The sequence below is a fragment of the Danio aesculapii genome, chromosome 2 (genome assembly GCF_903798145.1).
Source record: "Danio aesculapii chromosome 2, fDanAes4.1, whole genome shotgun sequence".
In the NCBI taxonomy this organism is placed as follows: Eukaryota; Metazoa; Chordata; class Actinopteri; order Cypriniformes; family Danionidae; genus Danio; species Danio aesculapii.
This window is the reverse complement of record NC_079436.1, coordinates 49,609,123-49,736,088: the sequence shown is the minus strand read 5'-3', so window position 1 is coordinate 49,736,088 and position 126,966 is coordinate 49,609,123. Positions and strand designations below refer to the sequence as shown.

The following is a 126,966-nucleotide window of genomic DNA, read 5'->3' as shown; positions in this document are numbered from 1 at the left end:
AAACAAACGTGAATTCTAACTTTAAATCCACAATGGTTAAACTTTGCCATGAATCTACAAGCTCCTGGTCAACAATAATCCATACTTGACACTGAAGATTATAAGATGTGACTATTGCAGATGTGCACATGCTGATATTGATGCTGAAACACTATATTGTGCCGCCCTAATGGTAATCATTACTGTTGTCACGTTTCAACTTAAGTTTTTAAATTATAAGTCAGTTTAATGTAATTTAAGTTATAATGAAAATTAATTTGACTCAACTTAAGTAGTTAAGGCATTTTTTATCAGAATATTTTAAGGTCTCAGTGACTCCAATAATAGTAAGACTGCAATAATGGGTTAACATTAAACAGAAATCAGATATGTGAATATATGATCCATATACTGTAAATATGTCCTCAAAACAGGTTCAGATTCTCCATTTGGTGTGTCACTGAAAAATGGTGTAAATTTACAGGGTATTTTTGCCATCTTAAGTTTCTTTATAAAGAACAAACCAAAAAAATAAAACTGTAAGGGTCAAATACATATCCCACTTTTGTGTTTGAATCCAATTCATTTGATAAAATATAATTCATAATAAATGCATGTAAAGTGTTTAATGTTTTGAATATTAATGTAAAAATAAAACAACATACAGTATTTACTCTGACCTGTATTTTATTGGTTTAAATATATGAAAGACAAATCTTGTTGAAATGATTAATTAAACGCTTCTTGCTGGATGTTTAGATATTTTGAATGTTTAGAATTTAATGTTTTTAAGTATTGTGGCAAAGCAAACAACAATGACATTCTGGGGCTGCACTGTGATGTTTATTTATGCCTAAAAAAAAGTATTCAAAGATGATTCCTTGGATTTACTCATTTTTTTAAAGGCAAGCGGTTGTAAACCATTAATTTGTGTTGAATTTAAACAACAATTTAAGTTGAACATTACTAAATTTAGTTTGTTTGTTTAAATTCAACACGCACACTGTAAAACCCAACAGTCAACTTTATCTAATGAAATGAGTGTAGTTAACTCAAAATTGACTGAAAGTTAACTCTACTCATTTGAAAGGAGTTTTGAACACAGTGTTGAAGGTAATGAGTTAATTAAATACCTCATTACTTCAACTTGAATGAAGTAAGTTCACAGTACTCGTATGGATTAGTTTAACTCAAATGGTTTGTAGCAATCGGTTTCCTCAAATGATTTGAGTTGCCTTAACTTAGTGGGTTTTACAGTACTCAGTCGGTTTGAGTTCTCTTCATTTATTGGGTTTTACTGTGCTCAAATTGCTTCATTTACTCAAATGGATTAAGTTCACAGTACTCATTAGGATTAGGTTTTGAACTTAAATGGTTTGTTTCAATCGGTTTCCTCAAATACTGAGAGTACACTTTTGTCTATAATTGATTATGGTGATCATCTATATATGCATGCAGCCGCTACTCTACTTAGAAAACTAGATTCTGTTTATCATGCAGCAATACATTTTGTCACAGGCGCAGACTCACGGACGCATCACTGTATTTTGTACAATTCCTTAGATCTTTATATCAAAGGAGAAAATTACATTTGTACTTATTTGTACTTTAAAGGCTCTTTTAGGTAAACTACCATCCTATCTTTCTAATTTGCAAACATTTCACATAAATAACCAACGCACTAGATTTGCTTCCTGTATTCGTTTAACAGTCCCAAGGTTATTGTCAGAACTTGGCAAACATGCTTTTTCCTTTTAAACTCATATAGGGCCTGGAATGACCTGCAAAATCAGCTTAATGTTGACACACTTCTGACTCAGAGTACTTTTAAACATTTTCTGTACAACATCTTAAAGGATACCTGTAACTGTTTTTTATGATCTGACAGTTTTACGAATGGTCATTTTGTAATTTTGTGGTATTGTTTTTTGTGATTTTTATGTTAAACTTTGTGTGCTGCCTGCTATCTTGACCAGGTCTCACTGGAAAAAGAGACAGTACTGTCTCAATGTGATCTTCTGGCTAAATAAAGGAAATAATAATAATAATAAAATATTAAAAATGGTTTGAGTTACCTTAACTTTTGGGTTTTACAGTGTATAAATTGTTTGCAACAATTTTTCAGACATTATTTTTTTCAGTGTAGAGAATATATATTTAAATGGTTTTTGCTGTATCGTTATACTGAATTTTCATTTTAGTTGGTGTTTTCTTTAACACCCCAGTTCAGATGTGTCATGGTAAAATATATTTTAGGATCAGTAAACAACTGTATTACACTTATCTTTGATGAAGAGACACTACCTTAAAAGGGACCAATTATGCAGATTCTGATGTCCCTTTTAGCTCAAAATACCCCACAAATAATGTTCTATAACTCTTTAAAACTGACCCTTTTTAAGGATTTGATTCTAATTGTGCCATTTTTGGTGAATGTCGCTTTAAATTCAAATGAGATTGTGCTCTTTTCAAAAGAGGGCGGAGCTATAAATGTCTATGTGCCAGCATAGTGGAAGATTCAAAAACAAGACTTATGTAAATGATGACATGTAAAAAGGCAGAATGTCAATCAAAGTCTTTCTGCAGACTGTTTATATCAAGTGCGATTTAAAATATAGAATTTAGTAATTTGCACTATTAGCAGCTGGTTATATTTACACACACAGTTGTCAGAATTATTAGCCCCATTTGAATTTTTTGTCTTTTTAAAATATTTCCCAAATGATGTTTAACAGAGCAAGGAAATTTTCACAGTATGTCTGATAATATTTTTTTCTTCTGGAGAAAGTCTTATTTGTTTTATTTAGGCTAGAATAAAAGCAGTTTTAAATTTTTTAAAAGCCATTTTAAGGTCAAAATTATTAGCCCCTTTAAGCTTTTTACCCCCTGACTGTCTACAGAACAAACCATCATTATAGAATAACTTGCCAAATTACCCTAACCTGCCTAGTTAACCCTTTAAATGTCACTTTAAGCTGTATAGAAGTGTCTTGAAAAAATATCTAGTCAAATATTATGTACTGTCATCATGGCAAAGATAAAATAAATCAGTTATTAGAAATGAGTTATTAAAACTATTATGTTTAGAAATGTGTTGAAAAAAATCTTCACTGCTTTAAACAGAAATTGGGAAAAAAATAAACAGGGGGGCTAATAATTCTGACTTCAACTGTAGCTGCCACACAACTGTGTTAAAACCCCTATAAAAGTGATTTTTGCATAATAGATTCCCTTTAAAAATCCTAAACTATATTATAAATTATATAACTATTATAATGAAAACCAGCATAAAAATTGCACAGATACAAGAACCAGGTTTTTGGTATATTTTATCCACTTATAAACAAAAGAATCTTGCAACAATTATACATAAATCCATTTTTACTGCAAATCTTTTAGGATAATTACTTTTTTAAAAAGAGTAAATTAGTTCTGCTTATGAATGAATGAGTTTCAATGAGTTTGGCTATGGAAGAACTACATCAGATGCAATTTTTCCCTGAGAGACAGAAACTGAACAAGAGTCAGTGCTTGAAGAAATCTTCTGAATTCCCTTTCAGAGAAAAAGAATACTGCATTTCACACACGCAAGTTCCCTTTTCAACAACTCTGCATCCCTGTCGTGCTCTAATATCCAAATCATAAACCACAGCAGTAACAATACGAGGATTATTTGTGCATTATCCACTATGGAGATGAGTGACAATTGCAGTGAGTTGAAGTGGATTCATAAATGTTCTCCTTTCCAGAAAACAGAGCGAAGAGTGGCATTAAGTGGAAAAAAGAAAGAGCAAAACATGACTTGTTTTCTGAGCACAAACTGGTACTTCAAGTTCATTTCACCTCATTTAAATACTCGTTTAAAAATAGAGTTTATGAGTAGGAAGTTATGATTCTAAGGAAGGGAATTATGTCATTCCAAAAGTGAAATCTAAAATCTAAAGAAACTATCTGTGTATGAAATGATGAGTGTGTCAATTAAATGAAGTCAAATTTGCATTTTTTGAGTGAACCTGTTCACACTAATGCAAAGATGTAGATTTGTTTAGAAAAACTAATTCTGTCATCATTTACTCATCCTCACAGCATTTAAAAAATGGTACGCATTCTGGTATAATGATGACTGTGATGATTATTCTGATTTAAACAATCAATTGCTTTTTCCATATTGAGTTTAGTAATACATTTACTCACTATTTATCATGAAGATAACATTAGAGTCAACGCTGACCTGATTACTAATGGACAGAAGCAGCAAATGCAGCATTCATAGGGATCGTTCACTCAAATAATTGAATTTAAAATTACATCATCATCATTTACTCAGCCTGGACCTATAGTCAAAGGGAAATTATTTGGCAGTCTTATGCAAGGAAGTAAAATAAAAAAATCTTTCAGTATTTTTAGAAACGGCAGTAAGACAACACGCTGCCGGCAAAACACAGTTTTAGCATTTGTTTTCAAAGGTAAAGTTGTAAAAATGTTTTGAGCTTTTCATAAAGTGTTTTTTAGTCTAAAGGTAAAGAAAACACCCAATATATGTTTCAATGCAACCTTTTTGCACTTTATAAATGTGTGTCTCTATATTTAAATTAAATATTTTTTTTTCAGGCTGTTTTCTCAACATTTGTTTTTTATCCACTTACATACACTACAGCTCTTAGACCAAACTATACAATCACATAAATAGATATATAGAAAGAATGATAGATAGCACAAATTATAAATAGCTCAAACAAACAAACAAACAAACAAACAAATTAATGAATGACAGACAGACAGACAGACAGACAGACAGACAGACAAAGTAGAACGATGGACAGATAGAATGATAGACAGATAAAATAATAGAACGATAGATAGATAAAACGATAGATAGAATGATAGACAGAATGATAAACATAATGATAGAACGATAGAAAGAACGATAGATAGATAGATCCTTTTGCCTGCTAAACAACAGTCAGTAAAAATACTCAACTCATGTCAGATAGATAGATAGATAGATAGATAGATAGATAGATAGATAGATAGATAGATAGATAGATAGATAGATAGATAGATAGATAGATAGATAGATAGATAGATAGAGTAGAACAATGGACAGATATAGAATGATATAGAATAATAGACAGATAAAATAATTGAACGAAATATAGAGTACAACAATGGACAGATAAAATAATAGAACGATAGACAGATAGAATGATAAAATGATAGACAGATAAAATGATAGAACGATAGATAGAACAATAGATTGGTAGATAGATAGATAGATAGATAGATAGATAGATAGATAGATAGATAGATAGATAGATAGATAGATAGATAGATAGATAGATAGATAGATAGATAGATAGATAGAGGAACTATGGACAGATAAAATAATAGAACGATAGATAGATAAAATGATAGATAGAATGATAGACAGAATGATAAACATAATGATAGAACGATAGATAGATAGAGTAGAACGATGGACAGATATAGAATGATGTAGAATAATAGACAGATAAAATAATTGAATGATAGATAGAGTAGAACAATGGACAGATAGAATGATAGACAGATAAAATAATAGAACGATAGATAGAACAATAGATTGGTAGAACGATAGAACGATAGATAGATAGTTCAATAGATAGATAGACAGACAGACAGACAGACAGACAGACAGACAGACAGACAGACAGATAGATAGATAGATAGATAGATAGATAGATAGATAGATAGATAGATAGATAGATAGATAGATAGATAGATAGATAGGATTTATTCTGGGTTTCACAAAGATAAGTTAATACAAAATATGCATGATTTACTCTACAAGTTATGTAGAAAGTGATAAAGAGAAATACTAAATCGCCCTCTGTAAAAACAACATCACATATCCTTATCAAAAAACCTTCTAATGTCAAAAGAGAAAAAACCCAACATGAAGTTTAAACCCAACTTCATGCAGTCTTCACATTTCCCTGCTGAAAATGTATGCAAATGAGTGAATAAGTATTGCAATAACACCTCATTTGCATATTTTAACATGGTATTTTAGAAATTTTGTAATACAAACGATCTTTGCAATTCTTAATGTCAATCTACTGGAGAAGTATGGTGATCGCTTTACGTAATACATATTCTTACAGTGTTCACCTGCAGTGTCTCGCCTTAAAAACTGTAATGTTCAAACGTGGCCACTAGAGGTCAGTAATCACCAACATCAGACATTTCCCATGCTGATGCTAATATGAATTTCAAAGTAAACACAACAACCTACAGAATCCCACAATGAACACTCCCGAAATGGTTTTATCTTTGACACCTTTCTCAAAATTGTTTATTATATTTGAAGTAAGGAATGGCAGTGTTTTACCACAACACTTAAGACACCTTTCTCAATAACATTTATTATATATGAAGTAAGGAATGGTAGTGTTTCAGCACAGCGCTGTAAGGAATAATAACTGTATATTCTCTGTCTTTCAAGAGGTCAAAGTGCTCGTAGTGAAACAGAAGTCAGGGATGTTCCCTTTGCCCCTGTCTGTACCTGACATTGCACTGTTTATCCGCTGTGATCATTAGCGCAGAGGCACCATCACCTCCACGTAGTTGCATGGAAAGAGTCCAGTCTGACCACGAAAGCTTCCCTCGTACCAGTTGTCGTCGATCTGGTTGGTGAGTGTGATCACATCGCCCTCATTGAAGCCCAGCTCGCCCTCATTTTCCGGCTCAAAGTCATACAGAGCCCTGCAGCACGGCTGGTCTGCGGCTGTGTAGAAACACAGGAGGACAGGAAAAAATTAAGCAGAGAAATTAATTATTAGGAGAGGGATTTTAAAAAAGTTGCATTAAAAGTATAGTCCTTTTAACACTTATGTCTTGTTCAAATTTAATACACTTTCATTATGTTTGTGGTTTTTTTTTGCCACACTGACCTCCATTATGATGACATTTTTTGATTGCAAACCCATGACAGTATACACTACCTGACAAAGGTCTTGGCGTCTATCCAAGGTTTAGGAACAACAAATAATAACTTGACTTCTAGTTGATCATTTGGTATTAAAAGTGACTTATATGAAAGGCAAATGCCTCTTTTAAAGATGCTTATTTCACCAAACTAAAATATGATCATGCCTTGATTTTTAATGATTTAATTAGGACAGTAAGGTCTGACTTTGCTTAGACAAAAGTCTTGTCACTTAACAGAAATAATGTCCAGTATAGAATATAAAGTCATGGTGCAGTGAAAAAAGAAATTAATATTGTGTATGACTCCCATGAGCTTGGAGGACTGCATCCATACATCTCTGCAATGACTCAAATAACTGATTAATAAACTCATCTGGAACGACAAAGAAAGCGTTCTTGCAGGACTCTTCGAGTTCATCAAGATTCTTTGGATTCATCTTCAATGCCTTCTTCTTCATCTTACCCCAGACATGCTCAATAATGTTCATGTCTGGTGATTGGGCTGGCCAATCCTGGAGCACCTTGACCTTCTTTGCTTTCAGGAGCTTTGATGTGGAGGCTGAAGTATGAGAAGGAGCGCTATCCTGCTGGAGAATTTGCCCTCTCCTGTGGTTTGTAATGTAATGGGCAACACAAATGTCTTGATACCTCAGGCTGTTGATGTTGCCATCCACTCTGCAGATCTCTCGCATGCCCCCATACTGAATGTAACCCCAAACCATGATTTTTTCCTTCACCAAACTTGACTGATTTCTATGAGAATCTTGGGTCCATGTGGGTTCCCTTAGATCTTGAGTGTTTATGATGATTAGGATGCAGTTCAACATAGGATTCATCAAAATAAATCTACCTTCTGCCACTTTTCCAAATGATCAATTAGAAGTCAAGTTATTATTTGTTGCTCTTACAACTAGGATCGACAACAAGACTTATTAGGAACATCAAATTAACCCTTGTGTGCTGTTGGGGATGATTTCTTCCATCCTGGGGTGATTTTGAGTCCTAATTTGGCCACAACTTTCTCTGTGTTTCAGCAAATGGGATGATTTTGTGACAAATCTTATTTTGACACATATTTTGGGGAAATGCTTTGAAAATGTGTAATAACTCAAAATACTCTGGCCAAATTTACTACCCTCTCATTATGTTTGTAGCTGTTTTTGCCCAATAAGGATAAAAAAATATTGTTATAATGGAAGTCAAAGGCATAACAGCATATAAATATAATCATGCATTTTTGATAGTCAGTAAAAATGTTCAACTCATGTCAGATGGATAGATGGATAGATGGATAGATAAGATAGATAAAACGATATAGATTGAACAATTGATAGAAGAACTAAATGATAGCTAGAATGATAGCTAGAATGATAGAATGATAGATAGAATGATAAAATGATACAACAAACTACACATAGAATTATAGATAGACCGATAGAACAATAAAATGATAGACAGACAGACAGAAAACAATAAAACATTAAATTAATAGATTAATAGAACGATGGATACATAAAACTGATAGAACATTAAAGTAATAGAACGTTATATAGAATGATAGAGACAGATTGATAGAAAGAAAGAGAATAGAAAGAAGATAGAACAGTAAAATGACAAAACAATCACTGGAATGATAGATACAACAATAGAACGATAGAAGTATAGATTGATAGATTGAGCGATAGAATGACAGATAGAATGATAGAACAAACTATAGATAGAATTATAGATAGATCGATAGAACAATAAAATGGTAGACAGACAGACAGATAGATAGATAGATAGATAGATAGATAGATAAAACAATATTGTGTGCAAATGCGTTGCCTAAAGTAGACTGATTTGTAATAATTTATAAAGTAATTGAGATCAGATGGCCCTAGAGGACACCCCATGTAGACAGCATATAGTAAACATCCCTAACAGCCTGTGTGTGTGTGTATGATGTTCAGAAACTGTTCATGCAGCTTTTCATAAAGAACTCATTTCTGAGCTAAACAAGCTCCCGGGGTGGATCATTTAATGTGTGTCTGTTTGATCACGCTTCTGATTGTGTGTACGAAAGAAACGGTCACAATAACTAATCATCACACACACACACACAAATGATTGTGTTTTTTCATGCATTTTTCACCAGAGTATATTCAGCAGGTGTGTGATTGTCACTACTTATTTTTAACAGGACCGGAGGCTGACCAAAAAAAAAAAAATAATAATCTGGCAAAGAAGCCTCCACCAAGCCAAGTGTGTGTTTGTGTGTGTGACTCACAATTACGTTTCTGGCGTGAAGATGCCCTGTTAAAGGAGGGGGCTGCTGACGTAAAAGAAAGAAAAACAATGATCAGTATTTGACATCAAATACACACATCCATTCATACAAACACGCATGAACACATCTGAATTATAAGCCAGAGGTACTGAACTGTCTGATCAGTATGCAGCATGTCATGTGTCAATTTCCTGTATATTCTTTTGCATACAATGACTTTTGCCGGAACGCTGTAAACAACAAAATCAACTGGCTTTGTTGTTGCTTTTTCTAAAAGTAAAAAAAATAATAAAAATTAAAAATTACACAAAACTATACACAAAAGAAGGAAACAAAGAAAGAAAGAAGAAATTATATATATATATATATATATATATATATATATATATATATATATATATATATATATATATATATATATATATATATATAGAAAGACAGATAGATAGATAGATAGTGACCTATTTAAAATTGCTTAGTAAGTGAAATAAAAAAATGTAGTTTCAATTAAATATTAAATGAATAACGTAAAAACCTTCAAATTAGGGAATACGTTGAATTACTGAAATTAAAAATAAGACATTCATAATTCATAGTTCATAATAAAATTACTACAAAAAAATTTAAAAACTTTAAGAGAACATACTAAAACAAAATTAATATATACTACAAGTACACTCACTGGCCACTTTATTAGGTACACCTGTCCAACAGCTCGTTAAAGCAAATTTCTAATCAGCTAATCACATGGCAGCAACTCATTTAGGCATGTAGACATGGTCTAGACGGTCTGCTGTAGTACAAACAGAGCATCATAAAGGGGAAGAAAGGTGATTTAAGTGACTCTGAACGTAACATGGTTGTTGGTGCCAGATGGGCTGGTCTGAGTATTTCAGAAACTGCTGATTTACTGCAATTTTCACACACGACTCTCTCTAGGGTTTACAGAGAATGGTCTAAAAAAGAAAATATGCAGTGAGCGGCAGTTCTGTGGGCACAAATGCCTTGTTGAGGTCAGAGGAGAATGGCCAGACTGGTTCCAGCTGATAGAAACGCACAACACGTCCAACCTTGAAGCGGATGGGCTACAGCAGCAGAAGACAACACCGGGTGCCACTCCTGTCAGCTAAAAACAAGAAACTGAGGCTACAATTCACACAGACTCACCAAAATTAGACAATAGAAGATTGGAAAAACGTTGCCTGGTCTGATGAGACTTGATTTCTGCTGTGACATTCGGATGGTCCGAATTTGGCTTCGACAACATGAAAAGCATGGATCCATCCTGCCTTGTATGAACAGTTGAGGCTGGTGGTGGTGGCGTAATGGTGTGGAAGATATGTTTTGGCACACTTTGGGCCCATTAGTACCAATTGACTATTGTGTCAATGCCACAGCCTACCTGAGAATTGTTGCTGACCATGTGCATCCATTTATGACACAGTGTACTCATCTTCTGATGGCTTCTTCCAGCAGGATAACGCACCATGTCTTAAAGCGTGAATCATCTCAGACTGGTTTCTTGAACATGACAATGAGTTCACTGTACTTAAATGGCCTCCACAGTCATCAGAACTCAATCCAATAGAGAACCTTTGGGATGTGGTGGAAAGGGAGATTCGGATCATGGATGTGCAACCGAAAATTCTGCAGCAACTGCAGAAGTGTGATGCTATCATGTCTATATGGACCAAAATCTCTGAGGAATATTTTCAGTACCTTGTTGAATCTATGCCATGAACGATTAAGGTAGTTCTGAAGGCTAAATGAGGTCCAACCCGGTACTAATAAGGTGTACCTAATAAACTGGCGGGTGAGTGTATAACTAAGTGTATAATACAAAACACAACAATTCATTGTGCTTAACTTGACAGTTCCAACAGGATTCTGATCAGATTCTCAAAAGTGAGGTTTTTACACAAATATATTCACTTTGCATGAAAAAATACAGTATTTCCAAAATCATTAAACAAGGCCATATGTAACAAAGTTGTTTGCATAATGCGTACTGAAAACTGAATACTCAATTTCTGAATTTCAAGATATTTCATAACCCAGGATGCCGTTATAAACCTTCAGCCCATATTAAAACCTGCAATTCATTGTGTGAATCTGCAAATCCTAAAACTATCAAAATGGTCTCTGACTGAATAATTTAAACGTCATTTTTAACATTTTTGCAGCTTATGAACAATGAGCTTATGTGACAAATATTAGTCAATAAATACTAGCTTGGCTATGTCTTCAGCTTATTTCAGTTCATTCCAAATCACAAGAGACGACTTCATACTTTCTTGGAGGTCAGCTTGAAACCTGAGATAGTCTGTTTCATAATACAGATACCACAATACAGTATATGCGCAAAGCCAAGTCAATCACAGCCTCTCACTCAGATTGAGTTGGGATGCAGATATTAATTCAATTTTGTTAACAAAACAGAGCCATCTGTAATTTTTTTAGATTTATTTTAGGCCTTTTTGCCTTTATTAGATAGGAGAGTACTGAGACAGGAAGCGAAGTTGGAGAGAGAGAGAGAGAGAGAGAGAGGGGTAGGGAAATGTCCTCAAGCCGGGATTCGAACTAGGGCACGCCCTGAAGTGCTACTACATCGACGCACTAACCACTAGGCTATTGCGCCGTCCATCTGTAAAAATTTTAGCTTTGTCGTCTTACATTTGCAGATCATGATAACCGCAGGAACATCACCTCACAACCATGAGCAGAAATAGCCTGACTATGTGGCTTCTGTGGTGTTTGACATTGGGGTTGCGGAAATAACATGCTTCTCAGTTGGTCTCATTTCGCTGTTTAGTAATATGAGGAATATTTAAAGTAAATATCAAATGCACCAAAGGCATAATAGAATAGAGCTACTCATCTGCACAGCATGGATCTGGCTCATGACAGACAGTGTAGAAAACCCTTTTCTTTTTGGCAGAAAGTTAATGGTCTGTGTGGTGCTAGTGCTCTTTATTATATTTCATACAGAAGAGATTAACAATACTATCACATAATGATAAATATAGATAAATGTAGTTGACCATCTAGCATGATTTAGTCAAACCAGAGACTTGCAAGAAATGCAATCTGGAGCCCTGAAATAATGCTGCATGTCCTACTGCCAACCAATGGTGGTCTAGAAATTAGAGTTCTGACTAGAAGTGCAGATATGCTAATTAAATATTACTCTAGACTTTTCACGTCCACTCATATTAATTAAGTACAAAAGAACTTTATTTGGCAAGATAATTTGAGTTCCCAAAACCTTGAGTATTCCCTTACTGCACTGATGATTCAAGTGAAAACATTTAAACACTAAACCCTATTCAGATCAGTTTCTAAAATCAGTAAATTGCTTAATGGAGATTGACTCTAATCAGATCATTTGAATCAGTTAACCATTTACCAGAAACTCACTCAGAATAGAGCTGCACGATTCTAGCTAAAATGAGAATCGCGATCACGATTTTGTAAATGTAATATAAAGGTTATTATGAGTCGGCAATTATTATTGTTTTTTCTCCAACTTATGGTAAAACAACAACAATAATAATATTATGTGTAGGCCTACTGGTTTCTATAAATAATTCTATTCTACTTATAATAATTCTGATGTTGAATTATGTTTGAGATTTAGGCCTATGCTTGCAATCTGTCATTGACAACAATATTAGACCAATTTATTCACTGGTAAAATCAACATTATATAGGCTAGAGTAGTTTTACTGACACTGTAAACATTTATTTTTATAAACAACTGTGTGTTCACTATGAAAGAAAAAACATATCAAATGCTTGCCGTAATCATTACTCTAAAATGCAATATGATTATTTAAATGATGTGGCGCTTTTGGTTTCATTTTTATTGCTAAGTGCTGTTCATACTTTGCGCGAGTCTCTCAAACGATCACTCTGTGCCACAAACTGAATGTTATTTACAACTTATTTGCCTGATACTCACAGCCTATGCAGGTTCTGTTCACTAAAGTAGACGCGCACGTCTATTATTAAGTAGGATGCGCGCCCGCCCTCTCTGTGGTAACAGGTCACGGCCAGCAGCTCACATCACGTGTGATTTCCCGGCTGCGAATACAGCATTATATGAAGACAGAAATTACATTTTTAGGTGAATTATATCTTATAAATACAGTATGTGACTCTTTCAACATCATTTGGAGGTGTCCATGTCGCTGAGCAATGTATGTTAAACAATGAAAAGACTCGTGCAGCTGCCTTTGTTTCTCTCCTGAACTTGAAATTATGATTGGGAGAATCGTAGAAATGCTAGATTAAGATAGTCTAGGGGGTGGAATCGAGATCACGATCATTTTTTTAATTAATTGTGCAGCTCTAACATAGAATGGATCATTTTAATCAGTAATTCATTTACTGGAGACTCTACGCAGATAATTTAAGACAGTGGTCCTCAAACACTAGGCTGTGGATCAATTGGTACCGGGTCGCACAAGAAATCATTAATTATTTCTGTTTTATTTATTATCTAAGTGTGAACAATCTTTTATTTTGAAAAATGGCCGTATTCTCTTGGTAACACTTGAGCGCCCAAATTTAACCCACAAGCAGCAAAATAAGTAAGAAACGGACATCTTTGGAAAGTTTCTTTGCTAAGGACAAAAGGCTCAGTGAAGGACTCACAAACTGCCAAGGTATGGATTTGAAACCCATGTGTCAACAAATCAGGTGAATCCACCATGGCTCTGCAAGATGATCAACTGATGGAGATCGCAAATGACAGCGGCCTTTTAGGGGGCATTCACATATCGTGTCTTTTCTAGAAATTGCATAACTTCCTTGTTTCCAATGGAGGTGCGCGGCCTGCATGCACAAGCAGTGTGACGCGCTTGCACCTTCCAGACCAGACGCACAGCTGAATGAATCCCGCGGGCGCACCACGAGTCACGTAACAAGAACTGACCGATCAGCTTCAGCTTGTGTGGAATATACACATTATAGTCGACTAATTATCACAGACAAACACAGAACACCCAAACACTACAGTGTATTGTAATTTTTTCCATAAATGAAACTTGTATCAGCGTGGCAGCAATGTTTTGTCAGCTTGTCATCCTCTGAGAAAACGGTTCAGAAACACTGCTACCCCCCAACGCCCCCAGGTCCGCGGTGATAAAAAGTTTGAGGACCACTGATTTAAGAGACTCGTGGTGCATTCCAAATGGGATTTAATCGGCCTCTGAAGAGCACTTAGGAGTAAAAAAAAAAAATCATGGCTGCCATATTGAAGGGTCATTCCAAACTAAAGTGCTCAAAACTGCCCACTATAAAGTCCCCTTTGGAATGAAAGATGTTGAAGGATACAAATGATGGACACTTCGATCCATGATTCTTAGAGCAGGGAAGTCATTTGGTGTCACACATTGCGTTAATCTGACAGGACTCACCCTTATGCTCCAATTAGGGCATAGGGATGAGCCCTTCTGAGCCCTTCTTGAATCTGTAAATCATTTATTGGAGATGAACACTACTTTTAAATCAGTGAGTTGTTGATTAATGTACAGTCCTCAATCCAATTCACAAATTAACCATTTGGTGCTATTTGTGAACAAGTTAAGAGATAAAATACAGCCTGGCCAGGAACTCTGAGCTGATGAGAATTCTTTTCCCCCTTCAGAATAACTTTTTTTCTCAGCTTCATTCAGGAAATGTTTTGTCGTAAAAAGCTAAATATTTAGTTTGAGAATGAAGTGAAGTAAAAAAATACTTAAATCTGTACTTTACATTTGGTTTTGTTAGTTTAGTTTTTATTTAGCGAACACTTTTCTATTCAGTTTTTATATTTTATATAGGTTTATTTATTTCATGTGATTTTATTATATCTGATATTTGTAGCCCAATTCTTAAAACGATTTTAATATAGGCTATTTTATCTAGATATGACACTGTGTGTTGAGCCTATTATCTCCTAAATAAAAGAAAGAAAGAAAGAAACCCAGCCATCAGCCGCATCAACAGATCTGCTCTTTCGCCCTGTATCTCACACACACGCATCAAAACACAGTATTTTCAATTTATGATATTAATCAAATCGTGTAAACAGAGCATTTTTGGGTGAGCAAAACCATCAGAAACTACCTTTTAATTTCTTTCTGTCTTCATTTATGGTTTAATTAATCTGTTTAATTAATTAATTAATTTGATTAATATCCTCGTTTCCAAATACTTTATAAATAATATTTATTTTAAAATAGAACAGTTATAATGAACTCTGTAGTTTATTGTTTTTAGAAAATATCTTAAATCTTTTTTTCAGATAGGCCTTTGTAAAAATAAAGTTCAAAATGGCTTAAAACGGTTTAATTCATTGATATTATACTGTATATTCCTAAATCGTTATAGCTTTTGTTTGTTTTATATTGGTTTATTTAATGTTTTTATTATATCCGATATTTGAGATTCGTAAAATGATTTCAATATCGCTTGGACTACTTTATCTAGATCTATGAAATTGCTTTGAGCCCTCAATAGCGGACACTTAATTTGTAACGTTTTCTGTCTTTATGTTGTATTCAAATGTGAATGCAAATATTTATACATTATCTCAAAAATAAATAAAGAAACCCAGCTGCTCAAGGCATCGAGGGGTCTGAATCCAGCGCTCTCGCACACAACACTGTCCATGCATCTAAACGCACATGACAACTAAGTCAATGGAAAAGCAGTTGTTCCTTGCGCCACCTGGTGGCTACTGCGTAAAGCACAGAAATGTTTTTTTTTTTTTTATGAAAAGGCAGCCTTTACAGCTGCAGTAAAGTGCGTGACTGCGGGTGACAAATTGCAGTACTGCATTAAGAAATGCGCGTTCTCTGAAGCCATATCATATCTGTAGTTTCAATTTTAGTAGGTCTAGTTGTAAAGAATGTAAAGAAATCAAACAAACTTCATATTTTAAGATCATGTATTTAGTTAAACATACTTGGTTTACTTTTTTTGGCAAATAAAGATAACAAAATGGCTGTAAAAAGCGTGCAGTAAAAGCATCATCGAAAAGAATTCTAGAAACAGTCATTCAGTTTTAGGCCACAAAATGAGTGCTTATGAATTCTGAAAACCTTCAATTATTTTCGCTAATTATCATTTGATTTCAGTTCATTTTTCAGTGACAGTTGCTAGTTTCGTTTCATTTTAGTTTTTTTTTAAATTTATTTTGACCAATCGTCTTAGTGTTGATTTATTAAAATAACGTTGCTGCCAACCTTCTCGGAACTCCCATAAACGCATATGCTATGGTGTAATAGGAATGGGAGGATAACTGTTTTCAAAGTATACCCCGGTTTGGAAAAGTCAAGTTTTTAAAAGTGCCAAAATATAACGTTTCTATAGTATATAAAAGATTTTTTTAAGGACAACAGTATCTCCAACAGAAAACAGATATTTAAAGATGCTATTTTAAATTGTAAAGAAATCAGTGTTTTTGAAACTAATAAAGACAGCAGAAGTCAATGATTCATTTGAATTATTTAGCCTGACTTTCAGTTTACTGTTCCAAAATATTTGAAATGTTTCTTAAAATAAAATATATTGTGTTCAAATGAGAAAAAAAAAGTCTTAGTTTCTTACCCAGACATTTAAAAATAACCTATTTTAGAGCAGTAATCACAATACCGTGAAATCCTGATATTTTTATTCAAGGTTATCATCCCATCAGAATCTTATACTGGCCCACGCCTATGGGGTTATTTGCAAAAAGTGTGTCCATGCCTTTTTCATATCTGCATGTTTTCACTAAATCCTGCCAGTAGATTTAGTTTCAAGACTGTGGTGAACTGTTTTCTGACCTTAAGTATTACACAATATACAGCAGAAGTCAAAATTATCACTTCCCTGTGGATCTTTTTTCTTTTTCAAATATTTCCCTAATGATGTTTAACAGAGCAAGGAATTTTTCACAGTATTTCCTATAATATTTTTTCTTCTGGAGAAATTCTTATTTGTTTTATTTCAGCTACAATAAAAGCAGTTTTTAATTTTTTAAAAACCATTTTAAGGTCAATATTATTAGCCCCCTTAAGCAATATTTTTTTCGATTGTCTACAGAACAAACCATCATTATACATTGACTATGGACATCAGTAATCAAATTAATTGCCTTAATCTGAATAAGACAACAATTTGATTAAGGCGTTTATATGAATTACTTTTGAACGTTCCTTCCATGATCACGTTTTACATGTTAAAGCAATTAATTCGATTAATGTCATCGCTAATCACGTTTCCTCCGGCGTTTCATGTAATTTCGGGCATTTCATTTTTAATTTGTCGACTTTAACTGAGGTTTCACTTTCATTCAGGAACACTTCATTCCTGCCCCGCATGACAAACTGAGGTATTGGATGCACGGACTGCTGAAAGAGTGTTGTTTTAATAGAATTTGATATCGCATGCCTGAATGGAAAGAAAAAAACCCTCCGCATTTCACGATGCAGCTGTCTGTGGTCCTCCACTGTCTCGGTAGGTGCAGAGAATAGTGTCAAACAGCAGTGTATGTGTGTGGAATATCCTGCCGCAAAACGCGGTGAAAAATCCTACATGATGGTAATAGTTTGATTGTGGTGTTTACACTGCACTTCAGTAATGCGATTAAAATCAGCATACTCCACATGCCTTAATCCGATTTTCTGTTTAGTTCGATTATGACCTTAACTAGATCAAATTAATCAAAAATCACTGTTTATATGGTAGACTCTAAATCACAGTATTGTCTTAATCGTATTAAAATCAGAGTATTGGGGTCCATGTAAATGTTCTCAATGATTTGCCTAATTAACCTAGTTAAGCCTTTAAATGTCACTTTAAGCTATCTTGAAAAATATCAAGTCAAATATTATTTACTGTCATCATGGCAAAGATAAAATAAATCAGTTATTAGAAATGAGTTATTAAAACTATTATGTTTAAAAATGTGTTGAAAAAATCTTCTCTCCATTAAACAGAAATTGGGGAAAAAATAAACAGGGGGGTAATAATTGAGGGGGCTAATAATTCTGACTTCAACTGTACATCCAGTGCAGTTTCCCACTGTTGATTAATCAACTGCGTCGTCTTGGCTTGTCTCCGTGGAAACTGGAGACCGTGTGAGCATAAACTCAGTGAATCGTGCAGAGATCATTGTTAGATGAATCAGTTAAGGTCGCCTATTAGACTGATTTACATTAACCTTGCTCTCGGTTGATGCGAGTTTAGGAAGACAGGGCTGTTACGTGTGATTCAAAGCATGTTTCCGGAAGCCCCTGAAATTGCACGATTAACCTTTGCTGAATTAGGTTAGTCATTTGCACTTGTAATGGCTTTCTGTGTTTCACGTCTACTACCACCAGGCTATTCTGAGTCTGTAAGGAGATTCAAGTGCATCTCAAACTGAGGCTGGCTTCCTAGCTAAGATCTAAGCAGGAATTTATATTAAGCACTTAAATAATAATAGACTTTATACTGATGCATTGCAGTTAAAAGAACAGTCCACTCATTTTACAACTCGGCCAGAGTTTTTAAATCCACTCAGAAAAATCTCTACATATTACAGTTGAAGTCAGAATTATTAGCCCCCCTGAATTATTAGCTGCCCTTTTTAATTTTCCCCCAATTTCTGTTCTAATAACTGATTTATTTTACTTTGCCATGATGACAGCACTAAATATTTTACTAGATATTTTCCAGATACTAATATTTAGCTTAACGTGACAGTTAAAGGCTTAATTAGGTTAACTAGGTAGGTTAGGGTAATTAGACAAGTTATTGTATAGCAATGGTTTGTTCTGTAGACTATCAAAAAAAATATAGCTTAAAGGGGCTAATAATATTGACCTTAAAATGTTTTTTAAAAATTTAAAAACTGATTTTATTCTAGCCAAAATAAAACAAATAAGACTTTCTCGAGAAGAAAAAATATTATCAGACATACTGTTAAAATTTCCTTGCTCTGTTAAACATAATTTAGGAAAAAAATAAAAAAAATAAATAATAATAATAATAATAATAAAATAAAAAAAAATAAATCAATGGGGGGCTAATAATTCTGACTTCAACTGTCTTTTCATATACTAGGACTGACGGAAAATAAAAAGTTGCTATTTTACAGGCTGATATATCTAGCAACTATACTCTCATTCTTGTGTAATAATGAAGGAACTTTGCTGCTTCACCATGGTTGCAGCAGGAGCAATGATATTATGCAGCACCTGAAAATCGATTAACTTCCATGTATTCTGCTTCAAACAAATACGACTCAGGATCTGCACCAAAGTAAATATGTTATAAACTGTCTCCATGGTTGGTTATATTGATGGAATTGGTGTTTCTTTAAACTTAACTGCATATGGCTTCCCAATTGTTTACACTGTCTCCAGTTTAGATTGTGATTTATCTCCTAAATCATTTTATAAAATAGTCTTTCATAAAATAAAATTAAACAAGTTAATTGCTGAATCAGGTAGCTATTGTTAATAAATTTGAATGTGGGCAAAAAGGACTGTGGGTGAATGAAGATGTTCAACAAACTGATAGAGCTGATTACCAACCTCAAACTCATAACAGGCTAAGGCTGCACAATTAATCAAAAAAAGTACCCAATCGCGATCTAGATTTGACCCCCCACACAATCTTAATCCAGCATCTCTACGATTCAGCCGAAGTTCGGGAAAAGCATAAAGGGACTTCTAATTGTTTTATATAGGCTGCTCAGCAACATGAACACCTCAAAATGGTGTTAAAGTGTCACATACTGTATTTATAAGGTATAATTTACCCAAAAATGTCATTTCGGTCTGGATGTAATGATGTATTCATGGCCGCGAAATCACACGTGCTTGTTTACTACAGCGCGAAGCATGTCTATATAGTGAACAGAACCTTCGTAGGCTGTGAATAACAAGTAATAAAGTTGTAAATAAAGTTTTGTTTGTTGCACAGAGCGATGGTTGAGAGCCGCACGGGAAGTTTGATTTGCATGTATGTTTATTCTGGTCACTGTAAGTGATGGCAGTCATGACATGAGCGCACTCTGCACTGAAAGTGAAACCAAAACTGCACACATCATTTAAATGTTTAGTTTGCATTTTAGAGTTATTATTACGGTAAACATTTGATGTGCTTTTTCTTTCATAGTGAACACAGAGTGTTGTGCATGAGAATAAACATGTAACAGTGTCAGTATAACTACTCTAGCTTTTATAACATTATATTGACATTAAAAATATCATAAAATTTAAGAGAAATAAAAATAACATTGCAAGATATAGAGTTAACAAATTAAAGCAGGCGTCCTCGCTATGATTTGAACAGGAATTTATATAAGTAATTTAAATATTAATTGACTTTATTTTAATGGATTACAGTTAAAGGAACACTTAAAATGAGTTAAACAGTTGAGTTTTACCATTTTTGAATCCATTCAGCCTATTTCTGGGTCTGGCGGGAGCACTTATAGCTTAGCTTAGCATAGATCACTGAATCGGATAAGACCATTAGCATCTCGCTCTGACCATTAGACCGTTAGCATATCGCTCACATTAGCACATCTCATAATTCATTTTTTATCATGAAATAAAAAAAAGATAATAGCCAGTATACATTTTACAATTCTGACTTTTCCCCTTGCTGTTCAATAACTTTAGCTTAAACCAGGGGTGCCCAAACTCAGTCCTGGAGGGCCGGTGTCCAGCAGATTTTAGGTCCAACCTCAATTAGACACCTAGACCAGCTAATTAAGCTCTTTCTAAGTGTACTAAAAAACTTCCAGGCAGGTGTGTTGAAGGAAGTTGGAGCTAAACTATGCAGGACACCGGCCCTCCAGGACAGAGTTTGGGAACCCCTGATTTAAATTAAAGGCTACATTTGTTAAAGCACACTGTGGTTTTATGGTTTCATTAATTTTCCTGTAAATGATCAGGTTGATCTGACCTGTGGATGAGTATGAGGGTGGTGCCGCTGCTGATGGATTCCAGCCTCCGTTGGAGTCTTCTGGATCAGAGTAATCGATGCTTGGTCTGGACACAGGCATCCGCTTCTGCCGAGGCTGAGACTGGGCCTTGTTTACTCTGCAGGACACACGCAAAAACTTCAACACAAATGCATGCAAAAACACAGACTGCACACTGGTAAAAAATACAAAAGTGTGCAGCAGAAATGTGTTGCCAATAAATGAACAGAATAAGGTTTTGTACTTGATTTTCTAGGTTGTCTATGAATGCGTGACTACATTTATTTCAGTTATATTATAATAGCATTTTAATTATTTTATATTATTTTTACATTAAATGTTTAGATTATTTTCATGTTAAGAATTATTTTCAGTTTTTTATGAATTATATGAGAAACCTGCTGTAACTTTGTTACAATGTTCTGTCTAAATCAGGGGTGCCCAAACCTTTCCTTATGAAGGGCCAAAAACCAAACTTGATTGAGGCTAGTGGGTCAGATGTAAATATAATTGCCATGGGGGATTTTCAAATTCATTTAATTAAAAAATAAATAAATAAATAAAAATTTGATTAATTTTTAACATTTACAGTGCATCTGGAAAGTATTCATAGCGCTTCACTTTTTCCACATTTTTTGTTACAGCCTTATTCCAAAATGGATAAAATGTATTTATTTCCTCAAAATTCTACACACAATACCCCATAATGACAATGTGAAATAGGGTTTTTGAAATTGTTGCAAAATTATTTAAAATAAAAAACCTGAAAAATCACATGTACATCAGTATTCACAGCCTTTGCTCAATACTTTGTTGATGCACTTTTGGCAGCAATTACAGCCTCAAGCCTTTTTGAATATGATGCCACAAGCTTGGCACACCTGTCTTTGGGAATTTTAGCCCATTCCTCTGCTGTACCTCTCAAGCTCTATCAGGTTGGATTATGTACAGCCATTTTCAGATCTCTCCGGAGATGTTCAATAGGATTTAGGTCTGGGCTTTGGCTGGGCCATTCAAGCACATTGACAGTTGTTGTGAAGCCACTCTATTGATATTTTGGCGGTGTGCTTTGGGTCACTATCCTGCTGGAGGATGAACAGTTTGAGGTCAAGAGCACCCTGAAGCAGGTTTTCATTCAGGATGTCTCTGTATATTGCTGCATTCATCTTTCCCTCTATCCTGACAAGTCTTCCAGTTCCTGCTGCTGAAAAACATCCCCACAGCATGATGCTGCCACCACCATGCTTCACTGTAGGGATGGTATTAGCCTGGTGATGATCGGTGCCTGGTTTTCTCCAAACGTAACGCCTGGCTTTTGCTCCAATAAGTTCAGTTTTAGTCTCATCAGACCAGAGGATTTTGTTTCTTATGGTCTGAGAGTCCTTTTGATGTCTTTTGGCAAATTCCAGGAGGGGAGTGGCTTTCGTCTGGCCACTCTACCATACAGGCCTGATTGGTGGATTGCTGCACAGATGGTTGTCCTTCTGTAAGATTCTCTTCTCTCCACAGAAGAATGCTGGAGCTCAGACAGAGTGACCATAGGGTTATTGATCACCACCCTGATTAAGGCCCTTCTCCCCTGATCACTCAGCTTAGAAGACTGGCCAGCTCTAGGAAGAGTCCTGGAGTCATGTGATTTTTCAGGTTTTTTATTTTTATTATTTTTAAAATGTGGAAAAAGAGATGCGCTATGAATACTTTCCGGATGCTCTGTAATTGAAAGATTTAATTTTAATTAGCTTTTTTGTAGCTCAGCAATAAAACACACCGACATTCTCCATTATTCTTACTCTCTTCTAAGATGGGATGGTGGGACAAAGTTTTAAATTTCCAAATTATAATATTTAAGTTTTCAGCTCATACTTTCAAAAGCATTCTACAGAAATCCACAGACTTTGTACAAAATTCTGTCAGAAATAGCTAAAAATATCTGCAGATTCTGTCTGGTCCCACCCATGACACATGAAACGAGGTCTGGATATTTTGAAAATAGATATTCTGTACTGTAATATCAGTGTCTATATAAAGATCTACAGAGATATGTAATCAATCAATCAATCTATCTATCTATCTATCTATCTATCTATCTATCTATCTATCTATCTATCTATCTATCTATCTATCTATCTATCTATCTATCTATCTATCTATCTATCAATCTATCAATCTATCTATCTATCTATCTATCTATCTATCTATCTATCTTTAATGTAGTGTCATTTTTATGAGCATGTTGACGTGATGCTGTTTTCATATCAATATGATCAGATGGTTGTTTTGTAAACTGCTGTTTTCTCACCATTGTTACATTTGTTATGCATTCATTTTGTCATTGAGAGAAAAAGAGTGCTCATATTTCCATATACAACTAAACTGAAGTGTCTTCATAAAATAAAAACCCATTAACCAAATAAACAAACTAAACTAAAATATATAGAAATGTAAAACTGTACAATATAATAAGTTCAGTGCAGGACACAACTGTTTTTGTTTTATTAGTCCATCAGGTAGAATGATGGATATTGAGGTCTAACCTTTCTCTCATGGCCTCTGCCAGCTCCTCCAGGACCTGCATCGACTGTTTGTGAAACTGCAGCTGAGATTCCACCAGAGCAGAGAGTTGACTGACCTGCTCCACCTACACACACAAATACAAACACATGGTGTTGCTTTAGCATAAAGGCCAACAATATGTAAACTTCTCCTTTTAAGCTTTTTGCATCTCTATTTCTGCTACACTCAAATGCTCCACTTCTAAAAATGGCCATGAGACAAATAAAAAAAACTGCACAATAAAGACATTTCCTGTTAACATATGTAAATAATAATTTTTTTTTCTCATCATTTTGGTAAACAGTTCTTTTATGTTTTGCCAAAAACCTCACTACATTTTCTTGATATTCTATTGAAAAAAATTATCTATTTCAAATGTTGATCGGTACAGAAATATAAAACCAAAAAAGACAGAAAAAACACTTCCATAACTTAATTTTATAAGTTTAACTTTAATTAATAAAATAAACATGAACTGGTATTATTAAAAAAGTGCTTTTCAGTATTTCTCATTTAAATTTAAACTACTAAAATGAGACTCCAGTAGGCTCCTGCGGACTTCTTAAAGACGCTCCATGACTGCAAATTAACCAACACGTCTCAATAAAGAAATTATTCTCCTTGTTCGAGTCTCCTGGACTGGGTTCTCTCACTCGTTAAATATTCTTCCAACAACTGTTACCGAATTCCAATATCATGCTAGCCTAGTTCAAAGTCTTAAATCATCTGATGATCGGTTTGAACTGCAGCCCATGAGACAAATAAAAAACTGCACGATAAAGAGATTTCCTTTTAACATATGTAAATGATCACATTTTTTTTCTAATCACTTTGGTAAACAGATTTTTTTGGGGTTTTTCCAAAAACCTGACTACATTTTCTCGATATTCTATTGAAAAAAATTATCTATTTCAAATGTAGATCGGTATAGAAATATAAAACCAAAAAAAAAATACTGGGTTCTCGCACTCGTTTAACATTCTTCCAACAACTGGTACCGAATTCCAGTATTGTGCTAGCCTAGTTCAAAGTCATCTTGATTAAATCATCTGATGATCGGTTTGAATTGCAGCAGATCGTCTTGAGCATGTCTACAAGCATTGCGTTGCTGCCATGTGATAAACGTGCAGTTGGAAAGCTGTACCTAATAAAGTGGCCGGTAAGAGTATTTGTGGGTCAATTACACATAAAACCGAAATATAAGATAAAAAGATAATTACATTTTTTTAAAATAACTAAAATTGTGAGAGATGTCGGATAAAACCAGAAATTTTATCCATACGCTCTGGGTGTTATGATGACCCACTCCTTTAGCTCAGGGGTGTTAGCAGTTTTCCAATGGCTTAGAATTACTCTGGATCTAAAACTAAACACTACATAAACGAACAAACAAAAAAACTATTTATACATGTTAAAAAATACAGTTAGGAACAAAGAAAATATTCATAAATGCACATACCATACTATAGTAAGGATAATGTCATGTTATGTCATATATTGAACTTTACATTAACATTTTGGAGGGTAAAACTAACATTGCTCTTATATTATATTGTTTATTGTTGTACATATATATTTTTCAATGTTTGACAGTTTAAATTATAGCCAAGAATCCATTTCCACACAAAATGCAATGCTTCAATTGTGCAAAACGCATCAAATGGTAAAAGTAAACCTCACACCAAGTCTCAAAACTACCATCCCAATGCGAGATCCTTTTAGGATAGCAATGGTTATACCAAATTTCTAGTTGACTTCTGATATATATCAACACACTATGGTATATATTTAGTGAACCGTCATCAATAACCTTCTTGAATTATAAGAATATTAAGATCAATTAGAAGTTTCCAGAGTCTCTGGCCTGCAGTCTAGTGTTGATAGAACAGACTGATGTAAATGTGTTGGCTCAGCAGACTGTCTGGAAAATCTCCAGCACTCAGTGATGTGGATCACTGTAGACACATTATAATTATATGAGTCCGTCTGCTCCAGAACCATGAAAACGTTCAGACTGGGGGTGATTTGATTAGATTTTTACTGCCGTTTTCTCAAGCAAGCATCACTTGGGGTCAGCGATTTTACATTTTATTGTGTAACACCGTTTCTGTTATGGACGTGACTGATACCTCACATCATCTAGCTGGGCTACTACTACAAAGTGGTTTTGGAGGTCTTCTGTAACAGCTTTACACGCATCCATAATCAATAAAACAGCTTTGTTCATTCATTTTCCTTCAGCTTAGTTCCTTTATTTATCAGGAGTTGCCACACCGGAATGAACTTATCCAGCTTGTTTTACACAGCGGATGCCCTTTCAGCTGCAATCCAGTACTGGGAAACACCCATACACAATTCACGCACATACACTGCGGCCAATTTAGCGTATGTCTTTGGACTGTGGAGGAAACCCACGTCAACACGGGAAGAACATGCTAACTCCACACAGAAATGCCAACTGACCCAGCAATGTTCTTGCTGTGAGGCGACAGTGCTAACCACTGAGCCTTTGTGTCACCCTAAAACTTTTCCATAATATACATCACAGCATCAGTTCTTCTCTAACATTGTCTGAAATGGCTCCTTTAGGAATTCAGTCTTCTCTAATCTTCAGTTTTCCCTTTTTCAGAGGCAACCAGTGAAGATCATAGTTAGCACTATGCAAATTAGTTATAAAACTGCTGATGATCCCTAAAACTGCGTGCGCGAATATCTGGCCAATAGCAAACCTAAAACCAACATTACTGAGCTAGGAGGTGATTGGTTTACTAAAGTATTTCCCAGTTCACGCTCGAGGCAAGGTTATAATATTTTTGGATTTTTCATTAGTTTTAGTTTTTATTTCGTTTTGACTTTTTGTTTTCAAATTTAGTTGTTTTAATTAGCATTTAGAGGGAGATTTACTAGTTTTTATTAGTTTCTATATTTTGAAATTGCTTAGTTTTGGTTTAGTTTTTATTAGTTTTATTATTTTTTTCTAAATAAGGATATTTGTTAGGTGCAAGATTTAAAACCATCAGAATAAATATTGTATAAAAAAACTCAGCCATACATTTGAAACCTTTATTTAGAGGACACATGAACACTCATCCACCACTACCATCTACCCATCCTCAAATTCAAATAGAACAGCCCACAAGACAGCAGCCTTAAGTACATGTGTCCAAGGCTGCTTCTGAGGTAAGATACAACAGTAGTGATGGAAAGTTCAGATATTTACCGCGGATGTTAGGACTCAACATATTAAAATTATGTAGTCAACAATAGTAATTTCGTCAGTTAAAACATCACCATGATCCATGAAAGTAAAGTTTTGCAACCCAACTGAAGCATGATTCACCTATTTAAACTCCATTACGAATTCCTTTAATGAAATAAACTTACGTTTTTTTTTTTTTTCACCAGATCCTCTCATTTAAGCCCTCGGTTTGCCCGCGCTGCAGTTGTTCAAGTTTAGTTCAGTCACAGCAGGCTGTCATGTACTGTTTGTGTTCGGTTTATTGAATCACGCATGCGTTGTATTATCGGTTCACCGCTTTTCAATTTGATCTCAGAGTAACATTACTGTTCTGATAACTGAATAAGAGTATAGACCAATTACCATGTTTGTAAACATTAAGGATGCGTGCGCAGGGAGGTGGCATAAAGAAACCGGGAGCGCTAGCAATTACTGCGAGGGAATGACATCCGATGCAGTACAGAGTTTGTTGTAGTCTTAAAAATAAGATATATTGATTACACATTATATATTATTTACATAATGCTTTCAGCGTATTATAACAGCTCGTCACCCAGTGATAAGCATAGTGATTCGGCAAAATTAACGTTAAAGTGAGCGGCGTTTGTCTGACAGGTCCATTTGCGATAGCACCCTCCCAATGAATATTGGATAAGACGATATGACCAAGTATCCAGCCCCAAATATACAATCTCATTGAAGCTCCAAGTGATTTTCCAAGAGAGAAGTTAAAGATCTACAAGTCTTTGGATGCCAACAAATTTGTTTTGTGTGGTCAAGTGCAAGAAATAATGCTCCAGGATGACCAGATTTAAGTTTTTAAGTTTTAACCATTGGTCTCGCCTTATTTGTAGTAACAAATATTTGTAATTCTTATTGATTTATCATACTATCATACTACACGATTATCATAATTTAAAATCACACTATGATTTGGTACATACTAATTCTATTTTTGAATACTATTTAGAACAGATATTATGTGAAGTGGGACGCAGCAATGGTTTCGTTTTCCATGGCGATGTCCTTGCATTGCTAACATAACAGTAATGTAAACAGCAATATAGATGAGGATCAGATTGTTTCGGGGATTGGACAAACTAAATCTAATTCTGAATACTACTGAGAACAGATAGAATGGGAATTGGGATGCAGCAATGGTTTCATTTTCCATGGTGATGATAAAATAATTTTTTGGAATGTAATACAAATGCGCCAATTGTTGCCATAGTAACGTAACAGTAGTGTACAGTAAACAGCAATATAGATGAGGATCAGATATTTCTGTTTTGGGGACTCATTTTTTTCTGATATTTTTTACTGATAAGGGAATACTGACATTTGTTGAATAGAAAAAATAAATTAATACATAGCAAGCTTCTGCTTAGCCCGCTATTGGCCGCAAGGTAATGGAGTGGCGAAATTACGCATGTACGCGCTGTAACTGTGCCTAAAATTCCAGACTTAGAAGAGTTTGTAATTGTTCCAGGCTAATTGGGAAATTGAACAAAAACATACCTTCACTGTTCTCTGAACCATTTGGAACAATAGTGGAATTTATACATTTGAAAATTTATTTGAAAAAGCTATTTCAGCAGGTGATTTTTACTAAATCAGTTTGTAACAATATCAAATTATGCCATCACAGCATAAGATCTGTTTATCATTACCATTATCAATAGATTTGACTCTGTGATAGGCTGAGTTGAGCTTACGTCAGTATCCAGCAGGTTCTGCATACTGGTTTCTGCTGTGTCTCTGGACTCCTCAAACTTCTCCATCGCCACCCGGAGCTCCTCATCAGCAATCTTCCCCTGACGCTTCTTCTTGTAGTCGTAATCCAGTCGACGGCCCTCCAGTTTCTTCAGGTGATGCTGAGGGAAAAAAAAAAAAACAGAAAATCTTATTATTTTTATTATTATTATTATTATTGTTATTATTATTATAATCACCAACAGCGCTAGTGCAAACATTGTCTCTCTCAAGTATGAAGAAATGAACGCATCTGTTTTGCCAACATTTAACCACAGCACTCCATATTTATCTACATACTCATTCTGCTTAGCCGTTCATTTAAAAATAAAAATAAAATCTCACTCACTGCTAAACAAACCAAAAGTTGTCAGCGCCAATAGCCTAGTGGTTAAGTGCGCCGACATATAGCACCATGGTGCTCGCGGCAACCAGAGTTCTATTCCCGACTCGAGGTCCTTTGCCAACCCTTCCCCTCTCTGCTCCTAATACTTTCCTGTCTGTAACGTCCACTATCCTATCCAAACTAAAGGTGAAAACCCCCTAAAAAATAATTATAAAAAACAAATAAAAAAACAAACCAAGACTTGTTATAGCATCTTCATACTGCAAATGCTTTTATTACATTTAATTGTATGTCACTTTGTATAAAAGCTTCTGATAAAAAAATTATATTTTTAAATCTAAATTTATACTGACAACTTAAGAAAAATACATACTATAAAATTGTATAATTATTATTATTATTATTATCATCATCAATACCTTAAAAATGTTTAATACACAATAATAATAATAATAATAAGACTAATACTACTTTTACTAATATTACTAATACAGATAATACTAATACTACCATTACTACTACTAATAATAATACTGATAATACTAATACTACCAATACTACCACTACTAATACTGATAATACTACTACTACTACTACTACTACTACTACTACTACTACTACTACTAATAATAATAATATTGATAATACTAATACTAACACTAATACAACTAAAACTAATACTACTTCTAATAATAATAATAACACCATATAATTATTAATATATAATACTATAATTATTCAAGTTTGGAAAATTTAAATTTATTATTTTGCATTGTAATAAATTATGAAAATGTTATCGTAAACCATAATTCTAAAACTAGTATCATAAATTATAAAAATGGTCAGTTCCATAATCATTTGTATTTTTTTTTTTACAAATACATGACATTTACATTGAATACCATTCAAGCCAATAACAGTCCTTTGTTTGTAAGACTGAAGATTTAATCAATAAACTCTTATTTGATCATTCACAGTGCAGTTGACTCCAGTTTTCCACCTGTATGTCTTTCAGGTCCTTGTCGATTATCGTTTGGAAGGGGTCGATGAAGTTCTGCTTGACGTCAATGTCTAGAGAGTCTTTGACTTCTGCCAGTCTCTTCATGGCCTCCCCCATCTCCACTAAAGCACCACCTGTCAATACAGTGCAGAACATGCATAAAAATATCACTTAAAAATAATAGATGTATAAAAACAATGTCATACTTTTTTAAAAGAGTAAATTACACGCATCCAGTATTGAACATGTCGTGAATTTTCTAAATGAGCTATCGACATGAAATTGATCCAGATTTTGGTAAAATCTCAAACACTCCAAACATACAAATAAACACAAAAAAATACAATTCAGAAAAATAAGTTGTGTAATAGCAATGAAATGACACAAGCGGAAACTACTGAAATGTATTTAATACTTTGTATAAAGGATGTTTTGGGCATGACGTTCTTATTTTCTGTTGGATTCAGGTCAGGTGATTGCCTGGGTAAATCTAGCAGCTTTATTTTCTTTCTCTGAAAGCATTTAAGAGTTTCCTTGGTTGTGTTTTGGATCATTGTCTTACTGAAATGTCCACCCGGGTTTCATCTTTATCATCTGGTAATGTAGGCGCTGGGACTGAACCAGCTAATATACATTCACAATGAGGAAGGGCAGAGGGTTGCTGAAGAACTACTGAGAGATTTAAGCTGCTGTCTGGGCTTTTCATGTCTTCTTACACTTTGCTTTATTCATGTGTTCAATACTTTTCACTAGCGTCATTTAATTTTGTTACACATAACTTCACTTCTAAACTAATTATTTTTGTTTTCTTTGTATATTTGGTTTACACTGGTTGTTACTGACATCTGGTGAAAATTTCAAATCAACAGGGCTTTTAGAAATACATGTCTTGAGGAAGAAAATGTCAATATTTAATACTTATCTTACCTGCTCCATATGCCAAATATCTAACGGCAAGAGGAGAATGACTAGACTTCCTTTTCAGGTTGGGTGTTTGTTTTTTGTGGGCCTTTAAGTGTTACTATATGTATGATATGTTATACTTCAGGTGCAGATGGAATACAGAGTCTAATAGTCACCCTTAACAGATGAATAAAGAAGGCTGTGAGAAAAAAAAGTTTTCATCTATTACTCAATATATTAACAGAAATTTGCACATATCATGAACAATTATTGCACTACTATTTGCACGCCTATGAATTTAACTGAGCATTATATTTTTGAAGTATATTCCCATTGATCTTTTATACTTTTTTAGTACACCTGGTGAGCAGGAAGAGGAAATTGTTCAAGCATGATCTCCTGTTATAAACATGAGGAAACACACAGGCCTAACTCATTTAGTCATCCATCACAATGAGGAAAACCTGAAAACAGTGCTGTGGTTTAAAGTAAAAGGATACTGAGCTTCACATAATGGGAAGCGGCTATAAGAAAACAGCAAAAACATTAAAGATGTCCACCCTAAGGGTATTAATTAAAAAATTCCAGTGAGTTGCAAGTATTCAGCTTGATGTCACGAGCAAAGAAATAATTTTAAGTATTGTCAGAAAACAAAGTGGCTAATTTGTAGGAATTCACATGAATTCATTGGTAATGCATTTTCAGGTTTTTCTGTTCATACTTTGGAGCAAAAGACTGATAGGTTAAACAATAAAGTCAGTTTATGCTCATGTTTACCAAGGGTGGAGATATTATTGGAGGACACAGAATACTCTACAGTCTTCCAGTTGTAAAAGTGTTGGAGAAAGAGCACTCTTACCGAAGTTGGTGTCTTCTCCCATGTCTCGACCGTATTTCAGCATGCATTCTCCCAGAAGGCTCTCTGCCTGTGGGTAACCCAGACTCTTCACCTGCCCGCGCATCTTAGACATGGTGTTTGCCATCGTGAGCCTCGCTCTTGATGCTACAGTACAGCACACATACACGAATAAACACACACACAAACACAAATGCACCAAACAAAATATATATATATATATATATATATACACACTGTAAAATGTTTCTTACATACTCTAGAGTTTATATAGAAAACAAAATGAATGAACGCATTAATAAATAATAATAAAAAAGTACTAATATTGTATTAGAACAATGGTCACAAACGCAATTCCTGGAGGGCCGCAGCTTTGCATAGTTTACTTCCAACCACCTTCAACTCACACCTTCTTAATAGTCTCTACACTGTAAAACCCAAAAAGTCAAGGTAACTCAAACCATTTGAGTTAAAAATTAATCCTAATAAGTACTGTGAACTTGATCTATTTGAGTAAACGAGGCAATCTGAGCACAGTAAAACCATATAAAGGAAGAGAACTCAAACCAACTGAGTACTGTAAAACCCAATAAGTTAAGGCAACTCGAACTGTTTGAGGAAACCGATTGCTACAAACCATTTGAGTTCAAAAATTTGTCTATATGAGTACTGTGAACTTACTTCATTTAAGTTGAAGTAATGAGGTATTTAATTAAATCATTACCTGCAACACGGAGTTCAAAACTCTTTTCAAATGTTGGCGCCTAGTGGTATTGTGTGCCGACATATAGCACTGATGTGCTCATGGCGACCCGAGTTCGATTCCCGGCTCGAGGTCCTTTGCCGATCCTTGCCCTCTCTCTACTCCCAATGCTTTCCTGTCTGAAATCTCTACTGTCCAATCATAATAAAGATGAAAACCCCTAAAAAATAATTATATATATATATAAACTGTTTCAAATTAGTAGAATTAACTTTTAGTCAATTTTGAGTTAACTACACTCATTTCATTTGATAAAGCTGACTGTTGGGTTTTACAGTGTTGTAAGCTTGAACACATTGATTAGTTGCATCAGCTATGTTCAGTGCCGGCCCATCCAACAGGGAGTATAGGCGGTTGTCCAGGGCCCAGCATTTCTTGGAGGGCCCCACGATAGCTGGTCTTGAATATTTATTGTGAACGTAAGCGTGAGGATGAGCGCGTACCTTTAAATCATGAACAATGCATATCGCACAATGCACAAACCCCATTAAACGTGATATAATTCAAATCGACGGTGAGAAAAAAAAAACCTTCCACATTTCATTAAAAGAATAGCTCTGTGTAATTCATACATGACAAATATCTGAAAATGATAATACATACACAACAACAGTATGAATAAAAGCAGAAACTATTAGACACCAGCACATGTGACGGCTATTGGATGAACTAGAATGACGTAACGTATTCCTACACAGACTCCTATATCTCTCCAAATTGCTCATGTTTGACATAAACCCGAAAAAGTCTTAAGTAATATAACGTCACAAGTGTCATTGCTATCTGTAATTGATCATAATCGATTTTTAATTTGAAATGAAATGGCATCCAAACTGCATCTTTTCAGAGCCGAAATAAGAAAACAAAAGCAGAGGGAAAAAAGCAAGCTCAAAGTAATGTTCTGCTATGCATTATTCGTTATTTAGCAGTACTTAACAATACTTGCAAACTATTTGTTTAAATCTGAGTAATTATTTTTTACATTTGTATTATAGGTTAAATATGTTACAGTTAACAAAAATGTATACACTTAAATATCATTGTTTTTACACGAGTGGGCCCAATTTTTTTTTATCTTGCCTAGGGCCCCTCAACCCGACAGTCCGCCACTGGCTGTGTTTGATTAGGGATGGAGCAAAACTGTGCGGAGCTGCGGCCCTCCAGGAATCCAGTTTGAGACCTATGTATTAGAACTTATATTAAACAAAATTATGATAAACTCAATGCACAATAAATAAAAATATTTATGAAAATTGATAAAAACAGGAGTTATGTTTTTGCAAATAATTCCACATATATAGGTAATAATATAACTAATAAATAAATAAGAATTCATAAATAACTGATAAAAAAAGATGATTTTTTGGCAGATGGTTGGAACCATTCATTTTTCACCTACTTTTAGCAAAAAAGCCTTTATTTCTTATGTTTTTATATTTTCAGTACATTAAGAAAATGTAATTTTAACATCGTTTAGATGTTTGTACGACAACAACAACAAAAATACAGTACATACTGTTAAAGTCAGAATTATTAGCACTCTTGAATTATTAACCCCCATTTCTGTTTAACTGATTTCTTTAATCTTTTACTAGATTATTTACTTAGACACTACAATTAAGCTTAAAGTGACATTTAAAGGCTTAGGTTAATTAGGGTAATTAGGCAAGTTATTGTATAACAATGGTTTGTTCTGTAGACCAGTGTTTCCCAACCCTGTTCCTGAAGGCACACCAACAGTACACATTTTCAACCTCTCCCTAATCAAACACACCTGAATCAACTTATCATAACATCAGAAGAGACTCCAACACCTGAAGTTAATGGGTCAGAAAAGGGAGACATCCAAAATATGTACTGTTGGTGTGCCTCCAGGAACAGGGTTGGGAAACACTGCTGTAGACTATCGAAAACAAACATTGCTTAAGGGGAATAATAACCATGACCTTAAAATGTGTTTAAAAAAAATTAAAAACTGCTTTTAGTCTAGCCAAAATAAAACAAATAAGACTTTCTCCGGAAGAAAAAATATTATAGGAAATACTGTGAAAAATTCCTTACTCTGTTAAACATCATTTGGGAAATATATGAAAAAGATAAACAAATTCACAGGAGGGCTAATCATTTTGACTTCAGCTGTATATGCAAGCGGATGAAGAATTTTTACCTGGATTTGGCTGCAGGTATTCAGTAGTTTTGCAGAGCACATCTGATATGGCTTTACTGGTGATGTCAGCTTTCTGTGAAGCACAAATGTCAGAGAATAGGTGTGTATTTTTACATCACTCTGTCAACAGAGGCACTCTTTGACCTCCACATCCACAGCTCAGACAAAGACAGAGCTGAAACAATCAGAAACCGTCACACCCACTAAAACAACAGCCATCCAGGAAGATCACTGAAAGTCATATAACTTTTCTGTGGTTTACCACTGAAAATAATGCAAAGAATGTGCTGCTGTGTATCTATTAATAAACTAGTCAAATCCAAACATCTATTACTGTAAAGAAAGTACTGAAAATATGATATTACAGTTAAAAAAATACAAAAAATGTGATATTATCTTAGAATAAACTGGTAAATAATAGACTTTAAACATTTAATTAAATTGTTACATTCAATTAAATTTGATTATTTTTTATTAAATTTTTTACACTTAAATTAAATTATTAAATTTTTATCTTCATTTAATTTCATTCTTTTTTATTTAATTTCATTCTTTTTTATTTAATAAATTTTTATTTTATACAATATTTTATTTTATTACATTTCTTTTTTATTTTATTTTATTTCATTATTTTTATTTAATTTCATTATTTTATATTTAAATTCATTATTTTTTATTTATTTAATTTCATTCTGTTTAATTTAATTCTTTTTAAATTTAATTTAATTCTTTTTTAATTTATTTCATTTCAGTTTTTTTATTTAATTTCATTCTTTTTTAATTCAACTCTTAATTTACTTAATTTCATTAATTTTTTTTATTTCATTTCATTCTTTTTAATTTAATTTATTCTTTTCATTTAATTTAATTCTTTTTTATTTAATTTAATTCTTTTAAAATTTATTTAATTTCATTATTTTTTTATTTATTCCATGTCATTTTTTTATTTGATTTACGTTTATTATTTTTTATTTTATTTTCATATTTAATTTAATTCTTTTTAATTTTATTTAATTTAATTCTTTTTAAAATTTTTTAATTATTTTATTTAATTTCATTTTTTAAATTGTATTTAATTCTTTATAATTTTATTTACTTTCATTATTTTTAATTTAATTTAATTTTCATAATTTAATTAAATTCTTTTTATTTTATTTAGTTTCATTATTTTTTATTTAATTCAATTTCATTCTTTAATTTAAATTAATTTCATTATTTGATTTGATTTGATTATATGATCATTTATTTCATTCTATTATATTTTAATTAATTGTCTCATTTTATTTAATTTCAATCCCTTTTATTTTTATTTATTTTATTTTGAACAATGTACAATTTATTATTATGCTTTTGAGTAAAATATAATTTTTATTATTCAGTAAATTACTTGGGTCATTTTTCCAAGAGTTAAGAAACCAATATTTGGTGAAATAATCATGATTTTCATTCACAACAAATAAAAACATTTGCTATTTCTGAACAATAGTTATTTTCTGAAAAATGCTCTAAATTATACATTTAATAATAATAATAATGATGATAATAATAATAATAATAATAATAATAATAATAATAATAATAATAATAATAATAATAATGTGGAAGAAATGTTTAAATCAGCATTTTACACATATACCTTATAAATAACATGAAACTAGAAAACCTGTTAATTTTCAGGTGGTGTCTTCGTTACTTTATATAGCTACATGCGTATATTATAAAACCCCTCTTTATCATTCATCATCTAAACATTAATGGGTATCATTTTCATTTGAGGTCAACCGCAAAAATCAACAAGCATTTAAAAGAGGAAATGTGGAGCTTATGTTTTTTAAAGCTTTTCCTAAAGAAATGTTTGGTATGCATTATAAAGCAGTATAAATAGTCATTGTGGGGTGGGGCTCCTTTACTGCTTCAAGATCTTCTGGTTTGACATTACTGACGAGTTTCCTGTGGGCGGAAGCGAAACTGACCACTGTTAAATTTTTCATTTAATATCAAATGCTCTTAAAAAGGCAGAACTGCCAATATGTTACTCCAACTACAGAAAGATTTTCTGATTTCTGAGAATGAAATGGAATAGAAAGTACAGTATGGAAATCAGTGGCTGCCAATATTCTTCAAAATATCCTTCCTGTCAGTTTATCTGATCCAAAATATCTTATTTTTCAAAATATTACAAATTAAAAAAAATAATAAAAAATTGTGTGAACTATTCCTTTAACATTGTATTTAAAAGACACCATCCCAAAACATTACATAAGTCACAAAATGATTCTGTTGTCTTTGCATTTCTGAGTAAATATAGTAGCAGTATAGTTCATATCATGGTTATTTTACATTATAAAAGTTTCTTTGGCCAATCATTCACAGTTGTGTGGTCCAGACTTTTCTGTCAGAATATAAAGTCTTGACTCAAACATCCTCATCAAAATGTAAATGTGAAACATGTGTTACCCTCTCCAGATCTTTGAAGTCCTCATCCAGTTTTGTCCCTTCTGCTCCTCCAACCTTCTCACTCATCATCTAGAAAAAACAAACGAATAAAAGTCAAAACTCTGATCAAAATGAGAGGGGATTTCAATAGAAGTAATAGTTCTTTACTGCACTAATGATATTTTCTTTTCCTTAAAGTCTGCTTAAATGGGAAGTTACTGAGACTTTTATTTCAGTATGTTGATGTACTTCTAACTGAAACAGAATATTGAGTAGAAAGCCTTTTAGTGCATCATTCCCTCATAGCAAACTAACGGTAAAAGGGGCGTGGTTATGAATATTGTGGCTTATACAAGTAATATCAGTAACTAAAATGTCCATACTCCTAAAAATAAACTATTTATTTTCAATGATTCCAACACAACCCACTCGTAACTGGTTCAAATCTCTAGATTTACTTGCTACAAAATTCTACTGGAAAAACAAGACCCCAAGAATTAAATTGACCACCCTACAGAAACCAAGATCACAAGGAGGATTAGAAGCACCACATTTACACAATTATTCTCGGGCAAATCAGCTCCAAAACATACACAAATGAATCAAACCAAACTCATCAGAAAGCACATGGCAAGATATTGAACAATCAATCTGCAAGGACAAGAATATTGTGGCTGAAGCCGTCAAACTGATGTCATCAGAGAAGGACCACCCCTCCGAATGCAGAAGAAAATGATCAGACTTTGATTGACGACTACCAAAACAAACACATTAACTTTTCACACAGACTTTAATCATGTCCATGTATATGACTTTCTTCAGTGAGAAGAACACAGTTGGAACATTAAGCTCACTCCTGCATCGTAAACCAACCCATACACCGGCAGGGGGGTTAACATATATCTTATGAAGTGGTCCAGGTGTTAATGTAACAAAAATATTTCACATTTTCAAGTTATTAACTCAAATTAACTAAAAAATGGCATTCTTTTCTATTTTTTTAGCTGACCTCTGATGATGAAGATGGGCTCATTCTAAAACCGTAGCCCTATATACATTTCTGGATCTCGCAAATTATGTAGCCAGAACAACATTTGGCTGCATTTCGTCTTTAATATGAACGCTACAGGGCGGTATGAACATATAACCGGCTTTCCCGCTTTTACCAGGTTGTCCAGTAGCTTGCCATGTACGTCAGCGGACTTGAGACGCAGAGAGGAGTTGACCACAATGCCGGGTTTCGAGTCCGGCAAAGAACAGTTTCAGAAAGCAGGTAATACAAAAACAGAAGCCAAAAAATAAAATAAACAAGTACATGACAGCGTGAGAGTGTGGTAAAATCTGAAAATGTGGTAAAAATCAGGCAAGGGCTTTTCTTTTTAACACAGTCGGTTGGGTTTGGGGAGGTGGGTGGGCGCCGGTCAATCGGTGCTTTTGAAAACACTATTGGTTGGGTTTAGGGAAGGAGAAGAGTGGGTCAGTCGTTCAGTCAGTCAGTCATTCAGTCAGTGGCTTCTGGTAGATATACGCGAGAACAGCAGGTGAGAATGGCACTCTCGAGAGAAATTTGAGATCTCCAAATGCGTACACAGCGGCCTCTGGTGGATTAGTGAAAACAAAAACAGCAAAAAACGTAGCTCCTGGGACATGTTTGGCACTCTCCAGAAATGTATATAGAGGTACGTTTTCAGAATGAGCCTGGGTTGATTATGGCTGTGCAAAAAAGTCAACCTCTTCTTCTCTTACAATCAAATCATCTGACATTTAAATTACTCTTGTTCACTTGCAGTTAGTTAGTAATTCTCATTTGACTACTCTCACTTGCCGGAACATTCCGCTATGAATGTGTCTTAAGTCATTTGTCAGATGTCAAAAACACATCAATCTGCTTCATAAGACGTGCGTTAACCCCCTGGCAGTGTGTGAGTTAGTTTTATGACGGATATATGAACTTTTGAAAGCTTCAAAAAAGGGTCACTACACAACAGCATAGAATAGCGATGATAAAACTGAAAACTATTCTGTGTTCATCTGACAGAAGAAAGTCTTAAACACAATAATATGGGCTAATTTAATTTTTGGGTGAACTAATTCTTTAAACCTGGCCCTTAACATGTTCACATTTTGCATTTTGAATTAAAGCTATTTCAGCGAAAGGCTAATAAATATAATCCCTACAAAACATGACAAAAAAATAATAATAATAATTTACTAAACAGTTTGCTTGATATGTATTGGCTGAAACAATGTTTGTCAAAAACTCTTTTATATTTCACAGATAAGTCTGAAACATAAGGTGGAAAAATGATGACAGAATTGACCTATTTGGACTAACTGTGTCTTAAAACACATGACACTGAATATACAGTATGTTTGTATAATTAAGTACTAAAATAGAAGAAACTGCAATTGGTTTGCAAATGCAAAGGTGAAGAGACCAGCATCAGCTGTCATGTTAAAGCCTCAGACGTTTAGCTAATTACCTGCTGCACATTCCGTGGAAAAAAAACAACCGTGTTTGGCATGTAAACAACTTCAACTATTTTTTCATCAGTTCTAGTAAAAATTTTACTTTGTCACAAAGGGTATATAATAGATTTCAATAATTCATTTCACAACTTTCATTTTAGGGTAAACCATACACAAGTCGTGTGATCATGAGTATTACTGTAAAGAAAGACATAAAAATACGTTACCCAGAAAACATAATGGCCCGTTTCCACTTAGTGTCAAAAGGCGTACCGAACCGTACCACTTTTTCGGCACCATTTGCAAAGGGTACCAAGGATACCAAAAGGCGGAGTTAGACACGCAGCTAAACGCTATTGGTTTACAGAGACGCGTCATTCGCTCGCGCAACAAGCCAGAATGAAAACAAAAGGCACCGGCGTGTTTTAAATACACAGCCGAGACATTACACCGTAATAATATATACATATAATAACGAGCTATGGTTGACCCGAGCTCAAACAAACCTTGATGAACTGTCCTTGATGAACATCCACAAAGCCAAGAAGAACAAAATCTGCTGTGCCCTGTTGTTGTTTTACGAGCCCGTCTAAAAGTACGAGCGGTTTCACTTTCTCCAGAGAGCTCACAATCACGTGTCTATATTTGAAATAACGAACTTTTTTAGCTTATATTAGTAACGTGCTCATGATCATTGAAGCGCTTCTTATACCCGATCCTGTCAGAAAGGAAAAAACGCAAGTGTGAAGCACGAAAAAACAAAGGAGAAGCCGGAAAAACAGCAGCAAATGATGCGTCTGCAACATAAAACATGAACAAACTGCCATGTTTAGCCATTATCATCACCTTTTGGACTATTATGAACTGCTGCTGAAGATTAAAGAGACATACGAGAGGTTTGCACTGACTGTGGGCTATACTTTGTGTTGTTTTTGAAGCTAAATAAGGGTTAAATGTCTGCTGTGTGTAGTTTTTCTGTAGTTGGTAACATATCGGAGACTGTAAGGGTCTGTATGTGTTCATATATGTTCATTTATTTATTTATATTATATAATTACAGACGTTACAGTAGGCTATTTCGCTCTGTCATTGATCTGCAGTTATAATCAACTCATGTTCATAGAAAAGTTAGTAATAAACATTTATACAGAAGTATTCGTGTATAAAGTCTCTGTTTTGTGAGAAGTGCTTCTCATATGATATGCGAGCGACCCATACAGCTTTACTGTAGACATTTCCTCGAGCGAAAATGATGTCGACTGAAACTTTGTCGTACACCACGTCCACCAAGAGTACCATTGGCACCCTTTTAGCAGTGGAAACGCAAGCCTGATAAAGGTGACCTGTATTAACCTGTACCATACTGTACCACTAAGTGGAAACGAGGCATAAGTACCAGATTTCAGTAAAAATAAAAAAACATTACCCTCCGCCAAGGCATTGCTATGTAGCTGTAAATAATGTGTTTTTGAAAGGAGAGAGGATTAAAAACTGAATGTACCTAGGCATAGCTCAATGATAAGATATCAGTACATGGAAATGACATACTGTGAGCCTCAAACACCACTGTTTCCTTGTTCTCATGTAAATGAGATGTCAGCGTCAGTGTAAAATCCCAGTGAAACTCAGGTCAATCACAATAAAACAGTGTGATAATCCACACATAGATCATTAATATGCATGCTCCAGGCAGCATTTGATTGGCCACAATGTTTCCTAGTGAGATTACAACGATAAGAAATGTTCCCTTTATTTTCAAAGTATAACACAGCTTATTTTATTTCTTATGTATGTGGGACACTTATTTTGAAAACAGGAGAGGTATCAGGTCATCTGGGCCGGTCTCCCTTTTTCTTTCATTTTAATTTGGGAACTATTAATGTTTTCTGATTTGATGATCTTAAACATCTAGCGGATATGTTAAGAGTCACAAGTTCAGAAAGATAAGAAGGTGCCAAACAACAAATAAGTACAATTAAAACTGATTTATTAAAAAAAATCTAAAATACTATAATAATCTCACAATACTAAAACAGCACTGAAAATGTAGGAATTTAAGCAATACTGTGTGCAAGAATATATGTGATATTTAAATGCTTCTTCAATTGCTTCTTCATTAGATTAGATTAGATTAGATTCAACTTTATTGTCATTACACATGTACAAGGCAACGAAATGCAGTTTAGGTCTAACCAGCAGTGCAATAGCAGCAAGTGCAGGATACAGGTATAAGTTATAAAGTGCAGTAATAGAAAAACTATGGTGATATTTACAGATGGATGTGCTATGAACATTATATACAGGTTGTATTAGCTATGAACAGATTTACAATAAATGAATATATGTACAGGATGCTATTAATAGCAGAAGTGTGCAGATAGATAAACATAATAAAACTGTCCGGAATGCACAAACCAATATTCAAGATGTCCTGTCAGGTGTACGATGTAAAGGCACTGCTGTTCTGCACGAACAGACCCGAAATGAGCAGGAATAATACTGCAAAATTGCAGAAACTGGAGAGACGGTGAGCCTCGCGATCTGAACGCGCCGCCATTTTGTCTCTTATATCATGCATTTTAATGAATAAATTTAAAAAAATAATAAAGATATCTTAAAAAAAATAAAAGAAAAAAAAAATCCTAAAATATTATCATCACAATACATTTTATACCACAACCCCCCCTCAGCAGGGTGTTCACACCTCTAGTTTGAAATAAGTCCAGCTTTGTTTAGGTGGGAGTGTCGAGTGGCAAAAGAGGGAAGGGCTTGCATAAAAAGGGGAGTTTCAGTATGTGAACTACAGCTGATTATCACACCAGCAACACAAACACAGATGCAGGGGAGATAGACAGTGACTTAGTTTACATGGACATCAGTTAGGGGTGGGCGATATGACCTAAAATTAATATCACGGTATTTTTCATCTTTTGAACGGTGACGGTATAATATCATGGTATTACTTTAAATAGCAAAATAATATACATCTCAAGGAACAACGAACAAAAGAAAGTCTCACTTCTATCACTCTTTAAAAGTTTTGGTTTGGGTCACTGTAAATGCTCAGTCTCGTTATGAGCTGATCTTCATTTCTCTGTGTTGGTGGAATAAAGCAGGCGAGTCAGCCGCACCAATTTATGAGCAGACAGAGCAGGATTCTCGCGATGACCACCAGCGCAATTCCGCTCTTTGTTATGAGCTGTAGTTTCAGTGTAGACTTAGTAAAGGTGAGTTTCTTTGGCGATGATGTGTACAGTGTTAGATTTTATATTTAGCGGACATTTGCGCTGAACACGCGGTGAATGCAACGCATCGAGATTTGGGCACCTTCTCCGAAAACAATCGATTGATCTCAGCTGGCGGATCAACATTTACCTCATGTCATGATCGCCGTCATCTGCGCCATTATTATTATTATAACTTTAGGTGAGGTTTGCAAACCCGTGCACTTTTCACTCTTCAGCCGTTTGCATTTCCTGCAGTAACAAAAGCTCCCTGTTATCTGACAGCGGGAAGCGTTGAGTGACTGACAGCTATGAACCAATACAGCAGCAGGGTAGAGCGATTCAGCAAGTTTTTAGAGAAAATCAAATCAGATTGCACTACAACCATTATATTCAGACACACAAATGCTCCCAAATATATTATGAGGGCGCATAGATTAAATTTCAGGCACTCATGCGACCAAAATGGTTGCAATTTCGAGCCCTGTAGTATAAGGACATGTATTCAGACCACAACTGAACGTTTGAAGAAAATTGAATGCCTTATTATTTAGAATTAGCTATTATAGATGTAAATGCAGCCGTTCAAGGCACATAATTGATTTATTACGGTATTGACGGTATTAGAAAATCCATGTCGTGGCGCAATGTCACACCGGTGATGACTATGACACCGGTGTACCGCCCACCCCTAACATCAGTAGTGTTATTATTTGAATAAGACAGTAATGAAGAAGGCGTTTACAAGAGTTGCTTTTTGAATGTTTCTTTCATGATCCCGTTTTACATGTTAACGTTAACATGCTAAGTTAACTCAACAGCATCTTATCTATTAACAGCAAAATTCGGGAAAGATCGATTATGAATTAATTCAGCGCCCCCTGAAGAGGCATTTTTAAATGTATCTTTTGTTACTTTAACATGTATAATTGCACGTTTGTAATAAGGCAACAGACACATGTACATTATTAAATGAGTGTTTAATGCACATTTATGCATTGTGTCATATCACTCAGCTCTTACTGTGATTTTTCTGAAACAATCTGTATACGCAGAGGTTGATTTAATTCCTGCTTGTGTTTTCATCCACAAAAAACTACAAAATACAACTCTAAATACATCTCCGTCAGTCCCTTTTGTCAATAAGAATTATTTATTTATCATTTATTTAGTGCCACATCAGCAACTTACGGCTATTTCGTGGCAGAATGGATTTACATAAAATATTACATGATGAAAAACAAATTCGTATCACAATAAAAATGTACTTAGACAAATATAGAAAATATAAATAGATAAAATTCACACAAAAAATTTATTCAAAGTTAAATGTGATTTTTCAGTTCAATTTTTGATATATAATTTAAAACTGGTTTAAAAATGTCCATCAAAGTACTCTCCTTATAAAGATTTTGGAATGTTTTGGAATTTAAACTTCTACATTTCAACAAAATATGTTTGATGATAAGAGCAGCCTGGCAGTAATTACATTTAGGTGGTTCTTCATTATTCAGTAAATATAAATGTGTCAACCTAGAATGTCCAATTCGACATCTGGTATAGACCGTCCGATCATGCCAGGTCTCAAAATTATAATTTCCTAAATAACTTTCACTTATTTTCGGGTTAATTTCATGTAATTTATTATTTATGCAGTTGTCCCATTCTCTTTACCATGTTTCTTTATGTACAAATTAATTGTGGGTTTCAAGTTCTCACGAGGAATTAAACATTCGGTCACATTCAAGAAGATTAATAAGAATTATAAATGTAGCCAAAACGCAGCTGCTAGACTTCTTACTCTAACTCTCTCTGCACTGGTTGTCGGTATATTTTAGACTGGAGTTAAAAATTTTACTTTAAATGCTTTGGCACCTTCTTATCTTTCTGAACTTGTGACAGTTAATATATCAGCTAGATGTTTAAGATCATCAAGTCAGAAATTGTTAAAAGTTCCCAGATCAAAATTAAAGAAAGAGGGAGACCGGGCCTTTTCCATTCACTGAAAAAAATTATTCAAAGATGATTCCTTGGATTTACTCAATTTTTTTATGTTAAGTGGTTGTAAACAATTTATTTGGGCTGAATTTAAACAAACAAATTAAGTTGAACATTATTAAATTAAATTTGTTTATATTCAACACAAATAAATTGTTTGCAACAGTTTTGCATGCAACACTTTTTTCAGTGATGTGGGCCCCAAATTGTGGAACGGTCTACCTTTCTCTATTAGAATAATCTCCACTGAATCCCTGTTCAAGGGGAAACAGTTCACCTTTTAGAAAAGACTTTTTAACCCGAGTTAGCTGAGCTGGCTGTTTTCCGCTTCATGTTGTATGTATTGTATGTTGTTTTATTCTTTTGATCTTATTTGATAATTTTTAACACAATTTGTGTACAGAACAATGGCCAACAACTGTTGTTTTATTGCGCTTTATAAAGCAAGACCAAGTCTAATTTCATCTACAAACACATAACAATTATGAATAGATAGCTCACTCGCTCTAACGTGAACCTCTTTCTTCAGTTCAGTTGAAAAGATTGTGATTTGACAAGACAGCTACTCAATTTGTTCAAATATTTTTTACAACTGAAGTACGTTATTTTGCACATTGTATGTCATTGTACATCACACTATTTGAGTAATTGAGGCATAACCTGGAAAGCCAAATGGACCGCTCTGGCGTGAACATCAGAGAAATGCTCATTAATATTCACGACCCTTCCAAATAAGGTAAAAATAGAGCTTTCCACCCAATTCGTAGGCTTCTAAATGAGCTTGCAAAACTGTTTCTGAAGATGTTTTGTGCATACCTAAGCCACATACCTTCTATGGAGACATCAGAGAACAATTGAAACATAATATACCAATGAATTCAATAGCATAGTTAACACATTTACAAGTGGTGGCTTATTAGGCCAAATCAAAAGAAAAAAAAAAATCCAGTCCACACTGTAAAAAGTGCTACACTCACAAAGTTGGTTTTATACACTTTAAATAATTGCAATCTAGTTAATTATATTTGTTTTATACCAAAAAATATCAATTTGCTTATTGTTTACTTAAAGTAGATCAGTTTTTAAATAACAGTATATTTTAAATAAAACTAATGCAATTTATTTGAGTAGATTTTTGTATGTGGTTATTGTGTAGAATAAATGTTATAAAAGTGAGTTGACACAGACAATTTATTAGAGCAGCTGTCGATGTGTGCAGGTCTGTTCATCAAACGTGATTTTAATAATTCTGCGTGACCCCATTTTCACTGCCCGCCACTTTCCAGACACACGCAGCATCTACAAGGGGCGACATTTACTGCTCGCAGCAGCGGATCTGATTAACACGGTAAGTTGCAAATGTAACCGAATGATAATTGTAAAGTCATGCTAAACTGCCGACTTCACTAGGCAGGTGAGGTTTTAGCTTGTAAATTGTACTGTAACGTCAGGTAACAGACTGCTCTCACATGGAAAGCTAAGTTGGCTAACGCTAACCAACGCTAGTTCATGCTAACGATTAAAAGTGATAGTCCTGAGAAAAAAAAATGTTAAAGTAGTTTTAAAACACTTAGTAGGTATAACTAACGTTACAAAACGGATTAACAAGGTCTCTGGTGGGCGGTCGGGGGGTGGGTGCAGTTTGCTAGCGCTAACTTGGCTAGCTAACCTAAGTTATTATCAGCACATTAAGGATGCATATTAAATGCAGAAACGTATGGAACAGTTAAGTAGTTTGTGTTTAGCGTAACATTAATTAGCTTAAGGTTTGTGTTTAAGAGATTTAGTCCATAAGTTTTTTGTTAATACTGCAATGTGAATAAATTACAGATTTATAATTTATTTGAACTTTAATTACATTTATGTTTACAGAACCATTTAAGATGTACGCACCTCATTCTAAAATGCATTTTCTTGGTCTTTAGATACCAAAGTGATTTTGATTATTTTGTTAAGAAAAACATTAGATACGATTACAGCTATAATTATTTGCAGGTAAGTAAAACACGGGTAAAATTGCAAACAATAGTGGGCTCCATAGAATTGCATTTGATATCTGAAGATTTTTTGTATATGTGCAATGAACAAACAGTAAAAAATATCCTAATGCAGTTTCTTATTATCTGTCAGTCTTTCACTAAAGCTAACTGAAAACACTGATTCACTGAACTATCATTTGCCAGTAACATTAAATTTGGAGAAAAAGTTAATTAAAAGTAGCTTCAGCAAAAATGTAATGTTAAACTTAAGGTAATATGTAAAATGGCAATGTATTTATTTAATTTTGTATTATGACTTATGCAAAGTTTGGTGCAAAATAAAGATGACAGTTAAATCATAGATTTTATATTTGCCATTTTCAAACTGTTTAATATGTAAGTTACATACATATTTCTATGCTTTATAAGTTGCAAAAATAAACTGAAAATGTAATACCTAAATTTAAATAATTCCTTGATTGACAGGCAACCAAAATGCCATACACTGTTACACTGAATAAAATCAGTTTTCTTTAGAATTTGATTCTTAAAAACACCTGGAATAATGTAAGTACACAACAACCTATATAGCCTTTTTTTAATACAGAAGTTTAACTAATGTAAATTTTAACTGATAAACTAAGGTGTTTCATCCATGTATCATTCTCACTGCACTTTTGTAACTTGACTTGTAGTTTATGTAATATATTTGCTATTTAGCATTTAGCTATTTAATATTATTTAGTATCAAACACCTGAACTCCTGTTTCTTTTTTCTCTCCACCAATAGAGTTGTGTGGAATCAGAGGTGCATGCGGCTGCCCGCGGGAAAAATTTGACATCAGCCCAACACAGTTTGGATAATCATAGGACTGTCAGAGGTTTACCAAACCTGTCATGTGCATGATGGCTCCTGTTTGGACTTACTGATGTCCTCGACTTCCATCAAAACTGTATACATTATTTGAGATATATCAGAGACTCTTTGTGGGACTGGACCTTATGCATCCTAAATCTTCATCAAAGTATGCAGATCTCCTTACTGAGTTGTCTTAGATGATTTCTCAATAGGATCTGGCATTATTAATGTTTTTATTTATGTATTGTGTATGTGCAGCCACATTAATGGCCTGTTTTGTAGTCACTTTTAGGGACATTGGTTGACATTGAATAAATGCTATGGTCTTTAATCCATCTTCCCATTCTTATTTAATTGTTATTAACCGTATAAAGTCTGTTTATCTGTTTTTACTTAATTACTGTATAGTGTGCTTAGAATATAAAAATGAAGATTTATTTTCTGAGGTTACAGCCAGAAGTCAATTGAATTCATTTTAAATGACATATGCATGGTTAATTTTATTTAGATAATTAAGTTCTTAATACCTAATTAAAATAAGTTCAGGCAACATATAGCAATGTATAAATAAGTTAGGTTTAACAAAAAAAGTAAGTTTATCTGATTTGAGTAATTTTAGAAATATTAGTTGGCTCAACTTAATTTTGTTACATTTGTTTTAAGCAAAGTTTTAGTGTTTAATATACTTAAAAAAGGCTGGAAGTTGATTCAATCTAAAACGTCCGATGCAGCCACTTGCCTCACTTTTTATAAGTTAGATCTAGGTCATACTTTTTACAGTGCGCATCCACAAGTGGCTTAGCTTTAGAAATCTCAAATATCTAACCATTTAGAGACTTAACAGGACACTTCTCCCCAGATTTAGAAACCCCTAGCAATGAAATTTGTGTATAAAAAAAAGAGACAAACGTAAGAATGCATGGAGTTTAGGGGCCCCTGTGGAGCTCCACATATGAGCTCTTCCTGTTTTTCTTCAATGAAACTTCCTATATGAGCAACACAAATGCTTCCACTCAGTTTCACACACAAGTTTTCGTCTTTTATGAGCTGAACTCTTTTCAAACACAAACACAGACAGCATGCATTGTGTATTGTATTCAAGAAAATAGGAAGAGCTTTGTGTACCGACACAATCCCAAAAAAAACAATATTCAATTAAAATCAAACAGCACAGCCTTGGTGGTATAATCCATCAGGCGAATAATTATGATAACACTGTCTTAGTCATCATCAGCATCTCTGTGCATTATTGTTATCATTTAGAGCTTTTTGGAAGCATCAGGGGGATGCAGTCATGTTTGAATGCAATATTAAAAAACAGAACTGACACAAACTAAAAAAAGAAATGTTTTAGATTCTTTCTTTTTCATCTACAAATGGATTCACTTCATACACTTTGTAATTCCTACATTCATCCCATTCCATTTGCCATTTCTCAGTAATATACAGATTTAAAACAGGTTTAATATCAGACACATGAATTTTACATTCTGTTATCTCCAACTGTAGAGCTTCCTTAGCTGCTTTATCTGCACATTCGTTTCCAATGAATCCCATTTGACCAGGTATCCAGCAGAAAATAATATCAAAGTCTTTAGTCTTTAAAAGGTTAAAAAACTTAAAAAATTAAAAACTTAAAAAGTAAAAAGTGGCGTTGCTGTTCTTTTTCTATTTGTTCCAGAGCTAAAAACACAAGCACTTGAAGCACAAGCTTCAGCTGTGAATATCGAGCTTTGTCTGGGAATACTCTTTCTGAAACACTCTAAACTAACCACTGCGGCAGCAGATACTCGTCCATCTGATTTTGACCCATCTGTATACACTGGTACATAAGTTGGTAGATTGCATCGGATATTCATAAATTCTTCCTGGTAAACATTTGGATGGATTTCCCTTTGTTTTAAACTGACCCGTGCATTATAATAGATGGCTTTTTAATATACCAAAGTGGTATAGGGCATACATGCATTGTTGTCATTTTATCCAGAATAATATCCAACTTCTCCAAGTGAGTTTTCATTCTAATTCCAAAAGGTCTGATGTATCCGGGTCTGGTTTCATATAGGTGCTGATATTGAGGGTGGAAAACTGTAGAATATGCTGCAGTTTCTTTATTAGCTTTCAGCTTTCAGCTTGACTGCATTGTTGAGAGCCAGTTTCAATCTTCTGTTGTAAAGTGACATTTCTCCTGCTGCCGTATATAAACTTTGAATTGGAGAAGTCCTGTATGCTCCAAAAGCAAGTCTCAGTCCTGTATGATGTACTGTATCAAGCATCTTTATGTATGATATCCTTGCAGATGTGTTAACTATGCTCCCATAGTCCATTTTTGATCTAATAAGAGTCCTGTAAAGTCTTAAGAGTATCACCCAATCTGCACCCCATTGGATCTTTCGTAAAACTTTAATAACATCCATTGCTTTAAAACATCTATTAAGATGGAGGAAATCTATTTGGGCTCATAATTGATCCTTGGGGGACACTACACTCCATATGTGCAGATGAGGAAGAAAAATGTCCTAATTCAATAGAAAAGGTTCTCCCTAAGAGATAAGAACTAAACCAATTCAAAACATTTACTTTAATCCCTACCCACAATCTTAAACGCTCAATCAAAATATTGTGATATGTTGTGTCAAAAGCCGCAAAACTAGAAGTGCACATTTTCCAGAATCAACTAGGCGTGTCAAAATTAATTGTTTCTTCTGTGCACTGCGATGCAGACGCAGACAATTCAGTTGCGGTTCAATAATAATCATAACCAGTTATTATGTAGTGATGTCATGCATCTCATATGCGCGTTGTTGCTGTAGTTTACTATTGCGAGGGAGGCGAGCGCGAGTATTACTTAAAAACGCAGAAACTCTGCACAAGTTCACTGCGCGTGTGTTTGCAGTCTTTCACTGACACTTACAGCAGAAGCCCCTATTTCACTGCGATTGAGAGAATCAAAGTGAACTCCATTTCTCTCTCTCTCACACTGTGGCCCATTTGACCTGCTGGCATGACTTCCTCTCCTCTCTGCAGTTACAGCAATACTTCTGGATACAGACACAAGTGCGTGTCTGCAGAGATTTCTCCACCGCGTCTGTCATGGATCAGCTGTGATCGCCGCTGCCGCTTATCAGTGTCACTCATCTGTGAGCGCATAGCGCAAGAGCCAATCGCAGCCCTTTCTGTTGAGCGTGTGACCAATCAAAGGGGTGTTAGAAAACTTGGTAGACAGAACTCAGACAGCTAGCAGGATATTTATATTTGTTTATATTATTTGCTATAAATGCTCCTGTTGTTTAAAGGTACAGTTTATATATCTGACTGTTTGTATTAAAGGACACAATTGTATTACAGATAGTATATAAATATATTTATTTATATAATACAAGAATTGCTGCTGTGAAAAATATAAAAATGGAAAGCATCGTCCATGTACCGTGATATCGGATTGAACCGAATCGATGGCATGATAATCGTAATCGAACCGTGAGACCAGTGTAGTTTCACAGCTCTAGAATCAACAGTCAGAAAAATATCAATAGACACTTTAAGGAAAGCTGTCTCAGTGCTATGCAGTGTCCAAAAACCAGATTGAAATTTATCAAGAATGTAATTTCCAATTAAATGAGTAGAAAGCTGATGAAAGACAACCCTCTCTAAAATTTTGGACTGAAAAGACAGTTTTGAAATTATAAATAAATCAACTTCAAAATAAATAATAAATAAATCCCACACAATGCTTTGGTAATAGACTGATCTCACGCGGCCGCCATTTTTTAAAATCGAAATCGAGGCTGCGGTGGGAAGAAACCCGGAAGTATCGTTGGGAGTTACATTAGAACGTTGTGTACTTGGCTGTATATCTTATCAGCAAAGAGAAAGTGACACAAATTTATCTTTTCACCGCCTTCCGAGTGACTCGAAGGTCCGTTCTGAATGAATGGTGAAAATAAAAAGGGATATCAGAGCTCATTTTCAGCTAAGTTAAGGGAAATGGCACTAGTTAGCTAATGTTTTCTTTCCCAAACACACATTTTAGATGCCATTTATCAAACTCGAGTCAATGAACTGATTCTTTCACTATATTAGACATGTCATGATACTGAATTAAAAGAAAAAACGTCAATTTCCCGCTAACCTTTAAGGCACCATTGATGGCTTTCTTAAAACAGCGCTGATTTGCCATTGTGTTCACATGCTAAACAAAAATGATTGTGATTGGCTGAGAAGGTCATCAGTTCACCCTCTGCTGTTTACCAAGCACAAACACAGACGAGCGATCTGCTTGATGTCTCGATTGATCTTCATGCTCCAGTGTCCATGTATCTGTGTTTGCACTGGGTGAAGAGCGGTAAACTGATGAGCACTGGTGAATACTATGGTAAATCAGCGCTGTTTATGAACGCACTCTGCGGTGTTTGATTGTTAGCGGGAAATGGACGTTTTTAAAACTTCAGTACTGGGACAACACTATTACCGACAACACGAGGGTGTGCTACAGAGGATTGCGGTGTTTTATCGCTCACCAGGTTACATAGGCTGAAGCAGGAAAGCGTCCCCACGGTGTTTACCTAGTCTAGGAGGACACTTGAGCATATTACTCTTAAAGTGATTGTGATGTTGTTTGAAATTGCTTTTAATTGTTTAAATTAAACTGAACTGAATGATATTAAAGTCATGTTTACACCATTTCTGCATTTTGAAATCTCTGCAACAGCTGGGGGTTTGTATACACAGCATGTTACTGCAATGTTTACAGTGCTGGTCCTATACTTCCGGGTTTCTTCCCACCGCAGCCTCGCTTTGGTTCTTTAAAATGGTGGCCACCTGAAATAAGCATAAAAGCCCACAGCTACGAATACAAATTTGGAATAAATATGCAGGATAAGTTGCTCTCCCTATAAACTAAATGCAACTTCACACATTTTTCACAGCTTGTTGATTTTCACTCACACTGACCAAATACTGAGGATTATCATTATGATTGTAAAACACACACACCCAGCGCTCAGAGAGATGAAACACGTGTGAGTGTTTGACTGACAGTTGTTCATACAGTAACTCTATTGTACAGCTAGCGGTCTAATATGATTCAGATGGAGATGTGGAAACAGATACTGATCCCACAGATCACTTTTCAGCCATACGAGAAATTAAATACAGTTACTTCTGCATACAATACAGAACACACCAATCCACAGCCTCATGGCTACATTAAAACAGTTTTGTAAAGGACTTCATAAACGGGCACAATTAATATTTATCTGTAAATCTATTTAAAATTAAATATTTATTAAAGGCATTCGTCCAAAAATTATGAGACATGGCAACCTATAATCACATATTTTAAAAAAAGGAAGACTCTCTCCTTTATCTGATTTATATGAAGAAATCTGAACAAAAAGGTTTAATTGTGATCACCAATAAGGGTTTGGTTTCATATTTATGTAAAAGACCACTATAAATGTATTAGATTATTGATTTGTATTATCATGTACTGTAGGAAGTTATTTATTTGAATTATTTTTAAAGTTTATTTTTTATTTGATTCTTTTTATTTCTTTCTTATTATTATTATTATAATTATTATTAATAATTTTTCCATTTTGCTATATTTTTATCTATTCCTGTTGTAATTGTATTTTAATTTTTATTGCTAATTCATTTCGGCGGCAAGGTTCAAAAATGGAGGGAAAAAAATTACAACCTTGATTGTAAAAAATGTTTTGTTAAAGCTTGAGAAAATAATCACAAAAAAATTAATAAATAAAAAAAAAAATCAATAAATAAAATAAAAAAAATCTATCCTATTTATCCAAAGGTCACTTTTCACGAGACTGTTATGACGTGTTTAATGGTCAATATACTGCTTAATCCTTGAAGGGTTTTAATATTTAGATTTTTTTTAAACGAATGAACATTTATATGCATTTATGTATGTATTATATCAACTTATGTGAGGTGTTTCCAATGCAGCGTCTATGGGACAGAGTAAAGTTGCTGTTAAAGAGAATAGCTGCCGTCATCAGTCTTACGCCTGATTCACACGGTGCTTCAGCGTCAACGCTTGACAGAGGGCGTGTCATAGCAGCGTCAGCCAATGAAATTAGTCAGCAACTGGCGACTTTCTGAGCTGGTGTATTTTCATGCAGCGATCTGATTGGCTGACGCTTCCGTCAACGCTTGAAATGTTAAGAAAGTCCCAACTTCTGCAGCGAGCAACGCCACCACAAGCGGTGCCCACGGATCCACAGTGCAGTTCGGGAACGTCACCCATTCAAAGTGAATAGGAAGCGTTGATGCTGATGCCCCATTCACATTTCCTTTTATTAGTTCACCAAATATGATTGTTAAAAAAAAGATTTGTTGTATTCTCCCATTCACTGCGCTTTAAGTTTACCCGATTATGACGACTTCTGCTGCTGAGAAACTGGGAAATGTGTAAAGGGTCTATACGACTGCTGTGCTGATAAGATTTATCTAAATTGATTTGAATCTATACACTGTAACAAATTATATGAGAAAACATCAAGACAACAAATGTTACGTTCACTCGTTCATTTTCCTTTGGCTTAGTCCCTTTATTCATTAAGGGTCGCCACAACGGAATGAACCGCTAACTTTTCAAGCATATGTTTTACACTGCGGATGCCCTTCCAGCTCCTACACAGTACTGGGAAACACCATATACACTCAAATTCTCACACATACACTACGGCCAATTTAGTTAATTTAATTCAGCTATAGCGCATGTGTTTAGACTGTAGGGGAAACCGGAGCACCCGGAGAAAACCCACGCCAACACGGGGAGAACATGCAAACTCCACACAGAAATGCCAACTGACCCAGCCAGGACTCAAATCAGCAACCTTTTTGCTGTGAGGCAACAGTGCTAACCACTGAGCCACCGTGTTAAATATGTATAATTACAAAAAATTTGTCAGTTTAACTAATGTAAGTTGAGATGACTAGAACATTTTATTGGATTCAACTAACTTACCTAATTAACTAACTGACTTTACAACACAAGAGTTTACTAAACGTTTTTTCTTTGTATTATGAAACGTTTTGCACACAACTATGTGGTTAAAACAGTCCCTGTTCACATGAATCCACAAAAACAGTTCTTCTATGTGGAAGTATGCTCTTTTTGCGATTGCTTTAGAACTTCTGATTCAATTGCCTATGGGAGAAATGACTAGGAATAATAAAGAGCAGAAAACAGTCAAACTACTAGCTCTACAAACAAGTCTGTCCATGACTATACAGACCAAGCAGAAAAATATAAGAAAGTTACAGTTAGTTTGCAACATCAAACAGCAGAACAAGCTGTTTTCAACATGTAAATATTTATTCAAAATAAAAACGCTGAAAAAAAGTCACATGTACATCAGTATTCACAGCCTTTGCTCAATACTTTGCTGATGCACCTTTGGCAGCAATTACAGCCTCAAGTCTTTTTGAATATGATGCCACAAGCTTGGCACACCTGTCTTTGGGAATTTTAGCCCATTCCTCTTTGCAGTACCTCTCAAGCTCTATCAGGCTGAATGGGAAGCGACAGCCATTTTCAGATCTCTCTAGAGATGTTCAGTAGGACTTAGGTCTGGGCTCTGGCTGGGCCACTCAACTATATTCTCAATGAGTTGTTGTAAAGCTACTATATTGATATTGTGGTGGTGTGCTTTGGGTCATTGTCCTGCTGGAAGATGAACAGTCTGAGGTCACCGCCATGCTTCATTGTAGGCATGGTATTAGCCTGGTGATAAGCTATGCCTGCTTTTCTCCAAACGTAACGCCTGGCATTCACTCCAAAGAGTTCAATTTTACTCTCATCAGACAATAGAGTTTTGTTTCTTATGGTCTGAGAGTCCTTCAGATGCCTTTTGGCGGGGAGTGGCTTCCGTCTGGGCACTCTACCATGCAGGCCTGATTGGTGGATTGCTGCACAGATGGTTGTCCTTCTGTAAGGTTCTCCTCTTTCAACAGAAGAACGCTGGAGCTCAGACAGCGTGACCATAGGGTTATTGATCACCTCCCTGACTAAGGCCCTTCTCCCCTGATCACTCAGCTTAGATGGCCGGCCAGTTCTAGGAAGAGTCCTGGTGGTTCAAAACATCTTCCTCTTATAGATGATGGAGGCCACTGTGCTCATTGGAACTTTCAGAGCAGCAGAAATTTTTCTGTAACCTTCCCCAGCCTTGTGCCTGGAGACAATCCTGTCTCGGAGGTCTACAGACAATTCCTTTGTCTTCATGCTTGGTTTGTGCTTTGACATGCACTGTCAACCCTGGGACCTTTTATAGACAGGTGTATGCCTTTTCAAGTAATCTCCAATGAACTGAATTTACCACAGGTGAACTCCAATAAAGCTGCTGAAACATCTCAAGAATGATCAGTGGAAACAGAATGTACCTGAGCTCTATTTAGAGCTTCACGCCAAAGGCTGTGAATGCTTATGTACATGTGATTTTTCAGGGTTTTTATTTTTAATAAATTTGTGACAATTCTCAATTTGCAAAAAATCTTTTTCCACATCGTCATTATGGGGTATTGTGTGTAGAATTTTGAGGAAATAAATTAATTTAATCCATTTTGGAATAAGGCTGTAACATAAAAAATGTGGAAAAAGTGAAGCGCTATGAATACTTTCCAGATGCACTCTAGTTGAAAGACTAATATTCACAGAATTATTTAGGTCTCTTTAGTGTTAAACATTAAAAAACGATTTCATAACGCTGCACACTTTGATCCAAAAACATGGTTTGCATAGTTATCTCTGCCCTAAAGCAAACCTGACAGCTTTGTTTATGGCATAGAGGAACAAAGAAACATTTTCATAACAGTACACACACACACATGCGCACACACACACACACACACACACACACACACACACAAACGAACTAAGAGCTTACATGAAAACACAGTACAGTCAGAGCAATAAACACTTCAAAAAAGTCTTATCATCAAGTACTGTAGGTAAAAAAGACTGGTAGTGTAAAAAGAGCAGGTGGTAAACAAAAGAGGGAGGGAAACAGGCTGTTCGGTCTGTATTTGGAGGGCAGGGACTTGCTTTGTACAGGAATCCAGTCTGACGACTACACTAAACAACACTGAATTCCTCACACACTTCTTTGAAGACTTAAGTTGATTTTCTCAAGGCTAGCTGGTGAAGTCAAAGCAGGGAAATGCTCACATTTTTACATCTGAGAGATGCATTAATTATGCCTGCTCACTTTGCTGTCTGTGCAGTATGCGGTAACTATTTTGCAACTAGAAGAAAGGTTATAAATATTTCACAGCAGGACAACTGGAAATGGTAGTATCTGCGACAGTGGCGCAAATGAAAAGTGGTTTAAGCATTTCCAAAAAAGTGTTTATATTTAGTTTTTCCTTACATAGATTAGAATGAGTCCCATTTAATACAATTATTTTGAGTTTTTTAATAATCATTTTTTCCATTTAAATTTTCTTATTATCACTAATTTTTACTCTTTATAAAAATATATATTACATTTATTTTGTTTAAAATAATAAAATCTATCTATTTTTCCATCCATCCATCTACCCATTCATCTACTGTTTCATCTATTGTTCCATCCATCCAACCACCAACCATTTATCTATCTATCGTTCCATCCATCCATCTATCATCCGTCTGACCATCCATTCCATCTATCGTTCCATCCAGCCATCCATCTATCTGTCCGTCCGTCCATCTATCTATCTATCCATCCATACATCTATCTATCATCCATCCATCTACTGTTCCATCTATTTTCCATCCATCCATCCCTCCATCCGTTCATTGTTCCATCCATCTATCACCCGTCAGCCCATCCATCTAATGTTCCATCTATCTTTCCATCCATCCATCTAAATCTTTTTATAGCTCTTTCTATCTATCGTTTGTTCTATCCATCCATCCATACATCATCCATCCATCTACTGTTCCATCCATCGATCCCTCCATCCGGTCATTGTTCCATCCATCTATCACCCGTCCGCCCATCCATCTAATGTTCCATCTATCTTTCCATCCATCCATCTAAATCTTTTTATAGCTCTTTCTATCTATAATTTGTTCCATCCATCCATCCATCCATCCATCTATAATATTGTACATATTGTAAATAATATTTTTTTGGCATTGCCTTCCTTTTCATTACTTCATTGTTACTATTCATTTTGGGGATTGTAAATAAAAGCCACAGTTTTTGGTATATCGGTTTTGGTTGTCTTTTGCACTTCATTCACTGTATATATTGATTTATTTTTAATTGTATTTTAAATGTCAAACCTCATTCCTCTAGACCAGCATCAGGGGTTTGTAACATTTGTGATTCATGTTGTTATTTTTCCCATTTGTTTATGCTTTTGAATTTTATTATGGGACTTTAATTTTTCTTCCTACAACTTTTTACCTTGAAAAGTAAATAAAAAGTGACTTTATTTACATTTTTAAAAGTTTAAACTATATATCTTCTGGGCTTGTGCTGTACAATAAGGTACAAACATCTTATAATGAACTGCCAGCACATTTTCACATTTTACAGACTTATTTCTCTTTATATTATTTCTTATACATTATATTGGTTCAAACTACTAAAATGTCATTAAGAGTCACTTTGTTAAACTGTAGAGTTGAATTTTCAACTTTAAAAATTGACAGATCAGAGATCAACATCCCATAATGCAATTCACAACCATAAGTAAATGAAAAACACTGATTAACAGATATTTTACAGTGCATTCATGCAAGAACCTATTTTTCCATTTCAATTTCTACTTTGCCTTGATGAAAACTCAAATAATAATGATAAAAAAAGGTTTTAAAAATTATCTTACTTTTGCCAAAAGAGAAATTAAGCACAAAACAAGTTTAATAACTTCAAATTTGATATATTTTTAACATTTTAAACATATTGTTTCATATTTTAACAAGTACAGGTTGGAATTACTGAAAAAAATTATTCCCTGGCCTGAATAATACACATTTAACACAAATGTACATTTTTTTTACAAAGGTTATTATTTGCAACATTAAAGCAGATGCTTTACTGATATTTAAGATGCCTTTTATGTAAATCTAATCACTTTTGCACATTTCATCTGATGCAGACACTAAAAGTGAGACGTCTCGTCTTCAACCCAAACACAACTGACTGCATATTTGCACTATTTTTGAAATATCACTGGCTCTTGCATAACATCCTGTTTAATATTCATTACAAGATAAATCAGTTCAACTTTTGAACAAAACAGATCAAATACTCCCTTTAAGGACCACACTCAAAAAATGTCGTTTGTTGAAACTACTTATTCAAAATCAGTGCTGGGTGTAACGCATTACAAGTAACACAAGTTACGTAATAACAGTGTTAGGCAAGCTACTTGAAAAATGTAGTGAGCTAAGCTATTAGCTACTCTACCAAAAATGCAGCTTAACTACACTAAAAGCTACCCTCTAGGAAATGTAGCAAGCTAGGCTAAAAGCTGCTTGGCAAAAGTAGCTTAGCTACATCTAAATTAGTAATTTTCACTTTTAAATCGAAGCAACTTATAGCCAAGTCAATCATATCTTAGTGATCAAGAAAACTGTCAATGAAACATATGAGGCATAATTGTTCAGTTTAAGTATTTACTGTAAACAATACGCTACAAACAGAAACAAATTATAGTATATAACAGCACAAAAAAAAGCATGTGTTACACATTAAAACACTATAGCAATTTATATTAAAGGGAAATATTTAGCCTTATATATGCATGTATGCATGTATATATATATATATGTATGTATATATACATGTATACATGTATATATATATACATGTATATATATATATATATATATATATATATATATATATATATATATATATATATATATATATATATATATATATATATATATATATATATATATATATATATACACACACATACACACACACACACACACACACGCACACACACACACATTTATATATACATACACGCATCAAAAAAAGTTTGTTGTTGACCACCGTAAAAAAGGAAGGAGAAGAAGAAATTGTGATTATATGGATTTACTTTCATCGGCTAGACACGGGCCTCACAGCTCAATGAATGTCGGTGCCGTCACTTACTGATTTGCGATTGGTAAATGTAGCTTGTGTTGACGACGCTACTGCGCTACTTGACTAAAAAATAGCTTCGCTACTGAAAAGCTATTTGATTTATAAAGTAGCAAGGCTAAGCAAGCTACCAACACACTACTGAGAAATGTAGTTAAGCTGGTAGTGTCAGTAGTAGTGCCCAGCACTGCGTAATAATATTACTTTTCTAAATACGTGTAAAGTAACTAATTACTTTTAAAAAATAAGTAAAAATATTTTTTAAATATTTGAGTTACTTTTTAGTTTAATTATTTTGCTTTTAAAAAATAAATTGCTGAATTAAAATCAACGTTGAATCCTGCATCCAATGAGAGAATTTTCTCCCAGCAGAAACAAACAGAAACCAAGATGGCAAAGCCTTACATTTCCGCGCTAGAAGTATTCTCATTGTTCTGAACGAAAGGAAGACAAGTAAAGGGGGATTGTTTGTCTCAATGCTCATTTTACTTCACTAATAAGACAAAAAAGTACAAAAGCATTGCTTTAAACTTTCATTAAACCGTTTATACAGCATGTAGAGCTCTGGGCTCAGGAAGTTCTCAGGAGATAACATTATCCTATATTAATATTATTTGATGTGATTTTTTAAAAGGTAAATAAAGGTTACACATTGTGTTGTTATTTGCACAACTCCTATATGAAAAAAAGAAGAAAAAAACCCTGCAAGTTTTGAAAGAGATTAAGGGTGCTTTCACACCTAGACTTTTGTTTTGGAACCTGTCGCATTTCCCCAGTTAGTGCGATTCGTTTGGCATATGTGAATCCAGCAATCACGCCTGAATCCACGCCAAATCAATTGGTCCGAGATTGCCTGAATGAGGTGGTCTCGGCTCAATTGAAACGAACTCTGGACTGGATCGATTGTAGTGAGAAAGCAATACGATCCGAGCCAGGCTATATCACAGTGTATTATGGACATGTAATAGGCATATACGGCTATATGAAGAGAGAATTATGAGTAGGCCGGGATGTCATTCCTACCTGTAAATGAGCATTTCATATCAAATATGAAAGTGAAAGCATGTTAACTATTAACGAGTGCCGTTTATCGATTAGGAAAATTGACCAAACAGCAGTCTTGGTTTATCTATTGTTTCTCTCTATAATGTAAAGTCTATAATGCATAATTCTAGCCAGTGGCTTAGTATGAGAAAGTCTTACCTCTAATTTATATAGTGGCGATGTTTGGGTGTCACTAATCAAAATTAAAGTGCAGCTTTTCGCTTATAATGTAAATTAAAATAAGAACGTATGACAGTCGAGCGGGACTCTGAAAAATAAACTCTGGAACCAATGTGAGGAGAGTTTACTCGCGCGTGACTTGTTTTAGTTATTTCAGTCAGTTTGCCGTGTGAAAGCAAACCGGACCCTGAACAAAGTGCAACATTGTAACAATTTAATCCCTGTTTCGGAACAAAATAATCGATTCACAGGTGTGAAAGAACCCTAATCCTCAGTAAAGGTAAGAAAAGTAACGCAAAAGTAACACATTATAACGTAACTTATTTCACTGATCACAAATCAATTGTGTGGAACGCAGCATTTTTTTTTTTTTTAGTATATGAAAAAGTGTTAACTCCGAACTTGTCCTCTAGTACATCAGGAAGTTCTCCATTTTCAACCCTGCAGGCTTTAGATTAGATTGTAATGAAGCTCAGTGACTGCAAGACCTCCCATCTGACATTAAGATGCTTTCACCTGATTCTCCCACAGCATGTATGCACATGTCAGACTTGTTTTGCTTGAGCTACAAGGAATGTCAGTCTGGCTGAGGCCAAAAACATCAACTTAAAGTCTCAAATCACATGTGCGAAAGCGAATGTGCATTTAATAAGCAGGCCTCTTTCTGATTAAATGCATGAATAGAAGGGACTGATTAAGAGATTCAGCTAAATAAATATATCATCTGAGATTTGCATTTAAAAATCACTTATTTTATCTGACTGCCATGGGTTTAAACCGACTTGCTAGTACCTAAAAGGGTTGTTTACCAACCACACGATGAAGTAAAGCAACATTATTCACTATAGAGAAGAAGTAATTAGATCGGACTGTATTCAAGTCATATTATTTAATAATAATAATAATAATAATAATAATAATAATAATAATAATAATAATAATAATAATAATACATTATTTATATTGCGCTTTTCTCAGACTCAAAGCACTAACAAGAGCATCAAAACACAGAAGAGCATGAAATACACAAAAATGTAATAATAATAATAATAATAATAATAAATTCATATTTAAAAAAAATACAAACATCCAAATGTTTTCCTTAATGGAGAACAGAACAGAGAACAGAGATAATTGTATATAGTTGAAGACAAATTGATTAGACATCCTGTGAAATATTTTACCACATTTTTTAGACAGTAATTTTCATAATTAATACAATTTTTGCAAGTATATTTTAGTATTTTTTACTAGTAGGTGCAATTTAAAAACATAACTAGGTTAAGTTAATAGAATTAAGTTTTATTGTTAGGTTTATTTATTCAATTATTAAGATTAACTAGTACTTTAAGTCATTTGACAGCAGTGGTTTACGCTATAGTCAATGGAAAAAAATAAATCTTCAATTGCTAATATTGACATGTATATTATCTCAGCCAAGCTAACAGATTTTATTTTAATAGGAAAAGTATAGCAATTACTGTGAAGATCCATTGCTTTGTTAAACATCACTTAGGAAATATTTGAAAAAGAATAATAATTAAAAAATAAACACAGGAGGGGTAATAAATTTCTCTTCAACTGTAAAATTATAACTAAAATTATTCACATCATAGTTATTTTCCTGAATACTACTTATGCTTTACTGTATAAATCAAAAGTATTGCCATTTAATTAGCATAATTAATTTAGCATAATACAGTAATGCATTGCGAAAACAACATTAAAAGGAAAAATGTGTAATGTGTTGTGCAATACTATAAACTGAACTGGAAATTGAAATGTGCATAACCATCAGCAGAATATCACTAAATTACAGTGTAGGAATCCTAAACATTGTGGATGAATATACAAGGATACATGTATGTATTTATATATTATAAGCATAAATCCTCACATTACAAATGACTACGTATATGCATAATCTAAAAACAAACCCTAAGCACATCCAAATTAAATAAATGCAAGTTAATAAAGTGAATCTTTCAGTAAATGCATGTGCTTTAAGCTCAAAAGCCTCAGTTAGAAGTTCAATGTGAACTCCTGACCACTTGTTGAACTGCAAAGTAAAGCAAGGCTAGCATTTATTGCAATGTTTATGTCATGAGGGACCATTCCAGTAAATTAGTGACTCAATGACAGTGTCATACTATGACATCACTATGAATCTCTTTGTAGCTCTTTTACTGTAATTTTATAGTCTTAACACGACTTACAATTATACAAACTTGGTTTACTCTTAAAGTAGGCCTACTTGTATTAATATTATGTCCTAGTTTTGTAAACTAGTTTTGTAGCTTATGATGTTTTATAGCTTTTAGATATATAAAAAAGATTAAATATAAACACAATTCTAAGACAAAGAGCCGTAAAATCTACAGATTTACCTGACTAGTTTTAAATACACGCGTGATGACAAAAGATGCCGTCCGGTAGGGCTGGGCGATTAATCGTGAAGTAATCGAAATCGACATTCAGAACCTTTAATCACTCTAATTTTTCCAGGTATTTTTTTTTTTTATTGCTTTCCTTACAGCGTATGGAGTCACGTGATCCCGCTCTGTTAAGGCTGATTAATACTTCTGCGTCGAACACACGGGTATGGTCTGGCGCAGCCTTCGCAAGCTCGTATACCTGCTCACCTCTTTAAAAAAATGTAACACGTTGCACATTTGCACTATATGGACGATGATTGGAAGCTGCCCCAGAGATGCCTTGAGACAGCATATTTTCTATTATGATAATCAATAAATAATCATAGATAGTAGACAGTATAGTGTGTGTTTCCTTTTATTATTTTAAAATCAAGTAACGCACCCTTCATTCAGAAATCTCTCACTTGTAATATGTGAGCATGTTTACTGTGCAAAACCTGTCAGTGAACTATAAGGGCCAAAAATGTAATAAATAAATAAAATAATCGCTGATTAATAGTTAGAGTAAAAATGTTCAATTAATCGAGATTTAGATTTTAGTCCAAATCACCCAACCCTACTGTCCAGGGGTGCTTTCCAAAACCATTTTTAGCCAACTAAGGTCGCAAGTTGTGTCGTTACAAAGATAGTCTGTTGATTTGCCGCTTCCCAAATCTATCATTCTAATGAACATTCACAAACTGTGTCGCAAACTTGTACGCTTGCAACTACACCTATAGAGGTGTAGTTAGAAACAGTTTCCGGCTGTGTTCTATTCCCAGTTATCCCCCCTATGCCCTATTCATTTAGAACATTCTATCATTTAAACTTGGAATGATTAAAATATATTTAAAAAAAAAAAAAACAACAAAAAAAAAACAAATCATCTCTCTTACACAGAATTTGCTTTCAAAGTATTTTACAGTTCAGTTTGAGTGATCTTCATATTGACCATTAATCCCTTAGTAGTGCACTTTGAAAACATTTATGCCATTTTGAACACAGCCGTGGCTCATGATGAAAGCTATAGGTGACTTATTATTTAAAAGCTTGTGAAAACAACAATATATAGCATACGTTAATGATGTTAATTTATAGCAAGTTATTTATTAAGTATCTGTACTGTATATGACATGGGCCTGTTGGTTGGAACATTTCTGCAGTGGTTTGAATGTCAAATTTTAAAAGTAGACTTTCACAACATATAAAAAAATAAAAAATAAATAAGCAATATCCTACTCAATAATAATAATAATAATAATAATAATAATAATAATAATAATAATAATAATTATTATTATTATTATTATTATTATTATTATTATTATTATTAAGTAGAATTTTTTTTTCATTTCTTAATAAATAGCCCATTGTAAATTACAACCATTAACGATTTATATGATTTCTATATGAGATTAGAATACGTGCTAGCTAAGTGATTTTATATGGAATGTTCTCAATAATATTTGTAAATGAAACATATTTAGGTCCTATTTGTGTTGTTTACATTCATTTTATTTAATATGGAAAACGAGTGCATGTTTGTATTAAAACTAATATAGATTTTTTTAAATGTGTGTGTGTGTGTGTGTGTGTGTGTGTGTGTGTGTGTGTGTGTGTGTGTGTGCGTAAAACAAAATAATTTGCACAAAAAATTGTGGATTTTTTTCTCTAATAAAGTAGTTACCCTGCCCTGTTTAGAGCATCATTATGGAGGTTTTACGTTATAACTAATGTGGTTCAAACGATGGATCGGCGATAAAGCAACTACGGTTTGGGGAAACACTCGTCACTACATCGTTCATTTCCCAAATAATGCAACGTACTATGACAGTTCAGCTGCGAGTTATGTCTTTGTTTGGGAAACACACGACAGGTAGAGAACTAAAATAAACACGGGCAGGTTTATATCAATGCATGAAAACATTAAAACAAGTTAAATGAACACTACATGTTTCTTTAGAACTTCTGGTATGTTATTTATATTGAAGTAAAGTTTTATATTCTACAATCAACATCGCAAGGCATGTTTACCATTAAAATAAATAAAATAAAATTGTTCTCTAAAAAAAATTTAATAAATAAATAAAAACTGCAACAAGGAGCAGTTCAAAAGACATGCATCAAAGAAAAAAAAATCATTACAATAAATATTTTGAAAGGGGCATCACGGTGGCGCAGTGAGTAGCACAATCGCCTCACAGCAAGAAGGTTGCTGGTTCGAACCTCGGCTGGGTCAGTTGCCATTTCTGTGTGAAGTTTGCATGTTCTCCCTGGGTTCTCCGGTTTCAACCACAAGTTCAAAGACATGCGGTATAGGTAAATTAGGTAAGCAAAAAAATTAAGCTAAAAATTGGCCGTAGTGAATGAGTGAGTATGGATGTTTCCCAGTGATGGGTTGCAGCTGAAAGGGCATCCGCTGCGTAAAAACATGCTGGTTAAGTTGGTGGTTCATTCCACTGTGTTGACCCCGGATTAATAAAGGGACTAAGCCAAAAAGAAAATGAATGAATGAATGAATGAATGAATGAATATGTTGAAAATGAAGTACAGAGTTCAGTTATTTTATTTTGGTTTCTGAAGTATTTGAGCCACTTTCCCATTTTTTCTATTTACAACAATGAATATGACATTTACCCATTAGTAAAAATAAAGCTCACAACATCACAAAAAGAAAAATGTAAATCACATCTGTAAAAGAAAATATCTTCTAGAACATGGGTGCCCAAACTTTTTCTTATGAAAGGCCAAAAACTAAACTTGATTGAGGATGTTGGACCGAAGACATATATACCAAACTGTAAAGTTGTCAATGTCATTTCCTAATTTATAATTATAATTCATTATATAATTTATTATATAATTTAATACTATAATTTATGACATTTAAAATACTATATTTGTATTAATAATTATACATTTTTGTACATTTTATAATGAACATCTTCCAATAAAAACCATGAACAATCCTGTTTATAACACAAAAAAATACACTTTGCCTTGATTCGCTTGCTGATGTCTTCTGCAATGTCCGCTCTCCATCAACTGAATGTATTTATTTATTTAGTTTTTAATCTTGCTTTTTTTGTAGCTTAACAGTTAAAAAACAAAAGTTATGTTACATTAAAAATGACAATCTCTGTTAAAGGCATGCCCCCAAAATTACCCAACATTCTCCCTCTTATCTCAGATAGGAAGAAGGGCCAAATCTAAGGTTATCATGGGCTAACTTGGCCTGCAGGACCTAGTTTGGGCATCTGTTCTTGACAATAAAGGGGGACTAATATCATCTTTAATGAAAGCCATGTATAAACGTCAAACCAGAATTTAGAAGTAAATTCACAAGAAAAAGTAGGTGATCAAGTGTTTTTGGAAGATTTGAACAAAAGCTACACATATCAACATCAAAGTTAAATCTTTTCTGACTCATTAAAGTTTTATATTCGCACATTATTGAACAGTGACAACTAATGACACGCTGTCTATATAATATTGGGTCTGAAATGGCATGTAGGAATAACTTCAAAACAACATTAGCACTATTTAATACACTGTGAACAATGCTGTACTTTAATAGTCATTGACTGCTAATATGATTTCACCATTTAAAATACTTTTCTATTATATTATTAAGGAGAAAGCCAAAAATGTGCAAATATAAAACCAACTTTACCTCAATGTTATGCATCTATTGTTGACTCTAGTGTGTGACAAGTTGAAACTCGTGGCAACACTCACCTGACTGGCTTTATAAAACTGTTTCCTCAGTCCGGCGACAGACATCTTTGCGTTTGATCCTGTCGCTGTCACTAATTTCGGAGTAATTTAATTATATCAATAGTTAAAAACCAAAACAGCGAGCGTTTGAAAAGCTGTGAGAAACTAGCAATTCCTTCTTCCTGCTCAGACTAGAGTTTGAACCTGCAGTGCACGTCACACCCCATCATCTATACCGCGACGCGACGCAGCTAGAACGCTTCTATGCACGCGTCGCGTATGATATAGGAGTTCTGATTGGTCGGCTGCTTGCTAACGTCAGGATGCGTGGTTCACTTTGCGCGCTGTTTCTCAGCTATTTCAGCTATAAAGGTGTGACTTTTTAAAAGGTATTTTATAATGTGTTTACATATATGTTGTTTATATTAGTGTACATGTACTTATGGTTCTCTGATGGCATAAAAAGTTGTATTGTATGCATAATTATATGATCGCTTGAGTGCGTGGCGTTGCTTGAAACTCTGCAGCTTCCGGGTTAAACTAATCTGCTAGTGTTTACATTTATTTAACCACTTTTAGTTATGAGTTTTGCTAAAATAATGCTTTGACACACACACAAAGACACGAAAAAAGAGGTAAAAAACTCAGAATATATGAATTCACTTCAGTTGTTCTTTAAACTAACTTTACTGTAAATAAAATATAAACACTTTGTGCTACATAATCTATATTCACACACTAACGTTTATGAAAATATTATGTCTGAATTATAGGCTATGGGTGAAATAATTCTCACTTTCATTCAGAAAAACTGATATCTTTACATATAGTACAAATCAGGTACTTATTAAAATTTGCTAAATATATTGTTACAGTAATTTAAATTTCAGTGTCAGTCTTATGTAAATCACAGTGGAAAATTTATTAACAGATTACATGCTGAACAAAATACTAGTATATACCATTTTAAGCCTATCTTACACATAAAACATGGTAAAATAACAACTATTTCACTATATCACATCACTTTCCTTAAAAGCAGCATATTTAGTTCTTTTTTTAAAAAGTTACTAAAGATTGTAATGTATTACTTCCCCCCTATACTGCAGATCAATATACATAATTTTACAAAGAACTGTGCAAAATTTATTCAGCAATTAAATAAATTCATTCATTTTCCTTTGACTTAGTCCCTTTATTCATCAGGGGTCGCCACAGCGGAATGAACCGCCTACTATTCCTGAAAACTTGACTGACAGTTTCAATTTACTAGAACTTCTATGTTAAGCTGCTTTGACTCAATCTACATTGTAAAAGCACTACAGAAATAAAGATGAATTGAGGTGGGTTTTCTCCGGGTGCTCCGGTTTCCCCCACAAGTCTCAAGACATGCGGTATAGGTGAATTGGGTAAGCTAAATTGTCCATAGTGAATGAGTGTAAAATATGATATATTGTGTATGATAGTAAAAACACATGACAGTCATTCATTTCCCATGAAACAATAGACATACAGATTAATAGTGCTTAATAAAAAAGTATTATATACAATTTTAAGTCTATCTCTTAAAAAAATAACTCATATTTTCACATTACTTTTCTTAAAAAGTCCTGTGAAGAGATGATGCCAACCATAGAGCACTTCTAGAGGTCTCCATAATCCTGGACCAGGCCGTATCCTGAGCAGATGCTGTGGTGGTTATGGAGGAGTGGAGAGCATGAAACTGATTCCTGAAAGACCCCAGTGACAGACGAGTCTCCGCATTGATCTCATGGGCCAGCCTGAACACCATCCGGTGAACTACTCATATCTGCAGCTTCTCCATGATGGACGTTCAGGGTTCTCCAGCCTCCGGCGCCAAGACTGCAGCTCTGCACAAGAAGTTTGGCCAGAAGAGAAAGGGTCGTGCCCAACTGAGCCTGATCTCTCTCTCAAGGTTTTTTCCTTCACTTTCGTCAATTGGTGAAGTTTTGTTCCACAACACTGGCTTGCTTAGTTTGGGACGTGTGGAGCTGCACATTGATGGATTTGCTCTTCAGTGTTTGGACTTTCAGCAAAATTAAACCACACTGAACTGAACTTTAACTCTGAAAACTGCACTGACAGAGTTTCAATTTACTAGAACTTCTATGTTAAGCTGCTTTGACACATGGTATAAGAGCTACAGAAATAAAGATGAAATGAATTAAAAAAGTAGCACATTTAGTTACTTTAAAAAAAAGTGACTTAGGATTCTAATATATGAGTTTTTACTGCAGATTAATACATAATTTTACAAAAGAACTGCAAAAATTCTTCAGTAATTAAATCAATTTTAACAACAGAATCCACATAACTCAAGGAAGACAAATCACAAGAGGCGGCGTTTCTTTTTAAAGAATAAAATCCATCTTTAGTCTTTATTTATTTAGTCATACTCCGTGTCTTATAAGTCAGGCTGAAAGAACCTGTAATAGTACATTAGCAGAAAGAGGAAAGGTCTTTGACACTTTGTGGTTGACATTCACAAAAAATATATATATTTAAATATAGCTACAGGACACAGTGATCAAGAATACGGGTCTCCTATTCGGTGCAAAGTGTGTGCGTCATGTATGTGAAGGTGTGTGTGTGTGTAGTCGGCAGAGGATACTGGTGACCAGCAATCTCCCTGAGAATAAATTGTCTTTTTTGTGTGCGTGAAACACACACACAAACATCTCTTCTATGTAAAAACAAAACAAAAACATAGATACAAACGGGTGACTGGATGAGACAAACACAATCTGAGGAAGGCATGCGTCAAAGGCCTAGAGGTGGGGATTGTCAAAACAACACGTCGAAAAAAGCACATCACACAGACAGAAGTCCCATATTTCTCATTCTTCTGAACCGAGGGCAGGCCACGTGTCTTGACGAGAGCGGTTTATAATGACAAAAGACAAATTTCCTCTTGTTCGTTAAAAAACGGAGACACATGTTTTATCTTTCGTACAGAATACAAGCTCATCCATTCATCGGGAATTGGGAAAACAGTGTGTTGAATGTTTAGTTGTACTATAAACAACACTGTGAACCTGGAAATATATGATGCACAGAAAATAGCATGGAAGGAAGCGGTCCGGACCACAGAAATGGACAAGAGAGGTGATCAACAATATACAAAATTATACAACAGAAAACTACAGCCGTGCTCCAGCAAGAGTGGCGTGAATCTCTTATGTTTTGCTCTCTTTTTTTGTCGTCTTCCAGTTTGTGAAGTCCACCAGATTGAACAAGAGTCTTTTTTTCTCATCCCGTCCAGCTGAAATAACCGTCTTTGTCCTTTAAAAGTTGGATCTGAAGTAGCTCCGCGACAAAATGGGCAAAAATAAGTCCAATGCCATTTCGTTTCTTTCCATTTGCGTGTCCTGAAGGAACTCAATAGCCTGCTGAGAAAAAGTCCTGGCTCGTTTGAGTTCCTTTTACATTCCCATCTCTCTTCATGTCCTGCTCCACATGTCTTTCTCTCTCTTTCTAGACTAAATATTCTCATTTATTTACATTCCTATTCAAAATAATCTTTTAGAAATGTCCATCGAAATTAAATGAACATGTATTTGTTTCTTATTCTAAAGTGGCATATACAAGGGAAGGGGAACGTGGGATTGAGGTTTCTCATTGCATTCAAATGGCAAAAAACTATTGAAACTAAATAAAATAAAACAAAATAAGGTGCAGCACCGAACACTGTCAAAATGTGCCTGAGCAAATAAGAGCATGTGTGGGTGGAATTACCGCGACAGTTCAATACAGTCATGCCGAAGTCTGCGAACATCTTATATAGCTATGGAAGTGAAAATTAAAGAGACCATTTGGAAATTGTTCGTTTCGCTGGACGTACAATTTACAGGTATGTGTTTGAGTACAATCAAATTTTGGTTCAGCAACTAATTTTTTCCCCAAATGTAAAAACAAAAGTTTGTTTCTCTGGATTTGCAATTTACAGTTGTGTTTGAGTGCATTTTCATGTGTTTTGATCACTTTTATTTGTTCTGCAACTAATTCTTTTCAAAATGTAAAAACAAATAAAATAGTGTTTCTCTGGACTTAAATAAATAAGGTTTATATAAAAGCACTATATTAAATAAAGGACTAAATACATTTGGACATAAATTGACAAATGGTCAAAAAACAACAACAAAAATGCCATGTTTTACACTCAATAAGTGACTTTTACTGCTTGTTCAAAATACATATTTAAAATGAGTTAAAACAACAATTCTTAAGGTTTTTTTGGGACAACTTAATAGTTCTATGTTCAATTCACAACTAATTATTTTCTAAATGTAAAAATAAATAAATAGTTTGTTTCTATTAAATAAATAAAGTCTATATAAAAGGACTACATAAAATAAAAAACAAATTTAATTTAATTTAATTTAATTTAAATGAATTTTGGCATAAATTGACAAATGGTCAAAAAAAGCCAACAAAAATGTCATGTTTTACATTCAAAAAAGTGACTTTTACAGCTTGTTCAAACTACTTATTTAAAATGAGTTGAAACAACACAGTCTTTCAAATGTTTTGGGACAACTTAATAGTTTTGTGTTCAATCCACAACATTTTTATTTTCCAAATGTAAAAACAAATAAAATAGTTTGTTTCTCTGGACTTAAATAAATAAAGTCCATATAAAAGAACAATATCAAATAAAGGACTAAATAAATTTGGACATAAATTGGTCAAAAAACAAAACAAAAATGCCACTCAAAACAGTGACTTTTACAACTTGTTTAAACTACTTATTTAAAATGAGTTCTTAACAACAAAATCCTTAATTTTATGGGGGAAAACTTAATAGTTTTAAGTAGACTTAATAGTCTTAGTCAGACTTAGACCAGTCTGTGCTGGTCTTTATAGTCTTAATAGACGGTTTTAGAATTTTGTAGACAATACAATTCCAGTGTTTTAACTTCAGAAAAGTTAAAATATTTGGTGGAATAAGCCAGATTTTTTTTATCACAACGAATTAAAACATTTGCCATTTTGACCAACTGTAATTTTCTTAAAAAAATATTTACATTAATTTATTTTAAATAAAAAAATATTATATGTATATTTTTTTAATCAAAGCAACTTACTAGTGAGTAAACGCTGAAGTTAACTTGAAGTTTGGAAGAAATGTTGTCATATGTTAGGAGCATGTATTTACTGAAGCATTTGTTGTTGTTGTTGTCAATGGAAGGGCTGCTTTTTTAAAACAGTACTTAGTGGGTTTTACAAAAGACTATAGACCTTATTCTTCAAGTACGAGGGGGAATCCATTGGAATCTTTTTAACTTGAGACGTCTGGTCTCATTCACATACATTGATTTTTAGACAGTAAAATGGCTTCATGTTGCAAACTTGTCATGTACAGTATAGTCTTAAACACACTTGTTGGTATAGCAAGTGGTTTGACCATTTTTTGTCCTTTATTATTACGTCATTTCTTCAATAGTCAACTAAATCGAAAGTTCTAAAACAATCGCAAAAACGGATGCACTTCCGTATTGAAGAATAAGATCAAACAATACACAAGATGTGTCACTCATTTAGTTTCGAATAGGGAAAAGTGTACCAGTCAATATGGCAAATGAAGCCCCGCGTTCTAGTACAAGAGCCAATCAGCGATCAGTATAGGCTGATGATTCTCCAGGGGAGGGGTTCAAACCAGACGTGAGTCTTTGCAGATTCTGTGTGACTCAAATGTTTAGAAATGAAGCTAAAAAGACCGTTGTTGTTTTATCTTATTGTTGTTACTTAATATGAAATTTAATCGTAAGCTTGGCAAGAATTTGATGTTTCCCCATTCTAACAGAATGACCGAGCATACTGCCTGAGAGCAGTTTCAAAGAAGGTCGTTGAGTGAAATGACTTGCCTAAAGGGACTTTGGTTTTACACAAAGTGCTGAGCTTTCCCCATTTTTAGAAGATTGCTGCCATTTTCATCTGCGTAAAAACGCTTCAGTGGACAATTAAACAAATATTAACCTTTTACTCAAAACACATAAATAATGAACCAAATACATCCAGAGAAGTTGACAATTTTAAAGTGATCTCTTGTTTTTTTCTCTCTCCATAACCATGTATAACTGTATTCTCATCTGTAATTAATAAAAACGCGCCGTTAAGCGCTTTTGCAGTGAGAACTTGTTTGCTTGAGTTTAATACTGTACCAAGTTTTATTGAGGTATGAGGTATGAGATCATGCAAATAACTGCTGAAGTGAGGTCTGTGTGGTTTTCTTAGCTTTTTTTTGTTTGTAACAAAAGGTGTTCACAAATGTTTGGTCATGACCGCACAATCGAACTGTTCATCTGGTTGATGGTCAAAAGAACTGACTTCTATTCCACATTAGAAAACAGTTTAGCACACTTATGATTTCTGGTTCGTTTAAATAGCACTGAAGGAACATTCCAGGTTAAACACAAGTTAAAATCTGATTTAATGAAGAACTACAGTGTAAAAAGCAATTAGGTACTTTTAAAAAGTGAATAAAGTCAATGAGTGTCCTCTATTTTTAAAAGTAAATTCAACGAATCACTTTTTACAGTGTACAGTGTTTTTACGGGCTTAGCTGCCCAATAGACGTTAAACTGTAGGTGCACGTTTATCAATATACGTTCATTTTTTAGACTTTTATACATGTATCTTGTGCATGTCATGATTTTGCCAAGTACGATGCGATCCTGGATTAACATCTATGTTGATCCTGGAACATAATTTTTGTTCGAAAATGTAATTCATACCTATTCCCTACCCCTGAACCCAACCATAACTGTTAAATATTCCAAAATCAGAAGGGAATAATAGTTGGATAACAATCACGTAAAATCGCTTAAACCTAACTGTAAGCCTAAACTTCACATAAACTGTAAACGTATCCCTTAATTCTGATTGGCTGATTGGAATGGTGTTCCAGGATCAACATAGATGTTAATGCAGGTACTTGTCCCACTTGGTGAAATCAGGTTGGTAGTATGTTGTATTTTGTTCGTAGGTTTAGACTACACAATATCAGTCCTATTTTGGCACAATGTCTTTTAAAGTTGGTTTTGTGGCGATTTTTAAACAGAAATAGGCATTGCGAGGCAAGAATTGAGATTTTTTCTTGTATAGTTTGGCTTAATTTGATAAATGAATAAATTAAAACAGATTTTGTGTCTTGGACGATTTGATATGCCCTGAAAAATTACCAGCTTTATCACTTTTTGGTCACATTTCGACATTGCTAATACATTCTTGCTGTCTTAAACTTTTTAGTTGAATCAAATGAACTGTCTGGGACTATTCAATTCGTGCTGAAAAATAACCAGCTTTATCACTTTTGGGTCACTTTTCAACACTGTAAATAAATTCTTACTGTCTTAAATGTTTTAGTTGAATCAAATGAACGTTTCTAGTCATCTCTAGTCATTGACTTACATCAATCAAACGAACAAAAAAAATTAAGTTAAACTTTGTGTATTAGTTGAGATCTGATTTGCTTATTAAAATAGGTTAAAGCAATTTTTGTCATTGCATTTTTTATATTGCATGAAGGAGTTTGCTGTGAAATTGACCAATAGCAGAACAGAATCTCATTGGTTTTGCTTTTCAACTAAAAAAACTAAAGAAAGGCAATAGAAATGCTAATAATAATCCTGCTTTTATGTCTTTACTGCTTTTCCTCAGTCAGCAGAAAACAAATTGCTTTGGTTACCATTGTTTTTTTATGCTCGTATTTCCACATACAGTTCTCCCAAGTTCTGCCTGCTTGATGACATCATGCATGTCATTAAAGACGGCAAGCAATGATTGGTCTGGAAGCCTCATGCTACTTGCTCAAGAATTTTAAGAACAGGTCAAACACGATAATATGACATGAGAAATGTCAAAAACAAAAATATTGTGTAGTCTGAAGTGATAATTCACAATAAATGTATATATTTTTTCCTAAATACATTATGTTTGAAGACATTATTCGAAGTTAATTGTTAAAACTACATGTTTTTCAAAATGTCTTAATATTATTGTGGTAATTAATATTAAAAATGGAGAACTTAGCTTGTATTTAACGTAGAATGTTCCTTTAAAATAGCTCTGGTAACATTGGTCCCTTCGTTTTTTTAACATTCTGGGCGCTTTTGTTTGTTTGTTTCAGAGCGGATTGTCATAAAGTCTCATGATGCATAACGCAAGACCAAAAGTGCATTATAGTACATTCGGTCTCAAATGAAAATAAGTGCTTTTGTTTTGGGGGATACATTCATGATTCACCTGAGGGTGAAAAAACGAGGGAAGAGGGAGGGGGAAAAAAAAAGCGATATAAGTGCTTAAAGAGCGATTCAGCGGGGAGGGACGTGTGACAGTCACCTAGCATGTTGTAAGCGTCAAATAAAAAGCGTTGTGCTCTCCTGAATGTTACAGTGGAAGAGAGTTTGATCCTGAAATTCTTCATTTATAAAACCTCTATTATTGAAAAAAAAAACAATGTACAGATGCAGAATAAGTGGCATGCTTAGACATCAACATGTTGTCTACATCTGTACACAATCGGTAATTCAGGAGTGTTTCCATGAAATTAAAAACAGATCTGAGAGCACAACTCCAGGAATAATCTACAGGTTAAGTCAGAATTATTAGCACCCCTGTATACTTTTTCCCCAATTTCTGTTTAACAGAGAGATGATTTTTTTTCCCAACACATTTTTAAACATAATAGTTTTAATAACTCATAATTGATTTATTTTATCTTTGCCATGATGACAGCACATAATATTCTACTAGATATTTTTCAAGATACTAGTATTCAGTTTAAAGTGACATTTAAAGGCTTAGTTAGCTAGGCTAATAAGGCAAGTTAGGGTAGATGGGCAAAACTAAAAGGGGCTAATAATATTGACCTTAAAATGGTTTTTAAAAAATTTAAAACTGCTTTTATTCTAGCCGAAAAGACTTTTTCCAGAAGAAAAAATATTATCAGAAATACTGTGAAAAAATTCCTTGCTCTGTTAAACATCAATTAGGAAAAATCACAGGAAGGCTAATAATTGTGACTTCAACTGTACATACGAGCGTGTTGCGGAATCTGAAACACTTGATTGGCCCCTGTTGTAGTGTAGTGAATGAGTTTGTGCTGGTAGTATTTAACAGTGTAATAGATTCTCCCTGGAGCTTTTTTTTTTTTTTTAAATGCTGTTTTTAGAGATAATGTCCTCTCATGTGTTCACACATGCTCTTTACTTCCCCTTCTCTCACTCTGATTCTCTCTCTCCCTCACTCTCTCGCTCTTTCTAACTGTTGGTGGAGTCTGGGAAGTTGATCTCGCTGCCGAACACTTCCCTGTACAGAGGAGGGAAATTGTAGGCCGTCTCGGGATGAACTAGGCGGAAGAACTCCAGCTTGTCAATATGCAGGTTACAGATCGATTTCATCTGAGGGAGTTTAGACACCATCTGCGAACAAAGGACAATGAGAGCGTCATTATGATGGAGACAACAAAGATAAAGTGTTGGATGCTTTAAAGGTGAGTTTAGATTTGAAATATTTGAAAAACTCTGGTAACACTTTCTATGAAGCCCATGCTTATAATGAAATATAACCTGGTTTATAATTATTTATAATCATTCGATAAATGCATCTATAAAGACACAACAAACATTATACTGTATTATAATGACATGTATGGCTACATAATAATAATAATAATAATAATAATAATAATAATAATAATACTGAATTAAAACTTATAAAACAATATAAAACCTTTTATTTATTTGACTGAACACTATCTGTTAACTTACTAAGAAGTCTGTAACTATAACATAACAACGTTTTAACATTGCAGACTGCATCTTTATACTGCATCTTTATGCAACATAATAATAATAATAATAATAATAATAATAATAATGTATTAAAACTTATTTAACAATATAAAACCATTCATTTAGTTGACAGAACACTATCTGTTAACCTACTAAGGAGTCTGTAACTATAACATAACAGTGTTTTAACATTGCAGACTGCATCTTTATGAATACAATCATGACTGACTAATGCTTATAAATCATTGTATAAAGTCATATGAACATGTAAGAAATCGTTTGAATGGTAGTCTATAATAGTGATTTTAATAGTCACTGTGTATGGTATCTTAACTTTAAAAACTCACAATAAACCCACTAAACATAAATTTTACTGATACAGGATATTTTATTTACATTTCTCAGTACTTGTCAAATCATTTTTATTTCTATATTTCTGCTTTATATAATGCAAATTGTGTCAAAGTAGCTTTACAGAGACATGGACTTGTAGTTATGAAACAAAGACACTGTAAAATAAAGTGTACGTAAATATGTTTTTCCCAAATCAGGGTTTCTGCTGGTTTTATAAGAGTAAATTGAAGACTTTTAAAAGACCTTTTAACTAAAGAATATATATATATAAAAATTGAAGGGAAAACAATACAACAATGTGTTGAGAACTACATTTAATGTCTAGGAAGCACATCAAGAGTTGTATTTATAACAACATTTCATAGTAAAAATATGAACAGATGCTGTAAAACCTGTTGAACTCTTCATGTGCACCATAAACATTATACGTAATGATCTATCTATCTATCTATCTATCTATCTATCTATCTATCTATCTATCTATCTATCTATCTATCTATCTATCTATCTATCTATCTATCTATCTATCTATCTATCTATCTATCTATCTATCTATCTATCTATCTATCTATCTATCTATCTATCTATCTATCTATCTATCTATCTATCTATCGTCTTGATAGCCACACAGTTTAGCAGCTTAATCATTATCTAAAGTTTACATTATTATCATGTAATTTGACTTGCTGCTCTTATTCAAGACCTCAATATTTTAAGGCCTTAATTCACAGAAAAGCACTCAAAAAATTCCTATTTTGCTGCTTGTTCAAACTTTTCAAACTGAGATTTTTTTGGGACAACTTAATTGTTTCATGTTCAATCTACTTGTTAACTTAATCGATTTGTATAATCGACAACATGAATGAATTGTATTGAACCCTGTTTTTTTTTTTACAGTGAGCGATTTAAGGCTGTTTTAAGATCCACTGAAATCCAGCTGAATAGTCATGAAGTTTTCATGTGTATGCGTGTCTGATTCCTCACCTTGTCCAGTTTCTCAACAGTGGCTCCGTTCATATGCAGGCTGTGCTGAAGAGCCACGTAAACCTTCTCCTGGAGCTTCTGAACCTGCTGGGACTCCGTCAACCACGGCCGGTCTGAACGCCACACAAACAAAGAGCAAACTGTGACAACACGTCTCATTTAATCTCATCAATATCTTACTGTAGCTAGGCATGCGATTATAATTGTTTTTTTAAGGTTTACTGTGGTCAAGGTTTAAAAACTGCAAATATTTTCTGTGATACCATTTCTACGGTATATGTACGGTTTTTGTTTTGTTTTTGATGTGTTTTTTTACAACTATTTTATGTAGTTTTTAGGGCAACCATATCTCCAGAAGAAAAAGACCCCCACATCAAAAGCTCCAGGTCAGAGCATGAATCAGTAAACATTGGAAAAACAAACCAACATACCAGCATGCTATAGACCTGAACAGTACAGTAGTTTACTTTATATCCAAAGACAAGAAAGATATCCAAAGCTGTAAAAAAAAAGTGTTTTTGAAACTAATTAGGGCTAAACGATATACCATATATCGCAATGTGTGTATCTGCAATAGTCACACCGCAGGATTAGTTTATTTATTAAAGATTAAAAGATACAAATATTAGTAAATATTGCTATTTTTATAATTATTTATACAATGATGGCCATGTTGTTTTACATTTGATTGTTCAATTTCTGTACAAGTTTTCGCCTGGATTTTGCCTAGTCAAATTCAAAAGCTTCCCAAATCCACATGCAGAGGTGTAAATGCAAAAGTTTGGTAGCATTGTAAAGAAAACCCTTTTTAATTTTCATAAAACACTGTTGAAAGTGATTAAAAGAAGAGTATATGTTGTCTGTGTTATAATAAACCCCTCCAAAAAGAGGCACTTTTTTGTTTGTAAACTCAAATTTGAAAGTGTACCTTTCAGGTTCTGTATGGTCTAGGTTGCTGTAAATATCTTTTGTGTTTGCTGCACATGTCAGTAATCATAGGAAGAAAGAAAGATGTCTCTATAATAATCTATGCAAAAGTTATTCTATTCCAACTGCTGAGAAAACGGAACAACTTATGGGGGTATTGGGCCAGTACGGACCATTAAAGGATATTTTTCAATAATTCAGTAATTCAGTACCGGGTGCCAGAGTTTGGGAGGTTATGCAGATGCACTGCATAGAAAATTACTTGATTATCCCAGTCAATTTAAATGATTTAAATCTTTCCAAATACAGCTATTCAAATGATCTGGGTGAAATTTGGTGAAATATTTATCGCAACAAAACAAACATACCGCAATATTTCACAATATATTGATATTTTTACTACTGAAACTAATAAAAAAATAGCAGAAGTAAATAATTTATTTGAATTATTTAGCCTGACATGTTTTCTGTTTTAAAATGTTTCCTAAAATAAAATATCCAATGGGGAAAAAGTATATTGTAGGGCAGTAATTACAATACCAATAAGGTGATAGTGTGAAACAGTGATATTTTTATTCAATTAATCTTTATTTCTATAGTGATTTTACAATGTAGATTGTATCAAAGCAGCTTCACACAGAAGATTTTAGTGAATTGGAACAGTGTCAGCTCAGTTTTCAGAGTTTAAGCTCAGTTCAGTTTAGTTCAGTTCAGTGTGGTTTAATATATAGAGTCCAAAACACTGAAGAGCAAATCCATCGATGCGCAAATCCATCGATTTTTATAAAAGGTTATCATACCGTCAGAATATTATACCAGCCCATGCCTAACCATAGCACATTTGTTTTCTTTATTTGTGAGCATACAAACCCAGGTTTTAAAACCCTGAGGAAATGAGTGTCTAAACTGATAGCAGACATGAATGCGAGAGTCTCACCTGGAGCTAGCAGAACCGCGGCGCTGTATAACGCCATTTCCTCCTCGCTCAGCTGAAGACGACTCAGACTTTTAGCCAATTCGAACACAGCGTTTACCAGGTCATCACACCCTGCAAACATATACACAAGCCACTTACTATACTGCAGATGGAGAAATAAATTACACTTCCCAGAAGGCTTGTCATTTTCCCAGAAGCAATTTTCTTTAGCATGAAATGATTTTTATAAATCTATTGGGTTCCGAAAGGAAATAAGATGTTCTTGTTGCAAAGCTTCAGGTAATTGAGGAGAATAAGAGAAATTTAAAAGGGATAGTTCATCATTTACTCTGCTTTTACATTCAATTTTATAAACAATGTTAAAAACCAGCAGCCATTGACCTCCATAGTATTGCTTTTTTCTTACTATGGAAGTCAATGGTTACAGGTTTTTAGCTTTCTTCAGAATATCTTCTTTTGTGATCAACAGGAGAAAGAAACTCTTAAAGATTTGCAACCACTTGAGAGAGTGAGGGGAGAGTGTGTAGATTTTTATTAATGGGTGAACTATCCCTTAAAGTACGACAGGCTTCTATGACTGTATTCGTCATGTATGTGTCTATAACTGTATTGTTTGCATTGTTAGTTTTATCGTAAAATCTGCATTCAAAGTCAGATTTAAGAGTAGCAAACAGATTTATTTTCCTTATTGTGACGCATAAATATAGAAAAGATTTTGGAGAAAAAAAATGTGTGCATCAGAATCAGAAAGAGCTTTTGTTGCCAGGTATGTTTACGGTTGAGGAATTTGTTTTTGTCACAGAAGTTTCCACAAAAACAAAGATGATTAAGAAATAAACTAAATAAAAAGAAGTAAATAAAGAATAAAAATATACAAATTTACATACATCTATATTACTATACACAATATTGTATGTATAGCTATATTATGTGCAAATTGAAATGTAAACTATGCATGAGTCATTGTTTGGATTTTGAGGTACTGAGATCAATAAAACATTTTAAAAGTATTTAAAAAAAAATTCACCAAAAAAATCAACCTATAGGTCTTGATCACACCGAACGCACTTTTTGCATCTTTTTTTAATGGTTTACTAATGGCCGTGGGCATTTTGTGCATTATTTTGTGCGCAAATTTGCATTGATGAGCAATTTGGCTGTTTGCACCAGACGAAACATGATAGAAATTTAAATACTGCCATTCCGAAGCACAGAATAGTGCATTCACTGCACTCCAACGAATTGGTAAGATTTGATAAGATCAAATAAATCAGTTATTAGAAATGAGTTATTAAAAATATTATGTTTAGAAATGTGTTGAAAAAAAAATCTCTCCGTTAAACAGAAATTGGAGGAAAAATAAACAGAGGGTTAATAATTTTGACTTCAAATGTAAATAAATCATTTAAAATGATGGTAAACCCTACTCTAAATAAATATCCAGTCTACTGGCCATCAACTGCTACTGAGGGAGGAGGAATTTAAAAACTTAATTGCTTGGGGTATAAATTATATATTTATTCCTATTTCTTACACCCCTGGGAACACAATATTGACGACTTGATGATACCAATTGGAAGGTGTTTGATAAAGGATGTCTCTAATCATTGACAATCATGATAGCCTTATTTAGTACCCTTTCTTTCTATATACTATCAATGGTCTTTAGTTTTATTCCCAATAATTTACTGGCTGTTGTTACCACCTTCCCCAGTGACCTCTTCTGGGCCTCAGAAGCATTTCAGATTACATAAAATGTTGCAATATATGAAAGCACAATAAAACATGATCAACAATGTGTTGTCAACATTAAAAGACAATAGTTTCTTTAAGAAGTATAAGAGTTTGTTGTATCTCAATGGGACTTTCCTCATTAAATAAGTAAATAAATAAATAGGCAGCTGATTCTGTTGTTGCCTAGTGACATAAATCGCATCACACTTCTTTTTTTCTTGTCAACAAATAAAGGCAGTCCGGTGCACCCCATGTTCTCAGAACGAAAAAGTGTGTTTGGTGTGATTGGCTCCTTACTCACTCACATGTAAATCCAGATCTTTTGTGAGTTTATTTTTTCTCATTGAACACAAAATGTTGAAAACAAGTAGCCATTGATATCCACTGTAGGAAAAAAAATAATCAATGGCTACCGGTTTCCAACATTCTTCAAAATATCTTCTTTTGTGTTCAACAAAAGGAGGAAACTAAAATTGGGTTTGAAAAAAGTGGAGGATGAGAAAAAGATGATAGAATATTGTGTGAACTATCTTTTAAACAACGAACAAATAAACTATTTCTATAACATGGTTTTTTTGTTATGTAATTGCTCTACAAAAACGATAGAATTTTTAGCTCTTTCTGATTTTAAACCCTTTAAAAAAATTATAAAAATAAAGTTTCATAATCTACAAATCATTCTGCTAACTTGCTTCAAGATAATGCATTTACTCAATATGCTATGCTTTCTGCACTGCTTCTGTTTAACTTTGATGAGCTATTACTCACCAGAGCATCACTTGTATTCAATAACTGGGTTAAAAACCCATTAGCTCTTGTGCCTTATTGATCCGCGACGCCTCCACTTTTGCTCTTAAGAGGCTGCTGGTGTTTTACATTATAATGCAAAAGTGGATGTGTTTGAAAATGAGTACTAGCACACTGCTTCCTGCATAGTAAACCGCTCAAATAGATTTCAAGCACTGAAAAATCCTGTTTAATGATTCTGAGCAAAACAAATATGACTGATATATTTTACTTTGACCTACATAAGACAACCAACTATAGCATTTTGCAGTGTAACAACTGAGTAGTTTATAAACTAAAACAATCTTGTCAGGCATTTTTAGAACAAGAACCATTTGATGACATTTAATCTATATAATAAACACTATTTAAGAATCCACAATATATTATTATACACAGAGAAGCCACAATATATTCATTAATCATCATAGATGTTTACATTTTGATCCTATCCTTCAAACCACTAGGTTTGACCCAACTGACAGCAATATATTTCCAATAATATAGAATATAATAAAATTTAGTATCATAACTTTTTGTTTTACATGCAGTCCAGCCTAAAATTATTCATACTCCTGGAAAATTGTGATTTAAAGTGTTTGTTGGAATGTAAATAAAAGCTAAAAAATATTTTTTCTGCAATGATTCCACTTGTACATCATCTTATTATCTTTTGGGAGATGTCTGTCATTTCTGGTCAAAAAAACTAAATTAAATATAAACTAGCTGGTTGTATAAAGTCAGAATTTTTCCAGGGGTTTGAATAATTTCAGGCTTGACTGTATTTTAATAAGCACATCACATGATGTTTTTCTTTTGCATTTTAAGTATAACATACACTTTTTTTTGCCAAGTTTAAATAAACTTAATAAAAAAATACAAATAAAAAATGTAAAATATGCTTAATATGCTTTATGTTGTACTGTGCCATCTGGTTGTGCAAGTATTCTCCCTGAATGGTATTTATGTTATTTACTTTCCTTTCTTTTACATTATTCATATACTTCAATATATAGTTTCATTGTTTATTTTGTGTACATTTAAAAGAGACTGTAAAGATTTCTCATTTGATTCTCATTCCTCCCGGGGGTTTGTGGCTGGGTGTGGTTATGTAACATTGAATAGTTGCAGACAATGCAGACAATGTGTTGTTCTCTGTTGTGCTTTCCTGTATTTACTTGTCTGTGCGATATGTATAAATTTAATATGTTAATTTGCATTTTATTATCATTTCTACAAAGTTTTGTACGTCTGAACAAATAAGTCATATTAAAAATATTAAGGTTTGTTGTTGATATTGGCTGCAATTTTTAAAATGGTGTACTAATATACAGTAAACAGTAGTGTATTTGGCGGAATATAATTGGTTCCCCTTCGGATGGGGAACTCCAATGCTATGTGGAAACTTCCACTATGGGGATTTCGTCAGAATCCAATCATCTGAAAGAGTATAAAAACGGGCCAATGAAATGCCAATGAGTTGGCAGCGTCAGCGTGCACAGCTGGCGTCAATGACAATCAGTCATGCTATAAAGACGCAGCCAGTGCCATGCTCGACATCCTTTCCTTTCGCTTTCAGAGCCTTTCACGAAGCTTCTGAGAGAGTCTTTGAGGGTATCTCCAACCTGTGTCTACACAGAGAGAGATCGAGAAGCAGCTTCTCCCGGTCCAGAGCGCGTATACGCAGTGGCAGATGGTCGAGCTGGGTATTTCTCCCTTGCCTGGCGTCCTTTGGGTCCGGTCCTCCAAGAGCGGTTTGTATATAGGAAAAAAGCTTTCCTAAAAGAGCAACACGGTCGTGCAGCGCGTCTTTTTCAAGACGTCACTCCGACCGTGCGTTTCTGGATGCGGTGGTTTCCTATCCCCGGATGATGGGCACGAGCACAGCGTTTCATGTCTGGGGGTCCAGCATGTTAATGCGGTGCTCGCGGGCAGTGCATGCCATCACTGATGTCATGTCTGTTGCGCAGTTAAGATCGCGGCTCGCTCTTGCAAAAGAGCCACCCACCCCAGTTGTCCCCCGCACTGCGGTTGGCACTCGGGCAGATCTGAGGGTTTCAGTGAGAGTAAATCCGCCGCCCCCGGGCCGTGGACCTCTCGCTCCTCCACGCGCTCCATCCAAGCTTCAGGTGAAGAGAAGCGCTCCGTCCTTGGATGGTCGCTCTCTCACCTGATGACACCGGGGGTCAGATGTCCATCGCTGCATCGGAGGATGGGCTGTCATTGTCTGATGAGGATGCGAGCCCGCTCGCTCCCTCCCTCCGGGGTGGAGAGCGCGGCGTTAGCATCTAAAAAGCAGACGTGATGGCCGTGCTTTCTCGGGCTGCTTCGGCCGTGGGTCTGGTGATGGTTTATCCCCCAGCCCCGCGGCCGGACCGACTAGATGGGTGTATGTGGAGGATATAAGGAGGCAAGACCTTCAAAGCCTCCCGTCCCCTTCTTCCCGGAAGTGCACAGTAAACTCACGCTGTCCTGAGGGCACTTTTTTCTGCCCGATCTGCGTGCGCTTCCATCCTCACCATCCTTGGAGGTTGGGCTGTCAAGGTCTGACGAGGATTCGAACCCGCTCGCTCCCTCCGGGACTTTGAGCGCGGCGTCGAATCCAGAAGCAGACTTTGCGGCTGTGCTTCCCCAGGCTGCTTCGGCCGTGGTTCTGGAGATGGTTTATCCCCCAGCTCCGCGGCCGGACCGATTAGAGGGGTGTGATGTGGAGGATGAAGGCGAGACCTTCTAAGCCTCCCCATCCCCTTCTTCCTGGATGGGCACAGTAGGCTCACGCAGTGTGCTGCGTGCGCCTTCCCCCTCACCATGCACGCTATGGCCACCTACCAGCGCTACCAAGCGCAGGCGCTGGCCCGGCTGCGCGAGGATGGTTCTGACCCAGGACTGAGCATGCGCTCCGCACCGCAACCGACTATGCTCTTACAAAAAAAAAAAAAAAAAAAAAAGTCGGCTGTGTGTGCCCTGGGAAGGACGATGATCACATCCGTGATCCAGGAATGCCACCTCAGGCTAAACCTGGTGATGTGCGTGACGTTGACAAAGTTCGCTTTCTTAACTCACCCATATCCCAGGCTGGCCTGTTCGGCGACACTGGCGGTGAATTCGCCCAGGAATTCACGCCGGTGATAGAGCAGTCGGAGGCGATGGGCGAGGTCTCTATCGGCGGGATTGTATGACCGCTCCCCCCCGCCGAGCCATCCACATCCACTGCTTTTTCGCCGAGGACGCCCGCCCGCAGCTTTGCTTCGCCGCCCCCGCCTGCGCCTCCGGCCACGCGGCTGCGCCGAGCATCGCGCCGGCAACCAGCGTCCCCCGCCCAGGGCGCCGTTAAGTTCGGTAAAACGGACCGCGAAGCGTCCCTGAGGCGGGCCATCTGGGGAGGAGGGAATTTGCTCTTTCCCCGCTGGAGGGCGGGGCACGTTATTTAAAGGCGTAAAAAAAAAAAAAAAAAAAACGCCATCAAAATCCTCAGTGAAAGAGCACTTTTCCCCTCCTCCGGATGTGACAGCCCGAACACTGCCAGTCTGGGACGCTATGCCTTCCAGCTTGCAGGATGGGTGCATTTCGCCAATGGCTCATGGAGCACGAGAGAACGGTCTCCTTTCTCTCCACTCCCAGCCCCTCTCCTGGAGTTTGAGTGCGAGACGAGAACATCTCCTCTCCTGCTCTCCTGTGGGACCCCAGCGCTCCCCGGATGAGCCCACTCACTCCACGCTGCCCCGCCGCTGGCACGTCAGCGATCGTGCGGGTGGGACCATTTGCGGGGGCTCTGCCTGCCTGGTTAGCGCGGGCCAGCCCATCGCAATGGCTCATCCATACGACCAGACTCGGCTATGCGATTCAGTTCGCTAAACGGCCTCCCAGGTTCACGGGCGACCAGGGTCAGTCCTGCGTCCGCCCCTGTCTTGCGAGAGGAGATTGCTGTCCTCCTGGCGAAGGATGCAATCGAGCCGGCCCTCCAGCCGAGATGGAGCGCGGGTTTTACAGCCCGCACTTCATCGTGCCCCAAAAAAAAAAAAAAAAAAAAAAAAAAGCGGTGGGCTATGGCTAATCCTATATCTGCACATTTTGAACCGCTGCCTTCACAGGCTGCGCTTCGGAATGCTTACGCAGATGCGCATCACGCGATGCGTTCGTCCTCAGGATTGGTTTGCAGCAATAGATCTGAAGGACGCGTATTTTCATATCTCCACACTTCCACGCCACCGGCAGTTTCTGCTGTTTGCGTTTGAAGGTCGAGCATGGCAATACAAGGTCCTCCCCTTCGGGCTCTCTCTGTCTTCGCGAGTTTTCACCAAGCTCGCGGGGGGTGCCCTCGCGCCCCTTCGGCTCGCCGGCATCCGCACGCTCAATTATTTCGATGACTGGCTGATTTTTAGCCCACTCTCGGGAGCAATTGATTATGCACAGAGACAAGGTGCTCCGGCACCTCCGCCCGTTGGGGTTTCAGGTCAACCGAGAAAAGAGCAAGCTCGCCCCCGTGCAGAGCATCTCCTTTCTCGGGTTGGAGCTGGACTCGATCACTATGGAGGCGCGCCTCTCACGAGAGCGCGCCGAGGTAATGCTGAACTGTCTGAGAGAGTTCGACAGAAAAAAAAGTGGTCCCCCTGAAATTATTTCAGAGGCTCCTGGGGCATATGGCATCCGTAGCCGCGGCGACGCCGCTCGGATTGCTCCATATGAGACCACTACAGCATTGGCTTCACGATCGGGTCCCCAGACGCGCATGGCACGCGGGCCCACACCGAGTGACTGTCACTGCGCTGTGTCACCGCACCCGCACCCCCTGGAAAGGACCCCTCCTTCCTACGGGCCAGTGTGCCCCTAGGTCAGGCGTCCAGGCAGGCTGTCGTTTCGGCAGATGCCTCCAGTATGGGGTGGGGGGGCCATGTGTAGCGGGCATGCTGCTGCGGACCTGTGGAGGGGAACCCAGCTGCATTGGCATATCAACTGCCTAGAGCTGTTGGCAGTGTTTCTCGCTCTGCGCCGCTTTTTACCGGTGACTGAGGGGGCAACACGTGCTGGTCAGGACGGACAGCACGGCCGCGGTAGCGTATTCCATCCAGATGGGGGGGTATACGCTCCCGCTGCATGTCTCAGCTCGCTCGCCGTCTGCTCCTCTGGAGTCATACGCGGCTGAAGTCGCTGCTTGCTATTCACACCCCGGATGGGCTCAACCGTGCGGCCAACAGGCTCTCACGGCAGCTCCTTCCCCGGGAGAATGGCGACTCCACCCCGAGTCATGCGTAAGTATGCACTCCCCCCAGTGAGCCTACTCGCGCAGTTTCTGTGCAAGGTCAGGGAGGACGAGGGGCAGGTCTTGCTAGTTGCGCCCCTGGCCCAACCGGACCTGGATATCAGAACTCTCCCTCCTCGCGACGCCCCCCCTGGCGAGTCCCTTTGAGAGAGGACCTACTCTCTCAGGGACAGGGCACCATCTGGCACCCTCGCTTAGTTCTGTGGAACCTCCACGTGGGGTCCATAAGACGCGACGAGGAAGACTTAGGTAACCTACCGGTGGCGGTGGTTAATACCATCACTCAGGCTAGTGCACCCTCTACGAGGCATGCCTACGCCCTGGAGTGGAGTCTATTCACTGAGTGGTGCGCTTCTCGCCGAGAAGACCCCCGATCTTGCCAGATCAGTGTTGTGCTTTCTTTCCTTCAGGACAGGTGGAGCGAAGGCTGTCGCGCTCCACACTGAGGGTTTACGTGGCCACCATCTCCGCTCATCATGATGCGTGGATGGCGGCACCGTGGGGAGGCATAACCTCATCATCCAGCTCCTCAGAGGTGCGGGGCGGATGTTTTCCCCCGCCCCCCTCTCATACCCTCTTGAGATCTCGCGGTAGTGCTACGAGCCTACGTGGGGATCCCTTCGAACCACTCGACTCAGTATCCTTGAGATTTCTGTCCTTGAAGACAGCTCTGCTGGTCGTGTTGGCATCGGTTAAGAGGGTTAGGTACCTGGAGGCATTTTCGGTCAGTGACTCGTGCCTAGAATTCGGGCCGGCCTACTCTCACGTTGTCCTGAGACCCCGGCCCGGCTATGTGCCCAAGGTTCCTACCACGCCGTTTAACAATCAGGTAGTGAGCCTGCAAGCGCTGCCCGCGGAGGAGGCAGACCCAGCCCTTTCATTGTTGTGTCCTGTTCGCGCTTTGCGAATATATGGGGACCACACTCAGAGCCTTAGATCCTCTGACCAGCTCTTTGTCCATTACAGTGGTCGGCAGATGGGAAGTGCCGTATCTAAACAGAGGTTGGCCCACTGGGTAGTGGATGCCATCTCCCTCGCCTTTGGGCCAGGGTGAGCCGTGTCCCCCGGGGGTGGGAGCGCACTCCATTACGGAGCATCGCATCCTCCTGGGCGTTAGCACGCGGCGCCTCTCTGACAGACATTTGTAGAGCTACGGGTTGGGTGACACCCAATACATTTGCAAGGTTACAATCTGCGAGTGGAGCCGGTTTCCTCAAGGGTATTAGGCAACCCTTGGTGATTGAGGAAACGATTCGGTTGAGGTGTCGAAACACGCTTGCTGCGCCACTCTCCCTAACCCGGAGATACGTGCGCTTTTTCAGCTTTGTCAGTTTAGTTCCCCATTTCTTTGGCGAACCCTGCAGAGTTCCTCCGAGGCCCCCAGCACCTGACTCAGCGGAGGAGTCAGGTGTTGGCCCGTTACGTTGTCGGCATGCCCGCTGGTCAGCCCGCGTTCTGGGTATAGGTGCCTGCTATGTGTGATCCCCGCTGGCGATCCCATACGTTCACACAGCCACGGTATAGTCCCCCCTTCTAGGGCAGGCTCGTGTCTTCCCTCCCCGCTAACCATCCTTATGCTAGGACCCCCCCATCTCTGGGCTGGTCCATAGATTGTCACCAGGTCTCCCCTCTGGGTAGCAGGTGAGCTCCGCAGCGTCCTCCCTATCGGGACTGAACGCTTTCCCAACGTACTGTCGTATCAAAACCTTTTTACAGGGTTATTGCGACTCCCCGAAAAATATAACCGTTTCTGAACAGGTAAGTGAGGGCCAGGGGACACGTTGGAAGACTGTGTCTCGGGGCGTTGTAGGTGCGCTTGCTCTACTGCGTGGCACACCCTTCGCCAGGGGCGCAGTAAGGTTCTTTCGTTGTGGCGTTTTCCATAGATTTCCCCATAGTGGAAGTTTCCACATAGCATTGGAGTTCCCCATCCGAAGGGGAACGCTACGGTTACTAAAGTAACCCTTCGTTCCCCGAGGGGGGGAACGGAAATGCTATGTTCCTTCGCCACAACGATTGTCCCTTAGCTGTTGAGCGTGAAAGTCTCTTCAGCTAGAAAAGGATGTCGAGCATGGCACTGGCTGCGTCTTTATAGCATGACTGATTGTCATTGACGCCAGCTGTGCACGCTGACGCTGCCAACTCATTGGCATTTCATTGGCCCGTTTTTATACTCTTTCAGATGATTGGATTCTGACGAAATCCCCATAGTGGAAGTTTCCACATAGCATTTCCGTTCCCCCCCTCGGGGAACGAAGGGTTACTTTAGTAACCGTAGCGTTATCATCATATCATCATTATAATCCAAAATTGTTTTTACATAATTAAATAAACAAAAAGGAAATAAAAAAGCACACAAATCAGCACACATATGAACTGTTGATAAATGAAAGAAATATATGAATATTTGTATATTGTGTTTTGTTTTACACACAGATAGCTTCTCTTTAAATGAATTAATTTAGACTTGATATTTATAACAAATTCTATAAATATAAACTATGATTTCTTTGTGTTTTAAACATGCATTTTAAAATTTTTGCAGTTTTGAATACTATTTATTTATTTATTTTATAGTATTTGTTAATAATAAGCAGAAATAAAATTAATTTTATGATTTCTTTTATTGAGATATAATATAATGTGACTAATGCAAACTAATGACTTTTACACTGAGGCAACTTATCTGTGTTTTTTTAAGTGTCTCCCTTAAGAATGCATTATTTTTGATAGCCAGGTGCTAATATTCAATTATGCTTATTGTTTATTCATCTTTTTTGGGGGGCAGTTTAACCATATGTATTCTATCCACTAAACTGTTCATATTATTACATATAATATATTGTGGAATCTGCAGATTTCTAATAGTTATATTTAAGAATTTTTAAGACTTTTTAAAATAACAAACCGAATAAAATTCAAGACCAATTGTAAAGTATAATCATTTTATAGTACAGAACTTACAAAAAAGCACACAACACAACTAATTAATAATCAATAATCTACCTTAACACGTTTTATTATATAGAAAAAGTAAAAAAAGAAACTGAAAACAATTTTTGAAACTGACTAAAGATAACTTCTATTTCAAAACAGAAACAAAATCTTCTTTAGATTTCTGAAACACATATTCTAAGACATTTTAAGACCAATTAAGGCCTTATTTCTATGGACACCCTGTATACAGTGCTAAAAAACCATAGGATTCACAAATTCAGGCACTCACCGAGAGCTTTGAAGAGCTGAGGACTGGCAAACTTGCCATCAAAAAACATAGTGTTGTTGGAAGAGTTGTAGGCGCGACACATTCTTATCAGCAGGACTTCCAGGCATCCTGGAATAGTAATAGAGAGAAAGAGAACGGCAAAAAACCGTGATGGGAGGGAAAGGAAGAAAGAAATAGAAACAAAAAATATAGACAGACAGAGAAGGATAGAGAGAGAACAGATAAAAAAAGAGTGCAGGAGAGGAGAAGGAAAAACGGGAATATGCTCCACCGTGCAAAAATACACAGAAAAAAAAAGGTTAAAAATTTGATCCAAATATGGAAATAACAAACACCATCAAAATGAAATGTCATAGTGTTTTGTTTTTAAATGGCATCAAAAAATAGGGGTTTCCATTAATTATGTTTTTTTTAATATACGGTAAGCACAAAAGATCAGGTGTAGACAGAATGTTGGAGAAATAAACACAAGAGGAGACAAACGTTAGTGCAAATTTCAGATTTAAGATTGAAAATGGATAGATTTAAACCCTGTGTAAATTTACAAAAGACTTGTGCCACATTTGCATGTTGTTATTCTGAACATGACTCTGAGTTTTATTTACTAACCACCAGAATCCGGTTTAACCTGCCATTAAATGTGCTGAAAATAGTGACTCTATGTATGCAATAAGTTATTGTATTGTGTTTGTGTATATTTTAATTAACTGATATATCATAAGTTAATGGTAAAACAATGGAGAGGTGCATTATATCACAAGATATTTCCAAACACACATTGCAATTGAAAACAGCTAAAAAGTAATTCAAGATAATTTATAAAAATAAATAAATGTATATAATTATGCATATGAAATAACAAATTTTAAATTTAGATCATTTAATTGTGACTTTTGTGTCTGCAATTAATAAATTTAAGGTTATTATAGTCAGGAAAATAATTTTGTTACTTCAATTAACAACAAAAACGAACATGCTTACACACACACACACTTACAATAAACAAAAACTCAATTATATAAAAAAAAGTTTTATTTCTAACAACAAACAAAAATAAAAATGACAATATGCTACTAAACTATTTACTAAAATAAATATAAATATAACAGTAAATTCAAATTAGAAAACTCTCTGATGCAACCCAGGCTCATTCTGAAAATGTACCCCTATATACATTTCTGGAGAGCGCCAAATACATCTCAGGAGCTACGTTTTTTTCAGTTTTTGTTTTCACGAATCCACCAGAGGCTGCTGTATAGGCTTTTTGACATCTCAAATTTCTCACACAAGTGTCATATGGGCCTGCTCTTCTCTCGTAAATCCACCAGAGGCCGCTGTTGACTGACTGACCAATCGACTGACTCACCCTCCTCCTTTCCTAGACCCAGCCAATAGTTTTTTCAAAAGTACCAATTGACCAGCATCTACCCACTTCCCTAAACCCAACCGCAATGTTTTGAAAATACGTTTTCAGATTTTACCACATTCTCCCCCTGTTATTTAATTGTTTATTTTATTTTTTGGCTTTTGTTTTACCTGCTTTCTAGAACCGTTCTTCGCCGGACTCGAATTCTGTGGTCACGCTCAACTTCGCTCTGCATCTCAAATCCTCAGATGTACATGACGAGCCACTGGACAAACTGATAACAGCGGAAAAGCCGTCCACATGGAAGTAAGCAGTCAACTGGCAAGCGCAAAAAGGAACGACGCCATACCGCCCCGCAGAGTTCGTTTTAAATACTAAATGCAGCTATACGTACTTCTGGCTACATAATTTGCGATCTCCAGAAATGTATATAGGGCTGCATTTTCAGAATGAGCCCATGTTACTTTGATTCTGGAATATTAACAACACATTTAGACTTTGATAGATGTATGCAGACTTTAACATGCATGAGGCATACAACTATATAAAAAAACAAGCCTGAATTACTTGAATTACCTTTTTATTTGCTTTTTTGCAGTTGTTTATATATATATATATATATATAACAATTCTGAAAATAGTCTTTGACTCACAATGCATCCTCCACAACAAACACCCAGAAGAATTAATATAAGAATTACAACTTTACCTGCATTACATTATTACCTTCCTTCAGATTATTCTAGAAATACCATGCTGAAATATAGTGCTGAAGAAACTGAGAGTGTTCTGAATGATCTAACGGTGTTATCGTAACACAACTAAATGTGATTAAACTAATAAAGCGATTAAAAAGGGCACAGTAGGCCACATCATGGCAGTGATGCGAGTGATAAATCTGTTGTATAATCTGGCATTAGTCAACTGTAATCCCTGTGAGAGGAAAGCAGAACTGACCTGCTTTGAGCAGGATGATCTGGTCATTCTGGCAGAGCTCCATGAACCCAGAGATGCGTTTGGCGAACTCCACCACGTACTGGATTGCGTTTGTGATGTGCAGAGCGCACTGCTGCCACATCCACTCTGCAGACTGAAAACACACACACACACACACTGTAAGTACATACAGTAACAGCCAGCCTCATATCAGCAAGTGCTATCACATTTGAGCAATTACAGTGTGGCATTTGCAGGTAAAACATAAAATATAAATTCGCAGAGAATGTGTATACTGTATGTTAACTGTATTTTATTTCAGGGGTGTCTGGAAAGTTTAATTCTGATTAATTGTGACATTCCCAGGTGTGTTTTTCTGAGATAACAACCGCTAAACAACTCAAGCTGATCCAAGAATTTCGAATCACCTTGACTGTCAGCAGATACGTTTACGTCCATATACTTAGATCCACATTCATATGCATCTTTATGTCTGTCACGCCTCGGTTTTTGACTATTTTTAACAGTGCCATCTTGTGACTGAATAGTTCACAGGTTAGTGTATAATCCACCAGCTGTTTTGGTCCTATCAGCTTTGCATTTTTGACTGTTTGGCGCCATCTTGTGACTGAATAATGTGCAGGTTAGTGTATAATCTATCAGATATTTTGGTTATATCAGCTTTGCGTTTTTAATTGCTTGGCGCCATCTTGTGACTGCATAGTGCACAGGTTAGTGTATACTCCATCAGCTATTTTGGTTCGGTCAGCTTTGTGTTTTTGACTGTTTGGCGCCATCTTGTAGCTAAATAATAAACAGGTTGGTGTATAATCTATCAGCAGTTTTCGGTTCTGTCAGCTTTGTGTTTTTAATTGTTTGGCGCCATCTCATGACTGAATAATCTGCAGGTTAGTGTATAAACCATCAGCTGTTTTGGTTCTGTCAGCTTTGTGTTTTTAATTGTTTGGTGCCATCTCATGACTGAATAATCTGCAGGTTAGTGTATAAACCATCAGCTGTTTTGGTTCTGTCAGCTTTGTGTTTTTAATTGTTTGGTGCCATCTCATGACTGAATAATCTGCAGGTTAGTGTATAAACCATCAGCTGTTTTGGATCTGTCAGCTTTGCGTTTTTAACTGTTTGGCGCCATCTCGTGACTGAACAATACACAGTTTAATGTATAACGCATCAGCTGTTTTGGTTCTGTCAGCTTTGCATTTTTAACTGTTTGGTGCCATATTGTGACTGAATAATGTGCAGGTATAATGCATCAGCTGTTTTCAGTTCTGTCAGCTTTACGTTTAATTAAAGATTTAATAAACAATTACGACTCAGAACAATGTTTTGTGTGTAATTTTTATGGTTTGTGGAATGCAGCCTTGTACTGAGTGGGATAATGTACATCCAGGACAGTCAATTTTGCAGAATAAAGACCTTCACAAAGTCCTTTACAACAGTGTTCCACTTCGCATTGGGCTGCTGATAATACTGTCGGGCTTAATTCAGTGATAACAACCTCCTGGATGAACTTTATCCCTAACTTAAAACATCTGTTTATATTTTCCAAAACAACTAACCACAGAGTTAAAAAAAATCTGAAAAATATAAATCTGAAAATAAATATAAACAAACACTAATCAAAAGAATAAAAGTTGTCTCTATATAGACCAAAATTATTTATTTAACTTAATTGTATTTTTGAGGAAAAAGCTTTGTTATGGATGTGACCGATGTGAAATCGGTACTTTTAAGTAGTTTTACAAGACTGCAAAATATAAACATTACACACACTACTTACAAATAGTTTCATTATTGTGGTGAAAACCTTATTATTTCCACAGCAAGGTTGTCATTAGCATGGAATGGCTCATTTGTGCTGTAGAGTGATGCTGGTGTACCTTGAGCTGGAAGCTGCGTGTTTCTTCAGGTGTGTAGAGGCTCCAGGTGTGTTTCTTCAGCTCTTCTGTGCTGTACTGACACGTCTCCAGGTGAGACTTCACCACATTCTGAGTGATCCGTTCTGCACAAAAAATTAAGCACATTTTTCTTTAGTATAATATCTGATCTCAACACAAATGAAAAAATATAGATATATTCTATAGGGATATTAATTAATATATATATATAAATAATAGACTCTCAATCTATTTTAAAGATCAAGACCAGTGGAAGTGAATCTCACCTATATCGTGCAGAGAGCAGTTGTCTGGTATGGAGCCCAGCAGAGAGTGTGTGAGACAGCTGTTGTCAGGCATGATGTACTCGTGCTTCACCCTCACTGCGTCCGCCAGATCCACAGCGCTGGGCTCAGGAGAGCTCTGACTGGATGATGAGCTTCCACTTCCAGAGCCTGTCCCGCTGCTGAGCATCTCCAGAGCGCAGTACTCGCCTGCCTCCTCTGGCGTGAGCGGCAGGTCGAACAGCAGGCCGTCGGGCAGCGTGGCGATGTCGTCCAGGTCGCTGAGGGTGGAGCTGGAGCCTCCGCTGCTGTACGGCCGGCTGTGGGCTCCGTCTTCAGCTTCATCGCGGCCAGTCAGACCCGCCAGGCAATCCTGGGTGAGCTGCTGGTGCCGCTGGACCTCTGCGTATAGACTGTCCCGCTGCTTCTTCGACATGCGGCCAAACTTCACCGCTACAGAGAGAGAAGAAGGCAGAGATGTAGGTGTTGGATGGTTTGTAAACAGCTTTTAGATTTACGTCTGATGTTTATTTTATTTAGCAAGGTTGCAATAATGTCAACAAAAGAGACTGCAAAAGAAGAATTGTATAAAATATTTGTGAAAAAAAAGGAATTTCATTGTTCAAAGCAATAAAGAAAGATGAAAAATGCTCACCAAAAATTATAAAAATGCTCAAGCTTTGGGTTTGAGTCAGAAACAAACAAACGCATTTTGAGCATTAAAATCATGATAACAAATTGTATTTTAAAACCTATTAAATAAAATAAAACATTACTTGATACATGATAATTTAACAACATAATAACACGACAACATGATAATTTTTGGTGAGCTTTTCTGTACAAATATTAAAGAATTTACTTTCCTCAAGCATATGAATGGGATCATATTTATTTCATAAATATTTTTAGCTATATACATATTTTTATATATATATATTGTATAATATATACTTAATATACTTAATATTTAATAATACTTTTAATATATACTGTATGTAGGCATGGGACGATAACTGGCTTCACGATTTACCACGGTTTGGGAAAGGCAAGGTTTTAAAACCGATTGTTATATAATATAAAATAATATAATATAATATAATATAATATAATATAATATAATATAATATAATATAATATAATATAATATAATATAATATAATATAATATAATAAAAGTAATAGTTATACCGCTCTAAACTATTTTATCTTGAGTTATTTAAGGGCAACAGTATCTCCAGCAGAAAAGGAGCCTCCATATCTAAAGCTCCTGGTCAGAACACGATTCAGGAAACATCTGAAAAACAAATGGCTTATAAACCAACATCCAAGTGTGCTATATACCGGAACAGTGCAATAGCTTTACTTTATATCCAAAGAAAAGAACGATCTCCAAAGATGCCTTATCAAGTTGTAAAGAAATCTGTGTTTTTTAAACTAATGAAGACAGCAGACAACAATTTATTTAAATTATTTAGCCTGACTTGTTTACTGTTCCAAACTAACCGGCCCTTGCCTAATTCCAGTTGTTTCTGACTCAAACCCATTCCTTAAACTTTATATATACAGTGCTCAGCATATATGAGTACACCCCCCCCCCCCCCCACACACACAGACAAATTTCTCATTTAAATTGATATTTTCTATGGAATGTTTTACAATATTCTATTTGTGCATATAAGTTAGCTCCAAACATGGAGCTAATCTAACAAATAACTTCCAATAATGGTTGATAATTAGTAGCCCAAATTTATATGTCAGGGAAAAATATTAAATCCATTTTTTTAAAAATAGAAAAAAATCAAGAGAAACAAAAAATATATAAAATTTTGTTGAAATGTAGTTTGTAATTTTTTTGTAATAATTTGCATGAATTTAAATGTATTATCTTTCCATTTCTAAAGATGTTATGTGACTAAAATATTATTTTAATAAATATATCTGTTTAATAAATCTGTTTTGTTCAAATGCACCAAAATACATTGCCTATATTCACTGAGAAATGGTTAAAAATATTCATTTTCAAAATGGTGTGTACTGTACATGCACGCACGCACGCACACACACACAGTTTAAGGAAAACAATAATGCAACCTGCAAATTTACACTTCTAGTTCCATTACAGTAGATGGACTAAGCAAATGAAACCTTATATCTCCCATCTGTCAAGCTATTTAGGACCATCCATAAATATTATTTATTATGATACCATGTAAACCACTTTGAATAGCCTGCCTCAAATGGCTCTAAATATAATGCAGGCATTTGGATAGAGCTAGACCAAGATCGTCCAATTAGTTTCAAATAATAATAGTTAACAAAATAAAACCAAACAAAGCATACAAAAAGTATGGACAGGGCTGTTTTGGGGGATTTCTTTATTTTTTTTTCAATTATAATTTATATTTTTGAAATTACCAGCAGGTGGCAGCGTCTTATATTCAAAACATTCATTCAAAACTGCTGATTCATTTAGAAACTAAACAAATGACTGTCTTCATGAATGGATCATTGATTGTTTGGCTCTGATAGGTAGAATACAGAATCTTTCAGAAATGAAACACAGCACTGCTGCTCTGGGACACACAAATGTTCTCAACTGGCTTTGTTAGAAACTATTTTGATTGGCGAAAAAATGTAACTCTTTCAATACTGAGGGTACACATGTGGGTCTTAAAATTCAGATTTGAGTCAGCCGGTGGGCTAGTTTAACATTCAGACTCACCATCGCGGCTCATGCCGAGAGCCAGGCACTTCTGCAGACGGCAGTGTTGGCAGCGGTTGCGGTTGGTTCGGTCAATCAGGCAGTTCCTCTGCCGTGAACACGAGTACATGGCATTATTCTGCTGGCTGCGTCGGAAAAAACCCTGGAACAAAAAAACACATCATTACGTCAGTGTGCAGGATGGCTAATATCAGGTGAGGGTTTTATAGGTGTGCCCTGGCATCAAATGACTAAGTAATATAAAACTAACACAGAAAACAAGACGACAAACACATAGGGATAAAAGAAAAGGAGGGTAGAGCACAAGAATGCTTTTGAGGGGATCAAATTTTCTTGTTCCTAAAATAGCTGAAGCAATAATCATGATATACAGTATCATCATTATACTGACATAAGAGCGTTAGGTAACAGGTATAATAACAAAAACATCACCATTACTTATTGACTCCACTAAATAAATCATTTTTGACTTTCTGTTAGTTTTAAAGAAATCAACAGCACCAATGTTAGGATTAATAAACATTTTAATAGTCATTTTCATCATCGGTTTTGGTAAACTAACTAATTTCAACAAAAGGAGCTTCATAGTATGTAGTATAAGTGTTTATGAGCATTAAATTTATGCCTGAAAATCAATAAATTACTACGTATTCAAGCATTTGGTGCTGTGAGGAACAAAAAAGTAGTGAAAAAATATTTTCACATTCTGAAATTCCCATGATAATATTATGCATGGTAATAATACATTGCTTTATTGAATATTGACAGATATTTTTGGATATTTTTCCTTCTGTGGGTTTAACTAAATTGATAAGTCAATTCATGCAAATTTATGGTCAATACATAATTTTTTTATAGCACTGTAAAAGATAAAACAATAATAGTTATTATTACCTTGCACCCTTCGCACGTAATTACACCGTAGTGAATCCCGGAGGATTTGTCTCCACAGATCTTACACGGTATCACCTCGATTTGAGCTGAAATAAAAACAACATCATTAAAAGGATTAGAGGAAGCGTCAAAAATGCAAATATGCAGACATATTTATTTTTGGCCTAGACCACAACCACTGTGAGCCAATGCGGACAGCAGGCAGATAGAGAGATGGCATTCACTCTTGCACGGCATGAAGGACAGAAATAGCCAGAAGATTGATTTTCAGGCTGAAGGGTGTATTATGTCTCGGCTTTTATGATGGAACTCATATGATCTGACTGAAACTGGATGCCTTGCATGTAAACAAGTGTTTAATCACTGACCATAATAAAATAAAATAATTAAATAAATGAGAAACGTAATAAAGTATAGCTCTGCACAGCCTTGTTTACATGTTTTGTGCGCTTTAATACAGTTTATGTTGTTTCTATTGATATATTTAAGCAATATTAATAATTTAACTAAAACATATATAAAAGTACATAACTAAATAAATAAAGCTATGTTAAAAAGGTTGATGTTAAAATGTCCTATATATATTTACACTATTAAATGTGCATTTATAAACGTCATTGAGGTAGAATGTAAATGTAATTGTAAAATGGCTGTAACGATATTTGTGAATTTGTGAACAACAAAAATGATTGAGGTCATGTCCAAGTGTTTCCCATTAAATCAATACATTGATTATTGTGACAGGTCTAATGTAAATATATAAAAATACGTTTTTTAATTCACTTTTTAATTTCTTCGATTCATAATGGTTTTTCTTTTGTAATTTTAAGTAAACAGTTATTATAAGAGGTGGGTGTAACGGGTTTCACAGTAACGGGTTAATGTATTTTAATTCGATTTTTGAGTAATGTAATGTAACGAATTACATTTTAAATTTGTGTAATTTGATTACAGTCATTAAAATCAATGTAGCTGCGTTACTGAAGTTACAAATATCGTTTCTGGAAGAAAAAAATGTAAACAGGGTTTTCTCTAAACAGCTTTCGACTACTTTTAACTCGACCAGCAACTACTTCAAACATTTGATTAGAAAGTATTCGGTGACGATATTCTTCACAAAGGAGGACAACGGCGCCCAAAAACATGGTGCGCCAATTCAGTCTAAACAGGCTAAATTGATTTTTTTTGTGTGCAGGATCGGGAGTAGAGGTATCTTTTGAATGTGAAGAGAAGTGTAGCTGCTTATAGGGCTGTTCACATATTGCGCCTTTTGTGTGCGCGCACATATTGGGAGCGCATATTGTGCCGCTCACATTTCCCTGGCGTACCCAGTTGAAAACCGTGTCACGTCACAAGAACTAACTGATCAGCTTCATACTTACACACATACACTTCATACACACATTTCGGACCCATTACCTCAGAGAAACCTCAGAGAAGCACAGAACACCCAAACACTGCAGTGCTTTTTCATACTATGGATGTCAATGCTTACAGGTATCCAGTTTTCTTCTAAATGCCTTCTTTTGTGTTAAAAAAAAAGACAAACAGAGAATTTTAAGTTTTGGGCGAACTCCTTAAGTCTTGAATTTGTCAGTCTGCTGTATTAAACAGTGTTTTTCAGTAAATATTAAATTACTGAAAGAGCTGCAGTTTATTTTGTATTCTTTATATGTTTTAACAATAACTTTAAAATAAAGTAATTAGTAATCTGATTACTTATTACATGAAGTAATTAGAATGTAATCAGATTACAATTTTCCAGTAGTAATCAGTAATTTGTAATCTATTACTTTAAGTAAGTAACTTACCCAACACTGGTTATTATTAAATGCATGTTTACATTTAATACATATTTAATATACTCAGACCTATTTAACATCAAACTACAGAATCTAAATTACCTTAAAGAACCTGTAAAGTCTTTGTCCTTTGAAAGTGTTCGTGGCTATTTATATTACTATGCTGTTTTGTTATAATTATATAATGAGTGGCATGCAACAATATTGTTTTTAGCAGCATTTTCTGTGACAATATATCGTACAACAAAAATTCTTTATCGTGACAGGCCTAATTATTGTTTTTACACATGAAAAACTGCATGGAATATATGAAAAATGGCATGTTGAATTAATTATATCATAATAATAATAAAAAAGTACTAAAGAAATACAAAATAAAAACAAAAAAAGGCAAAATTAATAAATAAGTGAACAAATAAATATATTTTGTGCTTCAGTTATTATGCAATGGCTACATTATACAATGAAAATAACACTTTTAAGCACATTTTTTTACTGCCATAAAAAACACTTCCAACGAAACACTCGTTAGGATAAAAAAAGCCCATCCACCATTTTGTCGTTCTAGCTCTGTCAGCTGAAAGCAATGACCAAGATCCACAGTGGCATGCAATGGAAAAATCTGTAATGCCTCGCTGCCCCTCCCGTCCCGCTCTCTGTGTAGAGTTATATAACCTCCGTCTGCAAACATTCCACAAACACGCCATTCAGGGCTGCTCAGTCTAATAATGCAGATGTTCCGCCTCCCTGACAGCACTGCCAGCCGATTGGTCAATGCTCAGGCAGATGCGACTGTGATTGGCCGGCTCTGAGAGTCACTCAAATAAACTTGGCAGTGAGCCCATGTGGACTCGCTGTCCTACTGACATACTTTCTCAGAGAAAAGGGGAGGAGGCTGTGGGCGTAGCCACAGCATATCTTATTTGAATAGGCCTTTCCCTTTGCTTTGTTAAGGTGGAATTGATCTTGACTGAAATACATGAGGATTTGGACAGATAAGATGAACTTTTGGCAAGGGGACGCTCTGTTTATTACATAAAATTTTGTTGTGATGTTTACTTTATCATTATTAATTCATTTTATGTGTATTTACTGACACACACACACACTTTTCTTTCAACACATTTCTAAACATAATAGTTTTAATAACTTATCTCTAATAACTGATTTATTTGATCTTTGTCATGATGACAGTAAATAATATTTGACTAGATATTTTTCAAGACACTTCTATACAGCTTAAAGAGACATTTAAAGGCTAAACTAGGTTAATTAGGTTAACTAGGCAGGTTAGGACAATTAGGCAAGTTATTGTACAATGATGGTTTGTTCTGTAGACTATTGAAAAAAAATTAGCTTGAAGGCGCTTATAATTTTGACCTTAAAATGGATTTTAAAAAATGTGTAACTGCTTTTATTCCAGCTGAAATAAAAGAAATCAGGCAAAATATTATCAGACATTCTGTGAAAAAATACATAAACAATAAATTCTGTGCGGTTGGATAATAACTATGACTTCAACTGTATAAGGGCTGCACAATTTTGGAAAAATCTAACATTGCAATTTGGAAAGAATATATCATTTTAAATTGATTGGAATGATTCTGTAGGCGAAGGAGCAATGTATGGAATATAATAAACTAATTAAAAGCATAAATTAATACAGAAAAGAGAAGCTGCAATTGAAATAAACAGGGTTTTATCATTTTCCAAGCCTAATAGTATTCAGGTAGAGTAATTAAATTACGAAAATAAAATTCAATAAAATTAATCGTTACTAAAATTACTAACAGTATAATTTCTTGCGCCTGAATGATTTTAAAATCCTCAGCCACAGGCCTCAAAAACACATGCAAAGGGTCAATTATAAAACAGAATCAACATGGCTAATCCTGCAATGTGACTATTGTAAATGATCGCATTGTGATACCGATGCTGAAACGATATATTATACAGCCTTAATATTCAGTAATATTTTTAGAAGCTAAAATCTTGACAGATCATGCATATATAATTTAATCGCTTTAAATAATGATACTAGTACTGGTAATATAAATGCTATGGAAAACATGCGTATTTGTTTATATGATTGCATATAAAAACATAAATATAATAGATTAATGTACAAAATGCTAAGACTTACACAAATATTTAAATGTTAATAACAGTAGATTATCATGTAAACATCTATCATTTTTAAATGCATACTCAATAGTAAATGTGCATTATGTACTATATTATATATCTAAATATTTATAAAATGTATATTTAAAATCATACTGTAAACATTTGAATTAAAATGTTATTGCACCTGTAAAATATTGCAACATTTATAAAATATACTGTTGTGCAAATAAGTAAGTTAAGGAGAAAAAACCCAGATGAATTTAAGAATCTCCCTGAAATGCCCCTTGTAATGCATACATACACACATTTTTTTTACATGCATTCATGTCTTTTTTTAACATGCACATGTTAAAGTTACTCAATATCTTGTCCTTTCAAAATGCTGTGCAAAAGAGTTTAACATTTCAAAGTCTTAACTCTGTTTTCAGTTGCTGTAATTATCAAATGCAAGAGCACATCCTGTGTGAACCTTTACACTTACAGAAGTATCTCCTTTAAAAAAACCTGAATGTACTCATCCGTTTCATATTAGCATCTACTAGGGATCATTATACTTCACTTTTCCACAGTGCTTTATGCTATAAACGCCATCTGTGGCATGACTATGCAAACCCGTAAGGGCAGATAAAGAAGGGAATTACATGTGTGCAAAGCGACTCAGGAATACAGTTCAAACCTACAGTGAGCAGTGGCCTCTGTTATCTGTGTTTGCGTACAGTCCCATAATGCAATCACCTTTGAGTAGAGAACATTGTGTTAAGTCGATTTTGGTGACATAACACGAGACAGCAGATTAGATTAAGCAGTAGAGCGTAACGCTTCTTTTTTTTTGCCTTAAGCATTCAGTATAATGCAAGAGGTAAATACCACATCAAATCTCTTGGAATTACGCTACAAATAAAAATTTATTTTAAAATAAATATTTAGCATAGCATGTATTTTTTTATTTTGATGAGTGGGTGGAACTAAGTGTAGCCAAGTGTTAAGGGTTAGTTTACTAAAAAAAATACTAAATAGTTTACTTATGATTTACTAACCTACAAGTGGTTACAAATCGTTATGAGTTTGTTCTGTTGAACACAAAATAAGATATTTTGAAGAATGTTGGAAGTGTCTTCACTGACATCTATAGTTAGAAGTCAATGGCTACCAGTTTCCACCAATATTACCATCTATTTAACACTGTAAACAAAATCTATTAATTAGCAGGGTCCACATTTCATGATTCATGTTCTTTTTTTAGTTTATATAAGGCTATTAATTGCATTATTAGACCCTGATATCTGCTCTGTCGACTTTTCATACTGAAAATTCAATTCTGCAGTTTAACAAAGTTATATTTTAGTAGTTTGAAAGAATATATTGTATTAGAAATATTTAACTAATTAATAACATTTTGAGATTCATCCCAGACATGTCAATTAAAAGCACGTTTTTTTCTAACTTTTCAACATCAAAAGCTGTTGGAGTAAAGGTCAAGGTCCCATTAAGCAATTAAAAAGAAAAAATAAATTAAAAAACAAAAACAAAACAGGATAATTGCTAGTTTACAAGTATATTTTTTGAACACAGAAATATTAGAAATATTTTCATCAAGATATGTGATAACTATTTCCAACCCAGTCTCATTCTGAAAACGCACCCCTATATACGTTTCTGGAGATCAGGAAATGCATTTCAGTAGCTACATTTTTTGCAGTATTTGTTTTTCACCAGAGGCCACTGTGTGCGCTTTTTGAGATCTGAAATTTCTCTTGCGAGTGCCATTTGCGCCTGTTCTTCTCACGTAAATCCACCAGAGGCCGCTGTCAACTGACTGACTGACAAACTGACCATCGACTGACCCACCCTTCACCTTCCCTAAACCCCATCAACAGTGTTTTCAAAAGCAATCCAGAAAAAGAAAAGTCCTCGTCTGATTTTTACCACGTTTTCAGATTTTACCACATTCTCACTCTGTTATTAACTTGTTTTTTTTATTTTTTGGCTTCTCTTTTGTCCTTCCCGCTTTCTGGAGTCCTAAGAAGACGTCGCAGCAGACCGTTCAAAGTGGAGGTGCACCCTGACCAAACAGCTCAAGTCAGGTGAAAAGAACATTATTTGTGCGTTGGAGGAAAAGCAAGTTCGCCGAAAGATGCGGAACAACGACAGCCACGGAGCCACATATTGATACGAATTTTGGGGCAAAGAATGCATCTCCTGTATTGGCCTCTTCAGCCACCAATGACACTGTCTCAGACAATCAGTTATGCCTCAAGATAAAAATTAGGATACGACATCCATGGTCAACACTGACCAACAGAGGCCTACTATACTCTTCTATACTCGAACCCAATTGTCATGGTCAACTCCTCTCTGCATCTCAAGTCCGCTGACGTACACGGCAAGCTACAGGTCAAACTGGTAACAGCGGGAAAACAGTCCATATGGAGGTCCATATGGGCCGTCATACCGCCCCGTAGTGTTCGTTTTAAAGCGGAAATGCAGCCATACGTAGCTCTGGCTACATAATTCACAATCTCCATAAATGTATATTGGGCTACGTTTTCAGAATAAGCCTATGTTGACTATTTCTTGCTTTATAAAATTCCTTAGAAAAATGCTATTTTTTTTTAGCATTTTAAAAAATAATCCAATAGCCAATAGCATAACACCACTTTCTAGGGAGGGCATGTACAAGATATCAAGGATATGTAAATACCAATTCCCACTATTAACTACTGGCTTATTACCTGCCTATTAATTAGATAATTACACTGTTTATTAGTATTTTAGTACTTAAGCACAACCTCATTCTACACTTTCAGAAATAAAGGTACAGGAGCTGGCACTGGGGCAGTACCTTTTCGAAAGATACATATTTGTACCCAAAAAGTCCACAGTGGTCCTTCAAAGGTGCATTTTAGTGCCCAAATGTACGTAAAAAGTACCTTTGAGCAACCATTATTGACTCTTCAGGTACAAATATGTTTCTTTTGAAAAGGTACTGCCCCAGTGAAAGCTCCTGTACCTTTATTTCAGAGAGCGTACATCACTAATCCTACTAGATACACCCAAACAAGACGTGTGCTGTTTGTTTAAACTACTTATTTAAAATGAGCTATAACAACACAATCCTCAAGGTTTTTTAGGGCACAGCTTAATTGTTTTATGTTCAATCCACTTCAATTTGTGATTGAAAAACTAATAAGTAAACTTAATTCCTTCATGTTGTCTCAACATAAGTTGTTTGTGTGGAACCACTACCTTACTAACTAATAATAAGCAGCAATTGAATAGTTAAAAGTCTTAGCTAATGGTTTGCTAATAGCGAGAACAGTATCTTAAAGGGAAGTGTGACAATACATTTAATTTATTGCACCTCTCTGTAATAAGAATATTGCATATTGTGATTAATTTTCTATAGTTTTCTTCATATTGTGCAGCCCTAATATATTATTACGTGTTCAACAGAGAAGAGAAAGTCATAAATGTTAAGAACAAATAAAGATTGAGGAAATTACGAGATGTTTTCATGTAATAAGGGAGAACTATCCCTTTAATTCCTGTAAGATGAGCAGAAACATATTTGCGGTCACATGGTTGGCAAATGTAGGCCAGAGTAAACAACAATGATTTAACACCTCACCTACTTTACATAACACATCTCCGAGTTTCACCCGAGTGGAGAGAAATCCAGACGGCTTCACGCAGGAATTACACTGTAGTTTTCTGATAAGACGGAGTGTGTGAAACGGTCAGTATGTCAGTAAGTCACTCCATGCCAAATGTCTCTACTGTACTTGCCATATTGAAAGCAAGGTCACGAAATGCCATGCTCACCTCAAAGATCGCACTGATGCCAAACAGCAGGAGAGGTGATTAAGCGTGCTCTACAACAACACCCGGTTACCTAATAGCTTTATTTATGCATGCATTAGTGTGTGCGTGTTTCTTTGATGTGCAGCGATTACCATCATTCGAGTGTTGACTCAATAAAAAGGAGAGCTTGTTATCATCACAAAGAGAATGCAAGTTGCATTAAATGGCATTAAAATATTTGGATAAAATTTATTTTAATTGTCTGTTACACGCAGAAAGATAGATATTTCGAGGAATGTTCGAATCTGGTAGCCATTGACATTAGGGCTGCACGATATTGGACAAAATCTGACATTGTGATATGAATACAATTTCAGCAGATGAGTTATTTTTATTACTAATTACCCATTTTATAAAATGAAATCATTAATTTAGACTGATTTGGATAGTTTTGTAGTGAATCAAACACACTGCAAGCATAATTAATTAAGGTAGAGAAAAAATAAAAGTGAAACAAGAAGTGCTTTATGGTTTTCCAAAATACTATACTATAACTAATTGGCATTGACTTTAAGGGTAAATAAAATGTAAGAATGCTACAGTAAAAATCTCGTTTAACAGTACATTTCCTTAATATATATGGATATATGGATATATATGAATACTTATAATTTGATTATTTATGATTAGAATTATTTTTAGCTTTTTCACATCAGTTATAGACAATTTTGAGAGGATGTAAACAATAATAATAGTAATGTATTTCCTGTATTACATTTATAATTTAACATAGCTCCCAAGAATCCAAAAAGGTCCACATATTGATAAATAATGTTATGGAAGTCATTTTAACATTAAAATATGATTAAATTGCCTTTTGTTACAGTTAATAGGGATGTCCAGATCTGATCACGTGATCGGAAATCAGGTCCGATCATGTGGTTTCAGGTGAATAGTGGAGACAGAAAAGCACTGGGAACAAAAAGAGAAAAAGGATTGGCAAAGGACCTCGAGCCGGGTCTCAAACTCAGGTCTCCGTTTTTTCAACCCAGGCTCATTCTGATTACGTAACCCTATATATACATTTCTGGAGAGAGCAAAATACGTCCCAGGAGGTATATTTACTTGTTTATTTTATTTTTTGGCTTTTGTTTTTGTCTTACCCGCTTTCTAGAACAATTCTTCGCTGGACTCAAACCCTGTCATCGCGGTCAACTCCACTCTGCATCTGAAGTCCGCTGATATATGTGTCGAGCTACCGGACAAACTGGTAGCAGCGGAAAAGCAGTCCACACGTAGGTAAGCGGTTAGCTGTTAAGCACGAAAAGGAACGGTATCATACCGCCCCGTAGCATTCATTTTAAAGAGGAAATGCTGCCATACGTAGCTCTGGCTACATAATTCACGATCTCCAAAAATGTATATAGGGCTACGTTTTCAAAATGAGCCTGTGTTGTTGTTTTTTTAACAATACTTTTTTTGTTGTTTACAGTGTATGGATCTCAATAGCTATGGCTTTTGCGACATTCTTCAGAGTATCTTCTTTTGTGTTCACCAGAACAAAGAAACTCAAACAGGTTTGGAGCAAGTAAAGGATGAGTAAATGATAACAGAATGTTAATTTTTGGCTGAACTATCCATTTCGGAGTGATGATATAAAACAGACGCCAGAAAACTGGCAGAATTTATATTAAAAATACTCTCGAGCTGAGTTTTTTCTGGATATAAAGTATGATTTGTTATGGCTCTCCTTGTCCTCGTCTGCTCTGCGAACATGAGCCTCGTGTTGTGTATATTTAAACACAGCCACACCTCACGACTGTACGCCCGGACACATATGCCTGCAACTGCCTCAACGTTTGTTCAGACGGCAAACAAAAAAACGGCAGAGACAAAAGCCTCACTGTGCTTACAGACAAAAGAGACTGAGTCAATAAATAAATGAAAATAGAACGGATTATGACTTAATATTTACTCAGCTCCGGGTAAGGGGCAAACATTTGAGAAGTCAAGTTAAAAATCTTTACAAGTAGAGGCAAAACTATTAGCAATAATATGTTTTACAGGAACTGTAATAACTGTGTTATGAAAGATTATCATTTTTAATAAATAAAAATGTCAATATTCTGACTAGGGCTGTGCGATAAATCGAAATCGAATCGCAATTTGAAACGCTGCAAGAAGCTGCGATACGAAATATATATGTATTATTTCATTTTCCCCGTTCAAAGCAAATGTGTGACTGCCGTATGTGTGTGATAGTCTAACTAGCCAATTGAGTGAGCATACGTCTGTGCTGCCCAATTAGAAATGCGCAACTGAACTATGCGGAACGTCCGCAATAAAAAAACAAACAGGAAAGCGCAGACAATTGGGATAATGGCGTCTGCCTCTTCAGAAGCATTAATAAACAAATAATGTAAAAGAAAAACAATATATCGGTAAAATAGAAATATTTCGGTTTTAAAGTCACAGACACCAAACAAAAACAGGTCATTTTTAAAGATTTTTTTAAGGAAAATTGTTGCCACAGCTTTTCAGATTATTGACCTGAAGCTTGACTACAAAATTAAATTGCAAATGAAGTCGTAATTGCAATATCTGTCATAAAAATCACAGATATTTTCCCCAAATCGCACAGCCCTAATACTGACTCATTTTCCTTGCATATAGTGAAATAACTTTTGGTGCAAAGGGAACACTGACTGACTGACTGTAATTCAGCACAATCATAAAAAAATATCTGACACTGGCCAGCATTTCGGGGATCTCACTAGTAATTTTTTGTACCCAATTTTTATATATATATATATATATATATATATATATATATATATATATATATATATATATATATATATATATATATATATATATAATATTTAATAAAATAATTATAATTTTGACAATAATGACAATGCCTAAGTTAAAAATCATTTAAGTAAATATATTTAATGTAATATTTTTGTATGACTTCCATAATAATACAATTAGAAATAGTATTAATATTTATAATGTCATATACACTTTGTAATTTTATGTGTTTTTTTTAAGTATCAACATCAGTATATGTCATTTTAATAGGTCAAACTGACTGTAATAACAGTAAATTATGCAATTTCTATTCGAATAAATATATAATCAAATATTTCGATAAGCGGTCATTAGGGCCCCAGGAAATCTGAGGGCCTCCAAATAAATCCCTAGAAGTATAAGTGATACTATAAATTATATGTAACATTGTTTTCTATCATATTTATACAGTGAGGTTGTAATTTTAATGTAATTATTATATCTGCGCAAATGTGCTCCCCACCTTCAATGCTGGACCAATCCAGCAGTCAAATCAGTAAAGATTTAGTTTTAAAAATGAGTTAGTTTATTTATTATGTTTAGTTGTGAATTCATCTTAAGAAAGTGCTTTACATGATATTATTATTTTGCATTAAGATAAAATGTAAAAAATGAGATCGAATGAAAAAAAACAGCAAAATAATAATAAAAAAATTTAAGTGCAAAAGGTGCATTTTAGAACTTTTGGCCCCTTAACTGGAATTGTTTAGGGCCCCAAAATCACTAAATCCGCCTCTGATTATAATACAATTACAAAATAATTACAGTCCTAACATTTTCTAATTAAAAACATTAATAATTAAGTCAACATTTTGAATCTAGCAAAGTATAATTAAAAAAAAAGTTTTCAATTGTTCAAAATAATAAATTCATATTTTCATACAATACTATAGCTAAATTAGAAATATGCAATTTACCATGACAGATATAATAAATAAACTTTTATTATAAAACTACACAACAGAATAATTATTTAAAGCACATATAACTAATTCAGAAAGCATTCATATTAATTATATTATATAGCAACACCATATCACAACTCATGCTAAATAAACTACTGGCTTATTACCTCCCTATTATTAAGATATCACCCGTTTATTAGTACTCATAAAGTATGATCTTATTCTAAATCCTTAATCTTACCCAAAACCTAAACCAACTTCAACCTAACTAATAATTAACAGCTAATTAGTAGTTTATTCATTGTTTTTACTATTTTTTAAGGTGGGTGGTTGCAAACAATTTATATGAGCTGAATTTAAACAACAAAATGTATTTAGTAATGTTAGACTTAATTAGTTTATTAAAATTCAGCCCATATAAATTGTTTTATTATAAAACTGCACAACAGAATATATATTTAAAGCAAATATTACTAAACAAGAAAGCATTTATGTTAATTATATAGGTAACACTAAGTCACACATCATGAACTACTGGCTTATTACAGTACCTCCCTATTATTAAGATTTCACCTGTTTATTAGTACTTATACTTATTCTACATACTTAATCTTACCCAAAACCTAAACCAACTTCAACCTAACTATTAATTAACAGCTAATTGGTAGCTTATTCATTGGATTTACTAAATGTTTAAGGTAAGTGGTTGCAAACAATTTATATGAGCCGAATTTAAACAACAAAAATAATATTAGTAATGTTCAACTTAGTTTGTTTCAATTCAGCCCATATAAATTGTTTGCAACCCCTTCCCTTTAAAAAAATGAGCAAATCCAATGAATCATTTTGTTTCAGGATAATAATGGTTTATTAACAGCGTGAATTGTGACTTAATAATAAGTGTTACCATCATATTTATTATATAAAGGGGTGGATTTAACTGATAATATAACCGATAAACATTGTTTTCTATCATATTTTTTTATGGTGAGAGTCAAATAAATAGTTTTAACGTAATTAAATGTTATTTAATGGAAAATAAAATTTCCCAAGGATGGCTGGAAGGGCATCCGCAGCGTAAAACATATGCTGGATAAGTTAGCGGTTCAATCAGCTTTGGCGACCCGAGATTAATAAAGGGACTAAGCCGAAAAGACAATGAATGAATGAATGAATAAAATAAAATGCAATATTATTATAATAATGTAATGTTACGTAATAATAATATTATAAAACAAAATATTATTATTGGATAATAACCACACCAATCATGAAGCAATCCAGCAGTCAATTTTAAATAAAAAAATACCTTTTTTTAGTTGTAAATTAATTTTAATAAAGACTAAACATTCAAAATGTAGAGATTGCATTAAGATAAAAAGTAAAAAAATAAGTCTGAGTGATATATATAAAAAAAAGCAGCTAAACAAATGGAAAATAAATATAGAAAGGGTGAATTTTAGGACTTTTGGGCGCCCAAATCACTAAATCCACCCCTGGCTATATACACGTTTGGCTTTATTATTTTATGATAACTAACGATAACATTACTTAGTATTTTTCCCACGCTTGCATTTATTTTATGTCACCTTATTACAAAAAATCGCTGCTCTAATAAATCTTGTTTATAGTCTAAATGAAGTTCAAGTTCAAACCCAAGTTCATGCTGGAAGATAAAGGCGCGGCGGCCATGGAAAAAACAGACCGCATGGGTTTGCACGACTCCGGCTAAGCGCCTCCCATTTTCTGGCGCTCGTCTCTGCTGCGAATGCTGTGTAATGTTCAGTGACATAACTAGGTCAGTAGAACAGCAGGTTTGAGCACTGCTCACACAGCCGGCCATGCTGCCCTGAGAAAACAACAACACAGCCACGCAAAGCAGCCCCTATAGCTAACATTTACACTCAACAAAATCACGAATAAAGTCAAGAAGTACAGGATTTACCTGATAATACTGTTGTCAAAAGCGTGTTCGGAGAATTTTTTGTTAAGACGAACTAAATGTGCGTCACGACACTTTCGAGACGTTTTAATTCGACAAATACTTTGACGCTGTATTTATATTTCAAGGTGTTATTTTGTTACTTAGTTTTAAAAAAGTTAATAATTTTACGCTTATTACGTAATTATTAAAGAGACCTGTCAAACTCGTCAGCGTCACGAAGCTTCGACATTTTGCGTCAGAATTCCAAACTCACTTCTGACACATTCGAGCATTAAGAATGACACATTGTATCGTTTTACAAACAAATAGAACCTCAAATAACATTCGAACGCGTTCCAAAGTAACAAGTGTCCGTTGGAAAATGTCACAGGGAAGCAATGGAGAAAATATACAGAATGTGAAGGAAGTTACTTTACAATGTAATATGCATAGTCAACGTAATGCATCATAAAAGTGCAACAAACATCTTACCTCTCATGTTGACCGGTTTCGTGGCTCTCCAAAGTTTTAATGCGTGAGGAGAAATAATGTTCGGACTAAGTAACTAACGTCAGACAACTGCCCGAATTAAAGTTTTCAGCTCCGACTGTGAGCATTGTTAGGAAATAAAACTCCTCAGAAGTAAATTCGCGTTTCTACACTTCTTGCGCTGTGTGTGTGCAAAAAGAAATTAAAGTTGCTTTCGAAGTGTGTGTGTGTGTTACGGCGCGGTGAGAATCGTCGTCCTCCTCCCTCTGCTCTCACTCTACCCTGCTAACCTACTTTCAGACGCGTGGACTCTCACATGATTTCGTGCCCGCGCACTGCTCACGGGGACGCGCACCCGTCAGCGCTTTTTTAAGGAGGGACTGGAATTCAGGAGGATTCGGGGAATTTTCGCCGCATTTTATCAAATAAACACAGATTAATTTAATTAAAGTGAATAAGGTCCCAGAGGACGAACTGCACTATTAGTCTCTTAACTAAAAAACATTATGTGGTAGCAAAGCGATTCCACAGCAGCAGTATTCATAAATAGTGTGGCCGTCAATAAAGTGTATCATTATGCAATGCATGACATATAAATAATGATGCAATATTTTCATGGCTGAAGATGGCATTGCAGTTTACTTTCCTTTTTTGCTGAGTTTTCATGTTTTCATTACTGGGTTTTGAGGACATGAACAATTGTAAGGATCCGATTTATTAGTGTAAATCCACGTATAAAGCCATTACTTATATTATTAACTTAAAGGTTAATAATTAGTTTTAAACCTGTTCAATTTCTTTCTTCTGTTGAACACAAAAGAAGATATTTTGAAAAATGTTGGATACCTGTAACCACTGACTTACTCCCAGCCAGGGCCATTTATATCACAGTTGATATTTAGCCGCACCATACTGGTGTTTCTTAACATCTACTGTAGTTTTTACAAGGTGGGTTGTTAGCCCAATGCTTAACCCCCAACCTGGAGGACCAGGAGATATACACATACGCTATGGCCAATTTAGCTTACCCAATTCACCAAATGCATGTCTTTGGACTGTGGGGGAAAGCGGAGCACCCAGAGGAAACCCACGCCAACATTGGGAGAACATGCAAATTCCACACAGAAATGCCAACTGACCCAGCCTTTATTCAAAAACATGATTTAATATTGAAACTACTTTTAGTTATTGCCCATGCACATGTTAAAATATCTATAACTTTGTAGCAATATTTTAATAGGGAACATCCAAATACCTGCTGAGAGTGAAATTTAGATAAATGCTCTTTGTTGCGCTCTTTCTCTTAATAACAAAACAAACACACAAGAAAAATGACTGCAGTGAGACAACAGCAGTTCAGAAAGCATCTGATCATAATGATATATTGATATGTTTCAACAAGATCCGCAGTTTACCGGCATTATCCAAGCATTAATATCCTGATGACGTTAATATCAGGTTAGATTTAGGTCGGCAGTGTCTAAAGACAATGTTATTTTGACGTCCAATAATGCTGTGAAATGACATTGATATTTTATTGATTTGAAGTGACCAAAATCCATCGTCGAGCCAAAATCTTAAAGCAACGTCATATTGACGTCAAATACTGACATTTGTTTGTCAGGCATGGCAACCAAAATTCATCTGATAGACATCACATTGGTAACGCCCACACAATGTAAAGGTGTAACATCATTAGATGTTGATATTTTGTTGTTTTACTTTGCGTTGGAAAGTAACCTAAATGCAACGTCTGTCCAATGTTGGACGCTGACGTTGGGTTCTGACGTCAACCTGATTTTCCTAACAAAATGCTATGTTCCACGATATTGGGGTATATTGTCAATCTGAGGTGTCATGTTGATGTCAACATAGGCTTAATCTGAAATGTAGCCCTATATACGTTTCTGGAGATCCCGAATTATGGAGCCTGAAGTACATATGGTTGCATTTCGGTTTTAACGATAGCTATGGGGGGAGGGAGGGGGGTTGTGACGCCATTCCTTTTCTCACTTAGCCTACAGCTAACCCCTTACCTTCGGGGTTCGAGTCTGGTGAAGAACGCAGGGTTTCTGCAGGGTCTTAAAAAGTCGAAAATTTAAAAATCTAAATTTAAGGCCTTAAAAGTATTAAATTCGCTGTTCTAGGTCTTAAATGTTTTTGAATAGGTCTTATTTTTCTGATGTCCATGTAACGCTAATCTAATGCTCATTTAAATTCTTTTTTGTTGTTGTTGCTTGGTTTTCGTGGTGTTTTAGTTCTTTATTTCACTAGTCCAATTGTAATTTTGCGATATTACAACTACAAATGAGGTCAACACGCAATAGCCAAGCAGCCTTCTTAATCTCAGTGTGCGCGGCGAATGTGACGTCATCGATAGAAGTTCGCTTTGAGGGGACGCGACATGATTTCGGTTGGCAGAGTATGGCGTTATTTTACTGACAAATGTAGTAAGCGCAGTTTTATAAGTCGAGAGCGCATTCATGTAATACTAGAGAGCGAATCTCTTTGCTCATGCGCCGGTTTCCTCTGTTCGTGGACAAAACTGCTCGTGAGCTCTCAAAACCTGGCTGTTCACGTGCGAATGATCTGCTCTCGCTCAGTCGGACGATGCAGACTCTGTTTCCTCTTTCTTTCGTGCTTTTGCTCTCCAGAGATCCTTCTGTTAAATTGATTATTCCAAGAATGTTGATGTGGTTTATATATTGCTACATTGTTTATTAACAATACACGAAAAACTAAAAAGTTAAAGGTACATTCTATCATAAATACGAGTGTTTTTGATGTGTTAGGTTTATTACTTATGTTCAAAACACTGTACATGACAATATATGTGTTCAGGGGCCCTGTGGAACAGCTTCTCCTCAAAATGAAGAGAATGACAGGGAAAATGTCCTCCACAATCTCATCAACAATAAGGAAGACAGCAGACACTGGTTCACTTTATTTTAGTTGCCATAATATAATGGGATTGATAGTGAGATGTATTTGAAGAGTGAATAGTACAGTAGGCTATAATACCTAATCAAGTTTTTCCCTATTTTCTATCACAGTTACATTTCCGCTTGCATTAGTTATATTTAAATGTTTTTATTTTATTTTAATAGTATGGTGCACCTTTTGGATGTTTAATAAATGTTTTTAAAATAAAACTATTCTCTGTGTCTTTAAGTGTTTGAAACTGGAAACATCTCATCATACAATATAACATACAGCCAAAACTGTTGTGGTTTATTAGATAAAAAATGTAATATGTAAGTCTATTTTAGTATTTTGGTTATTGTTAATAAATCGTGTACTAATATAAATCATATCAAAAAGCACGAAAGGAATAAAGAACACAAGATGCACATTGTGATTCTGCATATAAACTCACTGAGCGAGCAGTGGACTGAGAGCGCGCAAGAAAATTGCATATTTGAGAGAGCATGAGAAAATTTGCGCGCGAGCAGCATATTATATTTGAGAGCTCGCACACAGTTTTGTCCACAAACAGAGGAAATCGGTGCACAAGCGAAGACATTCGCTCGCTCATATTACATGAATGCGCTCCTGACTTGTAATACTGCGCTCACGACATTTGTCAGTGAAATAAAGCCATAGCCGAGCTCACGGAATTATTTGAGACTCGGGTGAACAAGTTCTCGCAGTGCCGCATTTGATTTGAGTTAAATTTGAAACACTTTGAAGAGATTTTGTCTGAAACAGGTACGTCTGTACAGACAACTTTATGATCAGTCCATGCGTGATCATAGGGAGAATCAGATGACCAAAAATTCTTGGCTAGAAACTGCAACAGCCATGGAGGAAAGTTTTTGTAAAAGTTTGGAAAAATCTGAGGGATAAGTGTGTTAAAACAAAAAAAGAGCCCCCCCCCCCCCAAACATCTTCAGTGATATTAATGATATGACCTAGTTCTGGAAACTTTCTACTTCTCTTGTTATTTGTCTGATTTTACTGTCTATTTTGACCACCCCCTGTCATTTAAAAAGAATTCGTGAGGAGCGCGATGTGGCGCCAGGCGAAAGTATAAATCAGCAAAATTAAGATTTTTGTTTGTTTGTTTTTTTTGTAGTTTAATGGTGCATCTAACCTGTCTTTAGTACTGTTCAGTTTGAATACATTTATTTTACCACTAATTTAGCATTTTCTCTTTATGTGTATGAGGGTTTTTGATATTGCGATATAGGTCTTAAATTTAATACTTAATAGTCTTAAAAAGGTCTTAAAAAGTCTTAAATTTGACATTATGATATCTGCAGAAACCCTGAGAACGGTTCCAGAAAGCGGGTAAGACAAAAACAGAAGCCAAAAAATAAAAGAAACAAGTAAATAACAGGGTGAGAAAGTGGTAAAATCTGAAAATGTGGTAAAAATCATTCAAGGGCTTTTTAAAATTAACGGTTGGGTTTAGGGAAGTGGGTGAGTGTTAGTCAATTGGTGCTTTTGAAAATACTATTGGTTGGGTTTAAGGAAGGAGGAGGGTGGGTCAGTCGATTGTTCAGTCAGTCAGTCAGTCGACAGCAGCCGCTGGTGAATTTACACAAGAACAACAGGCGCGAATGGCACTCACAAGAAAAATTTGAGATCTGAAAAGGCCTACACAGCGGCCTCTGGTGGATTTGCAAGAACAAAAACTGCAAAAAAATAAACTAAAACGTAGCTCCTGGGACATACTTGGTGCACTTCAGAAATGTATATAGAGGTACATTTTCAGGATGAGCCTGGGTAGTTGACATCCTGTGCTTGCTTGGATGTTGACAGATGAGCTCATAAAAATGTCCTCATTAAAATTACTCTTACTACTTCGGAAGTCTTGGATTTGTTTGGTTTTTGAAGTTTTGTTACAAGATGTTCACAGATTTGCAATAAAAAAAACAAGAGACCTAAGGTATGCAGTTACATTTTCTTAACCCTTAAACAAGTATCGCTCATTGAAATACTCACTGGAAAAACCCTGAGTATTACTGGGGGTTATTACAAGAATTGATATAGTAAACATTACATTGTAATCAGTGTCAACAAAGTTACCATATGGTTCCTCACACATTAAAGGGTTAACAAAATTATATTGACCAACAAAAATGAAGTTGGTAAACATTTTCTATTCTCTATTTTAAAGTTATGGGTGTACAGCTCACTGCAAACATTAGAAATGGCACATTTAAATGCTGAATGCATTTATAACTATAATCAATACCAACAATTCAATTTATGCAAACTAAATGCACATTCAAGATGTATTCTGCAAAAGAGCACTTTCATTAATCAGACAGAAAAAAATCCCTCAGTCATGTGGTATAAAAAAAGAGCTGGCCTTGTAATAGTTATGGCAGATGGTTATGTAATACTTGCAGGCCCGCTGGAGGCTTGAACAGACTAATTATTCATTATTCATTTATTTTTGAGGGGTGTGCATTAACCCATGGGGGACTATACAGTTTGTTTGGCTTCTTAAAGAACATTTTTATACCTTATAGTTGCAAAGGACAACATTTTAGACAAAGCCACACTCATTTTTGACGCATCAAAAATATTCAAATGCACAGACAGCAAATAAAGTTTAAATACACAATATAAAATGATTTCTGCTGCTTGTTCAAACTACTTATTTAAAATGAGCTAAAACAACACAATTCTTGAGATTTCTCTGGGACAACTTAATTGTTTAATTTTCAGTCCACTTAAATTTGTTAACTTAATCGATTTGTGTTGGGACAGAATTTTTTTTACAGTGTATCGCCAAAAGTTAGTTTATTTTAAAAAGTAATAATGCAAAGTATTATTTTATTTAATATAATTTGAAATACCATGATTTTAATGCTAAAAGACATTGCTTATTTATTTATTTATTTTATTTTTTTCAAATATATTTTTATTGAACATTTTTGGTGCAAAAACATGTCAGAAAATTACATTGAGTAAAAAGATAATATCTGTCATACATGTAATTTGAGTTTTTTTTGAGTTCTGACCCCCACATGGAAAATAAACATAAAATAATAATAATAGTAAATAAAATTACATTGTAATTAAATAAACAACAAATAAATAAAAACACTAATAATAATCCAAAAAAAATATATATAATAAAAAAAATAAATAAATAAATAAAAGACATTGCTTATTAATATCCTATGTTGAAAACACTTGTTTCTGACTCCACCAACACAAGTGCTACTTAATGGATTTGATGTAAACATTTTTAATGGTTTTTTAAGACATTGTTGAAATGACACTTATTAAAAAAAATGGATAATATATATATATATATATATATATATATATATATATATATATATATATATATATATATATATATATATATATATTTATTTATTTATTTTTTTTAAATAAGTTTAATTTCATACAATCTGAAATTATTAGAAATTACATTGCTACATAAATTTATACTTATAAAAACTGGGCTAGCTAATTTAGTTTTTACTAGGATTTCTAGAAACATCTGTGCAGATGTGTTGAGGCAAGTTGGAGCTAAACTCTGCAGGACACCTGCCCTCCAGGGCTAAGTTTGGGCACCCCTGATCTACACAGTGGTTCCAGATAATACCTTCATGTTGTCCTAACACAAATCAATTGCATTAACTTAATTGTTTTTACAAATTTAAGTTGATTGAATTGTGTTGAATGGTTTTGCTTCAGCTCATTTAAAATAAGTAGTTTGTAGAAGCAGTAATATATATAAATCTATATTTTTGAGTGATAGTGAGATGAAAATAAATAAATAAGACAAGTATATAAAATACACTCTAAATACATAAAACACACAAGTGTCTCAATGTGTGCATGATTTGAGCACATTTTTAATTTGTAAATGGCAGTGATGACGAGCAGAGCAGCGGCTGTGTGTGGAAAAGCTTGGTGATGCAATTCTCTGGCAGGGGCTCTTATGAAACACACAGAGCAGATTACAGTAAGTAGGTTAGTGGAACAAGCAGAGAGCACACAGTGCTGCGCTCAAAGCAGCTCCCTGTTTGGCCTCCCCCCCCCCGCTCCTCCCATCTATTGCTCTATTCGCTCTTCCTGACCGCTTCATCTGTCCATTCTCGCGTCCATCTTGAGGGGCTTTGCTCTCCTTGTCCTTTTCTGATTCAATCTGTTTATTTCCATTTTATCCTCCAGACTAGCTTGCTGCGCCCCCTGCCACTCTCTGTCTTTCATCTCCCGGCTCATCTGTCTGTCTCGGTCATGCAATAAACATCAAGCCAGTCCACCCATAAACATAACAGAATTCAGTTTTGGTTGCGATTGAACATACATTTGAAGGGGTTATTTTGTTACTTATTCTGATACAGTGCAAAAAATATGAATACAAATAATTTTACACTCATTACGTTATTAAACTACACTGTAAAAAACTGCTGTAAAATTACTGGTAATTTAGGTGGTAATACTGTAAAATACACGAGTGCACTGTTAATCAACAATTACAATTGTGCTGCAAAACTATAGCACTGTTGTAATTGTTAATTTACAATACACTTGTATATTTAGCCAGTAATACTGTAATAATTGCAAGTAATACTGTAAAATTTACAAGCGGAGGGAAAAACTACAGCACAGTTGTAATTGTTAATTTACAGTGCACTTGTATATTTAGCCAGTAATACTGTAAACATTGCCAGTAATACTGTAAAATTTACAGCAGACAGTAAAACTACAGCACAGTTGTAATTGTTAATTTACATTGCGCATGTATATTTAGCCAGTAATACTGTAAAAATTGCCAGTAATACAGTAAAATTTACAAGCGGGCAGTAAAACTACAGCACACAGTTGTAATTATTAATTTACAATGTGCTTGTATATTTAGCCAGTAGTACTGTAAACATTACTAGCAATACTGTAAAATTTACAAGCAGAGGGTAAAACTACAGCACAGTTTTAATTGTTAATTTACAGTGCACTTTAACATTTAGCCAGTAATACTGTAAATATTGCCAGTAATACTGTAAAATTTACAAGCAGAGGGTAAAACTACAGCACTGTTTTAATTGTTAATTTACTGTGTGCTTGTATATTTAGCCAGTAATACTGTAAAAAATGTCAGTAATACTATAAAATTTACAAGCGAACGGTAAAACTACAGCACACAGTTGTAATTGTTAATTTTTAGTGTGCTTGTATATTTAGCCAGCAATACTGTAAAATTGCCAGTAATATTGTAAAATTTACAAGCAGACAGTAAAACTACAGCACAGTTCCAATTGTTACTTTACAGTGCGCTTGTATATTTAGCCAGAATTACTGTAAAAACTGCCAATAAAACTGTAAAAATTCCCAGTAATACTGTAAAATGTACATTTAGATGATAAAACTACGACACATTTGTAATTGTTATTTACAGTGTGTTTGTATATTTAGCCAGTAACACTGTAAAAAATTGCCAGTAATACTGTTAAAATTGGCAGTAATATTGTAAAATTTACAAGCGGAGGGTAAAACTACAGCACACAGTTGTAATTATTAATTTACAACGCGCTTGTATGTTTAGCCAGTAATACTGTAAACATTGCCAGCAATACTGTAAAATTTACAAGCGGAGGGTAAAACTACAGCACACAGTTGTAATTATTAATTTACAACGCGCTTGTATGTTTAGCCAGTAATACTGTAAACATTGCCAGCAATACTGTAAAATTTACAAGCAGATGGTAAAACTACAGCACAGTTGTAATTGTTAATTTACATTGCGCATGTATATTTAGCCAGTAATACTGTAAAAATTGCCAGTAATTCTGTAAACTTTGCCAGTAATACTCTAAAATTTATAAGCGGAGGGTTAAAATACAGCACAGTTGTAATTGTTAATTTACATTGCGCTTGTATATTTAGCCAGTAATACTGTAAAAATTGCCAGTAATACAGTAAAATTTACAAGCGGACAGACCACTTACCTCCATATAGAAGGCTTTTCCGGTGTTGCCGGTTTGCCCAGTGGCTTGCCGCATATGTCAGCAGACTTGGGATGTGGAGCAGAGTTGACCGCGATGATGGGGTATGAGTCCGGCAAAGGACGATTCCAGAAACCAGGTAAAACAAACATAAGTAAGTAACTAAATAAACAACAGGCTGAAACATGGTGAAATCACGCGTCCGCGAAGGCTTTTGTTTTTTTAGATTGCTTTTGAAAACTCTGTCGGTTGGGTTTAGGGAAGGGGGAGGGTGGGTCAGTCAGTCAACAGCAAGCTGGCCTGGTCAGCTGATATTGCGCCCTCTGGTGGATTTACACAAGAAGAGGACGTATGATACAAAAATTGTGAGAAGACGTATTTCCAGTTACATATTTCGCTGGCTCCAGAAATATAGACTCGGGTACGTATCTGTTGCCTGGGTTGATTAATTTACAGTGTGCTTGTACATTTTGCCAATAATACTGTAAAAATTTACAGTAATACTGTCAAATTTGCAAGCAATTACTATTGTTCTGTAAAACTACAGTACAATTGTAATTGTTAATTTACAGTGCGCTTGTAAATTTTACAGGATTACAGGCAACCAAGTTATCAAGTCCACCTAAAACATGACGGAATGCAGTTTTGTTGTTGATTAAACAAACATAAGGGGTTATTTTGTTACTTTTTTGATAAATAAAAAATATATATGCTCATTATGTAATTAAATAGACCTCACAAAGATAAAACATTCTGTGTCATAATTCCAAATTCAATGATACATTTTAAAGAAACATTGTGGAAAAAAAAAAACAACAACATTTTATCGTGTTACAAAATCAAATTGTCCATTAAGAAAAATGTCACAGGAAAGCAACGCAAAAATATATACAGAGTGTGAAGACAATTACCATAAAAATAAATGTAAATTCAATATGCAAAGTCAAAATCAAGCCAATCCCCCATACAATAACAGAATGCAGAGTTTTTGTTTCTGATTGAACATATTTTTAATGATAACACTGAAATGGATTGTGCTTGCCTTTGTTAGAGCTTTCGTCTCATTGCTGAGCTCTTTCGATTTTCTACATTCAACCTTTCCTGTGTTCCTTCATGCGTGTTCGGTAACTAATAGCAACAGCCGTGACATTCTGACCCCAAACCTACGTAAACGCAGTTAGCGAAGGGTTGGGCGCAGAGCTGAGTGAATCTAATCGTGTGGACGGGATTTATCTGAGACTGAAGAGTTATGATTCATCACCGAGCAGAAAGAATGATAAAATGTTTTGGTTAAAGGACAGAGACGTGCAAAAACAAGCCGCAAAGAAAGACATCGATAAAGATGTGAGGCTGCATTTGAAGCTATTTTGCACACCAATGATGAGATATACAGTTGAAGTCAGAATTATTAGCCCCCCTTTGAATTTGTTTTTCTTTTTTGAATATTTCACAAATGATGTTTAACAGAGCAAAGAAATTTTCACAGTATGTCTGATAATATTTTTTCTTCTAGAGAAAGTCTTATTTGTTTTCTTTTGGCTAGAATAAAAGCAGGTTTTAATTTTTTAAAAAACATTTTAGGGTCAAAATTTTTAACCCCTTTAAGTAATTTTTTTCGATAGTCTTCAGAACAAACCACTGTCATAAAATTACTTGCCTAATTACCCTAACCTGCCTAGTTAGCCTAATTAACCTAGTTAAACCTCTAAATGTCACTTTAAACTGTATAGAAGTGTCTTGAAAAATATCTAGTAAAGTATTATTTACAGTCATCATGAAAAAGATAAAATAAATCAGTTATTAGAAATGAGTTATTAAAACTAATATGTTTAGAAATGTGTTGAAAAAAATCTTCTCTAAAAATAAACAGGGGGGCTAATAATTCTGACTTCAACTGTATGTTTGATATGAAAATTATTAATTTGGCAACACTTTGCAATAAGATTCCATTACATAATGTTAGTTTAATAATTTGTGCAATACACACAATGAACAATGCACATTACAATTTTTAAGTTGTTTAGTTAATGAATAAATGTTCATTGTTAGTTTATGTTGTGTATTAAGAAGTAGAATTAAGTAGAATTTAAATAATGAATTAGTAAATGTTAAATTAGCCTCAACTATGATTAGTTAATGCTTTACAAGTATTGTACATGGCAATACTGTATAAACATTGTAAAGCAGGGGTCTCAAACTCAAATTGGTGGGGGGAGGGGGGTTGCATATCAGTGAAGGAAAAATCATAGGAGGGCCGCTTTAACATTCAAGCACAACAAAAAATTAGAAACCTGATGTAATTATTGATGCACTAAGCAGTCAAAGCTCCTTCTTTTTGTTTCTTGTTGGACATATTGAAGAGGTAGCTTAAATTGCTATGTAAACATTACAATTTAATAATAGGTATAATAATAATTATTATTATTCTGTCCCAATCAATTGTTGCTTAACCAAAATAGCAACTTTAGTGACATTACTGGCAATTGTTCTTCTCAATATCTTTCTTTTTTTTAATAAATGTAATATTAATCATTTATCATAAACTCACTAGTCACTTTATTAGAAACAACTGTTCAACTGCTCATTAGTGCAAACATCTAATCAGCCGATCACATAAAAGCAGCTCAATGCATTTTAGCATGTAATTAAGATAAGACCATCTGCTGTTCAAATTGAGTGACTTTAAATATGGCACGGTTGTTGCTGACAGAAGGGTTGATCTGAGAATTTCAGAACCTGCCGATCTACTGGGTATTGAACAAAGATATAGAGATATAATAGCTTGAAAAAAATAATAAGAAATTTTGGCCTGACTGAGTGGCAGATCTTGGGATTGAAAATGTACAGAGAATGGGCAGAGATGATGGAAAGGCAACAGTACTTCAAATGACCACTTGGTAAAAGAGCATCACTGAATCAGACGAGATTCTTGACAAAATAAGAGCCTCTTGGTACTGGTATGTGGATGGAACACTGACAACGGTGAGTAGATTCAAATGCAGGACTATTATGACAATGGTCAGACAGGCAACAGTCAACAGGGTCAAATAGATGTACACGGGCAATCCAGAGTCGCAGTCATTAAACAGGCGAATGGTCAGTACAGGCAGCAAGCAACGTAAACAAAGGAAAGCAAAGATCGGCAAGACAAGGCAAGAGAAACGTGTCGTAATGTTCACAGTAACAGTATATAACAAGACTCAGCCCTGATGCGCGTGCGTGTGTGCAGTTAATAAAGTCCATGTAATAAGTTCATGAGTGGCTCCCAGCCATGAGTGTATGAAACCTCCGGAATCCTGAACAGGTGTGTGTGAGCGGTGCATGACTGGAACTGTAGTCCATATAATGGTGGATTTTTGGTCTTTTAGCGATCTGTCAGGATTAGATCGCTGGTGATTGTGACAGGTACCAGCTGAGTACCATTGATATGCCACAGCCTACCTGTGTATTGTTGCTGACCATATCCATCCCTTTAATACACACTGTAAAAATGCTGGGTTCCACACAGTCGATTTGTGTTGGACAGCATAAAGGAATTAAGTTAACTTATTAGTTTTTACAAATTTAAGTGGATTAAACATAAAACAATTAGGTTGGCCACCCCAAATAAAGTCAGGAATTGTGTTGTTTTGGCTCATTTTACATAAGTAGTTTGAACAAACAGCAAGAGTCATGTTTTCAGTGTAGGGCTCACTGACACATTTCAGTCATGTGACGATGTCATCTGACCAATTCAGCTAACATGGCAGGGGTTTTGGCAGTTTTAACTCTTGTACACTGTTCAAATTTACTACCTTTTATAATGTTATGGAGAAAAACATCCGCCGGATTAAATTACTGTAAAAATATTTTTTTTCAAATTTTGTTTTGCATAAATCTGTTAATCAACCTCAGTCCTGGTCAAAACTACTAAATGGTTTCGAAAATTACAGGATTTTAACTATTTAATTGCCAAATTCACAAATGATGTCACTGATTGGGTAAAAAAACATTAAAAAATGACGTATTTTCAATATAAAAGTAGTTGTGGACTGGATTTTTTTTTTCTATATTTTTATCAGAGTCTTGGACATGTGAAAGATTAGTAACATCATTGGCTTTGATGCATTGTTAGAATTTCATTTTTTTTTCTCCCTAATTTACTGTTGGTGGCAGTTTTTGACTTCCATTACAACCACATGTTATGAGGCATAAACACACAGTCTTTGTTTTTGTTTCCTCCATGTAGTTCTGAAAGCTGAGATGCATATTTAGATTTTCTTAGACACATCAAGGTAGGTGCCCGAAGTTCACTCTTACAACTTACACATACTTTAATTTACTGTTATACACCACATAAAATCAAGAAACTAAGCTTTTTTTTTTTTTGCACAGGTCTATCTAAAGGGTTAACCCTTTAACTGCCCGCTCTACCAAATGGTTGACCGTATTTTGACGGTTTTAAATAATGACTGTTAAAGCTATTTGATGAATGACTGTTTTAAATAATGGTTTACACACACATATTGTTGGTTTACAAAAATAGATAAAAATCAAACAAACATAATCCTGTTGCACTACTACACTTGATATTAGTTTTACTGTAATAATAAAAACAAGAAAACGTTATAAATGAGAATCTAAAATATTTTACACTTCAAAAAATAAAGATTTAGTATTCAAAAATGTTTTGTTTTGATTGTTTTAAAAAATAAATGAGTCTTATACTTCATATTTTCATAGTATATGTATGAATTTAGATATTTTTTAATAAATAAACCGACATATTAACCATTTGATAGAGGTTGATATATTAGAAATGATGGGATGTGTTGAATAAAAAGCATTGAGTGTGTTAACTAGCGACA

The 126,966-nt window shown here is 35.1% G+C and overlaps 2 protein-coding genes and 1 long non-coding RNA gene across 4 annotated transcripts; 1 reads left to right on the top strand and 2 right to left on the bottom strand.

Moving 5' to 3' along the window:
- Nucleotides 1-5,430: 5,430 nt before the first annotated feature.
- sh3gl1a (SH3-domain GRB2-like 1a) lies at nucleotides 5,431-67,414 on the bottom strand. Of its 2 annotated transcripts, none has more exons than XM_056481533.1 (10): nucleotides 67,203-67,414; nucleotides 37,203-37,271; nucleotides 34,746-34,818; nucleotides 31,819-31,962; nucleotides 30,057-30,190; nucleotides 28,674-28,832; nucleotides 23,702-23,805; nucleotides 21,149-21,285; nucleotides 9,218-9,262; nucleotides 5,431-6,745 (listed from the first exon to the last, which is right to left on the bottom strand). In XM_056481533.1, exons 1-10 carry the CDS (start codon nucleotides 67,245-67,247, stop codon nucleotides 6,555-6,557), a joined length of 1,101 nt encoding a protein of 366 aa, XP_056337508.1. In that variant the 5' UTR covers nucleotides 67,248-67,414; the 3' UTR covers nucleotides 5,431-6,554. The 2 variants fall into 2 exon arrangements, with proteins under 2 accessions (XP_056337508.1, XP_056337517.1); XM_056481542.1 differs by having other exon boundaries at nucleotides 5,435-6,745; nucleotides 9,218-9,259; nucleotides 67,203-67,413.
- LOC130248029 (uncharacterized) lies at nucleotides 46,012-48,041 on the top strand. The gene is made up of 2 exons (XR_008839590.1): nucleotides 46,012-46,220; nucleotides 47,642-48,041. It is a non-coding gene; the product is annotated as an uncharacterized LOC130248029 (long non-coding RNA).
- Nucleotides 67,415-72,371: 4,957 nt separating the features above from the next.
- Nucleotides 72,372-113,475, bottom strand: rorcb (RAR-related orphan receptor C b). Its single transcript, XM_056481522.1, has 10 exons — nucleotides 113,208-113,475; nucleotides 99,304-99,389; nucleotides 98,410-98,551; nucleotides 95,689-96,138; nucleotides 95,405-95,526; nucleotides 93,528-93,660; nucleotides 91,205-91,312; nucleotides 80,199-80,309; nucleotides 78,335-78,447; nucleotides 72,372-76,624 (listed from the first exon to the last, which is right to left on the bottom strand). The coding sequence occupies exons 1-10, from the start codon at nucleotides 113,212-113,214 to the stop codon at nucleotides 76,463-76,465; spliced, it is 1,434 nt and encodes a 477-aa protein (XP_056337497.1). The 5' UTR covers nucleotides 113,215-113,475; the 3' UTR covers nucleotides 72,372-76,462.
- Between the last annotated feature and the right edge of the window lie 13,491 nt (nucleotides 113,476-126,966).

Excerpts from the sequence above, each read along its gene's own strand:
- sh3gl1a (XM_056481533.1), bottom strand. The coding sequence starts at position 67,247 with ATGTCTGTCGCCGGACTGAGGAAACAGTTTTATAAAGCCAGTCAG. Across the intron at positions 31,963-34,745 it reads ATACCTGCAGCCAAATCCAG|CATCAAGAGCGAGGCTCACG; the intron begins GTAAAAATTCTT and ends GCTGTACTGTAG. Across the intron at positions 21,286-23,701 it reads GCAGAGGCCATGAGAGAAAG|AGTAAACAAGGCCCAGTCTC; the intron begins GTTAGACCTCAA and ends TGTGTCCTGCAG.
- rorcb (XM_056481522.1), bottom strand. Across the intron at positions 98,552-99,303 it reads TTACGTGCGAAGGGTGCAAG|GGTTTTTTCCGACGCAGCCA; the intron begins GTAATAATAACT and ends TTTTTGTTCCAG. Across the intron at positions 95,527-95,688 it reads CTGCTCTCTGCACGATATAG|AACGGATCACTCAGAATGTG; the intron begins GTGAGATTCACT and ends TTTTTTGTGCAG.